Here is a 142,853-nt window from a genome sequence, read left to right as displayed (position 1 = left end):
TGAATATATTTACGGGCAGCATATTAAGCTTTTACCAATATAAAAATCATAACTCAGGCTAAATCTTACACAATGGACCTTTGCATCTATTGCGCATTAGGAACAAAGACTCTTAATACATTTGGTAAATTAGCAGAAAGCATTACCTGGTGATTTTTTATCCCAGTCCTGAAGCCACCTCATGTTGCAGTCGCACGTCCATGGGTTCCCGTGGAGGTGCAGGTTCTCCAGCTGAGGCATGGTGGCCACGAGGCCCGCAGGCAACGCCGTCAGCTCATTGTCGGACAGGTAGAGGTGCTTCAGGGTGGAAAGGTGGAAGTGGCCCAGCAGCGTGAAGGTGGCGAAGGTTGCCGGGTGCAGCTGTTGAAGCCGGTTGCCCTCCAGCTGCAGCAGCCGCAGGGAGGTGAGGCCGTGGAAGGCATCCGGGTGGATGAGCTCCAGGTGGTTGTGATCCAGGTGCAGTCTGGCCAGCGCCCACAGACCGCGGAGGGTGTGTCTGTTGATCTCCTTCAGCTTGTTGTAGCTGATCTTGAGCATCTGAATGAGTGCGGGGGAAAAAAGTGTCAAACAGAAGATGGAAGAAAGAAAATTCTGGTTGTCTGCAAGATAAGATCTGGCTTATTGCGAAATGAGAACACAGAGGGGGAGTTTAGCGATGAATCACATTCGATAAAAAATGTGTTTGTTTTTTCAAAGGGTGAAAAAAATTCTACATTTTTACAACGTGGCTGTAAATCATATGAACTGGATAGGTTGGGGTAGGACAGCGTCAGATGGAGGCAGATGATTTGCGATGGCAACCGCTGAAGGGAATAGCCAATAAAATCATCTAACTTCAGGTTAAAGTTTCCAATATTATGAACATTTAAAACATTTTTCATTTGGAATTTCTGAGGAGCAATCTCACAGAAATCTTAAAAAAAAAAATTCCTCGATGTCCAAAAAAAACAAATATTTAGCTCTCTGTTTGCAGAGCCTCGAGTGAAGCAGCCGAGAAGGTGGAACGGACAGCTGGTTGAGGGGTTGTTGTAGCTAAACCTGGAAAGAGGTGTTGGTGCACTTTGTGACATCACAAGGGGGTCACTTCCATACTTCTTTATGAAAATAAAGCTGGCAAAATGGGGACCAGATTCACAAGGATAATTCGCTCCTATTTTTCTTCTTCTTCTTCAAAACTTGAACTTAAACTTACATTCAGCTCCCATATTGATCAACATATAAAAAACCCTTGTCAGAAAATTGGTTTGCTCTACCTAATTTCCCTCTAACTTGCAGAAAAACATTAGTCGAAGCTGTTTTTATGTCTGTCTTAGACTATTGTGACATCAGTTTTATGCATGCCTCTGCCTCTACTCTCAAGCCTCTAGATCAGGGGTGCCCAATAGTCGATCGCGATCTACCGGTCGATCACGAAGGTAGTTTGGGTCGATCGCATGGATAGTAACACTTTTAAACCATGAGCTTGCTGTGCAATGATAAGCATACATGCACATGGGAACATGTTGACCCATTTAGTCCTATTTATTTGTTTATTTATTTATGTATTACTGGACTACAAATATATTTATGAATTAATTTGTTTTCCAATTTTATAGTAGGTGGATCTTTTTGACTTGGTAATTTTATAACCAGCTCGCATGTTGAAAAAGTGTGTGCAGCCTCGTTCTAGAAGTCATCTACCATTCTGCCTTTAGATTTATTACTGGAGCTGCCTATTCTACTCTCACTCTCATGCTACTCATCACTGTACTCTGTATAGCCTAGTAGGGTGAACCTCTTATTGGCAAACTTCCCATCTACATCTTTTATTCACTTGCTCAGTTAACTGTCAAGTTAAATTCACTCATCCCATTCACTCACTTTAAATCATTAATCACTACTTTCCTGTCTTCTAATTGTACGTGCTTTCTCTATTGCTGTATTTCTACTGTGCTGTTCTACTGTGCTTAAGCATTTTTGTTTTGCTTTGTACTCTTGTCTACACTGTAAATGAGGTTTGCCACAGTATATTAACAAGGTTAAATAAAGGTAACAAACAAATATGAGCGGAAAAACAGACATATGACACCTGGTTGTTACCTCTACCCTTTCATATGTTCACCCTTGCAAACATGAACTGTTGTCTTATAACAATCAATAAAAATCAATAACAATCATTCAAGAGGCTGGCTTTCAAGACTGTGCCCCAAAATGGCACGAATGTCATCCCTATGACATTTTTTTGAGGATTTCAGAGTTTGAGAATTACCTGCAGCGAATTGAGGTCCATGAACGCCCCATCCGGCAAGTCGTGTATGTCATTCCCGTGAAGCAGCAGGAGCTCCAGCTTCCTCAGGCCGGCAAGGGAACTATCTGTGATTTTACTGATGCTGTTAAACCTAAAATAAATTAAAAAAGAAGAAGAAAAGGTGTAAAAACATTGCAGAAAATATATTTTCGGGTGGGTGGGTGTTTTTGTTTGTTTTTGTTTTTCATATGGGAAAACAACACTGACCCCAGGTTCATGCGCTTCACGTGCTTGGGTACGGCAGCCGGGATGGCGAAGAGGGAGCGAAAGGTGCAATGGACCTCAAATGGCTGGGGGCACGCGCACGGCCGCGGGCACGAGGGAGGTGCGGGAGAGGCTGCGGTGGTGGTGGCGCGGGACAGGACGAGGAGCAGCACGAGCAGGGTCCCGAGGGCGCGCGCGGCGGATGGGTCCATCTTCTCCTCCTCCCACCCCCACCTGGAACTTGGGGCGCGTGGAAAACTCAACACCTGCGACACAACCACAAACGTTTTACGCTCGAGTCCTTCTCTTTCACACTTTGTGAAACCGCGCTTCAAACTCTCTCTCTCTCTCTCTCTCTCTCTCTCTCTCTCTCTCTCTCTCTCACACACACACACACACACACACACACACACACACCACACACACACACACACACACACACACACACACGGGTGGTAGTAGAACTCACATTTAACCGTACAGGTATAATGGCGATCAGGTAAATAAGAAGAAGAGGTTTTAGAAGCGCGTGGTTTCTCGCGAAAAGTCCGTGCGCGAGCGCCGCGGCAGGGTATCCAGGCAAAAAAAAAAAAAAAAAAAAAAAAAAAGGGGGGGGGGGGGGAGAGCGCCATCTCAATAATTCAGCTCAAACCGCGAACGCCGTCATGAAATATAGATGTTATTACCTCAAACTCTTGATGGACTCTCACCGGGGAGCTCCTCGCATTCCATTTCATTCCATTAAAAAAATAAACAAATGAATGAAATAAAGAGGGGGGGGGAGAGAGAGAGAGAGAGCGGAATCGAATTTAGAACGAGAGGGGGTAAAGAAGAAAGTGGAGGGGACGAGAAATTTGGGAAGCGCAGAGATGAGGAGGACAAAAGAGTGGGTGTTCTTTTGGGAGAAGGCAGAGAGGAATCAGGGGGAAGTTGAGCGGGTGGAGAGAGAGAGAGAGAGAGAGAGGAGGAGGAGGTGTGGGGGGGTGGGGGGGGCGCTGAGTTGTAACTAAGCCAGTGAGAGAGCAACTCTACCGGTGTGCAACAGGAGAAGCCGACTGTTTTGTTTTTTTTTTTGTTTTTTTATCTTAACACTCCAAAAAGAAAATCAATTTGCTTAAGTTTTTTACAACAACCCCCTTGTTGGTTGTTGTAGGCCTGGAGTAGAGATTCAGAAGGGGAGAAGAGAAGGAAGAGGAGGACTCAAAACACAGTCATATTAGTCATAAAATCCGATTGGATAGTGTGCCTTGCTCCTCGTTGGTTATGCAGATTTAATGCGGGATCTTGCAACCCACAAGATGTCTTGAATTAAGGTGTGGGTGCAAATGTGAAATCTCATTGGTTCACCGCTTTGTTCAGTCACGCTCCAAGCGTGAGCATTACCTTTGCAGTCTCTAGTCTCTGCACTTTTAGATAGGTTTATAAACCCGAAAGGCTTTGACGAGCCTTGCAGTGACATGAGAACCCCCAGCTTTTTAAAAAAAAAAATCTGGAGGTTGTTCCATGATCTAATTCTTACTTTTTTGTACTTTTCCAGACTCTTGATTTGAAAATCTTAACCACCACCCCTTCCGCGCTCAACTAAACACACTGGTACTGTACGACTTTGTGATGCTGGGATATAATAAATGAGTCACATTGGAATTATGGGTCGTTATATCACCATTTGAGTGGAGGGGGGGGGTAAGCAACCTTTCGTGGCAAATGCCTGGCACCACTCTGCCGCTGCAAGGGCTGGAAACACGGTGCCTACCGAGGAAAGGAGTGGTTGCCAAAACCTCATTCAACAAATATTGTGGGTGGCATCTTCAACTAAAACAATACCCAAGGGCACAAAATACGGTATGGAAAATTTTTAAACCAGTTTGAAAGTACTTGCAATAAATCGGAGAACACTTGTTGCATCTTATACAAAACTAGATGGCACAGTCAGTGCATAAAGAACCATACGTTGTGTTAAGTGTCAAAAGTAAATTTAAAGTTGATGTTTAGAGTTAGTGCCCACCAGTGAAAATTTGACTTTAAGAAAGACCCTAGTGTCGCTAGCCTTTTTTCTGTTTTAGTTGAGGATGCCACCCACAACAATTGGTGAAAAACGGTGCGGTGACTGAGGTTTTGGCAGCCACCGATGTACATTGTAATCCAAATTTTCCTGAAACCTTTTTGAGAGTGTGTGTCTTTTCTGTGAACTAGCCAATAATATTCAGCTCAAATGCATAACTTGCATAACCAGCTTGGGGTTTGCTGAAAAACCAAGCTGTCAGGGTGTCAAGTACGACTGGACCTTTATGGCTGTTGAACAGAGGGCATATCCTCACCCACTGTGTAACAGTGTGGTACACCAGATGCTCTGCTGCAGACGGGGGGGAGGCCCATCCAGAGGACGGCAAACATGGCACAAAAAGCCCCTCTGGCTGAACTCCTTCCTCCCCGGAGGAGAGAGCAAATACCATATACCGCTACAGAACTTTAAAAATCCTGTCACTGTTTGCACTTGCCGTGTCAAGTGCATTTGTCCAAGGGGAGGCAGAACTTGAACGTGACTGAACCTTTTGTCATTCAAGCAGACCATTCAGATATTTTATCTTATTTATTTTTACCGGTGTATTCAGGCGACTTCCTTTCAGTGACATTAGTACCTCTTGCACTGTAGGGCCTTTTTGCAGTTCCTGTAAGCTTTTCGGGAACAAGGGTGGTTCTATTTTTCAGGCATCCGGCCTGCATAGGAACTTGGGACTTGGAACGTCAGCTCCATTTTAGCTCCTACTCGGTTCCTTTTGACGGTTGCGTAGGAACTCATATTACGTACTGTAAGTGTTGGCTGATTTGTACGGCACCTGCGTCTACGTCTACTACCAGAAAAGGCATCAGTTTGCACTGTTATTCCAGCCCTATAGAGCAATATCTGAACATACTGTATAAGCGCAAGTTCGCCACGGTTATCTCAAAACACGAGCTGGCTTTTGACCAAAGACTTTTAGTCTTTATCACAAAAAGGTAATAAAACATGACAAATTGCATACAGGATGCCAAATCTCCCTTTTATTGTTATATTTTGAGTGCAATTTACTTTTCTTTTCTTTTTTTAACGCACAAAAAGTATTTGCTTGATTTAATTTTTTTTTTTTTTCTCACTTCCAAAACTTTCTGAAATGTTCACACTGTGTATTTTGGCTAAGGCGAGGCTGGGGCCCTAAAAAAAGATCACTCACGTGGGAAAGTAGGCGCTTTGGGGCAACAGGTCGCCCTTCCCGTTAATGCTGCAGATGTGCGGAGACACGGAACATGCTAGGGTAGAACAACAAGGGGTTACACATAAAAAGCAGGAGTTCACACTCCACAGCCTGAGGGGAAGCGTAGAACTCTTTCGCTGGTAACAATAAAGGCTGATTATGGGAACCGTGAGCTCCAAGTCGATCCCAGAGACGGGTTTAATGATGTGTGATGACAATGTGCCGCCAAGCCCCGTTAAGGCTGATGTCAAATTTCTGTTTGTCTCCTTTTTAAACACCCAACCAGCGTTAGATTTAGCTGCTGCGCAGAAGCAGCCCCATTTGCATTGAGGGAACAGGAAGTGAGTACGTAGTGTAGGTGAGGTCGGTGAGGCCAGTGAGGCCGTGGCGCTCTGGGCAGCACCTGGGCAGGGTTACCTGAATGAATCATCTGAGTGCAGCGGATTGTCTTCATTGAAGACTGAATCTTTCACAGAGCCTCATAAATAATCTGAGCTCAGGCAGTTGTCTAAATCATCTGGGGGTGTGGGGGCTTCAGTTTCACACAAGGGTACAAAAGTATTCTTGTTGCGTCTCTTACTAGGAAAATTTGACATAGTGGGGAAAGTGTTTTTCTGTGGAGGATTAGCCTACAGTGCCACAATGTCCAAAAAAGCCATGAAAGGTCATTCATATTTTCATTACTACTACTACTGCTGCTACTACTATTCCATCAATGTATAATATGTATGTGATTTTTTTTTTCTCTCTCAGAGGAGCTGCATTTTGCCTGTGTATCTCACCTCTCTTCACCTGCAAAGACAGTTGATTGGTCATGCAATTGCAGGTGAAAAGACGTTAGGCACAATAGCAAATTGCAGCTCCCCTGAAAAAAATCACAAGAGAAGACCAGAAAGACAAAGGTGAGATCAGATAAGCAATGTAATGCTATTTTATACATTGATCGAATAATAATAACAAAAACAAAACAGCCTTTTTGTGCACCGTGACTGGCCACTGAAGGCTAATCCTCCACAGAAACTGAACACTTTCACCACTATGTCAAATTTTCCAAGTAAGAGGCGTAATAAGAACACTTTGGCTCACATTTCCACCGAGACACACGCAGCCTGACCCAAACTGCATGTTTCTGTACTGCTGGGAAAAGTCACAAAATTAGCTTTCTGCTTTTGCAGTCTTCTGTCTGTCATCTGTCTTGACTTTCTGCTCTGCCCTCAACGCATTTCACCCCCAAAACCTCATATTATTCCTCCTTCTTTCCTAGCAAACGTTTAACAAGCAACAAGGCCACTTCTGTGTGTGTGTGTGTGTGTGTGTGTGTGCGCATTTGTAGTAGTAGTAGTAGCAGTCATAGTAGTTGCAGGTAGAAAAGATGCTTTGTTAAACGCGCTGGCCGTTGTCCCTAAGTTGTTAGACGAAACAACGCTTTCCATTGAAACGCTGATCATTTGGAGGGTTGTTTTTTTTTTTTAAATGTTTTTCCTCTCATAGCTTAAAAACTGACTTGATGGTACCTTTTGTGAGGCACCGTCTGTGACAAGAGGGGTCAGGGGAACGTAAGAGTACGCTTCAATCACCGGCGTCGCCCGTAGCCTGAGAACCGGCCTATAAAGACATAAAAACAGTGCAGTTCGGGAAATTCTATCAGCAGTGATTTTATGTCAGGCAAGAAGAGCAGCTACTTAATTGCGGAAGAATGAAGCAGACCAGATGGTTTTTCAGATCCTGTGGACGTGTTTTAATGACTGAGACGTTCAGCTCTGATTCTCGAGTAATTACTCTTTTACAGCTCAATCTCAACTCAACTGTACCTGATTTAGTCTCAGGGCCCTCGTCAACAAAGCACAAAGAAGATGGCTGGCCAGGGACCCTCTTCGTGATTCAAAAAGAAATATGAAAAATTGTACCAAATCAAAGCTAGATAAAATCGGCTAGGGGATGCTAAATGCCAGCACCATCAACAAGACTTGAAAAAAGTGTAGTTGTGTCTCTCTCCGACGTACCACTTGACTCACCGAGCCATGAGTCATTAAGATAAACTTAACGGTCCTAAGGGGGGGTGTAGTTGGTTTTTAAATAGGTGGTTTCGGGTACAACCCTCACCCATGGGACTGCAGCGTCCATCCTGTTTACAACCAAGCCTCAAGTCATTTCCTCAAATTACCCACGTGTTTTATGGGCCTAAAATGTCACCGAAATAACACAAACCAGGAGAAAAATATGTGCAAATGAAGCAGATGTGATGGATGAATCATTAAATTGAGTCAATTTTTATTGACATGCTCATCTGGTGAAAAGCCCATACAAAGTGTTTACATAGTGGGCGAGGCTTTCAAAATAATATCTGGTTGATGATTGTTGTCAATCACATTTAAAGCTGGCCAATGATATATGTTTTTGTTTTAGCAAGCAAGGCAGAACCGAGGCTTCCCACTGGTTTTATGGGCAAGTAAGTGTCATAGTGCCACTTCACTCTTGCCAAAGCCAATAGAGTAAAGTGGAAACATCTTTTAGTGGAGGAAAAGCATCATATTAAGCCCCACTAAAACCACTGATGCTCATGCTAACCATGATAACTCAGTTAGAATCATAGTTGTTTCCCTTATTTCTTTGCCTTCTTCAGGGGCCCTCACGGAGTGCCTTGCAACAGTTACAGTTGCTGGAAGTGTTTTTAGTTGGTTAGCTAGACTGTAGGGTTCAGAACTGATGAATTTGCAATCCAACTGCTGGGTAAGCTATTTAAAAAAAAACAAGGGGTCACCTGCAAAAAGGTTCAGATCAAACAAATGTGAAAGGAACTTTGATAAAAATTACATTTTCCCTGTCTTCTGTTTGACTTTGGACAGGCTAAAAGGTAGGAAAACAATGTTTTTGCATACAGTATAGATCTGCAACATCAAAAATGTAATAAGAAAGCGGTGAGGAAAGAACCGATGATTTGGTCTTGCCTCGCGAGCGGGTCATACAGTCCTGGTCATGGGTGGCTGATTCACTTCAGATGAGACTCTTTCGCAGATGAAAGGGAACCTTTTGTCCTCGACAGGCTGCTGTGACGCACCTGAGCTAAGTCTTAGTGAGTGAGCGAGTGTGTCCTGACCGCAGGCTGCTAAAATGGATGGGACAGGCAATAAAAGACGGTGAGATGACGTGGAAAAGAACCCGCAGCTGATGTGTTTATTTATTTATTTATTTATTTTTGCATTCACGCACACCGTAAAAACAACAACAGCAACAGGACATGTGGCTCTCTCGTGTGCTCACGACAGCTCTTGGCGATTGGAAAACAAGCCTGCGGATTACCTGAACCCGAGTGCCTATGGATACCGTTTGGAGATTACGTAAACGCTAGGGGAAGCTTAATGCCCGAAGACAGGGTTTGAATGAGAAAACCCACAACATCTGCAGACGCATCGAGACCAAAGCAACGGAAGCTGACGAGTCAGCAGAAGGTGAAGGGATTAGTTCCTCATCTCACCCCCCCACCCCCTCCACCCCCCCGAACCCCACCCCCAACCTCTCCAACGAATGTTTTCAAGGTGAAGCGGGATCCCCCGGGGCTCAATCGCAAACGCCCACGCTGATGAAGCCCTGGGAAAATGAGGTGAAAATTAGGGAAGAGGTAGAGACGTCTGAACTTTAAGTCGCTGCACTGGAAAAGATTGGGGAGTAGGCGGTGTGTGTGTGTGTGTGTGTGTGTGTGTGTGTGTGTGTGTGTGTGGGTGTGTGTGCGCATGTGCGTGTGTGTGATGGAGCTTGCAAAAAAAAAAAAAAAAAGTCCTCCACGACCTCGTCACCTCAGGATATATTTTGGAACGTTACGTGTCAGTCTTTACGGCACAACCTTGACTGATTTTCTCTCTGGGGGGGGTTCATTTATGTCACTCAAGTCGTATTTTTCGGACCATTCCAAAAGGTGAGGCCTCGTTTCGGGAGGTAATTCGACCCTGTTCAGAGCAGACGTGTTTTTTGGGACCTGGGGTTCAATTGGACAGATTGCTCTTGAAGCGTCACCGACCTCTCAGGGGCACATGTGACTCTAAGGAATCAAGTTCTAAGCATTTTCTTTTCTTTTGAAAGACAGCACAGATGTTGCTTTGGTCAAATTAGGGCTGGGCTATACTGGGGATTTTTTTGTACCAATCTGTTACCAAGTAAATACAGGGCTGGTATCGCCAATTGTTTTCATCATGAACGCTGTATAATTTAGCAATTTTGTATTTAGTTAGTTGATTAGGATCATGGTGAAACCGTTTTTTTTTTTTTTTTAAATTGGCTCACTACAATACAAAAACAATTCAACAGTATAATTGATTCCAATTAATTCCCTAATCACGGAAATCAAGGAAAAATGCCAATCCATAATAGCAAAAAACAAAAATGTAACAAAATATAAAGATAAAGAGATCAACAACACAACAACAACCTTCCATTACGTGCAGATATTTGTGAAAAATAAAGTCAGGTTGTCGGTGCTTCACGACCAGAGAGAAATAGAGCTACAGGCGACTGTGGCTTAGGTCCAACGTCCGAAAGGTTGGTGGTTCAAATCCCGCTCCATCCTAGTCTGTCGTGTCCTTGGGCAATATTGCTCCCAAGGGGGCTGGCAGGGCTTTGCATGGCAGCAGCCACCCATTGGTGTGTGAATGTTTGAGTGAATGGGTGAATGAGAGGCCATTGTAAAGCGTTTTGGGGTAGCATGAAGGTCCTGGAAAGCGCTATGTAAGTGCAGTCCATTTACCATTTACTTAGACTTGGAGATAAGTTGGGAGGAAGTTGGAGTATTATGCCGGTATCACCTTGATATCGGTACTAACCGATATTTAGAGCGAGCGTAAATATATCTCAACTATGTGTCAAGAAACGCCATAAAGAAAATAACGGCCCACCCAGCAAACTATCTAAACAGTTCTTGGATTAACCGACTGGTAAATCACAAGGCCTCGAGTTTATTGAGTGTGCGCGACGCAAGCCGGCGCAGCCGCAGGAGAGGAGAGTCTGTCGAATGATAAATGATAATCTAAGCCTGCTGAACGTTCCAGACTTTTGTTCAATCCTTCCTGTTGGAAGCTTTTGTCATTTGGCCTTGCGCTCTGTCACGAGGCACAAGGAAGCTCTCGCACAACAGCCTCGTTTGTGCGAAGGATCGTCGGACCTTCGGTGACCCGGTATTCATCGCCTACAGCTCACCAGCGGTTCCAAGTCAGCAGCAGGCGGAACCGTGTAGTTCGTCAGTTAGAAATTAGAATTAGCATTGTTCTACAACAGCTATGAAAGACACATAGCAGTGCTGAGCACTAGCATGCTCAGTACGTTTTGGTGGTCATCTGGAAAGTTGCCTTTGGTTAAGTTGACATTTGCGAGTGAGTGTCTTTTTTTGTTTCTCAAATATTTCATTTCATTGTTTTGAAAAGGATGTAAGCGCATTGTTGTGTGTTTATGGAAGTGGAGGTGTTGTACTAGCTCACCTTGTAAGAAAATTCATCCCTGACAAACCTGCGTAGCAATTTTAGAGATTTCTTCTCCTTTTAAAACAAATCTCACGTGGCATTGGCATTGAAGACTTTGGATTGACCATTTGTAGCGAATTAAAGTTTGTCAAGAGAAATCCAAGTCATTCTTTTTCCATTGACAGCATCTCTCGGCTCTGTGTTTGTAAGGTACACGTCTTGTTTTTCTCTGCTGCACTGCGATTACTATGCCCTCTTGATCTCAGCCTCGGGAGAAATCAGAGGGTTTCCATCCTCTGCAATGTGGCCAGCAAGCCACACACACACACACGCGCGCGTGCACAAACACACACACACCAGAGTTAACAGCTGTTCCTCTACTCCTTAGACACCTGGCTGGCACAACAAAAAGCAGATTCCCCCACAACAGCGCAGAAAAGCAGGAACGTTCAGCTGAAGTGAAACTCAATGTCCGCTACATCCGTTTGCCAAACCTCAATAAAATAGTTTTCTTCGGTAAAGGTATATATGACAGTGGCTTTTTTTTTTTATTCGATTCGATTGAACTTTTCTGCATTGACACGTTGTCCCTTACTTTCGCTGCATTGCTAAACCTGCTAAACACGCTAAACACTATGCTGCCAAACATCGTTGGTGTGTTTATTTGTTGTGGCTGTAGTTTCAGCTGCTTCTGGAATCCTTTTTTTTTGCCTATTCCAATAAACGTTTCAATGGAAAGAAATGGAAGAAAATAATCCACCCATCAATAGATTGCAAAAGCAAAAATAATCGTCACGCACCTCACATTACCCTTTGTGCTGACAGGAGCCTCAAGCTTAAGCATCCTCAACCTTGAGCTATGGTTAGTGAGGCTTGAGTGTGCGAGTGTTTCGCCAACCCTTTTCCAAGGCGTTTTTAGATGGGGTGAATATGCGAGACATAACTGTACATCAAGATGAACTAAGTCTTTGTGGTGTTACCCATTGGTTCGCCAATACCTGTTTGGAAGCATAGAGGTTTTTTATTAATGGTGGGTGCCATCATGTAGTGTGGAACATCACCTGTTCCACACTCTGTTGCTGGCGGATCCATGTGTGGATGTGTGGGTGGTACTGTAGTGCGTGCTCAAACGCCCACCTGAAAGCCGACCACAGTTAGCTACAATACTTTAGCCGTATGAATTTAGTGCCCACTAACTTTGGCGGTCCCTGGTGACCAAACAAGAGAATGCAGTCACAAACACCCTGTCATATCAATATTAATTATATTAGTAGGGTCAGCCATGAAATTTCTCCAGATCCAGACAAATGGCTGAAAATTAATACGCCGACGCGATCCAGTCCATTTGTCACAACCTTGTGCATGTCTGTCGTGGTTACAAATGAGTGGAGTGACCCTTTAGAAAAGAAGGGGACATATGGCCAGAGACGGTCGATTAACAATAGCCCGGAGGAAGCTACTGGCAGCTATTTATCCATCCCTGTCTAGCGTGTGTGTGTGTGTGTGTGTGTGTGTGTGTGCGTGTGTGCACGCGCTACACTTTCTATTCCACAGGCCAGCAACCTCACTTCAAACAACAAAAACAGCCTTGCGGCCGCCTGCGGTGTTGCAGCTGCGCTAGCACCAGACACAAACGGAACGTTTTGGCCTCACGTCGTAAAAGCCAACAAAGAGTGGCCGGGGGACTTGTGTTTGGTTTTGTGTGTGTGTGTGTGTGTGTGAGACCCTGCTGATGGCTGCCAGGTATCAGCACGGGCATGCGCAAGCTAATTAAATGCGTTTTGACTTTTAAGGTTTAAGCATTAAAACGATGCTTTGGGCGCAAAACGGATTAACACATGTTGCCCCGGAACCAGACTTTGAAGCCATGTCTGTCTTTTTGGAACGTGGCCCAAATTTTAAACATTTTGCCCCCCTTTGTTTGTTGTCAGTTCGTTTGTTTTCAGATTATTGCTACTGATTAACCGATTCATAATTGATTAAGGTGTTCTAATAAATATGTATATATCTATATATGTATATATATACATATTATAGATGTATATCTATTCATGATATATATATATATATTATATATATATATATATATATATATATATATATATATATATATATATATATATATATATATGAAAATACAAATATATTTATGCATATTAATTAGCTCACATTAACGCTTTGAAAGCAAAGTTCAAAAACTTTGGGAAAACAAAGTCAAGTGAATCTAATAAAAAAAAAATATCTCAAGTCTACATGCGTTGTACACAAAGACAAAGGCTGGGATGTTTTAGCTTAGCCTCCAAATGCTTAACATTAAGCAGACAACTTTAAACATTAAACATAATGCAACAGGATAAAATATTTTTTGCTATTGCTATTTTTCTGAGCATCCTTATTAGAATTCTGATCTGATTACATCTGAGGTAGTGCTCGTTGATAGCCAGCTGAAGAGTTGACGTTTTGTTTCATTTTTCAGCCATATTAGGGGCACTTATGCAAGCCTCATCATTGGCATCACAATGCAAGTAAGGTCAGTCCGCTGTCCGCTACTTGCTTCAGATGAAAGTTAGCCCAACTTTTATGACCACTCCCCCGACGTTACATTTCATCAGGACCCTTGCGAGAGGAAAATACATCAACCTCCACAGAGTCCGCCACAGCAAAATGAGATAAAGCGAGAGAAGTTCAAGCCCTGCGTTATACACTAGCGAGCCAGGCCCATAACTCATGGTTAGGAATTATTAATAGGGGGCTAGGCTTGCCGTCATCAAAGTGCACTCCGCTTTCATCATCTCACTGTCGGCGAACGGCACGCCATCCATCCACACGCCTTGCGCGCGTTGCGCTTCCACGAGTCGACGTGAAGGACTTTTGAACGATGGCGGAGAGCGACCAGATCAAGACAAGAACAATGGCTGGCGTTAAAATGAGGCAGCAGGCGAATTTGCTGCTAGCTATGGCAAGATGGAAGTTGCACAGTCAATGCGGTCAGCTCACCTTTCAACAAGGGGGCATCTACACAATTAACAAAAATGACTTGAAATCATCAACCGCAACTTCTTTAAGGACCCTGTGGATCTACAGGTCAGAAACTTGACTTGCTTTGCTAACAGCGCGTTTCAAACATGCACCTCACCTCACCCAACCTTTCCATAGACACATCGGTACAACAACTCATCAATTTGTGGCAGGAAGCTAAAAAAAACCCAAACATCTGTCAACAATCAGGCACCCTCCGGTTGTTATACACTTTCCCGATGACGAGCGGTCACGGATTGTTACATCACAGGGGGGGGTTTCGGCCGGAGCACGTCAGCCACCCCCGGGGGGTACGAGTCAAGTTTCCGCGAAAAGGGAAACAAATTTTGTCGGGGGTAACGAATGAAATCATATGAGGAGAAGAGGCAGCTGTTTTACTGGGAGAGGAGGCTTTTCCACTCGCCGGGTCTGGAGCGGATTAACTTGTGCGAGAAGAAGTCGGGAGGTGGCGACGTAGGTAGGCTGCAGCCACGGAAAAAGAAATTACCCAGGAAGACGTGATCTGAACAAATGGGTGATGGGACGCTGAGAGCTCAACAGTTAGAAATGAAAGAAAATTTCTACCCGAGGGGCCAATAGCAAATACAAATACACCAATCCCTCCACACAAAGGATGATTTTTGGACTTTTATCCATTACAATTTCCCTTAATTGAAGCTTCACACACCAATTCTTATTTTTTGTTTCATCACCTTTTATCCAGCAATGGTGAATATTGCCCCTTAAACCAGTGGTTCTCAACTGGTGGAGTCTCAGGACCCAAATTTCTTTCCTTATCATGAAGTCACAACCCAAATTTGTTCCACAACAATATAATTATATAGTGCAACAACATAGAATGCCTTCATCCAGTCGTAATCATCATATGAATTCATTGAAATGTGTGTCCTTCAAAATAAATAAACATTTTCTCAATAAATATATATTTTAAAATATCTTTTTTTAAAAGGAGAGAGGGCGAGAGACAAACAACAATTTTTGGTTTGCAACCCGCCAGTTGAGAAACGGTGCATTAAATGAACTGTAAGATAATAGCCTAAAAATTTGTATCCATATAAATCTTCTATTGTGTTGATATCCCTCATCCTGGTAGGGTCAAAAGAGCAATGCGAGTAGTGTGAAGTGCACCGGGCCGACCACCAGACATTTGATCCAAAGCGGTGCAATGGGGGACATAATGCCGATTTACAGCCCTTCTTCACAAAAGTGGCCTCCTGCCCCTACATTCATTCATTCATTCATTCATTAAGCGGCTGACCAATGGAAGGCAGCCGCACATCGCGACCATCGGCAGGTGCGTGTTACTCAGTCATCGGCCATCGCTAGCACGAATCAATTGCTCAGGTGGGCAGGGACAGACTGTGCTCTGATCTCTTTGTTTTTTTTCTCAAGTCTCTGAGTCAACCACCGATCCTGCGGTTGGCTGGGATGGTGCGTCCGCTGGTCCGCTAAATCATCCCTCCCTTGAGTTTCTCCTCCTCTCTGCCACTCTGTTTCCCTCTGGCTGGAGACAGACAGACAATTCAGCCAGGGTCAATTTGTCTCCATCAGCGCAATGCATCCGTCTCTGTGGAATAATGTGCAGCGATCCGGAACGACTCTTCTTCTTTTTGCAGGGGAAAAAAGCAAAACCGGAGAATGCCAGTGCACTTCACTTGTCTCGATGATTACGGCTGAGGCAATAAGGGCTTTGTTAAAAGCAGTTTTTATTTTTGTTTGTTTTTTTAATGGTTGGATGATTATAGTGTCGCATGTCCAGTGTTGGCTGTTGGTATGAAAGTTGTAAGCATCAGTTTGTTTTTTTTTTGTGATTTCTTTTTGTGATGCCATCCGGTTTAGGGAAGCAATTGCTTTAAACTCAGATACAACATAGTTACTTTGAATGGTCTAACTTGAATGATGTGCTGTTTAACGTCTACATATATATATGTATATATAAATTATATGAGCATATACACATACAGTATATATATAGATATATATATACTGTATATACACACACATATACATATACATATATACACAGATATACATATGTGACAGTGGCGGTCCTGTCACTATGCCTCCAATTGATAATGCGCCCTGGCTACTTGGCCAAGGGGATGTCCCTTTGACCTAATGGTTAAGTGCGCATGGCTATTACCCGGGAGTCTGGGGTTCGAGGCCCGCCCGGGCCCTCTGCACCTTGCCACACATATACCGTACATACATATTGACTCATATCAACCGGGTGTCTTCAGCGCTAGCTACCAAACAAAACATGTCAATAAAGATTTTTATTTTTGACTCTGTTGAAACCGGAAAGCACACCGCTGCATTGACTTGGAATGTCAATGAACTGAAAAAAAACATTTCAAAACCCCTCCCCCCGAAAAAAGACAGACCCCCTCGGGCAATACAAGGACTCTCGAGCGGTGGACAGACTTGTTTTAAAAGGGAGTCGAACTTTGGTACAGGTACGATGACAACAGTTTTTGGGTATGTGGGAACGGCCGCCAGTAACAGTGAAGTGTCGAATATATCTGTCAACACAAAACATCTGGTGTGCTCGCAGGCCGTCTGGGCCCTCCCTGGGATCCTGCAAAAACAGTTGACGGAGGGATGACTTTAAGACGGGATAGTCTGGTAATCACCGCAAGAACTATCGGTGACATTCCTTCCCGTTTAATCCCTTAATATTGGTTTTGTAACATTCGTGTGCGTCACTTGCGAGCATAATTTAATTTTTCTGTGCCTGCTCCCCAGACGCCGCTGCAAATAGATCAACAGCACCGAGGCGAGGGAGTCGCCCCTGAGTGCAGGAAAAGGAACCAGGAGCTGATGAAAACCATCTGTCCAAAGAACCATTTTAATGCGCGACGCCGCTTCCCGGCTTCCTCATCCAACAGGAGCGACGAGCGACAGTGGAAACTCATTAGGGGAAGGGGGGAGACAAAAATTAAAAATGACATCCCCCCCTGAAAAAAAAGGAGGGGAAACGAAGGATAGACGCATTTGGAAAGGGGACGCGCCTCAAAGCAGAGATGTCGGGGGACGAGGTCCCACTTTAACTGGCGACGGCAGCAGGCAGAAAGCCAGGAGGGGGGGGGATGTTTTTATCACGAGGAAAAATTGGGCCTCGTGATAAAAGAAGGGATGTCAACTCGAACAATCTGGGTCAGAAATCTGAGACTGCTGCGTGTGTCTCGTGGTCTCACTTGAACTGAAGAGCGCAGCCCTCCCACAGAGTGCGGATGCCGCCGCTTACGACATGCATTTGGGTTAACGTCGTCCCCCCCCATACAGACATGAATCAATAACACTAGATAACACCAGATTATTTGCTTCATAAACTGCCAGCAATGAGTAACGCATAGATCAGGCTAGATAACAACACAGGCTGTGTCGGGGTGAGTCATAGAAGCATAAATGATTTTAGTCAGTTCAACATAGAAAGTAGTGTTGACTGTAATCTGTCAGGTTTTTATCTCCAAACGCCTATTGTTGTGTCTTTTGTTTTGTTTTTTTGCGAAGACATCAGAGCCAAAGACAGAATAAAAAGAAGCGCTAATTTCCCGATCATTTTCTACTTTGGTCGCAACCAGTATAGGCCGAACACGAAAGGTGAACAGACCATGACTCGTTGGCCGACACGTTTGGTTTTCGCTAGCTAGCACTGAAGACACACAACGATATGGGTCACACCAAACTGTTCATGACAACTCCCTGGGACACTACCAATCGGAATGTATTAACAAGGTAAATAAAAGGCCAACCCCTCAGGCTTTAGAAGGACTTTGTCCATCAAGCAATGGATGGATGACTCTTAAAAGTGAGTTTAACATGAAGTTTGAAGTTGCATGGATGTGTATGTGGGGGAGTGGCTCATTGAATTGCTAACATTTAAATGATAACGCAAGTAATTTGGAAGCTGTCTTCAGTGTTCACTTGAGCCCAAGTAGACACAAAAAAGGAGAAAAAACAGTTTGGAATTGAAATATCGCTTTAATACAGCTGCAATTTGATTCACTAAGTGCTGCAGCGGGAACAGATTTGCTGCTGGTCGCGGAGGGCAGAACACCTGCGCCGCTCTGGCTGTTGCTGAATGTGTCACATGATTTACGGAACTATATATCCTACGTTTTATAGCAGTTTCAGTCACAGGGGATAGAGATGTATGGACTTGAGCTTGCACACTTTTTTTTTTTTTTTTTAATTCTGAACTGTATTTTTAACGTTGACTGTACTGTGAAACTCAACCCACAGACCTCCAAAAAGGCACACAGCTGGTCATAGAGCCCCAATTTTTTGGGAAAAAAATGTATCTACCAACACATAGTTTGCCCTGTATCTGTTCCTGTAGGCGATTATATCAATTATACATCCGTCGCCTGTTTTGGAAACCAAATTGAAAGCAGCAAGGCAAATGTCCAATACGATAAAGATATCTATCTATCTATCTATATAAATATATTTATATACACATATACATATATATATACACACACATACATATATAAATCCATATTACATAGACATACACTTGTATATACATATATATATATATACACATACATACATAGAAAATCACTTGACTCTTCGAAAAGGTGTTCCTAATCGAGATTTAGAGACACAATAAGAAGGTGTCAGAGGTAGATAGGCAGTGCTACTTCCAATTTATTTCCATTAAGAGATCTCTTGCAAAAGCTGCCAGGTATTCTTAAAGGATTTTTGCCAACCTTTTACATTATCAGTTAGGAGTTCCAAGGATTTATAGCCGTGCAGTTTTCCTGCTAAGCCTGGAAGCAGATTCTGGATGTGGCCCTGGCCTTCAGGATGATAAATGTCTGAATATCTCCTCGTCTCTTGATTTGCAAAGACCGGACCGCGTCCAAGAAGATGCCTTAGCGAGGCCTCCACCGAGCAAGTTTTTACTTGTCGCCGTTTCGGAGCCAAAAGGTTGACAGGATATTTCACTTTCTGCTTGGCCTTTTTGGTTGTTTTTTTGGTTGATTTTATGATGCTGTGACTTGCATTGCTTTAACTAGCATTGTTGAAACCAGAAACCATACTACAAATGCCGCTGACTCACTGTATGAAAAGTAGCAACTATGTCTAAAACGTTAGGATGTTTGGGTTTTTTTTTTAGTCTAACTTGAAGTTTGATGCCAAATGGGTGTGTATATGGATGGGGGGAGGGCTTTATTTTTAAATTGCTAATATCTAAATAATAAAGCAAAGCAATTGGAAACATGTCTCCTCTTTTAAACGGAGTGAGTGAACAACTGAGAAACCACTCTGGGGAAGAGGACGACGCAGCTGATTGGAGAATCGATCAATGAGGTGATGTAATTCTGAGGGAGGCAAGCGTTCAAAAACACATTGGGAACATTGGAGGAAAGCCGAGATGACTGAGCTCGTACCGGTGCTTCCTCCAGAGGGTTGCTTTGATGTAAGAGGGGAAAGTTGGAAGAGTTACTGGGCCGGAGTTTGAAAGCGTGAGTGAGCTGAGTGAGCTGCGCGTGCACACTCGTTCGCCTCGGGAGGGAAAGTGTTCACATCGTTACATCCAGCTGCCGAGGTCGACCAATGGGGAAGTGCCAGGCGAGGGTAGCGAGTGTGGCGCTGCCAAAGTTGAGTCAACTCCACCTCGGCTGTTGAACGTGTCACTGGAGATACTGAGTTGAGACACGGGAAGTCCAAAAAAGGCTCATGAAAAAATGTATGAATCCCAGCTCCCACTCCCACGCAAAAAGGAGCATCTGTTGGGTCACAATGGAGCTGAGTCGTGCTAAGCATGAGTTAGCGAGCTGGAATTTCACAGAATTGAAAGCTCCCTCCTCAGTTGATCGGCCAGGACCTTGAGAGCTGAGATCCCTAAACAGTGAGATTTCTAGCTTACACAGGTGCCTCAGTTACAGTTCACGTAATGCTTACCAAAGTATAATGTGCATTTTATTTGAAAAGAAATATGTGAAAAGATTAAAAAAAAGTTCATGTTACAGCGTTACCATGATGGAATAGGGCATTCCATTTGTAGCTCCACTCTACAATTATACCGTAGAAGCATGTGGTAGTCCTCTTTAGAAAAATCTTGAATAAGGCATTGAAACGCAAGCTAACAACAACAGTGGTCGCAAGCTAACAGCAATAGAGAAATAAACCACAAGAACAATAAAAAAAAAACTTTCAAAGTTCACCCGTATAGGGCTGATGTTCATTTTGGTTGATTCTTGAAATTTCACTCATATTTCAAGTCATATTTCCCCAAATTGTTTTGTGAAGATGTGAACTTTTTTTTTAATTTAATTTTACTTAAAAACTTTAATTAATCAGGGTAATTTTAAGCAATCAGCCTGTCTGAAGGCCACAGCCAACCACGAGGTTCCAGCGAATTCCAACGAATCCAGCGATCAATAGGAATAAAATTTTTTTTGTTGGGAAGAATTAAAAATGGCATGAGTCCGATTGATTTATTGCATCCAGAAGAATGTACTAATGGCCGATGACAAGATGTTCTTAAAAAAAAACAAAAAATCAAAAACCCTTGGGTCCGCTACAAGTGACTATTTGTTTTCCGCCTCGACTCCTTTGATCTCAAGCTAACGATCCTTCCAAGATTTGCAACATTCTTCACTCGAGGTGACTCGACCCCCAACTGTCTGACCATGTCCCGTTTTAATTCTGACAAAATCACTGGGAAAGTTACATTTCCAAGCCGCTGGTTTAAAATGCGGCTAGCAGCTGGTGGAAGGTAGAGGTGTGGGGTACCCGTGGGAAAATTCCTCAATCTTGAAAGGAACCGTTTGAAGCTCAGATATTCAAATTCCTCCATCGGGTTTGATCCCTTTGACTTGCGCAATGACAGGCTTTGATATCCTTCGCCCGAAGTCGCCACCTTCTAAACGGTTGATGTCCAAGTTCAGGGGTTTTGGCGTCTGTCGCTGTCAGAGAAGAAGGCGGCGGGACGGGCGAGAGGATTGGGGGTGGTGCGTCAAGGGTGTGGTGCGTTCGCAGGCCGCGCTGATAACAGGAATCGGGAGGTGAGGCGACGACAACCACTGTCTTGTTATTAGGGAGGGGGGGATATAACAGGGCACACTAACAAGACTGCTCTGTTGTTTCAGCTGGGCGAGGCCTAATGGGGACTTGAAACACAAAGCAGCCAAACGCAGCATCTCGAGCGTGCCGCCTCAAGTGTGCCATCATCAGCTTGTCTCTTAGCGGGTGAGTACAAATAGACACAAACAATTGAAATTAGAGCTTTTTTTTTGTTCCAATAGGATCTCATTCTTTCTTTGCTTTCTGAATGTGCATGGAGATCCACAAAACAAAAAAAAAAAAACACAAAAGTGGATGAAATTTCACATTTTCTCCCATCGGACAGATAAAACTAAACTTAATCATACACTCATTCAAGTAGCATGTTTTGATTAAAAGAGGAACAATCTCGGATTGGCATTGGATTTCAAAAGGAGGACAAAAGAAAGTGGCCGCATACAGCCTGACATACCTCTTCCTCCTCGTCCTTCTGAATTCAATGAGAAATCTCATGAGCTCTTTGAGTTTTTTACCCTTTGGGAAGATTCGTGGGAAGACAAAAAGGAAGTAGTTCATTTCAATTCAGTGGAGTGTAAAAATGAATTAAAATCTATTTTTGAAAAACGCATATAGAGTTTGAATGTTGTTCAGAATATTTTGCATTGATACAAATGGGGAACAATGCCCCTTTACAAAATCATTACATAACAGATATTTTGAAAAAGACAGAATGGCAGAAATTGAAGATGCTGAGTTCTAGTTGCAGTGGTTCATTGATTTTTCTTTTTCTTTTCAGCGTTCAGTGTTTTGCCACTTCAAAAGATGGGAGCTGGCTCTGGTACAATGTTCCTAACCACATGTGCCACGGCCACAAACTGCCAAGAGAATATAATGGACCGGCGGCGTAAACACAGAGTCCGTTTTCTGAAATTTCCACCCTTTTCCGACCGGCCGCTCAGCTGAAAGATCAATCGCTCGCGGGTGGCTATTTGTCTCTGGGCTTGCGGCCTCGCGACTGAAGCGCAGACCCCCTTTGTCTTCATTTACGCACGGAGTTCGGGAGGAGCTCGTCTCGCCCGGGGGTCTCAACAGGAGCCGGAGTTCCCGTTGCGCCGACGTGCCAGAGGTGATTTGGTACAGCAAATACCTGCGGTACAAAGAGCTATGTACCTAGGGGTTTTCTGGCAAAACAAACCCAAAAATATAGAGCTCAGCATTTCCCGATAGAAGTATACTCATTTGAATGACTTGAGTTTTTTTTTTTTTTTTTACTAATTATCTTTTAGTAAAGCTTTAGTACACTTGAATAGTTGGAACAAAGCGAGTTCAATGGGCAACCAAAGCATGACAAGGACGTTATTTTAGAATTCTTGTAAGGGGGAGCAAAGAGCAATGTATCTCAGGGTTTTCTGGCAAAACAAACCAAAAAAACAGAGCTCAGTATTTCCCGATTGAAATATCATCTTTAACAGCACGGCGAGGACTTTCTTTTGGAATTGTCGCAAGGTATAGCCAAAGAATGACCTACCGCGTGTCAAGCAGCAGCGGGGGTGGGGGTGCAGAGTTTTACTTACCTCCCGTTGCCCCCTCACCCCTACTCCCACCCTCACAACCCTCTCCTCCTCCAGGCTTTCTGGGAAGTATCCTCTTAGAGGTCCTCTGTCGCCACTCCACCAAATTAAGTCTGAAAGCACTTCATAAGGCCCTCATTAGCTGACTATTAGAGCACCGCCAACCTGACTGTCATCCCTTGGAGCGAGACTCGCTCAGACGGAAAAAAAAAAAAAAGAAAAAAAAAACATGAGTCACTTTTCCACTGTAAACATAATAACCCTCCGTGAAAGTCGGCGCTCGGCACATTAGCACCACTTCATCGTTTTCGGGGGAGGTTTTTTAGGAGATAGAGGAAATTAAAGCGCGCTGAAGTAACCATAATCCATGTAAGAGCCGGAGCTAAACGACAATTAAACGGCTAAGAGATGAAAACAACTAACAGCAGGGGTTGGGGATGGGATCGGGGGCAGGGGGGTTGCCACTTCGTAGTTTTGGAAAACACATTGCAAGGGCTTACAGAGAATGCCACATCAGGAGTTTTTCCTCTCAAGGTGGTTAACCAGAGAGGAACTGCTAAGCCCGTGCTACTACATTGGAGTTTTTCTTTTTGGTAAATGGACTGCACTTATATAGCACTTTCCAGCACCTTCACGGTACTCCAGAGTGCCTCTCATTCACTCACACACCCACACACCATTTTTATGGAGGCTGTTTTATAAGACTGATAATTTCAACCATGTGGAGGTTCAACACTGGGGTGTAGGGCAAAGAACAGGTCGAGGGGCTTCCACAGGGAAGTGAATCCCACTGAGGAATAACTTAACTCTGACTTTCTTCCAAGCCCAAAGGGCGACATTAGTTCAATGTTTTGGCAAGTTTGCTCATTGCCTCAATCGTGTGACTAGGTACAATCAATTAAACCATCAGCGTCAGTTGTTTTGAGATCCAGGGATCTTAAATGGATACAAGGTACACTGATACAGGTCTTCCCTTCCCTCAAAACCCATCAGATACACCACCCAACTACTCCAAAATGCCCTCGTGGACAAGATGTGACCTGCACATTCGCCACACTGCAAAATAATAGCTCAACATTCCAACATGTGACACACATTCTTAAGTAAACCACTTGGCAGAGGTGGCACAGTGCCACCTCTGTTATGTTCTTGTTTTTTTGTGTGGCTCAGATAAACAAGGTTGTGGGTCTTGGTTAGGGGAGAAAACATCATCACCACCCCATTAAAACTCCACTGTGATCAGAAGTTGACTTCTTCTCAACAAATGTTGAATGGCTGCGTGAAACGTATTCTTCTGAAATCACTCCACCCAGCAGGTACATGTGGAGTGTAGTTCCAGCCATGCATTTGCCTCGAAAACCCCTGACTGGTAAAGTTGCAGAATTATTTCATTGTGTGGTAAATGTGCAGGTCCGTTTTGGAGTTGTAAGATCACTGGGATCGCACAACAAATTGCCAAAATGTTGAACGATCGCTTTAATCTCAAGGAAAATTGCCTCTAGTTTCTGTCCACTTCTGAAAAGTTTGGAGAACTGCTGCCCTGGGGGCGTTGGGCGTGTATGTGTGTGAGTGTGTGCTGTCGGGGGGGGGGGTTCGGTTGCATTCTCAGCTGTGCAGGCAGACAGAAAGTCTCAGGGGAAGCATGTCATACGTGACCAAGTCATGATTACTCACAATTTCCTCCTGCAACCACATGCAGAGCCGGCACCCGGAGACATTCCCGGGGTGTTTATTCAGCGATAAAGCACCCTGAGTCACTCCTTAATAAAGTGCCGCAAAGTTGTTGCTGTGAGTGCGGATGGCTTACCTTTGCAAATACGTCCTTTCTGGAAAGATTCTGGTAGATTTCTCCAAAGAGGCGAGTATTGGGATGCCGGCACAAACAGCAATTTAGTTTAGTTTAACAGTTGAAAAAGGGTGGAAAAAAAGTGTTGATCTAATTGCCCCCTCGCTATCCAATGAACCACAACCATCCCCCCCCCAACCAGGCACATTCTGTGAGGATACATCGTATTCAACTTTCATTAATTGCAACGTCAACACACAGGAGCCTCCTCCGACTGATTCACTTGATGACGGATTCGCTCCCCACTGGAAAATGGCAGATAAACGTCTGTTAATAACTCTCATCATTTTGTTCTTTATACCCTTGTATTTGAGGGTTCCATGTTCGCAGCTCCCTTGTTAACCAATAATAGAAAACGTGGAAACCCCCTTCTTTTTTACGGGGAAAAAAGGCCTTCATATGGGCATCTCTCAAACCAATCTTTCGTCAAGACATGACAATAACTCATCGCAATTTGTAGCAATATGTACGAAATGGGGCGAGAATTGCGCTCATACAGTACTAATACTACCATTGACATTTATGTGAACAGAGTTAATTAATCAAACTTTTTTTTTTCTGTAGGTACTCCTGGTGTGTAACCCCTGTGAAAGAAAGGGGGACTCAATGAACTCATCTCTAAGATATACGTTGTACATACCACAGTACTAATTGAGTGTTCTGGCTCTTGGGTATTTGAACACCTTTTTCAACTACAAATGCTTTACATATTTGATCCAGCTTTTTATGTGATGTACCTGCATTTCAAAGAGGCTGTCTTCTTTCACTGGATGCCTACGCTCGTCACAGAACCCCGCGAGCCGGCAAACTCCTTTAAAGTATTTTATTTCTCCAAATGTCAGATTTCCATTTTGTTAATATAAAAAGTTGCGCTCGACCAGAGGCTGTGGCAGCTGACCTTCAGCGACGCACGCTGAGGAATCTCGAGGACACAAAGAAGCAGCAACACCGGGAAAATGTTTTGTTTCTTACTTTTTTCATTTCCAAAGAAATTTTCAAAGACTTTTGAGTTCATTCTACAAACACGTGTCATCGTCAGTTCCATAGCTGTTGATATAAAGGGTGTCAAAGGCATTTTTATGCACTGGTAGAAAAAAAAGAAAACCATATGTATATTCACGGTGACAAGAGCAACATTTTGAAGGCAAGAAAATGAATAACAGTGAAAAAGAGTTGGAAATCGCAGTGCTGGGTAAGACATAGTGGGCTGAAGGTCCAAGACAACACATGCTAGTAGCTCTAAATGGACGCGCACAATGGCCAAGGTCCAACATCTGAACTGGTGCAGGGTGGCGTCAGGACCCAACACGTCCCTCTCAACAGAGGGAAAGCATAACGTGCGACGTGATGTAAAAACAGTTGGGGACTTTTTTTTTCACATTATATAAACGTAATTTCAACGAGAGACGTTAGAGAAAGTTTATCGACTGTACAGGTTAAGGAGGAGTGATGGGGAGGTTGTCTCAGGTAAGACTGACAGCTAGGTAGAGTCCAAGAATGGCTGGAAGCTTCTGGAACAACACACCGTGTATTAAGAAAGGGATGCTGACATATTTACAGGGATTGATGAATGAAACAAAATGTCTTTTGAATTGCTTTCCTGCTTTCCACACGTCTAAATTCTGCCCCAAAGTGTTTTAATTCGCAACAGGTATTTTAACAGTTGTTATAAAAGATGGAAGAAAAGGTGTGAGGACCTGTTAATGCATTTGGTGACGCCCTAGCATTTTCTGATAACGGCATACTTGAGTTAAAGACGTGTGCCTTTAAGATTATCTAAAATTCTGCTTTAATAGTCCTGCAGCGATGCCAGTCCATTAAACTCAGTGGGTGGAATTTGAAACCGGGAATGAGATCGCTTTTGAGTTAACAAAGCCCCAGTTAGAAGTCAGAAATTCAAGATTGAGGCCTTTGTTGTTTGGGTTAGCAGTGTTGGTTAGCAGTCGGTTAGCAGTGTTGAGGACAATGTATATACATATATGCATGTATATATACATACATATACATATGCATGTATATATACATACATATATGTATATATATATATATATACATATATGTATGTATATATACATATACATATATATACGTATATACGCACACATATATATGTATAGATGTAGGTGTAGTGTAATAGTGTTGGTTTGACTGGTTTAATGCGATGAAAATAAGACCAAGTTGGTAATGAACTGAAAAAGTCACTAAATCGCAGCCATGACTTTAAGTTGATTTTGCCTAAAATGTTAAGATCAATTTCTAGCCTACCCGGGGTCACGAAAATAGCAACTATAACGCAAGCGATTCCGACACTTCAAGTAATTTTTATATTTCATACACACACGTGGTACCCTTGTGTTAGCTCTTAAGCGTCGCTGTAACTGCACGCAAACCGTGTAAACACTGACAAGAGCTACCGGTGCTATATTGCTGTCAGGGAACTCTTCAACGGGAGACTACAGCGTCAAATATATGGATATATTTCCTTTTCTTTTCCTTTTTTTTAAAAAAAAAAAGAAAAAAAAACTGCACCAATTGCGTATTTACAACATCATGCCCTATAGCTTATTTCGTTAAAGGAGCAGCTGTTAAGTGGAAACACCTTTGCTTGAATGTTCACTTCATTATAGTGGAATTTGACCCTTGTATTGCAGCGCCTTTGTAAAAACAGATGAAACATGAGAATTTGGCTTGGCAGTTGCATTTACACACATACAGTTAGCATTTTGTTACATCACACTCACATCCTTGATTTATTATTATTTGTTATTAATATTACTACTACTTTAGGGTTGTTTTTTTTTTAGTCCTGACACCAAAGGGATTGTCAGGTAGGCAGCGAAGCATAATGGAAATAATTTGTTTGAAGGAAAAATAAAAACTATTGAAATAGATGATTACAAAAGTAGATGAACACTGGATCACGAAGGCAACCGGAGTTGGACGAGTTCAATACTGACTGTCGCGCGCTAACAACAATAACGGCGACTCGGCTGGGTGGGAGGCAAATTGTGATGGTGTGTGTGGGGGGGGAGGGGAGGAGGTAGGGGTTCTGGAATTCATTTGTGGACCAGCTGTGACGGTATGGTAATGACAAAGTCCTCTGGCTGCGAACGCACCGTTTTTTCTTTTTGTTTTTTTTTTGGTGGTGGTGGTGGAAGAGGGGGCGGGGTTAAGAGTCACGGATGGACAACGAGAACAACAGATAACAAGAACAGCAATGGCTGGAAGGAGAAAAACCCAACAGTGTTTGTCGAGGTGACACATTCAACAGAGATACTTTTGCCCCCCCCCCAACATGCCCATTGATCTGCGATGTAAGGCACCTTTTTCATCAAGTGCTTCTTGGTACACACTCTTGTAGCGCTGCGATGTCGTTTTTTAAATATATTTTTACACCTTAAAATGATAGCTTCTAATTGTTTGAAAATGAAATTGCTCGCAACAGGGACAGAGCCGTAGCAAATTGAGATGCTAGCGTTGCACAGGACTTTAGAACTTTTGGTTCCCCTTTACAGTATCATTACAGTAAGAACAACTCTTGCTAGGCAATGAGAAGCTAGCTAGGAAGCTAGATAGCGCACTAGTCTCTGTTTGCTAGAAACAGCAAGGAGACAAAATATGACTTTGTCTAAGGGAACTAGTTAGGTACCTCACTAGTCTCTGCTTGCTGGCAACGACAGCTGTTGCCAATAAGACCAAAGACTTTGTCAGACAACGCAAGAAAAAGATCTGGCAGGGCCGTTCTTGTGAGCAGGCAACCAAAGTTACAGAGGTGCGTCAACAGTTTCACTTTTTATGTTACAAGTACATTTTGAAATGATCTTTTTTTTTTTTTTGTGGAAAAAACGACATTGCTGTGCTTTAAAACAAAGTGCGCGGTCAAGACCAGATGAGAGTCCCGAGCTGTTCTGAGGGTACACGTGCGCAGAAAGGTCAACCATTGTTGGAAGCTACCTACGGATACGCTGCTTCGGACAAGCAACAGTGCTATTTGGAATTACGTGAATGTTATTAAGTATGTGGAATTAAGGCGATTGATAAAACGTAAGAGACAACCGCGGAGTTAAGGGTTGTTGTGAGACAGTAGTTGCAACAAGTGGCTTGGTCAGTTTCTGTGGTTAAAGCAAAACTACATTTCGTGAAAAAAAAACAAAAACAAAAAGGTCACGGTCAGTTTTGTCGTTAGGTTCGTATTATTCACATACACTTTCAATGTCAAGGGGCGGCAAAAGATGGCTTGACTTGCCCACAGCTAGCAGTCAACGATGGATGACCATTTGTCTTTTTTGAAAAGGCACGCCTCAATTCATAATCGGGAACTTGCGTCGGGTCTCGAGCGCGGCCCACTTATTGCAACACAGTGTGGGAGGAGTCTAAAGCTGCACACTAGCAAATACTGGCCAGCCAATGGATACAGCACCAGTCTGGAAGTCACTTCAAGCACGACAAAGTGGACATTTTAAAAAGAGGATACAAAAAAACGAACATAATATAAAAAAAGGACCTGATTATTCATATTTTTCAGATGTAGAAAGTAACAGTCTTTAGGTTTTAAAAGCAACCAGATTGTTATGATTTGATTTTTTTTTTTTTTTTTTGCATATGCAGGGTAAAAAAAAACATACAAAAAACTGCAGAGACTAAGATCATAAATAAAAATATAAAAAGCAAATCATTCTGCGATATGATACATGTCACAGTATCAATTGTTTGTGTCTGTTCTGGGGGGAGGACGTTAATACAGGCGTTGACCCCCTCACACACACACCCACACACACTTTGATAAATAAGGGTTTTGTTTTTCCCCCGCCCTCAAAGACAGTTCCTGTCAGACGACCATCACAATATTGTGTCGACAATCAGAAAGGCATTCGTTTGTCTGATGGCGGAGCGGGCTGACGGGCGTTCAGAAGTTCTCGAAGATCTCCAAGTCCTTCTGAGGCACGGGGGGGTCTTTCTTCCAGTCGTCCTCCGGGTACACGTCAAAGTTTGACGTGTCGCCCTCGTGGGTGACTTTGGGAACAATGGGAGGCTGTGGGAACAGTGCAAGATTTTAAGAGGGTCGGTTTGTCGCAGGACAGAGGCTATTTAAGCCATGCCACGGGAATTCCTGGTGTTAAAAATCAACAAGTCACAGCTCTCACCTTTAGTTTCCTCTGAGGAACCGCGTCCCAGTCGATCGTCTTGAACCATCGGTGCTTCTTGATGTCGTCTGCTCCGTTCTGACGGAGAAACGCAGTGGTACCGGAGGTGAACAACGATTGAGGCGCAAGTGCAACAAAATATGCAACAAAATGTATATGAAGAAGTATTTGTCAAATGGATTTTTACTAGCGATTTAGACCAACGAAAACACGGACGCCCGTTTTCAAACGGTATGCACTTAGGGTTCCTTCCCGCAATGACAGCTAGTCTTTTGGGACCAACTTTGGCGGCCACACGATCTAATGCAGGTTTTTTCGGTACTCCTGCGCTGGCCTGCTTTTTGAAAGCGGAAACTCCATGTCTTGTATAGTCAATGCATCAAACTAAACTCCCAGCAATAAAAAAAAAAAAAAAAAGCAATAATAATTTAAAAAAAAATGTTTTTGGTTAAGTTATACAAATATTCAACTGCGGAGATTCTTACTTTGGTGGTGTGACCAATGGTACTGGGCTCATAGTAGGCTAAGTTTTAGCAGAAAGCTAAAGCTTAACCTTTTATCAGGAGGTTTTTTTTTGCATAATTTAGTCTGGCATAAATTCCTCAAGCGAAGCTACTCTATTTGAACCCCAATATGAAAAATACAGATGAAGCAACAAACGAAAAAATGTGACCTTTCATTTGAAAACTGCTAATACCTCTTTTTTCAGTCATCGACCGTAAAACTGTACATAATCCCACAGCCACTGAGTGCCTGTGAGACAGAATCTGGCCAAACGAGAGACGTGAGTGGAATATTGGCAGCTACAAACAAACACTATGTTGAGTGGGATTATGTGGAGTTAGTCAATGAGCAGACAAGCGTTGGCCGCTCTCATTTTGTTGCGCTCTTTATTAGCAAGTGATACAGAGCAATGAGGTTCCAGTGTGTCTCTCCACCTATCAGGAGCCAGGTGGTCTCGGAGGAAATGAATGGAAAACGGACAAACCAATTGCTGCCAAAATGTAGCCATGGCCATATACATATGTATATATATATGTATATATGTATATATATATATATGTATATATGTATATATATATATACACACATATATATATGTGTGTGTGTATATGTGTGTGTTTTACTAGCGATTTAGATAGACAAAAAGATTTGAAATATTCTTGAACGGTACGAATTTGAGGCTCCTTTCGATATGGACAGCCAGTCATTTTCCATTTCTTTGCAACCAACAAAATTCTATTTTGAACAAATTCTATTTTGAACTAATTTTATTACATTTAGCTGCGGAGAAGAGGTCAACGTTAGCTAGCCATTTTTGCAGTGAAACCAGTCTGGGGACAGATTTTAAAGATAATGTACTTTATCTCGTGTGTTTCTCTCAAACTGTGTTTTAAGGATTGGTCGACGCTTGCAACGTTTTGATGTGATAACTGGGTCAGAAAAACATTTCCGCAATATCGAGTTGCTCAGAGAAGCAACGCAAAGTTGCTTTCGACATTTGGATCTGAGTCATACGACACCTTTCCCACCTCCCGGCATTCCTTCGTGCAGAATGCAGGGAGCAATAAAAGTCCAAAACACGCCATCTATAAAGTGTCTACATGTAAATGATTAGAACCACGTGGTGCCACTCTGCTGAGTCTTTGCCCGTCCCTTAACCGTTGATGTAAAAAAACAAAACAAAGAAAACACCCAAGAGATGACATATGGCTCAAAAAGACACAGTCTGACAAACTCACCTTCATGCAGCCGAGACGCCTGGCTCGGTCAATGACCAGAAATTTTTTGATGAGGTCTCTGGGGAGGGGAAAAAAAATAAAAAGCATTCATTGAATCCAGGCTGTTTTCTTTGTGGAACTTTGCCATCTGTCTGTCTTTCTCTCTCCGAAAATGGAAAAACCTGCGCGATGTCGCGCTGCGACTGATGAACACATCCCCGGCGAAAAGAACCTGACAGTCTTGCGGAGGGGCGACGGGCACTCTGCCGGCTGAGTCGTGACACTTTGACAATCTTTGAATCAAAAGGAGCGCGAGCACTCTCCAGGACTTACCAAGCCGCCAGCACGTGTGATGCGGGGAGGAAGTGGGGGTGATTTGCGTGAGGCCCGAGTGTCAGCTCTCTTGAGGAACAGAGGGCTTTTGATGAACGTCTCCGAGTCTCTCTCGTAGGAGCTGTCGACAGTCTCATAAATACCGGAGGCTGGATGTTGATGGGTCAGCACTTTCTCACTAAACCCTGTCACTGCTAAAAAGAACGGGCCTTTGATACGTTGCAACCGTATTCTAATCTCCCCCACCAGCTCGCCGCTTCGGAAATACCTGCGTTTGTGCCACCTCGTGGGTTTCACAATGGTTTCTAAAGGGTTTTTTTGAAAAGCACACAAAATAAAAAAACAAGAAGTCTTCACCGCCGGAAGGGACACGCTGAGACGTTAGCTAAAACTTTGGTTTGTCTAAAGAAGGGGTCACCAACACGGTGCCAAGGTAGCACCAGGTATCCCCAAGGACCCAGGACCAAATAAGTCGCCCGAGTTGTGCCTGCTAAAAGTATAAAAGTATAAAGTATAGAGAAATCTGTCTAAAATGTAATTTTATTCTGTTGCTGTTCTTTCATACAACTGCACTCATAAAGATTCGTGAGTGACAGTATCTGAAGTGATCACCTGAAAATTTGAACAATTGTTGAAATGAATAGAAATAAAGTGCTGAATATTGATATTATCTGTATCCCACTTTGTTCAGTCACTGGTGATACTTATTGTGAGAAATCATTAACATGATGATTGTTATCACACATGACTGAGTATCATTAATAATAACATACAACTAAGACAAACTGAGAAAATGTGTTATTTCAGAAACTGGTTGCCCTTCCTGACTCAGGACCCATGTCGGAGCTCTCAGGTTCAAAAAGGTTGGTGCCCCCCTGGTCCAAAGTCTGCCTTCTGAAATACGTGGAGCGCTGTATTTCCAAATAAATGCTCAAAAGGCCCACTGTCTAGAGTCGAATGTGAAGCAATGAACGCCTGATGAACGGGTAAGGGAAATTGTTGGGTGGCTATGTAAGCGTATGACGGCGCGAGTGCAAATGAACTTTGAGTGAACGAGCCGGAATGCTGGATCATCCCATGAGGTTGTGACACAGCTCGCTGCCCGAGTAAATTCAGAGGACTGCCTTGGGTGAAGTAGGTGGGGGAGGGGAGTTGCTTCTCGCTATTTATGCTATTTAGAAGGGCTGCCCTCTACCAGATGAAATAACACCACTAGAGCTTCACATACCAATTTTCTATGACCTTATTATATCTGAAGGTAATGAAAATACCTTATTGCCCCTTAAAAACTGTTTATTTGGCTCTAATGGCGAAACTACCCTTGGACGTAGGGATGTCCTAAATCGGCACGCCAATCCAATCCCGATTCAGCATATTTTATTAGATCGTTCTGCCTTCAAAATACGTTTACTATAACTGAAGTAACTGATTCAGTGAAGCTTACATTATCTTTACAAAGTCTGCATTGTATTTACTGAGCAAAGAGCAAAGTCATCACCAAGCTCCGAATGCACTTTGAAAATGAATGTACTTACTTTATAAGCACAATTTCACATATTTTTTTTAATTTCATTTATGTTTTACATAGTATGCTCACTGTGTTCTTCAACTTGTAAAATAAACAAAACATTGAGAAAAAGCAAAGCATGTATTGATCATTGAAGCAAACAATGCAATTTATTTTGCAATGTGCCAAGAGAAAAGTCTGAATCCAATGGATTCAGTTTATTCAAGGTAAGAAAAAAGATCGGATCGGGGGGGGAAAAAAAATCGGGATCGGCAATTACTCATCATTAATAAAATCGGGATCGGATCGGGTCCAAAAAAATGTGATTGGGACATCCCTACTTGGAAGTATCGGAAATTGACCCGCCTACCTTGTAGTACCGATCCCTGCCAATACCTTATGGGTAGTGTTGGCTTGCTTCAAAAGCTCTGTGACAATGTAATTGGTAAGTAAACGGTTTGAGAAACCTATTAAAGCGCACACATTCTTGTCTGACCCTGAGGGAGCCGAACGTGTCTGACGGATCACATCCAAGCTTCCCTGCCACATGGCGACGGCGGGGGGCGGTGGGGTTGCAAGGTCAGGTCAGCGTGTTCGTAACAAGCCTCCTAACAACCCGCTAATTTTACGGCCAATGCCTTGTGAGACTTTTACTGCTTTGGGGATGCGGTGGGGTTAGCGGGGGGGAGCCTCTGCGGGCCGTACCGTTGGTAGAGCCGTCGTACGTTTATCAACGGAAATGGAGTGTGGGACATTTTTCAAAGTCGCAAATTTTGGACAGGCTTCAAATCCTTCTGCCTGTGGACTCGCACGCAAAGCCGATGGCACAGTTGGGGAGTTGTGGCGTCTGCTGAATCACCGGGGCAAAAGGGCTGTGAGCGCGTCTGCTGGGGTGGCTCTCCGGGTGTTGCCATGTCAGGGCTGATTGAGTGCGCGCGCACACAAGCACGCGCTCATTCCCTGACACGCTGAGAGCACTGAACCTGTAATCTTGCACATTCCTGTGCCCTCCAGCTGCTCTAATGGGCGGCTTAAGCCGCCGGAGAACCATTTCAAATCAGCTGGGTGTGTCATTAGCGGCCGGAAGTCGACTCAGAAGACCTTCTTTAGCTCTAGGGAGCTCATTGTCCCCGTGTTAAAGGGACACTCAGCCACTTAGAGAGCCCATCCACAGCCAATGTGGTCCTGGCAACCATGTGAAGACTTTTGTTTGGACAGTTAGTCAAATTGGGTTTGTGTGTGTGTATGTGTGTGTGTGTGTGTGTGTGTGTGTGTGTGTGTGTGTGTGTGTGCGCGCATGCATGCGTGCGTGCGTGTGTGTGTGTGTGTGGGAGGAGAAACCCCAATGGGGAGACTAAAATGTCCTGACTTGCTGCCAGAACGCAGGCAGAATTTAGCTTGAAGTGAGCACAATGTCGATTGAGGGGAGTTGGGGGTTGGGGGGCCGGGGGGGTGTTGGGGGAAGGGGTCGGCTTGATAAGGGCGCTGAGGTCAATTGCCATATGTGATGTTTTCCAAATCCACATTCATGTCCCTCAGGTAAAGAGCCCACAGGAAAACTTGTGGCAGAAAGTGACTGGACAAGCCTTCCATTTATTATATTCAAATGGAGCAATTCGATTCTTGAGTAAGTTTAGCCAGTTGGCTGCAGCTACAAGGGGCATCGACTGTGGAACTTCGTGGACACACAGTCACGAAAAGGAAGTTGATTGGTTATGGAATCAATAACTTCGAAATCAGACTTTGAACGACGAGAATGCAAAAAGAAAGTAAAGTGAGTGTATTTTCCTCTTTAAATATAGAACCCTCATTTTAACCAACCACTAAACCACAGTTGATCAGCGTTTATTGAGAGATCATTTTGGAAGAATGCCCCTGGGGCAAATTATCAAGTGCTGTAATAACACTGTTATAACATTGCTACAACCCTCATAATGGGATCTCAAGGTATTTCTTAATCATCTGAGACTACAACAAATTACAAAGACTCTGCTACTCTATCACCACTGATTACTCCTGAGTAAATTATTACGGCTCTAGTACTCCTGAGAACACAATATAAAAGGTTTCGTGGAAGGGCTGCTGCCGCTGATATCAATTACATGCATATTAATTAACAGACCTTTCTCAAGCGCAATACGACACACCTACCCCTCTGCGCCCCACCTTGCAGTTAGTGAGACACGGGCCTGCTGGCGGGCACTTACTTTACGTAGAAGTCCAGATGGCGCGGGAACTCCAGCTTTCCGGCGAGGATCTTCTGGTAGATCCCGAACGGATTGTCGTCAAAGAACGGCGGGTACCTGCAGGGGGTGAGGAGGTGGGGGAGGAGGAGCGAAATGAAGGGTTGTCTCAAATTCTCTGAGGTACCGTTGCACTGCAACAACACCCTGATGCAAGGAACAGGTAAAATCCGGCAAAGGGAGGCCGTAGACGTGCTGGCACCGTTCAAGTCCAGACCAGCGACTTAAATGCTTTCCTAGTTTCTCTGCGCCCCCCCAACCTGGACGAGTCATTACTGTAAAATTACATAATGGGGCCTGCACCTAAATGCGTTACCCACAGACGCAGACAGGTTCATAATCACACCAATTTGTCACACGCCACTTCCAGAAGACGGTGGGATGAAGGCGGCCGAGTCATGCCAGACATCCAATGCATTTGTGTGTGTGTGTGTGTGTGTGTGTGTGTGTGTGTGGTTTCCCCCCTCCTCTCCTGCAAGTAGGTGGTGTCATAAGCAGAAAATCTGGGTCAAACTAGGGAGAGGCTCTGATAAAACGATTTCCTGACTCGTATTTTCCCACGTGAGGGCAGACAATGTCGCTGTCGCCGCAAAGGGGTTTCGAGCTGGAGGCCGCTCGCCTCCGAATGTCACGGGAACGACGGGCATCATACGATACCGGCGACGGCCGGTGGGCAAGTCAGGACTGTTGCCACAAAAACGCATTTTGGGCAGAGTGACAGCGATCAGTGTCGAGTTCATCCCGACTTTCATGTTCCGAGTGAATAGCACTAACATGAATGTAAACGCACTTGCTGTCCGGGTGAAACACTTCGGGGCTGCTGCCTGTTACTCAACTGTGGCATTAGGAGTCCGACCAGCGAGGCAAAGGAGACAGAAGAGGACGGGGGAGGAGGGTCAAATTAATTTTTTATGCCACCAATGCGGAAAATTGAGTCCAGGAATAGACGTGCTTTAATTAAAATTCCCAAGTTGGGTGGATTGGTGGGGTTGGGTGGGGTTGTCTTTTGAACGAGAACACTCCTCCATGCAACTTTTTCTCAGTTATTAGCGTGAAATTGACCCAAAGTCCCATTCCTGGCCCGCTGAATTTTCCCCCACAGAATTATGCGGGACTCCGCGCAAGGCGGCCAAGGAGGTGAGGGGGGACGGAGAGGAGTCTGTACACTGTCAGATGACAGAGTGAGGCCACACATCCCTACATACACACACACATTCACTCTCTGTGTGATTGGTTTCCATTAAGTGCGGCAATCCGGCCCGGCAGGGGTGGGAGGCTTATGGCAAGCCAGAGCATTTCTTTCGCTTGGTCTTCACTCCTCTGGCTTCGCCCTTAGGGGGCGGCCCTGCCCCTTTAGTAAATGCTGCTTCTTCTTCTTTTTTAAAAAAAATAAAAAAATAATTTAAAACCTGTGCCTTACCCCTGGAGGAGGACCCATCTTACCCGCCGCTGACATTTCAGCAAGCGGGTGCAACATTCTCTGGATTAGAGACTCTCCGAGCCTTCTTATCCCACCTTCCCCGCCGAGTCTCTCACACACACACACACACACACACACACACACACACACACACACACACACGCACACACGCACGCACGCACGCACGCACGCTGGATGCGTGTTGCCAAACGACAATTTGCAATGTTTTCACAGCGCTCTGCGGTCATGTCGGAGGTTGCGTTTCATCCCCAGAATCAAACTTTTTTTTCTGGTGAAAAAATACAGAGGGAGATGAAGGGATGATATTTGATTATCTTGCCCGATTTCTGGGGGGTTTCTTTTTTGCGAAATCCAACTGGATATCTTGACCGTCTCTGGTTTTACAGTGTTCAAGGCGCGAGTTCAGTCCTGCCAACCCTGGACTGAAGGCTTGTATTTTGGCTAATATTTTTTTGGGTCAAGTCTCAAAAACACTTACATCAGCCCGGTTACGGTCGCAGCTGTTCCGAGTAGGAAAAAAGAAGAAGAAAAAAAGGAACACGGACAGACCTACTTCTCAGCTTATTTGCCTGGCAGTCCCGCAGGAGGGTGGCGCGGCTCGAGGCTAGCCGGTGAACTTGGCGGACCATTTGGCAGCTAATGGGCCAGACACTCCCTGCAGGAGTTTATGGAGACCACACCAGCGCTAAAAGACGACTGAACATTGGTGAACGGCAAAAACGAACCCTCTCTGAATACGTGATGGCAAAAGAACGTGTGTGTCGGCTTTTATCAACACGCTGGGGAGACAATTTGTTTTAAATCTGATCCACTGCAAGGTATGCGGTCATAAATGATTCCATTCGAACGTGGCCCACGCCGCGCAACCCATACATCATCGCCGACCGCTTGCCGTTCATTTGGAGTAATTGGATGAGAGTTTGTTTTGTTTGTCTTAAAGGAATTAAGCCCACCAAGAGCTGAATTAAAAATGTTCTTTTCAAATCGTAAATTGCGTTAGGCGATTCTGCGCTCTCGCTAATCCAATCCAGCGCGCTCGGAAAGCTTCGATTTTAAGAATGCAAGGGTTAACACGGTGGGAATTTTCATGTCGAGGAGGGGGGCGTATTTGATTAAGATTTTGAAAAACTGACTTTTGACCTCATTAAAAAACAGATGAGAATGAAAATACGAGAATTTACATGTAGAGTACAGCTGGGATCTGAGGCCGAGGAGGAAAAGTAGTAGCAGGGAGTATCGTCAACTTTTACAGTACTGAGGTTTTAAAAGTGCCAAGATATCGGTGGCAGAAAGCGAAATTAAAAAGTTCACGAAATGTGGACATTAGGGATGTGCGATACCACTATTTTAATATCCAGATACCAAAACCGATATTAGTACTTTAAGATGCGTACCTGTGGTTATGAAAATGATGACTTTTAAAATAAACATTTGTGTCTCACGCTCCTCTCATCGCCTCCGCTGTAACTCGTCATGTTCTTCTGTGTGGTGCTTTTTCAGGTGTTTGATAAGATTTGTGGTGTTGCCACCATATCCCTCACAGACTTTCGAATCAGTCACGTTGCCTCATTTACGTTTACACAGGTGAAATGATTTCAAACAATGCTTTGTTTTGTTTTCTATCAGCCATACCGCAGCTTCTTCTTTCAGTCTCTCCTGTGACTTGCTGTGATCAACGAGGCTGCTTCCGTGTGCGTGTGTATCAGTGTGCGCAGGCACCAAGCATTAACAGAGCACGGAAGCCAGAAGGCAAACTAGTTTCTATATCCTACACTAATATTTACTAGATATGACCCTTTCTACCTTTTTAGACTTGATGACACATTCAGTTTAGAAGTATTATTTCTTGTGAAAACAGACCTGGGATCGATATTTCGATGTGAAGATCGATTCTAGAAAAGACATGTCTAGATCGACGTATTGATATTTCTGGATCGATCCGCACATCCCTCAAAAGGACGATGCTGAGTCTTCAAAATCCGATGTCGTGTGAACTGAGATGTCGCGTGACACGATGATGTAGCGAGTCTGAACGTGACACATGACAAAAATATATGTTATATTAAAACATATACTGTGTGTAATACAGGTTATTTCAGTGTGACAGTAGTGGACTATGTAGACTCTAATACACACCCATGGCGCTTTTTTTGGGTTCAATATCACAAAAGATATTGTACAACCCAGTGTGAGATTTTAATGCCGAAGCACCTTTGTTTAGCTGAATCTTAGGTTGTTGTTTTTTTTAAGAGAAAACAACATTATTTTTAAAATGCACCATCAGTAAACATAATAAATGTTGTTAATGAATCAAATATGAAAAAACAGAGAGTAATTATTTGTAAACAACTTAATAGTGCGTATCACTATAGGAGCAACAAATGGTTAATAAAATATTTACCAACACTAGTAACTGTGAAGCGTGAACAAGGGTGTATAAACCATCACCGCACATGAACACAACATGAAAAATCCCTTTTTCGCAGAGGTGGGAGGTGGGAGGGGGGGGTGGTTATCATCAGATATTATCATAATTGCAAAAACAAACGACGGCCGTCGCAGTGAAACCCGAGCGCTTTCCAGCGGGGCTTGGCGTCATTGTTCACCGACGCCAATGATTTTTCCCCCGTTTACAAATTAATCTGTCGCAGCTCGGCGGCATCCGGCAGGCGCGCGGCGACCAGCACTTCCCGCCGTGGCAGTAATGGTGATGCCATTGATTGAAAATACATAAATACATAAATCCTCCCAAATCGCCGCTCTGTTGTCACACACGTTCACCCGTGGGGTTATTATGTGTAATTGCATCATTTTCTGACTGATCTATTTCTTTCTTTCTTTCTTTCTTTCTTTCTTTTTAAATTGCCTAAATTTTGGGTGCCTGATGTTTATCCCAGTCCTGTGGCGAGCTGTGTAAAGTGTCCGCCGCCGATGGATTTTGTGAGTTTGTACAGCAGAGTACAGCAGGGGGAAATGATTCCTGCTGACATTTTTCAGATCCATCAGACGCTCACATGTTCCCCGTTGGGAAAAGCAGAAACTTGAAATCATGATCACTGAATAACAGGAGCCTCCCTCCCTCTGTGTGGCTCTCGTGGGGGAGAGCACCCCCTGGTGTTGGAAACGGGCAGGGCGTTGCACTTACCCAGCCAGCATTTCAAAGACGAGGATGCCCAGGGCCCACCAGTCCACTGCCCGGCCGTGGCCTTTGCTTTGGATGACTTCGGGGGCCAAGTACTCCGGGGTGCCACACAGCGTCCAGGTCCTGAGGAGAGTAAGAATACAAATACTGTGGATAAGCGGTCAGAGTCGTTGACAAGGTTCCACTCTAAGTGGCTGAGGCTCACGGTGAAGTGTTCTTCCAGTATTGAAACCAGGGACCGATAGGGAAAGGGTGAAAATGAGCTGATTTTTTTCCCTTTTTTTTTTTATTATTATTACTATTTATACTATATACTATTGTTTAATGTGAAGCTTTAAACATGACACAATTGAGAGGTTTGAGTAGTCCCACAAACAGATATCATCTATGTCTATGTTTGAGCATGACCCAGCGGTGAGCATGTCTGGTTTATAAAGAGGTTGCTACTCGAGTGAAGCTGGCGTCTAGAAAATGTACACAGCTAATTTTCCTTACAAAAAAACGACGACGACAACTCTATTTAACAGTGAAGCCAGACAGCAACAGTGATACACAACCTGGGAGTGATTTTCCATGAGAACAAATGTTAAAAAAAAATAAATAAATAAAAAAAATTAAAAAATGATTGAATCGGGACTCCGTATCAGCTTAAAATCAAACTACTTGGACCACAAGGGCGGGAAAAGATGTGGTCAGGACACCTCTAAGTTAAACACGAAAAACAAAACAAAACTGCGGTATGAAATAACCAAAGGCAGCTTGGCTCTGCTGTCAATGTCAAAATGGGACACATACATGAGATCTTTGTTGTTCTTCCATCTGTTGGGTTTTTCATAGGCTGAACAGTTTGGTCCTCGACCCAGCGCTGCATCAGACCTCGGCGTGTTTCGCCTTTTTTTTTTTTTTTTTTTTTCCTTGGCGACGTTCCTATTGAAATGCCTCGCTGCCATTAACAGTTCATCGCCTCGGTGACACGCCGAGTCAAAAAAACAAGAAAAAAAAAAAAACCCAGAAAACTCCCGCCTTGCTCCTTCGCCGTCTCGCGCTTGTTTACCCGGCGCCGCCTGTCGAGCGGTGACATTTGAGTGATGTTTCCATCTGCGTGTTACAGTGTGTCAGAGATTACAACGAGGGCTAAAAACACACACACACACACACACACACAGACACAACGAGGCACGGCGGCGGTCACACGCGGCTGTGGAAAAGTGATCCGTCGGCATCACCTGACCCAGATATGTCAGCCGTGAGGGGGAGGAAGGCGGGGGTCGGGGGGGGGGGGGTTGCTGGCTGGATGCGACGGCGACAGATCAGGTGACCGCCAAGCGAGAGCGTAACGGGGGCGAGACTCCAGCCAGTGTAGTCTGGTTTATTCTGGCGGGTATACTCTGACACCCCCCCACCCCAACCCTGAGCCTCGTACCCATGTGTCCTGCAGCAGCTGCTTCGAAAACAACACAAACCAAGAATCACCAAGCTCGGTAATGCATTAAGTATGCATCCATGTGTAAGTGAGATCACAAAAGACTGATTATGTATCGTCTAAATGTAAGTGTATTGTGAGCAAAACAAGGTGGGTCATTTACAGCCGGACTTTAATTAACTTAATTAAAAGTGATAATAATTGTGTAATTGGGAACCTTTTCCAGCAGTTGCATGGCGTATACCTGCGTATCACGTAGAGACTACACCATTGTCCCGAGGTACGGGCGCTGAACAACGGGTGCCAGGTGAGTGCAAGCAATCGCAGGAGGTCTAAAGCTGATAACCCCCCCCCCTCCACACCTCACCTCCTCCCAAGCCGACCCCCACCCTCTGCCTCGGCAAACCCGAGCAGCAGTCCGACAGCGGTAACAAACAGCGAGGAAGCCACTTGTCCTCTGATGAAGTGCAGAGGCGGCCCGCCTTTCATCGTCCGTCAACGGCAGCCACCGAGGTAATGACCTCCTTTTCGGGGCGGTTGCCACGGCGACGGCAATTTGCATGAACATGATGTTTGGCCCCCGGTGGAGGAGGCTGAGGAGGACGAGGAGGCGGTGGTGGCGGCGGCCAGTGTCGGCGCAGAGGACGCACCTCTGTCGCTCCGCAGCAGAGGTGGATGTCGGTTTAAGGCGTGGGGTCCCTGCCAGCAGGGGGCACTGCGGCAATGCAGAGGAGGCAGGAGGCAGGCGACACTCCACCACGCCGCTAGGAACGGGAAAAGTGCAAGATGGCTGCGGCAATGAGGCCATTGTCTTTCCTCATTCCGGGGCAATTCCGCAGTCCTCCATTTACACAAGTGAGTCAGTCTTGTGCGTCCGAGAGGTATCCACTCCCCCATCTGTTTTGCTCCTCCACTCCGTGGGAAAATGTAATCTTACTCCATTATGTTTACACGTCAGCGGGGGGTCAACGCAGAGCCCGGGGCGAAGCGCTTGGGGCGGGGTGGGGTGGAAACGGGGACGCGAAAGTAAGTGCGGCTGCGGGCGACCAATATAGGGCCGTCGCTTCTCCTCGGCAGCGCATCCATTCTACTCAGTCGAGGTCGTGCCGAGGCCTCGGTATCTAATTTAGCCTGAATGACATCGGGGGTGCGAGGGAGGGCGGGGCGGTCCTTCAGCGGCACTGCCGTGGGGTGAGTGGGTGAGGGAGGTGCGGCAGGGCCCTTGAGAGTTTCAAGGGTGCCATTGAAACCTCGACCGCTCGACAAAAAGTGGGACTTTTTCAAGGGCACAGAACAAGGGAGGAGGTACATGCTACACACTACAGGATAAGGCCAGGTCTCCAAATACCTCCAACATGTTGAATCACTGGCCGTGTGTTCAAAATGTTATGATGCAGACGTGATTACTTATGCTAGTGGCAAATATTCAGCATTAATACTCGTGGGAGTCTGCAGGGGTTGCCGATTTGCACATATCCCAATTCGGATCAGACCGAAATGCACAACAGCAGCTTTAAGAATACAAAGAATTGTTTTATCTTATAAACTCAGGAGGTTGTTGGGGGGTTGTTGTCTTTAACAGGAACTTTGACAGTACCCCCCCCAAAAAAATGGATTGCCCGTGTTGATGAGATGGCGAGTAACAAGAGCGCAACAATGGGCTGGTATCACGTCGGCTAAGGGTATTCTGTCTGTGATGTTTCGGAACTGCAGGCCCAAAGGGCCCCCAGAGAGAATCGGCTGAAATATGTTTTGTGCCACGAATGAACAAAGTAATATGCATAATAATCAATAAGCGTTGATGCATTTGTGCCAGTTAAGATGGTGGAATTTAATGAGAATTTTGTGAGCTTTTGACGACAAAAGTTACAGTGGGGCTTTTGCATTGCACCACTATGAGGCCACATAGTGCAGTGAAGTCACTTCCTGTTTGTGTTTTGGATTTTTATTTTATTTTTATTTTTAAACATTTGCATACAAACATGCAAGTGGCTAATTGTTTGGGTATTGGTGTATTGTTGTTGTTTTCAGCACAGGGAATTTGGATGAGAACCACCTCATACATAAAATCTGGGTTTTCTCATAGTGAGACTAATGATATTTTGTACATTGTCCCTGATGCGAATAAACACAATTAACTCTAAACCTACTGCAGTGCTGCGTCTATTTGTGAACTGTATGTAATTTGTGTGTGAAGATATACACATATTCATCGCCGCATCAGCACAGATCCACTAAGAACGGAAGAATTTCAAAGCATGTTTACACCTACACTAAGAGCTGAAATAGTCCTAAACTCGACCGTGGCTACGGATGTTCATGGTGAAATGTTGCCCACACCCCGCCCCCCTTTTCAATTTAACCTTTAGTGGGAATTGGAATTTAATAAAAGCGTGAACTGTAACAAATGCGCTCTCCATTACCGAGTGGAACACGTAAGCACAGATGAGGAAATTCTTTTGTTGTTTTTTTTTCCCATTATATTGTCACGGTGAAATTCCGTGAACATGGTCCAAGCAGATTCAGGAGAGTCCACTGTATCTGGTGGAGAGGATTCCAAGGCTGTTGGTTGTTGTCAGGAAAAAAACAACAAAACAAAACATAACATTGTTGGAGTTACTGTGGCGTACAGAACTTAAATTGAGTTGAACTAATTATTCAACAAGAGGCACAGATATTGACAGACAAATAAAAATTACAGAAACAAATCCCATTTTACCATAAATGTATGAATTGCTATTTTCATTTTCTACACGCTGAATGGTGGCTCAGCCTCTCCATCAAGGCTTTGCAGACTTTTATATTTGTTGTTTTTATTCTCCCAAGGGGAAAAGAGTTTGTCAATTTTTGAAAATGCATTTTTAATAGTATTATGATTTAAGTACTAAACTGTAAGACAAGTCGTGAAGAAGTCTTCTTTTTTTTTAAGTGCAATCCTTTATTACAATATCTGTGGCCCCTGTGGTGATTCATATGAAGAACCCAACTGATTGGTTGGTCAGTCGATCTTAGTGTATCACGATACGGCTTCATCGGCAAAGTTTTTCGAAACAATGTGTGTCAACATAATGCAGCGATCGATAACTCCGCCCCAAAAATCAATCTGGGTTGAACTTTTGGGTGTCCCGCAACCAACTCTTCTTACGTTTATTTTTTAAGTCGATTAAAAAGTAAAAGCCGTGGATGCAAACTATTAGTAGTAGTACTATTATTAGTCTCTTAGCTTCAATTATCGTACGTTGGTGCCTCGGTCGCATTCATTTCGGGTTAAAACTGGGGACTGCATTCGCGCCGTGCAGTCGAGCGACAGCGCGAAAAGCCCACGAGAAAAACACATCTCTATGTCGAAACCTACAGTTCTGCATTGGCAGTTGCTCCATCATCCACTCTCCAATGACAACCGATCAAGCGTCAAAGCCCACAAGCTTGGCGCGCTGTATTCCCCAGCTGTCAGTCAACATCACGACACGCCGACAGCGAGGGGGGGGGGGGGGAGGAGACTCTACGTCCACTGCCAACGCAGAGGGGCAAAACTCGCACGGTGGCAAGGTAAGAGCATCATGTGAATCTGATTGGATGTGGCCGATGGCGGCACGGCGAGAGCCTGATGAGTTAATGCAATAACTCGGATTGTACGGATACTGTGAAGCCGGGAATAAATGCATATGATTTAATTATGGGGGAACTCTTCTCTTGTACTTAAAGTCCCACTTAGAAAATGTACATAATGCAAACATAAGATCCAGAGCACTGCAGGATTCAAGGCCGTTGGTTTACTGGACAAAAGACAGGGGCCACCGACAAAAACAAGCATCACGACACTTGGACATGGGATTAACGAGGTGATTTGAAGATTTGAATGTGCATAAATGTGGACATTACTTTGTTAAGTCAGAATCAGCCAGGTTGGTTCCTCCCTCTGAAACCGCCTTGTGGCTCTCTCGTTTTTGCCCGCTAAAAAAAAAACAACAGCAAAAAAAAACATGTGAAGGGTAAAACAAAGCATGAGTGAGTTCTTGTGGGGATCGGTGCCATTTCAGACGGGGTGAAACTTGCATATTTGAATACGGGCGGTGACGATTTCATTCAGCGACCTGCAGTGAGCCGAATAGCAGCGTTTAAATCAAGTTGGGTGAAATCGGAGAAACCAAAGGACGTGGCTAGTGCAGCAATGCTCTGAAACTGTCCCGACCAATGAACAAACAGGAATGAAACAACACTGTACCGTGTATATAAAGTGTGTGGCCCAACAACCAACATAGAAATTTGAACTATTTTGCTGCAAGATTAATTTTGGGCTCCTTTCCATATTGACAGTTGTCATTCTTGGTCTTTCTGCAACCAACTTGGTCCATTTCTGTTGGGCAAACTACAGAACGCAGGTTGTTGGTAAAGTGGAAGCTTGGTCCACCTTTTTTTATATATACTCAATGGCCTAAAGTGAAGAATGAGTTTGGAAGTTTTCTTTTAGAGATGCTGGACCCGCCAAAGTGACTTACAACACCGGATGTTTCTGTCTCAGAATCAAATACCATTGTAAAGCACCAGTGCGGCACATTCAGTCACATGTGGCCCACTATCAGCTCCAAATAGGCTGCTCTGACCTTCAAAAAGATCCAGAAAATATTTCTAACTCTGACCTCTCTACGTCAGCCGACTGTGGAATAATTTGTCTGGGGCGATTACTCTAATCAGCCCCTCGTTTAAACTCCATTCTGTGTCACTTATCCAGCTCACAATGCGTAATTGCGGCTGTCAAGATCAATTTAAAAAAAATGTTTAAAAAAAATCACCTGTCAGAGAGCTTCTTGGCGAAGCCGAAGTCGGTGAGGCGGATGTGTCCCTCGCCGTCCAGCAGGATGTTCTCGGGCTTGAGGTCGCGGTAGACGATTTCTTTGGAGTGGAGGTACTCGATGGCGCAGACGATCTCGGAGGTGTAGAAGAGGCCCGCGCTGTTGCTGAAGCGTCCCCGGCTGCGCAGGTAGCTGAAGAGCTCGCCACCCGGCACGTAGTCCATCAGCATGTAGAGGAAGCGCTCGTCGTGGTGCGTCCAGAATCTGGCCGACGGGAAGTGAAAGTGAGGGAACAACTCTTTCAGCATAAGACACAGGTGTCAAAAACTGGCCCACGCAAGGCCAAATGTAATATATTATACAGCGTATGTACGGCTAATACTACAAAGCCCTGAACGCTCTGCTGGTATTTTGGAGCGTCAATCAGGACAGGACGTTCATTGAAGGATACTATGATGGCTTCATTGGTTTATTTTGTTATTCTATTTTTAAATGTATTATCAGCCCGTGGAAAAAGGTCATTGCTGAAATTTAAACCAGAAGTGTGCAAAAAAAGAGGTATATGATTTTTATTGACTTTTTATTCATTTTGCTGAGTTTTGGTTGGGTTTTTTTTTCAAATTTGAAATTCAATTTTGCATGTGTGCAATATGAAGTATTACGCTTTCCTTATTCCATATTCAGTTTTGAAGCAAAACTTGTTTGGGTCGATACAAAAGTGTTCACTGTTCTATCTGGAGGAAGATTGTTATTGTTATTGTATTCAATAAATATCAATGTTGGCCCACAACTTTGTCCAAATGTTATATTCTGGCCCCACTGTGTATTGAGTTTGACACCACTGGCATTGGGGAAAGGCAAAAAAGGACATAGACAAGAGAGCTGAAGGAGGCAAAGGAGGCGCTGGCCTTACTCTTTAACTGACCAGAAAGCCTCGCCGCGCCTCGCCTCGCCACGGTTCGATTGTGTTCTCATTGGCCCCCGGTTCACGAGACCGTGGGCGGAGTCGACGCGGTAAAGCAGGACAATGTTTTTGACGGCATTATTTCTGTGCGATACACGACAGCGCAGCGATGGACAAAGTAGAAGTTTTTTCATACATGCCAGTTTTCCTCACTGAAATCACAGTTGATCATTTATGCAGGCAACATTTATCATTTCTTGTTTCGTTTTCTGGGAGAGTAAAGGTGTAGTTCAACCTTTATATCTTCGCCAAAAGTAAACACGAGGCAGATACGACGGGAAATAGCATTTATTTAAAAACAAACAGACAGTAAAGACGCGAGCCAAGGACCACTTTATGCCGCGGTGTTCGAGGCTTCCTCGCGGCGAAGAGCCACGTCCTCTCGACGAATCCGTATTTCCTCTCGTCTCGAGACTCCTCGGATTCCCTAGCTTAACGCGCCTCGCGCAGGAGCAACTCGGTTTGTTCCGAGCGCTTCGTCGTTTTAGCGAACATGGTTGAAGACACTCGCGAACACGGAAGTTCCGTGTCTAAAGAGTCGGCGTAGGTGTCCCCTCCGACAGGGAAAATCGCCGAAAACACTGAGCCAATCCAGTGCCCTGCTCGTCGCGACGTCACCACTCAACTCGCCTCGTCTCGCTTGGACCCTGGGCGCTTGAGGTACCAAAACGGCGCCCCCTACAACCGTGCAGCGGCCAGTGAGGACGCTCTACAACCGAACCATGGCGAAGCGAGGCGAGGCGAGGCGAGGCTATGAGAGCGCCCCCAAACTGTCCGAAAACGAGTGCTCCTTCTTTGTCACTCAACGACAAACACAACAATGTACCACGTGATGCAGAACAGCCATCTCCTTCGTGAGAAGCACCGTCTTACCGACGATCATCGAGAACGCTTGTAGAAGCCAATAAAATGATTTTTGAAGAAAACACAATGAAGTTTGTTTGTTTGTTTGTTTGTTTTAACAGTTTCTGAGATGGTCACATTGCAAAGAGTGTTTTGACTTAGACGCAGCAATGCAGGGAAACAGTACTAATTTATACAACCACCTCAAACATCCCCACAAGGCATTTGGACAAAGCTATAAAAGACTCACTCAAGCCCTGAAATGTTGACTAACTTGTTTTCAGGAAGGAATCTTAAACCAGTTGCCTACAGAAAAAGGGAATTTTACTTCTGTGTACGTTTAGGAAGCAAGTCTGTTTTTTTGTTTGCTTTTTTTAATCGTCAAAAGTTGCTGTTACGACCGTTCCTTTTGACGACCAGAGTTGATTTGCCAATCTTGCATGTAAGCACAATGATATTTTGGTTCAGTTTTTGTTACGGACAATACGTGTAAAAAAAATTAATTAATTAATTAATTAATTAAAAATTTTTAAAAATTTGAAAGAATTGAGATTCTCAATTTTTCCAGAATTGTGCGGAGTGCGGACCCTACTGGTCGACCACAGAGACTCCTTCATCGCCATTTCATCTCTGTGCTCGCATCGCTCCTCTCTCCTCGCCCCTAATTTGCAGCCGAGTTAACTTTTACCCATTTCTTCGCGGCGTTCTTCTCGCTTCTTTCCAATTTACACGTCACGCTTAACGCGCACAGCTGGCAGTGAACGCCTGCTGCGCATGAATACCAAGTGAGGGCATCTCCAACTCTCCTTCCCTCGTCAATGAAACACAGCAGAGCTGCCGCGCAAGTTCGTCTGAAGGGTGGAACTGATATCGGGGTGGTGTGCGCGGTCCGGGACTCGATGTGCACAGGTGAAATTTTTCGCTGACTTCGGAACGGGCTCTGAAAACACTAAAGCAAAATGTCTGTCCTGCTACGGTAATGTTGCATCACGCAAACCTGTGCAGTGTCATAATAATTCAGAACTACGTATCTCAAGTGAGCGGAGTGACCCAAGTGTAAATACTATTGACTTAAATAAAATGCCTATTAACTTCCATTAAAAAAAAAAAGGCAAGTTCAGTCTTTGGTTTACTTGTTAGCAATTTAGCTTGGAGTAGCTGAATCCCACAGCAACAGGCAGCGCCAAGATAACTCAAATAATGCATAAAGTCAAAGTAAGAAAAGTCAAATGCGTCATATGTTTTTTTTTTTCCATAAAAACCATGGCACCGACATGGCTTCTCCGACTTAGGGTAAAGGATTAAAAAAACAAAAAAATACTCAGAAAACAGAAGCAAGTTCAGGGCTCAAACTGATTTTGTGGTACAGAGATATACACTACCAGTCAAAAGTCTGGACACACCCTATGAATTGAATGTCTTTTCTGTCATTCTCATGACGATTGACATTGCAGTTTCTCACTGAAGGAATCAAACCTGGGATTATGTAGGAAACAATAAAAGTATGAAATAATTCAAACACGTATTTTGAAATTCTTCTGAATAGCCACCTTTCATAAAAAGCAAATTTAGTTATTTAACGTGTTTTTATTTGAAGCACAATTACATATTATCTTGCTCATATATTTGATGTCTTTGTAGAAAGTTGTAAAGATAAAAAAAAAAAAAAAATTGCATGAGAAGGTGTGTCCAAACCTTTGACTGGTAGTGTACCTTATGTTTGTTTTCATGCCTATGCCACACACATATGAAATAAGGATATATCTTGTGTACAGTGAAACAGGTTTTAAAAAAAAATACCATGAATATATGATATTATTGAAAGGCCTTGTTGCCCAGCCATATTAGAGCATAGTGCTGTGGATTAGCATAAGCATATCTGCATGTCTAACTATAATCCAGAGTGCACAAGTGGCCCCTTTGACCTTCTTGGCAAAAGAAGGATGTGACCTCTAACCCTCCTCCCGCCAGAGAGTTCCACAGACTCACAGCCGGATGAGAAAGGGGTGGTTGACCTCCGTCAGGACCTCCTTCTCGTTGTGGACGTGCTGCTCTTGCTTTAGTCGGATCACGTCGGGGATCTTCATCTGCTTCAGGGCGTAGAAGGCCCTGCTCTTCTTGTCCTTGACCAGGAAGACCCGGCCGAAGGTCCCAGTGCCTGTGTTTGGACGAGACGAGAGGACGGGTTCAGCGGGACGGAGAGCAGCTGATTTTGTGGACATTTCGGTTTGAGTTACGGAGCCACGGAATTCTGAGCTGGCTGAAATTTAAAGAAATTTACCTGACCCGAAATTTCAGAAGCAAGCGACGAGTTTTGAACCTTTGAAACGATGACTGGCACCAGTGCATTCAGGCCATGGAGAAAAGGACTGTCACAATGGCAAAATATGGAGATTTACACTAATTTATGAATTAGGAAATAATAATAGAAGAAGAAGAAGAAGAAGAAGAAGAAGAAGAAGAAGAAGAAATAGCATTGTGATCAAGTAGTCTAAATCATCAAGCATTGGGCAACTGGTGTATAAGATGTCATTCATTGATGCTAAGCTAACTGAGTTGGTCTATCTTATCTGTCCCCACCAAAAAAAAAGTGCACTTTAAGTGACTAAAACCTGCGCAATACTGTTGTGTTGCAAGTATTCTAATACTGAAGATGATGGTACTCATGTTATCTGATGTCACTTTTTTGTCTGTCACACCATTAAATTAAGTGGCTTGTTATAGCACCGCAACACCACTTTCATGCCATTTTCAACACAACAGTTCATGCTCAGTAAGGTCCCTGTGATGGCGCCGCCTTATCCGACTGTTTACTCAGCAGATAATGATTGAGGGTTATCCTACATCCTGTCAACTCAAGTGTTGCGGCTTGATCTACCGAGTTGATAACGCAGCATTTTGATCATTAGAGAGAAGCGGCGTCAGTCTGTCCCTGGGCGCCGCGCCGACACGCTTCTACGATGATTTTGTACTTTAGCTGCTAAATGGAAGCGCAGAGAAGAGACTGTGAAAGGATGATAAAGAGCTCAATAAGAGTCGAATTTTCAGAAATCATTTCTAGGCCGCTGAGTGAGCGTGCAGGTCGTGAGCGGAGAGACTGAGAATGTAACATCGCACCAAGTTCACGCCAATATTTCTGCATCTCAAACTGCAAACTTGGCTTTTCAATATTCACAGGTGTTCAACTTTTATGTTGCATACTGGGGAGATATTTTACGTTTCAAGGTCAGCAAAGACCTTGGGTATCGGAATTTGGCAGTGAAATATGATTCATAATGATCAGGGCACTTCTGTCTGTCATCCAAGTTCAGCACAGCATTAACCAATCCGATCACTTGATTCAGTATTCATGCAAATGGGGCAATCTGATGTCTCAATATGGCACAGTTCAGACTCAGAGAAAGGCCACCATGTAAGCGCACCTACTTCTTCCACTCACAGAGCTGGACGACTGCTGGCTACGAATTCACAATTGTATGGTGTGAAGATCTCAAAAACCCCTTCTGCCATCTTCTCACACTTGCTCTGATCTAATCGGACCAAGTTTTCAGCTCACGCAAAGGTTACTTGTCTTGTCTTTGCAAAAGCACACAGACACACACGGTCGGGCAGCTATTTTTGGCCCACCTCCGCATTGCAGTCTACAAGCTCGGTCTACTTTGCCAGCAGTAAAAGGGTGGCGTCAGGTCGCGGTGAAAATCTCAGAAGTCTTTTAATGGATCATCTCACTGACGTAATGTGACTTAGCCAAAATCTGCGTTTGAGAGAGTGTTTTGTTCTTTGTTTAGTTTATTTCTGGAGTTCCGAGTCTCAAACCCCCCACAGACCACGCCCGGCAAGCTAGACGAGACAAACGAGAGCGAGGGCAGAGGGAGTTCAGGAGGAAGAACAATTCCCGTGCCCCGACACTGCCCCCTTTACCTCAAGGAGGCTTTGACACACAGATGATCGGCCGGCTAATGAAGGAACGTGCCGTGTCAGATTTGGTGTGTAGCCAGATCTGTTACCTGTCCAGCAGGTAACATCTTTACTTCTTTACTTACAAAAGAAAATAAGAGTAAATAAGATCTGCAACGTTCCCACTGAAACGCCGACAGACCGGGTTTAGCAGGCGGTGAACTTTTTGTCACAGAGTCTGTCTGGCTGTCACCATGGCAACAGAGATGCAGACGAAGGCAGCCTCCGTCGGGCAGACGCCCAACTCCTCCGTAACGTCGAACCTTTCAAATAATAAAGCAGCAGTCTTATAATGAAACGGCATGTCGGGGCAGTTCCTCTGCAAGAGACATTTTTCAGGGTTGCTGGATTTTTTTAATAACTTTAATAAGAAAGTAAAGGTCAGGAGAGATTGAGGTGAGGCCATTTTGATGTGAGCAGTTACAACGCGAGTTTGAAGGGCGCATGGTTTTGACAAATTTGTCAAAACCATGACAGGCTTTTGCAATTTTTTGGGGGGTATGCTCAGGCATGTTATATGAATTTTATAAGTCATTAAGGAGAAAATCAAGTCACGACAACCTTGTGTAGGGTCTCGTCTCGGGAAACAGCCATGCCAATGTGAAGTACAGTACTGATCTTTTATGGGGGGGGGCTTAAAAATTACTAATGTTCAGACAAAAAAACGTGTAATCGATAAAAGCCTGACGGATGGCTTCAGGGAGAGAGAGGGAGAGAGAGAGAGAGAGAACAGCAGGTGCGGCGCGAGTGCAGCTGGCATCCTCCTCCGCAGCAGAGCTAATGGGAGGTGTTGTGCTTAGTCAGAAATGTCAGAATATTATATTGGAAAAGTGCATCATTTATTATTACAAGGACGGTCGTCGCTAAGGACCTCACGTCCCCCCAAGTATATGATTCCACCGCAGTCATGGGAGGTCATAGCCCTCCTGATGGGAGCTCAGCTCCCATTGGCTCCCACGTAATTCGACCTATGTATGGAAGCATGTGGGCAATGGCGTTTGAAATGGCCATACCTATTTACGTGGATGGGGAGCGCGAGTGCAACATCCTACATAAATAATAAATGAAAATAATTTGCATACTGAAGGCTTTGTGCAAAACCATCATTTGGAAATACAGTGAAAAACACTGCAGCTGTCTTTATTTGAAGGCATTCGATCTTAGGGATGAACAGAGGCCACATTTTTACAGAACGAGTAGAGTACGAGTACTTGCATTTCAGTATTCACCGATACCAATACTGAGTACTTGAAAAAGCCATTACATATTACAGAATTACTCTTATTCCACAGATTTTCTGTTATTTGACCAACATTCCTCAGCATATTTTTCTCAAACACGGAGCAACTGAAACAAGTTTCACTGCAGTACAAACACACGTTTAACTAAATGGTCATAGACATACATATAGAACTGGTATTACTGTCGTTGTATCGGCTCGTATTTTACAAGTACAATTAGAGTACTCAACCCCGGTATCGGTGCATCCCTATTCAATTTAGTATAGTGTTAGTAGTGCTGTAGTATTGTTAGTAGTGCGCTATAAATACAGTCACTTTCCATCTTTGAAATACTGCATGTTACTTGGTGAAACGGCCTAAAACTTCCATAACTCCTATCTATGTAATGAGGTAAATTCAAAAGAATCCTTACAATTAGCTTGCAACCAGCAACCTTGAATTTAAAGGGTAACGCTGCTAACAAGTCTCGTATCCATCTCGCAGAAAATCTATCCGTACAGAAGTTTACAAAAAAGGCAAGGCCCAATATTGAAGTACACCATTTTTCAACCAGCCTTTGAATTGCAAACGCATGGACCCCAACTGATCTTTGAGTTCCGACAACAAAGAAAAGCAAAGAGCCGTTCTTGCAAAGCTGGTGTCACATTTCAAGCCGCTAAAAGAATCCTCTCGCCGCAAAAAAGTGCCTGCATTGTGTAAGACCCACTTAAAAGGCAAAGATAAACAAAATAAGCTTTTCTTTGTGCACACTTGGCACAGACATAAATCACAGGAGGCGTCATGTTGGCCTTTGGAATTAAGACACCAAGACCAGAAATGACGATGGAACCGACGTGAACTCTTCCCAAACTGGGTCGTTTCCTCTCCCACCCGCTTGTGTTTTCCTGCATGCATGCATCTCCTCAAATTTCTATTGCGTACACTGGCTGCAACTTTTATGAGCAACGGATCCCACCAGCGAGTTGACGTATCTCAGTTTCCCATTATCGGGGGCTCACGCGGATGCTGTTGATGAATTCGTTTGAGCTGACAGAAACGCGTTGCCTTCGAGTGCTCCCGCCTGGGTCACTGGAGTCTACCGCAACATGTGACGGCGGAAGGCGGATCTAATGGCGCTAGGGAGCTGCCTCATGATTTCAATGACAATTAAAAGGCAGCAGGCCGATAAAGAGCTTTAGTTTGATTTGTTTTAGCAGCAAAATCCCTGTCATCAGACAAAATGTCTTGGCAAATTGGATTTCTACGCCGGGCCCGAAAGCCCATGGCCGGGGGATGAATGTTTGCCTCATCGCACACCTACCGGACAGGAATGAAGCTTAGGCTTAATGCATGAAAGTCCACAGCATCGGGTCATGCATCAGGATGTTAAATCGGCCGGTGAAATCACACTATTACCATTAATGAATGAAAAAGCTTAAGAGTGGAAGTGCCTGCCCGTCAACGGCGGCTCTTCAGGGCCCTCGCCGACCCGTCTGCGACATTTGCACACTGCTGACTATAAATCACATGTCAATTCCACGGTGCCTTTGCGTTTTTTCACTATTTTTCAAGATTAGCGAGTCCTTTGAATACGCTGACAAAACAGCAGCGTCGGGTTAAAGCTTCTTGTGGAGATTTTAAACGAGGACGTGGATACAACAGAAATACACACAATAAAACACAAAATGTATGGTTTGTTACTTCATTCCATTGTAAAGTTAATATGATGGCTAAGAAATTTACTTTGCAGTTCCTGAATATGAACTCGTCCTTTAGACACACTGTGAAAACATGGTATTGTCTAATTGACAAGGCCATGTCATGCAAATTCATCGCAGCACTTTGCGTCTTCATTTTCTGAACTAAAGCAGCCACCTGCACACTCTCACAATCCTAAGATGCAACTCCACAGAGAGGACATAACAGATATTGTGCTCTTCATTGCCATTTTAAGCAACGATCGTTGCAACAATTGAGCATAACTTTGGTCGCAGCGTAGCCTTCAATACTGGTCATTCGGACCCATTCCCATGCACTTACACGGGCGTGCAGGCAGCACCGAAGAGCACACAAACATTGCACAACTTTATTGTACTCCACCGACTTTTTATCACTTCTCTGGATTCCTAAATAAAGATTAGGGTAATGCCTCAGCTACAGCTTGTAGGGTGGCACGCTTCCAAGGCAAGAGCAAGTTCAAGAATTCTGATAAGCCCTATAAACACAAGTTCCAGCGCTCTGATAAAAAAAAAAAGTATATAGATATCTGCACTCTTCCTGGCTGCATCTCTTTCAGATGACCTTCGGAGGCATATTCCCTTGAATCCCACAGGGACGTGGCTTAAATCAGATGTGACTATATACGAATATTCAGCTTTCAGGCTATATTTAATACCCTTTTGGCACGGGAGAGGAGGATGAAAGTCAGTGCGGCGAAACAATAATTCCATTCATCCATTAGTTATTAAGTGGGGGGGGGGGGGGGGTATTCAAAAGGAAGATTATGAAAAGAATTATCAGAATGAGACGGCAGAAGATGCTAAAATATCCTGACTTTTAGGTTTTTTTGCATAATTCAGAGTGTTTGGGTTACATTGTGCATTTAAATTTAGATGACACTGTGCCAAATCGGCTAAGTACATTTTCAACTATATTTTGCTATCTAAACAACCCTTGAATTGAGGACCTTACTACTTTGGCATGCACTGTAACAAAGTGAATCTTGTTCAATCTGTTGTTCGCAGGGCAATCAAAACGCTGTAGGATGTGTGCATTGTGCAATCAATAAAACTAAAATTGTCACTTCTTTTTAATTCCAGTGCAAAGGGAACTTGTGAAAAAAAAAATACTTAATATGTATTCCTAATAATAGCAGTTTTAACTTGGTGTGAGCTTTGGGGGTTAACCTCTGTGGTTTTTTCCTGTATCTCTTAACATTCAAGTAAAAACACAAAATCAAATTTGACGGTCCTATTAACATAACAGCCAGGGAAGATGTAAAGGGCCTTTCTGAATAAAACATATTTGCAGATTGTACAACTGACTCACGCTTTGGACGAGTGAAACGCTAAATTGTTCACTCCCTGTAGGACGGGCGTTGTCTGAACACATCTGTGAGAGCTGCCTGTCCATCTGGTGCAACATATCTGACTTAAGGAACAACTCCGGGGGCGGTTTCTTTCCCCAGCACGACAACTTGACACTTCCAATAACTGATTCATGCGAGCTTTCAAGTGATTCAGTGGCGTCAGTTCAGGTTCAACACGCCTTGAGTGGTGATCAAGCAATGCCAAAAAACAACAGTCAGCTTTCGTCATCGTCTCCTAATTGTAGGGCTGGGCGATATGGCGGGGAAAAAAAATCCCTGATTTTTTTCACTAAAAATCCAATTTACGATTTAAATCAGTTTAATTCCACTCTACTTAAAATCAGCCCTCGGGGCCATTACTATCACAGACCAGTGGTAAATCAGAACTTAAAATAGGGTTTCAAAAAAGTATATGGTTCACATAGTTTGAACTGCTTTGTTACCAACAGACATTAGAAATAAGCTGAAAGTTAACATTGCATCAAAGTCGCAGTTGTTGTGAATGGGTTGCGCAATGGTATTGCCTGCAGCTACGTAGATTGCGGTTTTAAACTCAAACTCTATGGAAACGAACGTGAATCTGCGTCGAAAATAAAGGAACGTTCAAGACGACTCAGAAACATGGGACAAACCCGTTCCACATCGATTCAAAACGGGACGCACCATTTCATTGTCAAATTCGGGACAATTCTGTATTTCAAATTCGGGTTGACAACTCTAACGGGCACCATATCTCTTGCAATATACATCGCGACTGCATCTGTGATTGCTTTCCACCTGGCTCCTTTCTTATATTACGGCAGTGTTTCTCAAAGTGGGTGGCACTAACCCCTAACCCTAACCCCTAACCCTAACCCCTAACCCTAACCCCCCTGGGGGGCGCAGAGTCACGTCTGGGGGGGCGCCAAACACCGGGCGAGAGGGAGACCGGGCGCCCGGGGGAAGTAATGTTTTCACGTCTGAACTTTTTCCACGGCGGTACAATTAACAAAAAGTGTTCAGTAGGTTGTAGCTAAGAAAAACACTGCTCAGGTACACAGGATGGACAAATATTTGACAGGGACGAAAAGAACAATTCAGGAGTCTGGCGGTGGCCAGTGTTCTTTGTTGTTGGCCACTTTTGGCTGTAGAATGGTTCCGTGAGTAGCTGCGGAACGATGGTGTGGTTCACGCCAGACCTGAAGCAGGATGCACCTCTGCGGCCGGCTCGCGCCACGCAGCAAACATTTCAGCTCTGGTCCATTTTCTTTCTAATGCGCGAGCCGCGAGCGAAAAAGCCAGAGGACAATGAAGAGTTTTCCAGCGCTGATAGAACGTAATCAAAAATGACTGATGTTGTTGATGTGGTCAATTTCATCAAAACAAGACCCCTGAAAGTGTGGCTATTCTCTGCACTTTTGTGAGGAGATGGGAGCACAACATAAAGCTGTGTTGTTTCACAGGGAAGCCAGGATGGTGGATGTTACAAAAGTGGTTTGCCCAAAAAAAGTGATTTGCAGAGCAGAAAAGTGAAAGGAGTATTCTTGTTTAAAAAGTAATGTTCAGGATTTGATGTCACAAAGAATGATTTGTTAAAGTTGTTTATTTGTACAAAATAAATGATTTCATAAATGAAGAGAAAAGTGAAATTAATGTGAAATTAATGTTCATGATAAAAAAATAAATAAATTTGGTTTTGATATCACAAAAAGTGGTGTGCCAAAGGTAAAACATTATTTGCACATTTATGTTGTTTCAGTGAATTTGAAAAAAATTATTTTGTCATCATTTTGGCTTGTTTTTTAGGGGGGGGGGGCATGAAAAATGTTCTTTCTCCAAGGTGGGGCGTGACAAAGAAAGTTTGAGAACCATTGCCCTAATGCCATGCAAGTCTATGGGGTCAAAATTCAACTTTGTCCTAGAGACATGGGGCCACTTGCAGGTTCATCGGGATCCCTCAAGACACAGCCACGTCAAATTTGGGGCGTCTAGCCCATGAGGAACCCCAAAACCCTAACCCTAATTCCAGCAGTAACCCTAACCCTAACCCTAATTCCAGCCTTATCGCTAACCCTAATGCCATGCAAGTCTATGGGGTCAAAAGTCAACTTTGTCCTAGAGACATGGGGCCACTTGCAGGTTCATCGGGATCCTTCAAGACACAGCCACGTGGGGGCGGGGGGGACACGACAGAGAAAGTTTGAGAAGCACTGTATTATGGTCTACAGTTTGTAAATGTTTCCAAGATGGTAGGTTGTTTTTTATGGTGGTGGTGCTCGGACTGCTGCGGTCTTGTTCAATGCGTAGGGAGCAACACTTTCCCCACTCGGCAGCATGCCTCTTTTTGAGGTGCTGTTGGTAGTACTGCTACCTTTGGTCGCAATAGCTTTCAAACACATTTTACAGCGGGGTGTTGTTTGTTCTGTGTCTGACTCCACAAACCCAGACCAATTCCATGCAGCCGAAGACACGTAGCCTTTCTTCGGAACAACCTCCTCTCTTTTCGCCGCCATGCTGTTATGTCGTGTTGTCGCGGCGGTGACATCAGAGCTCACTCTGAACTACGGGAGCACAGCGGAGAGCATTGGTGGTGCATTTCAATAAAACCTTGATTTTCATTACAAAAAAATAGACCTTAACTAAAAACTCAAAATAATCAAAATCGATTTATCACTCAGCCCGACCATGGATAAAATTTTGTTCTAACTCTTGTCTAAAATAGTCATTAATTCCATCATTAAGTGACTATAGAGGGGGCCTGAGATCAAAAAAATAAATACATGATTGATCCCTAGTGCACAGCAACCACAGAACCCAATGACAAAAACACAAAACGAGATTGACTGGGTCAGCATTGACATCAAATAATCATTTCTTGACACAGGCTATAGTACCCGTTTTGTTCTGGGGGTTTTTTCTACGGGAGCAGGGCAACGTGACTATGACGTCAACTCTTAATCACAATTAGGAACAGAGGCACTAACGTCAGTATCAGCAAAACAAAAGATACTTTTAATCCACCCACACTGATCTGACCTAGAAAGTTCCCCGTCGCCCATTCGGCATTTGTAAAGCGAAAGGTTGCATGCACGTTTATCCACATGTCAAACAAGCTGTCACAAAGTGTAAATGATCAATGAATTCAATTTAGGTTAGTGCAAGATTAACAAAATACAACTGAAGACACACCTGTCTTATTGTTTGTTTAATGCTATACGGACGAGTGTTACCTCGCAAGTAGAACAACCGTTACGATCTACAGACAGACACCCTTGTGACAGAACACAAAAAGCAGTGAATAAAATGTGATACATTTTGGAACAAGAATTAAACAACAATAACACAATGCCACCATCTATATTTGACCGGGGATCTGCAGATGTAAACCTAACACATAAAGATTTGAACAAATCTGTAATTTTGATATTACGTGTGCATGAGAAGTTTGATCTTTGCACTTTGCACGCCGGGTTTGCATTCCAACGGCCGAAATGAGACACAAGGACATGAACTTGTCCTTGGAATTCATATAGTGCATAAAGTGATTGTGACACTTTTGCTTCTTTTTTTTAAGACGCTACATGTCTCAAGGCTGTGAGTGACGAAGAGGGTAACCTCAAACACACCATGTATTCCGTGGCTGTATATACTTACTGGATATGTCAAACCTACTGGTCTGATAGGCAAATTTCTTTAACTGAGTATATTTTATATTTTTGTCTGTGTGGGGACTGTTGTTTAATGCGTCTCCGCACCAGCACTGGGAGCTGAGCCGACAGGTTTAAGTTTTATTTCAACTGCATGCTCACACCTGCCCCGTCACACTGTGATCCGGAGCAGTAAATATGCAGGGTTTCTATTTTTGGCCGCCGGCAGAGGACAACGCAGCGACTCTGCAGAGAGTAGATCACGCTGGGACGGAAAGCCGGGCATAGAAACACAGAGATGAACTCAAGTAATCATGGGTATTTCATTAGAAATGTGATGTGAAACAAAAAAAATCTTATAAACTGTATCAATCTTTCTACCTGTTGTTGAGTCAATCAGCTCTCTTGCTTTCGTAGTTCTGTTGACGAAACGAAAACTAAAATGCTTCGATCCAATCGAATATTGAAAAATTGCCATATTCAAGAAAGTAGATCTTACCGTCTGCAAGGTTAAGATCTGTGCTGAGAGCAAAAGTCACTGGCAATTGGTTTTTACAATATAGAGGGATGAACATGTACACTTGCAACCTTTTGTTTTTGTTAGAGTGAAAATTTGAGTAACGCGAAAGAAGATGTGGCGGCAATGTTTGGAAATACAACACACTTGATTCAGAGCAAATCCTGATTTGAATCACCAGTAAAAAAGAAAAAAAAAGTGGGAAATAAGAGCTTTGCGATGTAAAGGCAATGTATTTTTGTTGTTGTATTATTGGAATCTGCATGTCATCATAAAACTTTGAATGAGTCGTGTGTCAATCAAACTGTCTGGCAGAGCCGCAGCATAATCCCGGGGGGTTCACGAGATCTTGGGGGGTGGGGGGGGGGGGGGTTCAGTTGGTTTTCTCCTGATTGTGCCGAGCGTTTTGAGGCGCCTTTGGTTGTGATTTAGCGCTTTCCAAGTAATAGTTGATTGATTGGCTGAGTGATATTGGGAAGAGGAAACCATGACGCTAAGAGAGCAGAAGTGGGGGGGGAGGGGACTTCACCAACCGTTGGGTCTAAAGTAAATCCAGGTCACGCTTTATTTGGGCGAGGCCATCCGTAACTCATGTTCTATTACCGTGGCAGTTTATTGCAAGACTGGCACTGCTCCAATGGCTTTACAGCTATGTAAATATTGAATTGAGCCGACAAAAATACCTCACGAACTGCAGTGTCATTGCCAGTGTTGGGAAGACCTACGGAAACCTCCTGTCAGCCCACATACTGTATATATATATATATATATATATATATATATATATATATATATATATATATATATATATGTATATAAATATATATATATATATATATATATATATATATATATACATATATACATACATACATATATGTGTGTGTGTGTGTGTGTCTGTTAATTATTAATTTTCATTAATTTTTTCTTTATTTTAACAAACAAAACTAAATTTGTTTTGTGACTGCTGTTCGTCCGTTAATTAAAGTCCAGCTGTAAGTGGCTGCTATATATCGTGTGTTGCTTACAATGCATTTATATCTAGACAATACATAATGCATTTCACATGCATACATACTTAATGCATTAGTGAGCATGGTGGTTCTTGGTTTGTGTTGTTTTGATGCAGCTGCTGCTGGACAGATGTGTATGTAGGCTGGGAGGGGAAAGAAATAAAAGCAGAGTATATCCATCAGAATAAACTAGACTACACCACTGGTTTAGCCTATCTCCCAGTGTCTTGTGGGAAGGTTGTGGGGGGCAGAATAACTCAACACTGAGGCGATGTCGCGTCACGTTGGCGCAGTGGTTAGCCTCACAGCAAGAAGGTCGTGGGTTTGATTGCGGGTCTGGAGCCTTTCTGTGTGGAGTTTGCATGTTCTCCCCGTGTCTCTGTGAGTTCTCTCCGGGTTCTCCGGCTTCCTCCCACAGTCCAAAAACATGCATGTGAAGTCAACTGGAAACTCTAAATTGTCCGTAGGTGTGTATGTACGTGCAAATGGTTGTTTGTCTCTATAGCTGCGTTTCTATTACACCTTTCTGTGTGGAGTTTGGAGGTTCTCCGCCTGTCTTTGTGAGTTCTCTCCAGGAGCTCCAGCTAGCTCCCACCGTCCAAAAATATCCATGTGAGGTCAAAGGTCATCAACAAACAAATGCAAACGTAATTCTCGCGGGACAAGATTTTATGAGGATTACAGTTTATGTGCTTCACACCATTCAATGGAAACAGCTGCAAATCACAACGGAACTTCGTCGAAATTTTGGAAATATTGCTTTTATTTTGTTAAAAACTGTAATGCAAACGCAGCTGATGTGGCCCTGCGATGAACTGGCCACTTGTCCAGGGTGTCACTTTGCCTTCACCCTATGACAGCTGGGATAGGGTTCACGCAGACCCTGTGACCCCTAGCTCAGGAAGAAGCAGGTATTGAAAATGGATGGATAGATAGATGGATGAGGCGATGTCAGACGTGTGCAAGGTGACTCACCAACTGTAGCAATGCTCTCCAGGTCGTCGAGGCTGTACACCCGGATATTAGGGGACGCCTCTCCGGCCGAGCCACCGGCTTTGCTCTTGGCGTCTTTCGCGGGGTTCGTCTCGCCGTTGGCCACGGCGGCTTTTGCTTTGGAGGACGCCATTCTTTGCGACGTGTTTTTCCGTATGCGAGTCAGATGAATCGGTTGCTACCCAGCAGGACCCTCGCGGACTTGGTCTCGTGCATGTCCGGACGAGGGGATGAGAAGGAGGAGGGGGGGATGCTTCTTGTCAATTCATCTTCTTTTGTCTGATCCAGAGTCTTCACTACAACAGCACACGTAAGAAGGACGTGGGCGAAAAAAAGGCGTTAATAACGGAATATTTAAGAGGTAAAATGCTTTGTTTTGGGAGGGGTGTTTTTTGTCAGCGGCTTTACGGTAAGACAAAGAGAACCGGTGACAGGTGCGTTACACCGGCTCAGTAATGTTACCAAGAGCTAAGCTAGCAGCTAGCAATCTACACCTACTACGCTAGTGGACAGCAACGAATGGGAAACGTGGCGACCGGAATACAGAGAAGCGCTGGAAGCAAACAACAACCAACAACAACAAAAATGTGTTGATAAAAAATACGCCAGACCTCTTGTTTTAACCCCTCAGGAACTCAATGAACGCGACAGGCCGTTGAACCGGTTGTTTGTGTCCTCACTCGGCTATAAAAACAGACCTCACCCAGCTGTTCCTCTTTCCCCTGTCCACATCAAACCAACCAGGAAGGGACGCACCGGAGAGTCGTCACCGGCCATATTACATCCGGTCCGAATCTTAATAAAATAAAATAAAGATAATAATATTAAAAGTATGTCAGCCGCGTTAGCTGCGCCAAGAGGCGATGACGGCCCTGTCGTTGCCAAAACAAAATTTTTAGGATGGAAATTAACAAAAAGGGTGGGAAATGCCGTCCCAGGAACGGTGACCAAGAACAATATCGAGCGCGCTACAGAAGCTAAACATTTCAACTTCCGGTAATCCCGTTCCCGACAGACGGCTTGACTCAGACGGTTAACGGGTTGCGTGTTGACAAAATCTGGCCAATAAACTCAGAGTCGCACCGGGATATGAACCAATGACTTCAGAGAATGGGTGTGGCGATAATACGGAGGCTGGAATTAGAAAGAATATACATTTTGACTTGGGTTTTGAAGAATAATTACCAATCAAAATAATAATTACAATTTTTATAAAACAAAATTCACCAGAAGTGAAAATAGTATTTCCATAATTCAAATTCTGTCTTCCGAGGAGCTTAAATCGACAGACTTTTAGCTCCTTGTCATGCTCCACCTCTCATCATCAGACTCTTTTTCAACACAGCTATAAAACTCAATAAATCAAAGAAAAGAATCAATTATTGCAGATGCCTTCCACAAAAACTAATGTAAAAGACATTTGACCAAGTAAATGCCAGCTGCCGTCTCAGTTGACAAAATTCTGTTACTTCCAGATGCCTACCATCAAACTATGCTGTTACTGTTCCTTGTTACCTTGTTACACTGCTCACTTCCTTTGCTGTAGAAGATATGCAAACACACAACAACAACAAAAAGAAAATGCAACCCCATCAGATAAAAAAATATCCTGCTAATTTTTTTTAAGAAAAAAGTGAAGGGAGCTCCAAGTCTAAATCTCCCCAAAATAGCCTTTACTATAAATAGGGACAGGGCTCAAGTTGTGAAGGGACAGTGAAGGAAGCTTAAGACACAAGTGCCATATAAAGACCTAAAATACTCTGCTGTCTCAGATCGCCACAGTATTTGCGAGGACTGGTTAGGACCTGCGCAACACACAAAAAAAGTAATCATGTGATCAAAAATGAAACACAAGTACGGACAAACGTCGATATTGTGAGCAAGGTGACCCAAATGGCATTGTGATTTGCTCTAAGGAACAAATAATAATAATAATAATAATAATAATAATAATAATAATAATAATAATGATAATAATAACAATAATAATAGTAATAACAAGGGTGAAATCCTAGCTGAGAAGATGGTGTTACCGCTGTCAAACATGCACACTCTCTAAAAATACACAACATCTGGTTGTTTAAGCTCCACAGAATTCTACTGGCAGCGCCTACAAACCCAGCAAGGTAGTTAGTTAGCCCATGCCCTATACTGAAAAAACTGGTTTGACACGATGTAAAAGTATGGGGACAATTCCTGTCTTCTTTCTCATTGGCTGTTGGCCAGTATGGTCAAAATGTGATCTATTCAGGGAAGCTCTGACTCACACAGAACTGAAATCTCTCAGGGCAGTTTCGAAAAAGTTATTGACTGAAATTTTGTTCGCCGCTCAGTTTTTTATAGTGCTATTTTAAAGATAGACAAATGATATGCCTTACCTCTGGGGAAACTTCCTCCTTTGCCTGCAAATGTTTCCTTTTCAGCAAACAAAAATAAGCATAATTCCTTTTTTTTTGTTTTAATATGCATCACGCAGAATAGCAACACACTAATTTTAAACACCAGACTAATTTGCTAACTCAGTAATTTCCTCATTTAAAAGCTTCCTGGCCACATCAGCGATACAAAGCAGAGCCAATGCTTTTAGTATTCATGCTACCACCTATATATTTTTTTTCTTTTCTCCCCCCTCCCCTCCAGATTGTCTGCAGCTTGAGTGGAATACTGATGTGTTTGATTTGGATGGAAGTGGCCCAACATTTGCAAAGCATGCGCTCGCTCAAATCAAAAAGAAAGAGAAAAGAAGAGAGGCTTCGGGGTGGATCATTTCTGAGGAGTGCTACTGATTTACCTCATCTGCCACAAAACTGTTACCATCAAAAGTCGACAAGTATGCTAACAAAGATAGATTCAGTGATATCAGTTATGACCATTTGCTGTCACTGCACAAGTAAAAGGACCTCAGTGATCAGGTAAAAAGTGGAGATTGAAAATAAGGATTGAATGACTGGAGAAAAAATCTAAATTTGACCTGTATGTCGTAGCATCTGATTTCTTTTTTTCTATCGGCACTTCATCTTAAAAAGATCTTAACTCTTAGCTCAGCTCTTAACACACCCGTAGACTGGATTCTTCAAATGGTGCAGATCGCAGTCAAGATAACGGGGGGAAGTTGTGTGTAGGCATATATAGATAGAGAGGTATCCCGATAAAGTCTTGGCATGCCTTTATTTTCTAAATGTGCCAAAAATAATTTTAATTCTTTGAAATATAAAACACACACAAAAGCGCAGATAATCAACAAACAGCCCATATAACCAGAGTACAACTCTCACTCCTTGTTTTTATGACACTAGACAGGGCTCTTTCTGGCTCAGTGCTTTCCATATTCCTCTCTTGTTCTCAGTGTCAAACACCACTCAGCATGGCCGCACACCAACACGAAAAAAATTGGAATGGACAGGCAGTACACGAAGTGAACAGAACAGCACACCATGGTAAGGAGGATTTGCAGCCACTTCACACAATAAATATGTGTTCCAAATATGTGTCACTTTTCTGACAGTTTTGAGTTGAGTCTTTAATTCACATTACAAGTACATATTACCGTGTAATACATTGCATTTTGATTGTCTATACAGTAAGTGCAAATGCAGTTATGCTCTTGCTTATCTTATATATGCAATTATATATTGCATATATAAGATTTTGAGGTTCTCAATCAGATTTTTAGCACAGGCTAAAGCCCAGTGCAAGTTCCATAAGTCATGCGAACAATCACTCAACTTTTATTGACAAAGCACTAAATCAAATGTCAAGGCGCTTTGCAAGATCGAAGAGAAAACTGCCGATTCCTCCAGAGCAAGCATCAAATGACAGCGGCAGGGCAAATACCCCCAGCGGGAAGAAACCTCAAGCAGATCCGAACTCCAGAGGGAGGCCATTTGCTTTGACCAGTTGAGGTGAACAAGAAATAGAAAACAATCAAGATAGAGACGGAGACAGAGACAGAAAGGCAGACAGGCCAGGGGAAGGCACAGAGGGAATACATTGAAAATATGCAAAATTAGAATAATAAATACATACATATGTACATACATGATATTTATATGTACTGTACAGCAAGATATATTGAGATCTGACCTTTTATAGTTATTTATGATTATCATTATCATACTTGTTCTCGGCTTTTCTGAAGCCCGTTTTGCTGTTAAGATAATCAATTAGCAATCAACAATTAGAAATAGTTCTAATTGCAACATCCAGATGTGACAGAATGTGCCCTGACTATCAAAAGCACTCCAAATGCGTCTCCAAAAGTGTCTCCAAATGCAAAAAAATATATATTTTGACTGATAAAGCTGCAACGTGCCTGGGATGCAGATGTATTGCACTAATACAGTTCACATACACATGGGTATGACTCATCGCAGTGGCGCTTTAGTTGCTGCGACCACCATTATCTCCCTCTAAAATGTGACCGCCTCCCCCGTATCTGCCCAACTCTATCATTCGGTGAAATGAATGTGTAATGTGCACTTTTGGGAGTGTGCACTCACCCCCAGCGGAGCATATTCCCTGGAACTTTACCCCTGTCCCAGGTGCAGGATGATCTCTGACCCAGCAGCTGGCATCTCAATTTTTCAAGTATATTTTGTATATAAATATCATTACAACAGACTAGTTTAGCATCCATTTGAAATCTGTATTTTGTCCACATTGCATAACTGCAACGTTTTCGGTACACACACCACCCTCTTCCACCAAATCTTATGTAGTTTTGATCCAGTCACTTGATGGCTACAATCCAAATATCCAATAAGATGTACCCCACCTGCCTAATGGGGTTCCTTGAAAGCAATTTAAATGGCAGCTTTTAAAGAGAACCTGCAGGAATTATGTCTTGAGAAAAAAAAAAACTGTGATCCATCCATCTGCCCACCCATCCATTTTTGCTCACCACTTCTCCCTTTCTCATGGTGGAACATTGCAGCTGTCTTCTTACTGTAGCTGTCTAACCCTAAAGGTGGGGATAAGACCCCATGGAGAGGTCAGTCAATCAATCAATCTACTTTTATTTGTAAAGAGTTAAAAAACACATCCAAATGCATCTGAAAGCGCTTTTCACAATCCAAGAAAACCAACCACTTCCTCCAGAGTGAGCTTGAAGCAACAGTGGCCAGGAAAGACTCCCCAGTGCGAAGAGGGCAAGAGAGCACCTTGTTTCTTTTAAACATACAGATATAAAAACAACACATCCATTGCAATAACATGTCACAGTGTCTCTCAGGGATTGAGTGATATTTTTAATTTTGCAATTACAGTTACTCATTAGAAAATGATTACAAGGTTCAGATCACGAGAGACTTGAGTTTCATTACAAACGTCGACTCTCGCATGTGCTCTCATTACATAATCACAGACTCATACAGCAGCCTTACATGGCTTCCAGAGAGAGCACAATGGAAGTGATTCAGCGAGGAGTGCTTAATTACACTCCTACAATGTCGACTTGTGCGCGGAGTGAGAGGGGGCTTAACACCAGCAGCTGTGAATGGAAAATGAAAGTGTGGCCTGGGCTGGCTGTGAGCAGAGGTTGTTTAAGCCGTCTGATGAATTACTACTAACCACTATCAATGCATGGGCCAAAGCATGGGGTGTATTAAGGCGATAATGATAATCAATATGATAATGAAAACTTTTGTTTCAAAGAGTAATAATGCTAAAATTCTGCATTTCTAGAGCTGTGCTGTACGGTTTGTCAATGCCTTCATGTAGTTTAATAATCCATATTTGACAGTACTTTGGTAGTTTACTGAAATGTTTCTGTGTTGTCCGAAATGATATTTTTTTATAAATATTTATAACTGTAATATTGGTCACTCACTTTTTTTTTTTTTTTTTTTTTAAGGTTTTCACTGAATCTGAACTTGTGCTGTAAAACTGGCCAATCATTCAATCATCTGGTCAATTATTATTCCACACTACTTTCTTTTTGTAACATGATATTTTCTCACTGATAAAGTGTCAAATAAAGTCAAAGTCAAATAAGCCAGATGCTTGAATATTACAGTGAGTTCAGTGCAGGGTTGGCTGGCAGTTCTATGTTTTCAGTTTATTCAGTATTTATTCCTGATGAAAATTGGTTCTGATACTTTGGCAGAAGTGTTATTGCTTTAATTATCATCACAGACAAACAAAAGAACAAAAACTCCTTCATAGACTTGGCTGGGGATTTACACGCTTTCCAACCTGCCACAGAGGAGCCATAAAGTTTTGAGCTGAGTGGTGACCCTGCATGACCTTCTTCAGATTTAGATTCAACAAAAAATAATTTTATTCATTGCAAAATAGGCAGATTATTATAATTTTTTTTGTATTTATAAACAGCACCTGGGTAGCTCTTCCTGTAAATTTTCATATTTTCTTTTCATATATAAACACCTTTGCCTTGCCACACACACATAATATATGTATTTATACATATATATATATTTATGTGTGTATATATATACATATATATATATATATACATACACATATATATATATATATATGCGTCTCCTCCTCAAGCTAATTCATCATGACATGTTTGAGAGAGCGAGAGAGAGAGAAAGAGAGGGGGAGAGGCACACATTTTCATTTCTGTGGGGCAGCAAATTTAAAGCTGAAAACCCAGGGCCAACCCTTAACCTGCGCATTAAAGTCCCAATATGTTTCAATTGATGTTCTTTCCGGTGTTCGAGGCAACATTTTTTTTTTAGCTTTTTTTTTTTATTATTCTTACTTTATATACTATCAGGGCATGGCAGCTGTGGGGAACTGGCAAAGAAGGAATCACGCCTGGGCTTAGGGAGCTGAAATCCTTGCCCTGTGGACTCCATTCCAAATAAGCAGAACCTTTGCATGTATTACAATCCTCATTGTGTGTCTCTAGCAAAACTATGCCCCCCCCCCCTCGAAACAACAGTTGCAGAGGGGAGCTTTAACTCCACTTTGTTTAGGTGCGTGTTTGCCCCTGGTTGTCAGTTCTCTTCCCACCCTGACATTGTTTCTCTAAAAATTGCTGCCATCATTTAAACCTCAGAGGTGTCTGCGGTTAAACGTGAAAAAGGCAGGCTTTTAGAGGGCAAATGTGGAAGATTATGGGGAAATAATCAAAAGGCAGAAAATGAAGACAACGTGCATACTTGTGCAACAGCTAATGTAAAAATCAACGGCAAGCAGGGCCCCAGTTGAAGTGAAACTTTTACTTCAACCTGTTCCACGGGAGACCTTCTCATTCAGATTCAATAAGTCCTGTTCATCAATCAAAGAGTGCATCTGCGATGACGCAACACCAGATGAATCGGTGACCTCGTGACTTTCAGGGGGTTTCGCTCAAAGGCTCCCACACACCGAGGTGTTTTCAGAATAAAAGGAGGGATTTGGAAGGACAAGGTAAGAGGATTAGTTGAGCTAAAGGAAATGGTGGAACTGGCAATGGCAACGCTTATTGCATGGCAGGTTGATTATTCCACGTGTGTTACATTTGAGGTGATCGGTCGTCTGGGATTGCGGAAGGAGGAGCTGCGGCCGTCGATTATTTGCACGATCAGTTAATCGACCCAATTCTGTTTCATTTTGTAAATTCGTTTCCACTCTGATGACTGGCAGGGTCTGACTTTAAAGCCCAGACAGGTGGCAAGCAGTGGCAATCGTCAGGATAAACGGCATGTGTGTAGAGTGGAGAGAATGAAGGCAATGAGGCAAACAATCCAACCGCGACCAGCTGGCAGACAACAGTATTACAGAAACAAAGGCCCAATTCACCCCTTGGCCATACCCTTCTGCGAATGGCTGGGGTGTCCCAATGGTCACAGAGACAGAAGGGCCGGGTGAAGCGTGAGCAAGCCCTTCAAACTGAGATTTTCCAGGACCAAATCTCAAACAGAGTGGGTAGAAGATACTTTCCCACACATGACGATTCTGCTGCAGGATGGCAGCAGAACGGTCGAGCACAACCCTTTGTGACTTGGTTCGAAGGACCAGAGGAATAAATGAAAATTGGGCCTTTCTCTATTCAAGATCCCACTGCTCAATCTACCTAATCCATGAGCCGTGTACCCTGGAAAGCCCACTTTCATAGTCTGCCACCAATACGAATCATGTTGGCTTTGAATCCGCTCATGGCCTCTGTTGATAGAACACCGAAACCCGAAAACACTCGACTCCTGGTGTTTGAAAGCAGCAAGAAAGTGCTTTGGGACTTTTGAAAATGTTCTTTTCGATTGATATCTTCAAAGTTCAATTCTATAGCTCCTTTGTGTTTACTTGATGTAGCGTGGGCCAACTAAAGGGCCATTTTGTTGTTGTTTGTCATCCTCACTTGATGTATTTCTTTTATTTACGGCAGTATGCCTCACCTTGGCACAGCCACTTTTGCAACTTTATTCCAACAGGGCACAAAGTGCAAACTGCGACGGCGTCAAATCAATATTGAATTCTACCATAAACTGACCCCATCAGAGCTCACTGTTAGCCGCACTGAGCCTCTTTAATCACGCTCTAAAAAGGAATGTCTCAAAAGGAGCAGAGACAACAGGAGTTTCGCCATTTTTGGCACCATCAAAAGCAAACAAGAGTAACACTGAACCCTGCCTGCCTAGTTTCTGACTTGAATTGGATGGGCTGCGCTTGATCTCCGACGGAGTGATTTGATGTTTCATTTTCTCTCATATCCGCCACCGACGAAAAACAGCGGGACAGAGTTGTCAGGGCTGCGGTCTTGACAGCTGAGGGATCCAGAATGACAGAGCCCGAGGCCAGCAATTCTCATTATCCATCTGCCTCTGCGCCTTTCGGAGGGGAAAAAAAAAAAAAAAAAAAAAGCAACAACTTCTGCGCAACACATGTACACTATTTTCACAAACAGGAAACAGATCGAAACTGCGTGAAGAAATTGGGAAAATTGCATGCTGCCCATGTTTGTGGGACGAACAAGCGCAACTTGGGAAAAAAGAAAATGTGTCAGACGTCCGGGTGCCACGTGTCTTCAGAAAGGCACAAACTACAGCGTGATGAGTTGATATTTAAAACAAAAGAGATATGTGTCGAGCACCCGTTCTCGCTCGTCATTTATTATCACCAGTAAGCGTTAGGATACGGAAGTGATAACTTGTCTTACATTGTCACTCCAGAGCCAATCACTGGACAACACATCGCAATTTTCAGGCAGACTCGGCTCACTCGGATGCCTGACAGAGTGGATGCTAAAACAGTACCTGGCGACAGATACTAACCATCTAATTGGAAACCGAGCTCAGCCGAGTGCTAATCCATTAGTAAATTTGTTCCATTTTTAATTGTAAAGCCATTCTTGGTTGTGCACATTGAGGTCTGAAAAGACTTCCTCATGCAAATTTGCATTGAACTTTAAAAAAAAAACAAAAAAAACTGAACATCACGCAGGTCACTTGGTACAGACCTGGTTCCCGCACTTGGAAGTTAAACGAAAACAACAACAAAAACAGCAAAACACATTTTCCCAATTCAACGTCCTCTGCCCATCCGAAATTTTTCAATTTCTAGCAATTTGGGAACCTGGTTGAGTTTTCTCTGCAATCACAGAAACAATTTTGTTTCTAACCACCACCACTGTTCCAAACAAACCCCTGGGAAGCGGCAGCATTGATAGCTTGTACCGCTTAACAACTATTTTTTTTCTCTTCGTCTCTGCCAGCAGAGCAGTACAAACGGTGAAGGTACACGGAACTGTGATAAAGTCTGTGTTGATAAAATTCCGATAGAAAGTCTAGTTGGGGCTGGGGAGGTAAAAATAAAATAAAATAAAAAATATAATAAAAGCAAATCGTTTATGAAATCTCTGTCGATAACAAGACGGTGATTTTTTTGATTTTTTTTTTTTTTTAAAGAGCTTCAAAGGAATTTCAAATTTTTCACACTTTTGGGGTTGAGATTCTCTGGCTGCTGCTCAAAATGAGCACGATGTCTGAGAAATACAGAGAACGGAATGATTCACTCTGAGGTTCAGGCAAAAAACAGTTTTTCTTGAACGTGAGCACAAAACCCCTCAAAACTTTGAAATGGCGTCAAAGCGATAGCAAAACTTGTTCTGGGCTGGTCTTCTCTTTGACACGTCTCCAGATTGCTGATGTGTTGTGCGTTGCTGTTGCGACAGCAACTTTGGAGTGGAAGAATAATTGAAAAGTGCTCCGGAGTTTACAGCAAAGCTGGGGATAAACACGGATCACAGCATTGAGAACATCAATAAAATTTTGAAGCTGAAAATTAGCACCACTGAATGTCTTTTTCTTATCAATCTTTTTCTTTTCAATCTCTGTTCGCTCCGATTTCCTGACTTAACTAGCGACAACTGAAAGTTCTAGTATTAGCAGCAACTCTGTGAGTCGAAACCTCCTAAAAGAAAAGACAGCCTGGCATTTAGTTTTGGGAGATACTATCAGAGAGGTCTAAAGCTAAGTTAACTACATCACCACTGTTGACTTGGTGGCCAGCGTTAGCTATGCTAAAGTTTCCTGTTGTGATTTCGCTTTTAGCCTGTTTATTATCAAGCAATACTCTTTACTCGCTATGCCACACAGCAGGGGTTAATCTGAAATCTAAGGAACATGTCAAACCATCTGATTGGAAGTCGTGAAACGCACAGAGAACACATGCAAATAGCATGAGACACGCTCCAAGTGAGTGCTAACATTAAGCTAAAATGATGCTAAATATCCCGGAATCCAGAGAGATCACCTTTTTTTTTTTTTTGTAAAACTGTGACGATATTGCGTTTCCTTGGGGACCGCTATCTGTGAAAGACCTGCATCCCACGCAAAACTTCCCACACCACGTGTGTGCGCGTGGCTGTGGAATTCGACACTATGCGAGCTCTGCCACTGACAGTTCAGTCAACAACAGTCCCCACTCTCTCCTCCCCCTTTGTGCTATCGACTCTTTGACCTAACACTAGCTGGTGGACAGGAAAACAAGCATTGCTAACAGCCTAGCGCATGAGAACGTCGGAGCTACATCACTTTTCACCCCACTAGATGTCGCTGCGGCTTACACCCAAGATTTCGTCAGTCAAAAAAACAAGTATGAAAGTTGGGATCAATTTATTGTAACATGGAGAAGAATTCTCCAAAAAAAAAAAAAGTTGACCATTTCACTCTGCCAACTCTTAAGAGAGGATGCCTCAGAGTCGGCGGGGAACCGCTTTGGAGTCCGAAAACGACATCTCCACTGTATCGTTCAGCTCCTTAGTGCTCCCTTGTGGCGATTTTGCTTCATTCCCAAAGCAGTGGTTCTGGCTTCAAACGTTTCGAGCCATTCACCCCTTGACTGTGCCGCCAAAAGTGCCTGTTGTTTCAATAACAGGACCTATCATCCGGGCCCATCTGTCGTCGCCAAAGAGCCAGCGACTCAGGCAACACCCTTGATGTTTAATAAATAAGGCCAGGGACTCTCGCAGGCGCCCGAGCCGTGCCGAATACATCTCCTTGACACTTAGACAGCCGGCGTGGCTCAGGGGGTCGGACGTGTTCTTCGGAGCGCACGTCCCATTCGACCACCTCTCGAGACGAGTGCCGCAGATAAGCCCTGGAGTGTTTGATGGGAGGCGGAGGAGGAGGAGAGGGGGTGGGAAAAAAAAAGTCCTCCCTCCCTTTATCAAACTCAAACAGGGTGTCTTTTTCTTGCCTTTCACGCCATTATTCTGCCTGTTGACCGATAAGGAGCAGAGAGCCCGGAGTGCCGCGGAGAAGACATATCGCGCCGGCCGGTGGAGCCACAAAGATAAAACGTGACCGAGCTGCCTAAAAAAAGGGTCAAAGGCGTCTTGAAACGTGGTGAATGATTCTAAATCCCAGTTGAGGAACCTCTGGGGATCAAGTTTGAAGCGGGACTGTTGTTGAAACTGCGTACTGCATTTGCAGTGTCACATACTGGGAACAATTATTATTTGAAATAAATTAAAATTAAGAATAACATAAAACATGTATTGCCATGTTTAGGTTTTTTTTTTTTTTTTTTACAGCTATGTCAGTATTACAAAAAAAGTTTGGTATTGCTAATCAATTTGACAACACTACAATAGCTGGCAAGTCATGTTCTGCTGGTGGAGGCAGCAAAGCTCCTGAAATTTCTGAGAGCACTTTTGAAAAGCCACCAACTTTGGAGAAACATCACACTTCAAGACTTGATTGCTAATCCGGCTAATTAGCCAAATTCAGCCAGCTGGCCGGGTGGGGTTGCATCGTTCACATTACTTTCATTTAAACGATGCTGAACGATGAAGTCTGCTGGAGGCTTGTGCTGCAAATGTATCGTTTTCTACACAATTTTGCATGCAAGGACATCGACCTGAGCGATTTCGCACCTTTGAAATGTCTTTCTTCTGAGCTCAAGTGCGAACTAGCAGGACCTATGATTATGCGATATTGGCCTCCATCGAAAATTTGAAAGGTTAAAGTCCCCGCTGATTGTCACGTGACGAATGATGCGAAATTTGTCCTCCACATTTGACCCATGCCCAGTGGACAGCAGCGATGACACGCCCAGGAATCATTGGGTGATCTAAACCCCCCCGCCCCCCAAGTCCAACCCCGAATACTCAGTGCCAAGCAGGGAGGCAATGAGTACCATTTTTACAGTCTTTGGAATGACCCGGCCAGGGATCGAACCCACAAACTACCAGTCAGGGCGGACACTCTAGCACTAGACCACTGAGCTGGTAGCATCGCTACAGGAATTTGTGGAGGGTGCCAGAACAAACCGCAAAAACGGGCAGAACACCATTTGTTCATAAGATACCTGAAAAAAATCCCTCTTAAAGAAAACAATACCCTGGAGGGATTTCAAATCAGGTTTCAGGAAAACACCACGGCACTGAAATAATAAAATCATCAGTGACCTCATACTCACTTAACTCTGATGAAAATAACGTTGCAGTTCTTGACACCTTGACCAATCGCCTTGAAAAGTCGGTCGGCCATTTTTAAAAGAAACCCTCCATTTCACACTGAGTTGCAATCATTGCACGAGAGGTGCTACACAAATAAGGTTCATAAGCATTCATGTTCATGTACCTCCAACCTTGAGGGACGGGCACATTTCCCGCCGCCCCTCTACCTCCGACTCTTGAATCGACCCTCACGAAACGCAGGCGGCGGAGTGTGAAACCAGCAACTTATCCCAGATCTGTGTTTTGCACTCTAATCGTGATGAATCAGAACCGAGGCGCGAGGTGGCACGCGTTTGCCGTCGGCGGGTGAGTTGGGGCGGGGGGGGGGGGTTCTTCTTCCCCCACCCCGAGCTGGAGCGTGTCCCACCGTCCCCAGTCTCGCGTCGGCGCGCTTTGTTTTCCGGAGTGCCGTCTTGCATCACTGTGCCTGTGAAGCTCAGGAAAATATAACACGAGGCCGACACACTGATTACACAGCGTGCCGTCGAGTGCGGCGTCTGCAGTCTGCCAACAAATTGGGAGAGCTCGTAATGGGGAAGACCCACAGTGCCCCCCAGCGGAATAAAGGAAGAACGGCAGATACTTGAGTAGGAGAGGCGGTTCCGTCCAATCTGCTCAAGAGAGCAGACGAACACAACACACAAATAACACTTAGGTGTCAAAAAGCATGACAGTGTGTTGAATCCTCCCAGAAAGCTTCTGCCGTGCACAGAAACATTTGCCAGAGGTTGTTTCGTTTTTTTTGTTTTTCGTTTTGTCATGTTTCTCTCATAGTTGCCGTGTCGCTAAAGATTCCATTCCAGGAAGCTTTTGCGCCTAAGGTGAATATGTAGAATTCCACTTGGTATTCACGTCCCTGTCAACAAATTTGCAATTTAAAGCAACTAACATTTTTTTTTTATTTGATGGATTAAATATTAATATGAAAATATGGATTTAATCAGCATGCCATAATTAACCCATTCACCACCCCCTGTCTGGCATGGCCCAATGCGTATGGAAAAATGCCAGGGAGGGCCCTTATTCGCTGCCAATCCACCCCTATTTATACCCCCAGTTGTTTACGATGCAACTGCTACTGCAAAAAAAAAGAAAAAAAAAGGGGAAAATAATGAGAAAAATATGAAAAAATGGTGAAATAAAACCTTGACGACTAAACATATAACAACTTCTTGTAATCCTCAATGAATTGAAGTTCTCATGTGCCTATTAACATACGAAGCATTTATAGCATGTTGGTAACACTTATAGTATCGCACTTACGGTTATCCTCACAAACAATGCTATCACAAACTAAAATGATGCTGGGTGAAACCCTCGATCCGGAGGGGTCTCCTTTTGTCACCAGAGCTGATACGATGTCACATTTCATAGGGGAACGCTATCATTTCTAAATCAATGGACGGGCGAACACTCACAATTTTTTCCGACAACCCATGTTCCCTCGTCAGCGGCCATCAAAGTCCTTCAACTCTCATTGCACGTCTTTGTTAATTTTATTGAAACAATCAATGAGACCACAAGGTGATGGGCTCCAATATATAATCAGACTCACTCACTCACACACACACACACACACATACACATACACACATACACACACACACACACACACACACTCATTTATTTTCATTGAAATCGCTGCCCTGGTTCCAGAGTGATTCATCTATTGGCTCTTGTCTTGATGAATGTTGCTGCCTTCATTTAGATTATAGCTTGCAACGCATGCGGGCGGCTAAGAGCGTTGACTGGGATGCACAAACACAGTTAATAAAACCAGACCTGCACACCATTGATATTTGCACTATTTAGCAACAACAACAAAAAATACAAACAAAGCAAAGGAAACAAAAACAATGATTTATTGGAACTTCACTTGTGCCCTTTCGTTGTTCAATGAACTTTCACTCAACCTAAGCAGGGAATAGACTGGTGAAATAAAATGAGCCAAGGGGAAGAAAGACGACCACAGCTCAGCAAAATTTCTATTTACCGTCGTTCATGCGACGGCGCCACAGCGTTTTCAAGCGTTTCAACTCACGTTTGCGGCTGCATTTACTCAGGTGATTTAAGTACACAGGACTGGCACCAACTGTAAGGTTTTGCTGTGGTGGGGATCCCAACGATGAACGCGGTCAGTGTTAGCGTTCCGACGCGTCAGCTTCTTTAAATATACATCTGTTTATCTGTTTGCATTAAAACTCATCTCAGCACTCCCACCATTTTCTACTGGGCTTAGGCTGAATTTGGCCTTGCAAAAAAAATAAAAAAAATAAAAAAACATTCATTAAAAAAAAAAAAAAAAAAAAAAAAAAAAGTATTCTGGGCGATCACTTCAGGAAGCTGTCGAGCATCCTCTGGATGTTCTGGAACGCGTCTCGGCCGAGGTACTCCATCCGCCCGTCCTCCCAGCGCCTGCGACGCTCCAGCTGCTCGGCCTCGTCGTCCGCGGCCTCCTGTCGCGATAAAAGCGAAAGGCACAAGGCGGCGGCGGTCAAAGCAACATAGCTCATTCTCAATGTTAGAAGTTGATAAATGATAAAGTGATATAGCAACACAACTGCCACATATTGGAACAGAGTCGCAGTTTTTAACGTACATGGTGCTTCTCAGTGTCAGCGCCGTTGCAGTCGGCCCATTGCTCCTCCTCCTCCTCCTCCTCCTCCTCCTCCACGTCCGTCCTCAACTCCTCCTCTTTTGGCGGCGAGTCATCTGTGCCGTTACCCTGCGGACGACACCGACGCAGTCCCACACATGTGATAATGGCATTATACACGTTATCACACGCTTTATCAATGGCAGTCAAGCGGAAATACTCGCAAATTAGAAGTTTCTTCAGCCGGAACTAAGGCGGAGCACCGGAAGCTGCCCCGATAATAACCCACCGCAACAATCGACCCCATACATTACAAACACGAGCCGCAGCGCTAACGAGGCTGCTAATTTAGGTGATCAATGAGGAGGATTAGGCGCCGTGTGCTTCTGACCTACTAGATTTCACTGATTATGGGTGACTTTTCCCCAACTCGTTTGTTACCTGGTCTCAACACAACCAGAGAGACACCTCTAAACTCTGCATTTGCCAAACTTTCAAACTGATTGAAACGTGGTAAAATAGAATTATCTGTTTGTTTTGGGTTTGCAAACCAGACGTGCAGTTTGTTTTTTTGTTGTTGTTTTTTTTTTTGCTAGTTACTGCCACCGCTTCTGCTAGTCATGATGATATGGCGCCACAGTGAGGTCATTGTGTTGTGCTACCGTCCCAGTGCAAATAATAATTATAGTATCATAGCAAATAGGAGCAGCAAGTAGCAGTTTCTCTCATCTTTATGGAAAGGAAGTTGATTACAAGGCTACTGGGATCCAAATGAAACCCTTCGCTAACAGAGGCAGGCAAAAAAAAAAAAACAATAACAAAAAACCTTCCATTTGTGAACAATTATGATGCAATATAGTAAATACACTTAAGTGCATTTAAAAGGGCTATATGCAGCAAAATGTCAAGGTGTATCTTGAAAGTTTTAGTCTGTATTCTTACTCTTATTCTTGTTTCATTTTTCTCAATATTGTTATTATTATTATTATTATTATTATTACTATTATTATTATTATTATTATTATTATTATTATTATTATTATTATCTCAGCATAAAACAGTTACAGGCTTCACAAATTCATTAAGAAAACTTGTCATTGTGGCAGAAAAAAATCCTAATTTGTCTTCAGTAAGAAATTTTTACTTGTATTTTGACGTCTGTTTCTCTCACCGTGTCCACTTGGGACGACACACGAAGACTGCCTGGGGGCCTGGAAAAGTGAGCAAGGAGCGACGTGGAGTCGTCGAAGCTCTCTGTGAATGGCATCTTGTGTTCTTGCTCCCGGCTCTGTGAAAACGAGGGAGAGTGATGGGCGTCGGATGAAGAAGAAAGTACCTTTCGAGCAAAAATCAGTTTCCCGCCAAGTCTCTCCGACCGCTCAACCAATCGTGGCGAAACAGATGAATTATGCATGAGCACCTTCTGCGGATTCGGTGACCTGGGATGCAGCTGTTTCTCTGGTGACGCTGAAGTGGGGTAGCTGAGATATTCCTTCCACCACAAAGACACAAACTGCTCCATGAGGTGTGACTGGCTGTCCTCCCGGCTTTTCCCCGCGCTCCACGGTTTCACCGCTCCAGTGAAATGGACAATCTTGGCATCGTGGCCAAACCTTGCAGGGATGGGAAAAAATAAAAAAATAAATATGTATAATATATCCTCTGTGTACAAAGTGGCTGAGCACAAGAGACGGAAACTAACTAAAATTACGTTATGAGATCCCACAAGTTTCACTGAAGCGGAGCGGTAGCTTAGCATAGCATAGCATAGCATAGCATAGCATAGCATAGCATGGCATGGCATGGCATAGAGTAGCATTTTGCTGCGTTCTTTTGGCTAACACCTCAAACTGTTCGAACAAAAACATTGCACGGAGAAATTTATTTAAGTGTTTTAAATGGAAATTATGCTAACATCACAATATTTAAAACAATTAGCATTTACAGTTTAAAAATAAAACATAAATTAGTCTGAATAACCCATATTATGCACCTGTCCCAAAGCTTTTGAGCTAAAAGTGCTAACTCTTATTATTCTTATTATTCTTATTATTATTTACCTATCGTCAATACAATATGTTGATGATGATGGTTAGCATTCTGTTAGCACATGGCTACAGGTCGTAAACATTATACCTAGCAGACAGACAGACAGATAGATAGATAAATAGATAGATAGATAGATAGATAGATAGATAGATAGATAGATAGATAGATAGATAGTAGTGTTGTAGTCCTTGAGATTGGTCTTGGTCTTGAGACCACTTTTTAAGGGTCTCAGTCTCGTCTCGGACTCGGAGGCCTTTTTACTCTGTCTGGTCTCGGTCTCAGACTGGACGGTTCGGGATTTTTGAACAAGACCGCTCGAGACTCAGCCAACACTGCAATGACAGATAATGGAAAAGAATCCAGCTGCTGCCGCGTTACGCTTTATTTGTGATAGCCAGAGTGACACACTCCTTATTCCTACTTAATTAATTTTTTTTAATTTTTTGAAGCAAAGTTGTTTGTTGTTTTTTTGAAAGTGGTTCAAAATAGTTTGCAAAGCAGCAAAATGTTAAATGAAATTATTCAAAGATACCTTGCTTTGTGCTATCTTGACTACAACACTGATAGATAGACAGATAGATGGATAGATAGATAGATAGATAGACAGATAGATAGATAGACAGATCGATAGATAGATAGACAGATAGATAGATAGACAGATAGATAGTTAGATAGATAGATAGATAGACAGATAGATAGATAGATAGATAGATAGACAGATAGATAGATAGATAGATAGATAGATAGATAGACAGATAGATAGATAGATAGATAGATAGACAGATAGATAGATAGACAGATAGATAGATAGATAGATCGATAGATAGATAGATAGACAGATAGATAGATAGACAGATAGATAGTTAGATAGATAGACAGATAGATAGATAGACAGATAGATAGACAGATAGATAGACAGATAGATAGATAGATAGATAGATAGATAGACAGATAGATAGATAGATAGATAGATAGACAGATAGATAGATAGACAGATAGATAGATAGATAGATAGATAGACAGATAGATAGATAGATAGATAGATAGACAGATAGATAGATAGATAGATAGATAGATAGATAGATAGATAGATAGATAGATGTGAAGCCTCTACCATAGCAAATACACTCACTGTTGAAAAGCGGGGAGGTAGGTGTAGGCAGCGCTGCTAGTGAGGTTGTAGACAAAGGGCAGGTGTTTGCCAATGTCAGCCACTGGCCAGCTACTGAAGAAGCTGTTCAGCAGACCCTGGTCTCCACCTGAAAGTAACCAGTTTGGAGCATGAAAAAATTTCGCCTTTCCCAAAGTCACATTGGGTTAAAGAGCCATCCGCGACGCTGCCTCACCGTCAAAGCTGCCGTGACACTTGGCGTGCTCCAGGAGGCGGCGGTGGGTGCGTACGGAGGGCCGGAAGACGAAGACGCCAGAGTTGAAGCAGTCGGGCCAGCCCGGGTCGGGGGCTGCTGACAGTTCCTCTCGCTCAAACAGCTCGTCCACGTTGGATAGGACCTGGAGGGGGAGCATTTCCATCCAGAGGTTAAAGAAGGTCGACCCGTGGCGCACGGCAAGGGGTTGCGAGGGAAAGCAGGTCAAAGCTTTTTGAATGCCTACAGTGCTTTTAATTGGTTTGGTTTAATACCTCTGCCCTTTAATATTTGCTGCCCTTCTGTGTTTTGTTACACAATCATCTCTGGTTGGATTATGTGCATCAATAAAACATATTTTTGAATAATTTTGTTTGGCACGATGAGGGTAAAAAGGAAATTTGTAACGGAATCACAACGCCAAAGCAAGGAACAAGGAATGCAAGAAAGTGCTGATAGCTGAATATCATTCATTCATTCATCTTTCATACCCGCTTAGTCCCGAGCTCAGGGTCACGGGGGTCTGCTGGAGCCTATCCCAGCTGTCTTAGGGCGAAGGCAGGGTGACACCCTGGACAAGTCGCCAGTTCATCGCAGGGCCACATAGAGACAAACAACCATTCACACTCACATGCACACCTACGGACAATTTAGAGTCTTCAATTGACCTCACATGCATGTTTTTGGAGAGTGGGAGGAAGCCGGAGAACCCGGAGAGAACCGCACAGGGAGAACATGCAGACTCCACACAGAAAGGTCCCAGGCCCGGAATCGAACCCACAACCTTCTTGCTGTGAGGCGGCAGCGCTAACCACTGCGCCACCGCGTCACCAGATGAATATCAGTTTATGCTAAAAAAAAAAAAAAAAAAAGAAGAATCCTTTTTACTTTTCTTCATACTTTATATTGTTTTTTAATATTATATTTGCTGTGATCGTAGAGAGAGCGAACCAGACAAAAATCTGCAAAAATAATTGCAGTGCTTAGAATTAAGCGACTTTTTTTTTTTTTTATGGAGCTCATTTAAACGTTTCAACACTCTTGGGCACAATACTCGGATGTGACACAGTTTCTTTTGTGGCAAATGCTCAAATCTCAGTTGTGACACAAAAGTGTTTTACTCAGTGATTTACTCAGTTATATCAGACAACAGTGAACACCATCAACTAATGGATTATTCTAGACATTGTTGCCTGGTCTGCAACTCCACATGTGCACGGGCTTTTGTCAGGAGAGGCTCATGATGCAACTACCAGTGTTTGCACTGGCAAACACGGGTATGACCTTGAGACCGTGTTTGTGTCGTTCCGTCAAACGCACCTGCCCCAGCTAACACGAGAACATGTTTGCGCTGGGCAAACAGAGCGAAAAAAAAGAAAGAAAGAAAGAAAGAGAAAAGAAAACACGCTACACGTGCAGCAAACACGACCATAGCAGGAGCATGTTTGACGACTTTTCCAAAGATTCCCTCGACTCGAAAAGTGCAAACAAAGCTAGATTTTATATGTGGCACCCCACTGTGTTGTCGCTATTGATTGATTGCTTGAAGTCACTTTTGAGCGTCTATAAATGTTTGCGATTGTGTTAAGTGATGCGAAAGAAATATGGCCTTGGGTACCGAGACCTGTTCGTCCATCGTCCCTGAGTCCAAACCATTTGACAGTCTGATGAAGATGAAGATGACAAGATGACATGATCGTATCCAGTCTCAAAAATCAGGCCGACACAGAAATGCCAAAAACCTGCATTCTATCGTTTGGCCAGCAGGAACCGCCAATGTTGGTTGCACAAAGACCAGAAATGACCTCCTCCCACAAACCATAGGCTGAGTCTCAATTCAGGGGCTGTGTCTCAACTCAGAGTCTGCATCCTTCGAAGGAAGCGTCCTCCGTCGGAAGGAAGCGTCCTCCGAAGGACCCGGCCGAGAGGGACGAACCAAAACCCGCCTCCCCGGCAACCACACGGGACGGTCTAGCCTTTGGCGTATTTCCTGGTTCCCTCCTGCTGGCCAACCCCGGAAGTGACGTTTTTATAGCATCAAGCTAACCATTGATTCGCCATCTAACAATGGCGTTGGATGTTCAAATAAGTAAAAACCCTACGTTAAAAAAATGAATATTTTATGTGAAATTTACTTAAATTTATACGTCGTGTGTTTGCCAGTACACACCGCTAATTTTAGCTGACTTCCCAGGATCCCAGGATGCTCTGCAGAAGCACGCAGAGCATCCTGGGATACAGAAGGATTCGAAGGATAGCAGCAGTGCATCCTTCGAATCAGCTAAAAGTAGGGTGCATTTCGAGGGCGCATTTGGAGCGTCCTTTGTATTTTTTGGAATTGGGACAAGCCTTCGCACAGTGCTATGACGCAACTTCCTTTCAAATGCACGCTCCGAAGGATGCAGACCCTGAATTGAGACACAGCCAAAGACTGACACGTTAGGCAACTACAGTGTGTATAAGTGTGAACGTCATGAACTAGGGACTAGTACCCTGTCAATATTCCAAGACGGAGGGTAGCTTTGTCAAGTTAAAGAAAATTTTGTAAATGGCCTGTTTGCAAAGTCTGCATAACAAGGCTGCAACCATAACAAAACCCCTTAAGTGCTCCCGAGGTGCCTCAGACCACCTTTATTAGTAGTTATGATGATGATGGCAATTATTATTATGATGTTAGCAATTTACCATCACAGGTAAAATAATCCCATACCAATCACCCAGTCAGGAAGACAGTTTGGAACATAAACTATAAACATAAACATGAACCGCAAAAGTTCACTCACAAGTGTGTCCGCGTCCAGAAAGACACATTTCCTGTACTGGGTCAGTGTCCAGCACTGGATTTTGGTGAAGGTGATGCCAAGCTCCGGACGTCCCAACAGAGACAGGTGCACATCGTCTCTGCTGTCCATCAGGTCGACGACTACGACCTCGTCAAATGTATTATTGAGGGTGTTCCTGGTGGAACACAACAAACTTGGGGTACATCCTTTCTTTCAGGTTTTTAAGGAAAAAAAAAACGTGTCACCCACCTCGACTGTTCGGAGACGTTGGGCGTGACCAGGACCACCAAGCTTCGGGTCGTCCCATGATGCCTCAGACTCCTGGCCACCACTACGGCGCCCATGCAGTAAGGGTCTGTGGTGACCAAGGTGACGAAGGCTTCCCTGGCTTGACAAGTGGTGGAAGGGTGGGATTAGATAGATTTATAATTAATTGGTAAACACATCCAATTTTTGAAGTCCATTTTTGAAATTTTGCCAATTTAACATGTTTCTGGAATCGACTGGAATGGTGGCAAGCTGCTATTTGAAACCACAGGAACTGAAGGAGAATTCTACAATACAAATTCAAGCCAAGAGCCTGTTGTTTCTTTTGTTCTTGAACAGGCCTTCCCTCGACAAAAGTTTTTGTGTCTTCATACTTCGGCTTAGGGTTTTTGGGCAGCCAATCCAGAGTCTAAACCATCACTTATGATGTGTGGAGACACAGCTATTACACACACAATAGGTTGAAGGTAAGAAAAAACAGGTTGCTACTGCTAAAAAAAAAAAAAACTGCTCTATTTATTAAAAAGGACCTAACTTAAGATCAAAACAGAAACATCTGCATAAAGAAAATCCATGTATATAACCTTTAATGCATGAAAGAACCATTGCAGGGATGTCCAGCGTGACATCTAAGTGTAGAGAATCAAAGTCAGTCAAATACTCGACTAGATTTCAAGTCAAGCTAGGTCTTTTTTTGGAGTTTTTCTGCGTGCTTAACCGCACGGTCACGGTTGAAAGTGAGCGTGAAGACAGCCCAAGGAAGGCTTTTATCCGAGCGTGACCTGGGGAGGGACATTTGTGAATCCTTCTGATTGAATGAATCCACTTACCTGACATTCTTGTTATTTGCAGGAGATCCCGGAACTTCAGTCATCCACAAAGCCAATGGGGGGGGGGAACGTCTCCGCCGCTCATACCGAGCGATAGTTCAAACCCCCTCAACGTGTCGGGACAATGAGTTTAAACGCGACTCTGCACCTTTCTGTTGTTGTCTGCCGGGTGAGTGGCGCTCGTTCACCTGGTGGTCATTCACCCAGGGGAGCGTGAGCAGCAACCAGGGGTTGCGCAACAGCTCTGCACCGCAAATGTCGTGACCTTATTTATTCTTTTTTTTTTTTTTCATATCAGTATGAGCTCACCAGAGGTGGGGACAAACATAGTACTTTACTATACGCTACTCTACTTGTATAGATATGTCGTGCATAGATTTTTCAGGCATTTGTATTTTAGTTAGTTCGGTTTTCTGACAACTTTTAAACTTTAACTCCACAAATATCAGGATTCTTTCTCCCAACAGTCGTAACCTTTGTGTTTGAAAGTGTTTAAAAAAAATACAAATTCTGTTAAAAGTAACTCACTTATTAGTACATCTGGTGTTTATAGCGGAGCTATTTAAACTATGCTGTTGTGTAGTTCAACATAAAACTCAATCATATTTTAGAGGGAGATTATTTTTGAGTATCTTCTTCTTCTGATTATTCTGTACTAAATATCTCATATTTGCAAAACATGTACTTTCTCACTTTAACTTGAGTAAAAAAAAGTTGAAGCGGTACTTTTCCCGGAGTTTCTTTTCTTTCACACAAGTACAAGTACTTTCACTTGATTACAGAACGTGACAACTTTTACCACCTCTGTGGCTGATGTCTCTCCTTGTTTGACAAATAAAAACTGTTCTGTGCGATTGCCGCTTTCCATTCCATTCCAAACAAATGTATTAATAAAAAAAACAACAACAATACATCCTGTTTAACCTGTACAACACCACTTTATTGAAAATAAGCACACACACTTTAAATCAGCTCGCATCATTAACATTCAAACAGCAGATTAAAAAAAAAAAAAAAAAAAAACCCAAATGAGCCAAATGCTTGTAAAATTTGCCATTCTCGGCTGGAAAGACTCATAATACCCGCATATTTACAGCTCGCGAAGGTGCACCTTGTTTATAAAATCTCACTGGGTAACAGCTGTCTCCATTTACAATAGGCATAAATTGGGTGCATACAAAAAAAAGCAACCAAACAAACAAAAAAAAGTAAACGATTATGAGCCAGTTTAGGACATTTTAGTCATTTTAATCACTAAAATGAAAATACATGAAAAAAAAACAAACTTGGATTTGATCCAATGATCTAGTGTGATGATGGCTTCGATCTCAATCAGCGTCCTGTGACGTGGCAAGCGATGACACGTTTGTGAGAGCAAAAGTGCCGGGAAAACAAAAAACATACTTGACTTGTATAACAACAACATTGAAGTAGAAGAACCGAGTACTGGGTCCTATGCCATAGCATCTTTACATTGCATTAGGTAATATTGACGAGAGAAAAAAAAATCCTTCTGTTGAATTCACAATCCGCTGACATCGTTGCGTCTACATGGCCAATAGTGTATTTGTGTCGTGCTCTGGAAACCAAAACAACCCAGCAAAGAAACGGCCCCATCCGCGTTGAACGGACCCGGATGCCTGATCCCACCGTTTCAAAAGCCGCAACGTCCTTCCCCCAGTCGTGTTTTCTTAGTGGAATCTGTTTTGTTTGGTTTTATTATGGAGACGTGGGCGATTTGTGTTACATTCATGTCTCGTTGGCCTCGTTTCTGATCTGGGAAATGTTTAAACGCGAGCCCAAACCATTCAGAATAAAGGTCCTTGCACACAGGGAGCGAAAGCTGGGCAAAGCGTCGATAGCTTCAAATCAAATCAGACGCTGTGAACAGGCGTTACGTCAGGTCACACACATACACACACGTGAGGACCTGCCGAAATCGCCGCTGAAATCCTCGAAAGCAGCTTTGCCCCCGGGAAGGAAAAAAAATAGTAATAAAAGCGACACACAAGAGGCTTTCAGTTTTACGGTTTTCAAGTTTGGCTTCGTGTCAGTTTTGGGAGATCAGTTCAAACTCTTGTGTCAAGCAGAAGGAGGAGAAGGAGGATGAGGAGGAGAAGGAGGATGAGGAGGAGGAGGTCGGTAGTAGTTCAGCGGTACCCTCGTCTCGTGGACCACTTTGGGCTGCTTGATTTTTTTTTAGTTTTTTTTCAATTTAGGACTTTTGGAGCAAGTCGCTGTACACTGAAAAAAACAAACATGAAAAAAAAGGATGAATGGATGAATAAATTGCTTGAATGAGCTGCTGCAATTTGGTGACCACTCGAGGTGAAAATGAAATAAAAGAGAAATTACCTTGAGGGTCAGACCTGACCTGACCGTTGCCAGTCTCGGGATCCTGCCCTGTATTTATTTGGAAAAAGAAAAGCGTGTAATTACCATGAGAGTCCTCGCTGATGGAAATTAATAAAAAATAAATAAAAAAAAAAAAACACAGACCTCCCTGAATCTTGAAGCAGAGCTTTTTCTTCTGGTAAGCAAAGTAGCCAGACGCAGCGCCCAGGAGAGCCACTCCGATGCTGCTGATGATGCCCGCCAGCGGCCCGGCGCCGGCTTCTGTTGGGTGGGTGGAGGGAGGGGTTGGAGGGAGAGTGGGGGAGGGGCGGGCAAAGATACGAAAGTAAGTTAAGTTTATTTATATAGCACCTTTCATACAAGAAAAGCAGTTCAAACATATGTGTGTGTGTGTGTGTGTGTGTGTGTGTGTATATACAGTGTTTATACATTATTACATATTACAGTATTTCATGAATTCATCTGTCTTTTAAGAGTCATTTCAATAAAGAGCTAAACACCGTGGGGCTTCGAAGACACTGATTTTGTTGTAACTTGCGTTGGTTCATTTTCAATTGACATTAAGTCAGCATGTTTTCTACATATGCCATGATATAGTTTTCTCTCGTATGAGGCGGCTCACCAAAACACTCCATCCATCTGCTCCAGAGCAGGAGCAGATGGATGTCATATGTGTCTTGTGTGCATTCAGAATTTGTGTTTGTAATTATGTAATTCTCATGTGTGCAGGAAAGAACTGCCGTAGCCGCGGACATCCACTCGATGGCAGTCATTCGCTTTGTATGTCATCCAAAACCTGATTCTTCACTGCCAGTAGGAGAGGATTTGTTTTTCTACACACACACTCTGTCTCTCCCTCTCTCTCGCTCTCTCCCTCTCCCTCTCTCTCTCCCTCTCTCTCTCCCCCTCGCCCTCTCTCTCGCTCTCTTGGCAGTCAGTCACCTTGACTGAGAACAGACCAGCTTGTTATGCAATAACTGCTGAAACTTCGAACAGCTGGTGGGGATTCAAAAGTTCAGGGGTGGTCCAGTTTAGACTTGTGGTAATGTCCGTTACATGTTTAGTGTATATTCGGGGCATCTAGATATTTCTTCTTACTTTTAATTTAGCAATTCCACAGCGCATTTTACACTTGATGTAGAAACAACGGCAATAGCCTCAGATCTCCACAGGATGGCAGTCAGTAGCTTTATATGTCATCCAAACTGCTTGGAAACATTTTTTATGGCTTTGAGAAAAAGTCCTTAATCAACTGCAACAAAGACAACAGTGTGCGTTTGACTGAGCAGACTGAGGCGCTGGCTGAGCATGGCAGCAGCCCCGCCCCTCCCCAAACTCCAAACCCTTTGGTGAGTCACACGCCGGAAGGTGTGTCTCGTGACAGTGTTGTCTAGCAAAAATAGGGCGTTGAGTCAACAACAGAAAAGTGTAACGTGCAGGATCCATTCCAAAAAGGCGTACTTAGCTTCTTTTTTTTTTTGTATTAGCTTCCTGCTAAAACTGATACTTGTTGCGCCTCAACCCCTGTTGTATTTTCACGACAGGAGATTTATTTATTTATTTATTTCGCCCTTAGGATTGCTAAGGAATCTTCATTAAAAACACAAATCACACCTTAAAGAGAGTTTCAAGGCAGGGTGGAGCTTTTAACCAGGTACAGCTTGGCTCGCGAGTTATCTTTGGCTAAAAACCTGTGCATACGACATCGTTCTGTTTTTTTTTTGTTTTGTTTTTTGTTTGTTTTTTTGCACTGCATTTGTCCTTGACTAATAAATGGCGAATGCGCCGCTCAGTACAATCCCGCTTTGGTCCTTTTCTAAACATCAGATCTTATCCGCCTTGGCTGTTGTGTATTAGCACGGAAGCTCATCAAAACCTCACCGCTGACTGTTCACCACAGCTTCTTCCAGTCTGTAAGACATTAGTGCACTAGAGCCAGTAAAAAAAAAAAAAAAAAAAAAAGAATAAAAGGGGGGGGGAATACACTTCTGATTGGCCATGGGAGAGATTTTTCACATCTGACTTTCACATGACAAAAAGCATGAACGAAAGACACTCAATTTTTTTTTTTACGTCAGAAAAAGTCGTTTACTCTTAAAGCGTCTGGTATCGAGAAAAAAAGGGGAAAAAAAGTATCGTTCTGGAACCAGTACCGAAAACCACGGCATCGAATTTGTTGCTTTGCAACTGCTCGGCCAATAAACTGGGACGCATCAGGGCTGAGTGGGCACATTTCTAAAATGTCGAAAAATCAAACCATTCCCACATTCTACTTCTCCATCTCTAAATCAAAAGAGCTGAAATTAAAAGTGCATTTTCAATTCAATACCAGCAGTGATCACACATTCTTCTTTCTCCCTGCACCCGCTTGCTTTATTTAAGTTGCACATTTTGCACATTTTAAACCTCAACCTTGACATTGCGACTGCCGCACCAGTGTTACAAATACCAAAATGACTGAAGGAAATGCTCCCCACTCAAAAACATGTAGACATGTATATATATATATATATATATATATATATATATATATATATATATATATATATATATATGTATGTGTATATATATATATATATATATATATATATATATATATATATATATATATATATACATATATATATATATATATATATATATATATATATATATATATATATATATATACATATATATATACATATATACATATATATATATATATATATATATGTATATATATGTATATATACATATGCATTCATCCAGCATGAAAGATGTCAACAAACAGTACACTAACAGCCTCAAAATGAGAAGATTCTAATGTTTAAAAACTTTTTAAAAACAGGTGTGCAGCTGGTTGGATCTCTCTGCTCAGTCACGCGGACTATGTGGGGAATGTGCGCAGTCTGCGGCCGCCCCGAGAGTTCCCACAGGCACCGAGCACACAGGTGTGGTCCTCATAGCGAAATGAAAAAAAGAGAAGAAGAAAATGCTCCGAGACTGCGGAAGTTGCAGCTTTGGGAACGTGCAAACAAACTGTTTCCCAAAATTGAAGCAAAGAAATTAAATTATTACTATAATTATTTTCAGCAAACCCCCAGTAAAACTCACATCTCCTACTGCAGACAAGTAACCATACAATCAACGACAAACATTAACGTGTATATATATATGTATACTTATAAATATATTTATATATATATATGTATATATATATATATATATATATATATATATATATATATATATATATATTAGGCCTGGGCGATATGGCAATTTTTTTTTATCACGATATGTTTTCTTATATTGCTCGATGTCGATAATTATCACGATATGAATTTTTTTTTATTTATTTTTTTTTAATCAATAATAGTTTTAATATTAGTATTCTCCTTGGACCGCAAAGAAACCAGAAGGATTATTTTTATATATTTATTGTTAGAATGTATGACAATACAAAACATTCAACAACAAACCGACAGAATCAAGACGTTTGTATTATTTTTTACATCTTAGATGTACTGAAATAAAAATAACTTGAGGATTATGTGTCTTGTTTTTAACATCTCTCAAACATTTTAGAGGTAGTGTACTAAACTGATTAAATAAAATAAAAACAAAAATAAAAAGAGGTCCAGACAGACAGTACAATATTGCACGTCACTGCTCTGGTTATGTTTCTGTACTGCGTCGATTCTTTTCTTGTACGGGGTAGCTGCGTTAAAGGCTGACTGTATTGCTGTTTGACGAGCAACTGTTTGCTTAGCACTGTCGCTAGCTAGGCTACTGCTACTGCTAGCGGGAGTATTATGCAGCATACTCCCCCTGGGCGCAGTAGAGCGTTGTTTTTAGCATTACCTGCGGGGAGGCTAGCATGAAAACGTAAACTCTGGCTTTCATACCATTCTTTATCGTGGTACTTCTTCAGATGTTGAAAGAGGTTCGTGGTGTTTCCCGTTTTGCTTGAGACTGTTCTCCCGACATAATTTGCACTTAGCGTTAGCCTGTACTTTGTCGGACCTGAGGTAGCCGACAGTTTCTTCACTTCCCTCGACTTCTGATTGCTCCTCGCTAGTCGCTACTCATTTCTACGTGTTCCTATAACTAGCTTTAGCGGACGGCTGCGTGTGTCTCCCATCTGAGTTGTTGTGAGCGAGAGGAGGCGGGTGGAGCGAAGGAAGCGCGCCGTTATTTCTCTGCTGGGATTGGCTGTTCATTTAGCACGCGCTTGTTTCTCTCCTGTGGGATTGGTTGGGGTTGGTTATATGTATATATATATACATATATATATATATATATATATATATACATATATATATATATATATATATATATACATATATATATATATATATATATATATATATATATAAATATATATATCGTTACCTCAACATTACGTACGTCGAAAACGTCGCACAACAGTACGCAGTGTTGTACTATGTATATATATATATATATATGTATATATATATATATATACATATGAAAGTACTTATGCAAATTAAATATTTAAGCACATTTTCCTTTTTTTTCGATGTGTGTATACATTATTTTGGCTGACTCTGTATATATAAATAATGTATTTTTGTTGCACATGGAAACACCACTGACGATGTCTGACAAGGAGAGGGTGAGTCATGGCCCTCTGCAAACAGGATAATTGGGCGGAGCCAAAAAAAAAAAGAGAGAGAGGAATGTGTGCCCACGCCCAGCCGTAAAGTGAGTCAACATGGTTTTACTTTGAGCTTCCCGTGCGACGGTTTCAGTCATTTGATTTGTTTTTTTCCCCCGTTCACATTTAAATTGTGATGAAAGAGTTAAAAAAAAAAAAAAAAAAAAAAAAAAAAGGTATAATGTTGGATACCGTCATTAAAATAAGGGAAAAAAGGAAAAAAAAAAAAAAAAAAAAAGAAAAGACCGAGAAATCCCAACTTTAAAAGTTCATAGCTTCAACCAAGACAATAAAAGAAGAAAGCGTATTGACCTCATCCTGAAAAAAAATCCCCATTTCTTTTTTAATTCAAACTTTCTTGAACATCCGACAGCAACTCACACACAACTGGAAAAGTACCAAATAGAAAAAACCCAACTACCGAGTCACAGACAAGAAACAGAAGAGTTTATGGTGCAGCGTGCAGCAGATCCAAAGCCCTTTCTAACAGAGGCTCTAAGGTTCTCTTTAAGTTGGAAAGCCATGCATAGAATTCCTCGGGCATGTTAGCATTTAGCATCTTCAGGATTTGGCCCCAGAGGAGGTCTGGATCTGCAACGACACACACATCGTAGCAGGGATTTAGCTTTACCGAGCCAGACCCGGGTGCCAACAAACAGACCGCTCTGAACTGAGGGCTGGGCCATTTTGGACAAAAATAAAATACAGATTTTTTTTTCCCCCTGAAAACTCGATTTTGATTTCGATTTTTTGGTAAAACTACAAAAGACAATTGGATAAAATATTTCAAATATTTTATCTTTGTTTTTAAAGAAAAATAGCAAACAGATTTGCCTATTGGTAATGAAGCGTAACGATACAGGACAAAGATATTGTAAATCCTCCTTGGGTTTAGTGAAGTGACGACATTTACAGTCTTCTTGGCCAAACAAAGATGAATCCCATGGGATTAATGAAGTGAGAAGCTCACTTTCACCAAACTCCACTAGAAAATGAATGAGGTTCTTCACAAACAAAGATGAAGTTCCCTTATTTGGGAATAAAGTGAAAACTTAAGAACCGAACAGAAATGAATCCCCCTGTGGATAAAGTGACAACCTGGACTGTCTTTCACCAGCCATCACTTTCAAAATAAAAGGTTTTTCTATCATCTTGAACAACGATGAATGAAACGTTCACCTTTTGTAAAAAAAAAAAAAAAAAAAAAAAAGGTGCACAATCCAGAAGTATGCAAGAGGAAAATCGATTTTAAGATTTTTTTTTTAACATTGTCTTGACTAATAAATCCAATTTCAGTTTAAAATCGATTCATCGCACAGCCCTACTCTGAACCGCTACGGAGGTATTACTCACAATAAAAGGCCCGAAAGCAAAAGAGGACGATGCGGATAGCCAGCCAGCCAGCACAGGTAGCCCAACAACAAGACAAAAAACCAAAACGAATCCACACATGACGGTGGCAGATTGCCAAAACACCCCAACGGCCGACAGCAGTGTGAACAGCATTGTAGGCACGGAAATGGACGCTGACAAGAGCAGTTGGAACGGCCGGAAGATGCAGTATAATGACCACGGCCTCCCGAGGATGCAACAACACTAACACAAAGACAGGAAGTCATTCAAAGAGAGGTTTGTGTTTACCTTGAGGCTGATCGGCACCGGCACCACCTGTCCGGAAAATGGAGGAAAGAAAAAAAACAAAACAATTAATAGACGAAGACCACGAGGATCAAATATCAAGTTCAAACTCCACTTGTTTGGTTTTTTTTCGTTTTGTAACTTAAAAATTCAGAATTACGCCCATCGACTTGCAACACAAAAAAAACATTCAACAGTGAACAGTTGCAACACTCATGTCAAGAGGGCTGCAAGAGAACCGTTCCCAGTCTGAAGGCGACCTGGAACTGGGAGTGCTACTCTTCACCAGTCATGGACTTCCCATGCAAAGGAACAGGGGAATCATCACGGTTCTAAGGCCTCCCTAATATAGAACACACAATCACAAGATAGTGTGTGTGGGTGTGGGTGTGTGTGTGTGTGTGTCATGTGAAGCTTTTTGAGTGATGAAACTGGGGAAAGGTTTTACAGTGGATACAACCGAACCAGAAACTTTACAACAGCAACTGGGAACTTCCGGTTCAACCGTTGTTCCACATAAAATGCATTGGTTGTTGCGCATCCCAGTTGTTAAAACATAATTTCACACCCTGACAACCAGCCAGTGGGGGGGAGGGGGGGTTTACAGTTTTTGGAGGTTCTCCAAACAAGTTTGTCAAGGGTACTTCCTCTGTTTACTGTGTTGCCAGGGAACACAGTAAATATATATAGTACGCAGTACAACTGTGTCAATGAAAACAATTGAAATTTGATCCAAATTTTAGTTAAATTCTCAGCTGATACAAGCACAACCAGTAAGGGTTGGGCTACTGGTTTCACTGAGGGTTAGGTCAGGTGTATGGGTAGATATTTGCACTTCTAAAGAAATAAAAATGAGAAAAACGTACCGTGAGGATCGTGGTTGCCAGAATTTCCTGAACGACCTCATGAAAAAAAAAAAAAAAAAGAAAAAGAAAGAAGACAGTCAGGTTAGAAAACAGGTTAAAACTCAGTAAACACACACAACAGATCCAATTAAGCCAGTTGCCTCCAAAAACAAGTCACTTTTACTTAAATGAAAAAACAAAACACAACTTTAAAGGTTCTGAGAAATAAAGAGCTGACAAAATCCTTAGCATCATCCAATAAGAAGCATTTGGAAGAAGTTCCACCATTCGCGTTCTTCGACTCGCTCCTGCGCGGAAGATTTGAGCATGGTCGCTGTTGCATTAAGGTGCTTTATTCTCATCTCCAATTAGGGCTGTCCCGATACTATATTTTCACTTCCGATACGATACCGATATTTCAACCTTGAATATCGGCCGATACCGATATCGATCCGATATCAGCATGCTACAAATGAAACATACTTTCATTATTTATTCTGTAGTGTGGAGTGTTAAAAAAGGCAGCATCAAGTGATCCAAAACAAATTAAGTTTACTGCTCGTATATTCTGAAAGCAACTGAGAGCAGGAACAAAAAAGACAACAAAACAATATTGTCAGTTAACTAAACTCGTGATGACCCGGACTCCTCCATCTCCACTTTCTGCAGTCCGAGCATGATGTGGAGATTCTTTTTTGGCCGGAGTAGAATGGACTGCTTCCTATCGGAGTGTTAATATCGGAGACTTAAGAAGATGTGCGATATAATCCGATATTCCTTTTTTGGCTGATATCGGACCGATATCAGATATCAATATCGGATCGGGACAGCCCTATCTCCAATCAGCTGATGGGAGCATGTGCAGCGCCATCCCTTGACTACAGTACGGTATGCGTGGAACCCCGAGGGAAGGGTAACCGAGGCTTTGAGGGTAGCACTCAGAGTGCAAGAAGAAGTCAAATCGCATGCCGTACGCTACCAAACAGACTCATGTCGCCCGGAGGAAGCGCACCATTGCTAACTTTTCCTTAATTTTCTGTGTTCAGTTCAGTCCAAGCGTGAAGTGAGTGGAATTTGATCGAAGAAGACCACAGCAAAAGCAAAGAGAGGACGTGACGAAGAGCAACGGGGGGAACGTTCCAGCACCAGCATCCTACCTCCATCGGGCTTGTAGTTCCCTCCGGCGGCATCGAACAGGTCCGAGTCATCAAAGCTTCCACCACCTTCAGGAACAACAATACATGCATTCCGTTACATCTTACATACATACTAGTGTTATAGTCAAGACCGCACCAACCGAGACCAAGACGTTATAAAGACTAGAGAGTATGGAGTACTGCTCAAAAACTGTCCCCTCACTAGAGTGTACCGGCGAACTACCACTAGTTTAAATGTGTCCACTGTGGAAGACAGTGTGCAGGTGTTTCCATTGAATGGTGTGAAGCGCATAAGCCGTAATTCTTGGAAAATCTCGTCCTGCAAGACCATCCCCCCCCCCCCCCACGCACACACACACACACACACACACACTTTGAGGAGGATGGAGGTACAAAACATTTTGTGTGTTCTAATTAGCGGAACAAAGATTGGAGAATTAAAAGGACATTTGGGATCGGGCAATATTTTTTTTTCCTGGTGGTCGGGAGGTCAGCACATCGTGACTCACCTCCTCCCCCTGACTGTGGTGGCTTGACCGGTTTCTTTGGTTCAGGGTCGAGGTCTGTGAAAGGGGGCAATCAAGACCATAGTCAGAGGTCAGTAGAAGGTCAGTAGAGAGCAGTAGAGAGTCAGTAGAGGGCAGAGTGCTCTGGGCACTCAACACCCATGTACTGCTTACCTGGGCCTAAAGCATCCCCCAAATCAAATCCATCTACAACACAAAAACAGATTTGTACCTTGTCAGTGTTGGTTGCACAAAAACAAAACAACGTTGAAAAATTAGGAGGTCGAGGATAAACATGATTTCAGTCAGTCACTCACCCCCACCTCCTCCTCCAGTCTTTGGTGGCTTGTTAGCGGGTTTGTCCGGTTTGGGGTCTGCGGCGGCAAAGAAAGAAAGTTGACTATTGCTCGGGTTTGCTTGCAAATTTGAGGAAAGGACAACTTTCGTTTTCCGTAGAGATATTGTGTGTGTTTTCATGTGGCAAATGGGAATCACTTAGCAGCTAGTCTGAGCCTAAGGTAGCAGTTAGGTGTGTTGACTGGCCGCAAGACTTAGACATCACAGAACTTATTTTTAGCACATTTAAGATTGTTACGCAGCAAAAAGGTTGAACTGCAACCTCTAAATCCAGACTGCGGCCACTCGCGGTAGACAAATGAACAGAGTTTGGACTGACAAGCGTCCAATTTGCTCAATTCAGGTCCCGGATAAACACGATATCAGCAGAAGACTCACCACTTCCTCCTCCAGAAGGTTTGTCAGGTATGGGGTCTGTGGTGGCAAAGACACATCTGTGATTTGCTCGGTTTGGTTTTCACACTTGAGTAATTCAAAGACAAACGTTTTGCTGCTGGGCAATCAGAAGAGGATAAAACTTTTTTTTTTTGTGCTTGTTTATTATACTGTGCGCACCCTTGCAATGTCATGACAGAGAGACCTTTCAAGAGGTTTACCTGGGTCGACAGCATCTCCTAAATCCAAACTGAAGCCACCTGTGATCGACAAACAAACAGACTTGGTGTTAATTAACGTCCGTTTCTGTCTCGCTGTCCGGCACGTCTTCCACCAGCCACAGCCATTTGGAGTTTCTGTGAAGTTCTATTTCCCAAATATTAGCAAACAAGGAAGGAAACAAACCATCTGGTTTTGGCTTCTCCGGGGCCTTCGGTTCCTCTTTGGGTTTCTTTGTTGGTTCTAAAAAAAAATAAAAACAAACAAGAAACAGAATTACTACCCGTCAAAAATGACGAATGCACTGCTTTGTAACCATAATTACTACTTACGTGGGTCATCCAAAGCGTCGGACAGGTCGAAACCCAAGTCTGCATGACAGACACACAAGGGACACCGTTACACATTAACGTAGGTACTGACAAGGTCGTGCAATGTAATGCAAACCGCTAAAATAAAAGTGGGTCAAGCCGCAGTGTCCGCCGGTTGCCGTGGGAGCTCCGAAGGCGCGCGTCACCACTGAAACTGGCAACGTTGTGGCAGGATGCCGACTCACGCCCGCCAGGTCTTGGGGTTGTCACGCTTTTTCGAAAAGAGACTTTCATGTGACGAACTTTATGCTGACGGAAGATGCACAGAAGAAGCATGTTTTATCGGCGCGGACTGCTACCCGACAGAAGATGAGTCATGACTAATATTAGTACTGGTGCTGGATTTTGTTTTAACTAAAGGGACTTCCCCTTTTTTTTGGTTTCGGGTCCTTGCTTCGCTGAAGCTAAAGCAGACGTACAAGAAAAAGCCACAGACAGATAAGATGTTGCGTGCGTCTGTGGTTTCCTCGGATTCTATTGAGGCACGGGCGGGGGAAGTGGTAATCAGAGAAGTTGTGGTTTATTGAAATTTCTTGTGCATTTATTTACTCTTGAACATGACAGCCAGTGAGGTTTTGTGTTTTCCTTCAGTTAATATTGTCTTGGTTGACCAGCTCTTGATTTTTTTTATCAATGAGGCACACAGTTCAGTAAAGTTTCATCTGTCGTCACCCGAAAAACTCAACCACCGACTTTCCTATCATTTATCATCGCTCCATATGGTTGTATTGACATGTTGCCATTTTGTCCATTTCGAATCGAGACAAGTCAAGTGATCAATTTGTCAAATTGAATTGGAGGAGCTATTCGGTAAAAATGTGTAGTTGTAGAGTTGTAAAAATCCCAGGGTGCAGACTACTATTGTTCTGAAGGAGACAGGGCAGACAATGCATGGCCCGGCCACTGGGAGCACTGCTGAGGACACCAGAAGGGGAGGGAGGGCATTTGTGCACAGCAGGCGTGGCGAGAGGGTTGAAAGGGAGCAGACCGGTGCTGTGTCTCAATTCAGGGTCTGTATCCTTGAAGCATTGCGCATCTTGAAAGGAAGTTGCGTCATAGCACTGCGCGAAGGCTTGTCCCAATTCTCAAGGGTCCTTAGGATGCTCAAAATGCGTACTCGGAATGCGCCCTCGTTTTAGCCGATTCCAAGGATGCACCGCTACTATCCTTCGCGTACTTATGTATCCCATGACGCTTTGCGTGCTGCTGCAAAGCATCGTGAGATCTTGGGAAGTCAGCTGAAATTAGCGGCATGTACTGGTAAAGACACTTCATATAAATTTAAGTATTGAAATTTCACATAAAATATGCAGTTTTAACATCGGGTTTTTATTTATTTGAATATCGAAAGACATCGTAAGATGGCAAACCAATGGTTAGCTTGATGCTATAAAAACGTCACTTCCGGGGTTGGCCAGCAGGAGGGAACGGCGGTGACGCAACGAGGGAATACGCCGAAGGCTAGACCGTCCCGTGTGGTTACGGGGAGGCGGGGTTTGGTCCATCCTTCTAGGCTGGGTCCTCGAAGAACGCTTCCTTCAGACGGAGGACACTCGGTTTGAAGGGTGCAGACCCTGAATTGAGACACAGCACAGGTGTGCTGAGTGCTCTGCACCATTCTGAGGGGGTTGCTGGTGAATGCATGTGTCGCAGTGTGCCTCCAGGGAAAAGTGAGTTTGATTTATGCTAACAGTTTAACTATAACTTGATACTGATACTTACTGATAACTCGTGTTTATTTATGCCATGTTATGGTCTGCCTTTGTTCTGGACAAATGCTGTTTACTGTGTTGAGTCCTTGAGCCTTGGTTTGGTTGTTTGCTGATTTGTTTTACTGTCCTTTTTTTTCAGAACCACACATACATGTATATGCATGCTTCACCAACTTTAAATCAAATCTTAAAGGAAAACAATTTAAATCAACCTTTGAGCCATTCTTAGGAGACTTCTAGAAGCACTCGGACCAGTGCCACTCTACGATTAGCATGATCGAGCAACCAGCACCTAGCATCTAGTGAGCCTCTGTGACATAATGTCCTTCGAGCCGAAGAAGACAATGGGTTACGGTCCCCAGGTCAAGATGTGTGCCAACCCAAGTGGATGGATGATTACGAAGGCAAACATGCCCAGTTGGTCGGGAACCTCTTTGGCTAAGAAAGCCAAAAAAAATCAAATATTTTAAAATTATTTTCGTAAGAGCCACACAATATTTATTATTTTTTATTAGCAACTCTTAATACAACTAAATACAGAGATTTGGACAAACAGATTGCCACACGGGCTTCAGAACTATCTGTCAAAGCTAAATATATATATATATATATATATATATATATAGATATATATATATCTATATATATATATATAATCGGCAAAAGAGTTTGCACAGTATAAATCAGCTGGCTAACTTTCTGATTAAACGGCGGGAAGTTCTGCTTCACCTCACAATGACTCGTGTCGGCTACCGCATTTAATCCAATAGAAATGGAGGTACAGATGTGATAGGCTCCAGCAGCGCAACCCTGAGCATTTGCGGTAAAAAAAAAAATATATTGTAGCCTATAAAATGCACAAGAATTTTTGGGATTGTGATTTTTGTAATGTTTTACTTGAAAATCAGCAGAATCATTCATTACTTGTGTTAAGAAAGGTGGGCTAAGATTTTTCTGTGAGCCAGATGCCGTCATCAGAAGAGCCACATCTGGCTCGCGAGCCATAGGTTCCCGACCCCTGCTTTAAAGCAGCTCTCGGTAACTTTCGGTGGAAATGGCGAAGTGGCGACGTAACACGCTGCAGCGCTAGTTTATTGATGTGGGAAAATACAAATAGTCGCCAAGCTGGAGCGCTCGTATGTGTTCAGGAAAAACACCAATATGAAATGTAAAACATTGACATTGACAATTGACAATGACGTCGCAGCAAACGTTCAACACTTTTATTACTTTGTCTTTCATCGAGGTTAATTATTGGGTTCCATTCCATCATTTTATAATCTTATGTATTTGTAATAGTAATGTAATATTATGTAAAACCGCCTCTAAATAAACGTGTGACGTTGCCATATAGTGGTTCGTCCGGCGTGTCGGGTCGTGCTTGAAAGTTACGCAGTGCAGTTACAGCCGCCCGCCCCCTCTCGCTGCCGAGGCGGCACCGTTGATACTATTAATCTATTAGTTATGTACCGCTTTACTGAGTTTGGAATCATAATTTTATGGTTGAAAAGTTACCTAGAGCTGCTTTAACAGAAAGTGAGGGATCCGCCAAAATGACACCCCCTTCTCAGGTGCCCATCAAAGCTGAAGGCTGTGATGGGCACACAGCTAGATGCACTCTAGCTGTGGAGGACTTCTAGATGCACTCTGACTGGTGCCACTCTGCAATTGATGATCAACTAGCATCTAGTGAGTTTCCGTAACAACTGTTTAGCTCAACTTAAGGGGGGGGGGGGGGGGTGAGGCTCTTTGGACTAAACTTGGGGGGGGGGGGGGGGTGAGGCTCTTTGGACTAAACTTTGTAGTATCTGAAACTGCTGCTGCCTTCCTGTGCATATGACACCATTTGATATATGGCAGAATGTGAACTCAATCTGAACCCACTGCTGCCTTCCTCCCAAAAAGGGGAATTATTGTCCATGCATGGTTTTGTTATTACCACTGTTATTTGATTGAAACCAGATGGTCATTAGGGGTGTAACTATGAATGCATACATCCCCCCCATATCCTGGATCTTCCTCCTCTTCTTGTTGGGAGGCATAAAAGGTGATGCGAACAAAGCATCATTGGAGTTGCTCACATCTGGCCCAGAGACCTCCACAGGCTTTCCATGGTGCCTGTCTGACTCTTGACTTCTTTGAAATAAACCAGTTTTTATCCAACTAAGTCTGTGTCAGTGAAGACTCCTTCAACATCTACATCACCTGAATCCACCAGAAGAATTCACCACAAATTTGGCGTCACGAACAGGATCTGCTGTGGCTGCTGACGCTGTCGCCATCTGCTTCCTTGGCCTGGCTGCTGCTCCTTGTCGACAAAAGGTAATAATGCGCAATGTTCCTTTTGTCTTAGGAGTGTTGGCTGGTTCAGTTAGGCCTTTGGCTGGCTGTCGTCTGGTCACACTGTACAAAGATCATTTGTGTGGGTGTGGATTTGGGTGTTGATGTTGTAGGACCCTTCGTAAAAATTCTTTTTTATTATTTTAAATGTTTTAGGATACCTTGGGAAGTTCGCTGATATGCGAAGATTTTTGTTTTAGTTCCCCTGGAAAGTCGCCGGCGTGCGAAGTGTAGGTTGGTTTGGTGGAGTTCCCCTGGAAAGTCGCTTTTCAGTGACGTGTAGGTTGGATTGGTGGCCAGGATGTTCGCTTTTTAGTGAAGTTTGTTGTTTTAAGTCTCCTCCAGGACGTTCGCTCTTTAGTGAAGTTTGTTATTTTACGGCTCCCCCAAGAAGTTCACTGTTTAGTGAAGTGTTTTATTTGTGCACGTGTTTTGAGCGTCTGGGACGTTCGCTCGAGCTGCCGCGGGATTTGACCTAAGCCCTCTGGGAGGCCGTCTAGCATACGTGGCCGTGAAATCCTGGATGTCCGTTAGGGATATTCTGGTCAGCAGCTTTCGGGCAGCTGGAACTGTGGGTTAAATATCAGGTTGTAAATGACCTCTCTGGCATATGCTGACGAGTGATGTTTGATGCCGTTTGATCTGATATCCACACTTCAAGGTAGCACAAATTTAGTTTGCATAAGTTTTATGCTGTAGTCTTTTTCTTTGCGGCCGTAGTTGATATGCCGGTTAGGAGTGTGTGACTGTGTTATTTTTGTCGGATGCCGTTGTCTGTGTTTTTCTTTTGAGGGGATGTGCGTGTGTGTGTGTGTGTATGAGAGGAGGAGTGACTGGGATTTTTGTTCACTGTGTGTCTGTCTTGATGTTCTTTGTGTGTGGAGAAGTTGGAAGTTTGAAGTTTTACATCACCTGTGTTAGAGCTGATATTAGAAATATAGTGGTGTATGTGGAGAGGTTGAACTGATTCCCTCATTGTTAAATTTATGAGCCTACTGGGGACTTTTGAATAGACTGAAAATAAGGTGTTTAGAGGGACATATGTCTTTCAACACCTAGTTAACTTATGAGCCCCAGCTAGAACGTTTTATTGTTTATTAGAATATTTTGAAGTTAATTTCTATGAGCCCAAATGAGGACTTTTTAGAATATTTTGAAGTTAATTTCCATGAGCCCAAATGAGGATTTTTTGCTTAGGTAACATTTTTGGAGGTCTCTGTTGAGGTGGTGAAGAGAGGAGCCTCATCAGTGACTTTCTGTTGCACCAACACACATATGCGTTGAATGTGCTGGCTGTGAGTGCGTGCAAGGGGGGCTAGATAAAGAAATGTGTGGAAATAAAGAATTTTCATTTTGTTAGTTTCAAAATTGGGTGGTTTTGTGGGTTTTTCTTTTCTCATAAAGATTGTGTGCATTTTCTTTTAGTTCATTTTGGGTTATCTTGGCCTTGGAGGTTTTTTGGACTAGGGCGTGGTCTGTCTTTGTGTGGTCAGTCAGAGGTTGGTGCGCCTGGCTCCCAAGGAGCTGAGTGGGGTGTTTCACCTTCGGTGGTCAAGTGTGGACTGGAAGTTCTTCCCGGCCTCGAGGGGCGGGGCTTGTTCGCTCCTCCTACAAGTGGGGGTTATTCTTTTTCCTCACCCCCTCCTCACAGTTTTTTGAGATAAAAAAAAAAAAAAAAAAAAAAAAAAAGGGGGGGAGTAGGTCTGCTATGATAGAGCGGTTTGGCTATAATAGAGCGGTTTATTAACTTTTGTTGATGGCTGTTTATAATTTGATAATAATTGTTTATAACTTTATAAACTAAAATAATGATTTCTCAGTAAGTAATAATAAAAAGTAAATAAGCTTTGTGTTTTCTTTAGAGAATTTCACCAGTTTATTTATTATCTAATTTTTTCTCTTTTCCTTTTCTGTATTTGTGATTCATCTGAACCTGGATCCTTTGGAGGCAGACAGGAGGACGAGTTGCCCTGTTGGTGACGGCATAGAGGTCTTGCATTTAAGGCCAGTGAAATTTATATATACATATATTGTTTATGATTTGGAATTTACGCGTGTTCTCTTGTGGCCTCCCTTTTTGAACAGGTTCAGAAGGACATAAAATACGTTTATACACATTTCGAACTATTCTTGCATACAGGTCTTTTTCTAGCTCGGTGCATATCATCTTGCTTTACCTTTGTTATCTCTGTTTTTGAAAATTAAGGGTCAATTTTTTAGAATTCATAACTGAGTTTATTTTTTAGATTGAGAGCCCATATCGGAAACCTTTCAGTTCCTTTTTTACAGTAGATAAACCCCGCAAAAGAAAGAAAATGACGGAGGTGGTTGCTAAACCTATAACACCGATTGAGGTGGTGCAGAAAAAGAATCCGCTTGTTAAAGGTTTAACAGAAGCCTCTAAGAAGTGGATAGCTGGCCGACGCTTGCAGATATTGAGAGACCCTGGCCAGTTGAAGGTACTTTCAATTCGGATGTGATCAAAACAATGAGCGTGCTCATTACCGCATACAAAGCTAAAGAGAAGAAAGGTAAAAAAGGTAGATCACGTGCTGAGAAGAGACAAATTGAACTCGCAATGTTGCAGCTTTTTGAGGATGAGGGACAAAAGTTGAGAGCTGCGGCTGAAGGAAAAGATAAAGTGGCTATGGAAGTAATCGCCAAAGCCACAGAGTCAACAGCGACACTACTGGAAAAAATCAATACTCCTTTCTCGCATACTGCTCCTGTGAAAAATCCGCCATCTTATCAGGAAGCGGAGTACGTTGACATTTATCCACAGCTTCCAGTAATTAAGCAAAAAGGTAATTACAGTATTAAAGATGACCGGGATGAAATACTCGAGACGGGGAAAGCAAAAACAACGGTGAAAATGTATCCTTCCACGAAAACTAAAAATACAGCATTGGGGAAACTAGAGGGTAAAATGAGGAAGTTGGAGATGGATGATGATAGAGGGAGTGACTCGGGAGAGGCCATTGGTGGCTATGATCTCGCCATTAAAAAGAGGCTGGCCAGAGTGGAGAAACTAGGAGTTGAACTCTGGAGAGGAAGAGAGATAAGGTATTTGTAAGTGTTCAGGAGAAAGCGGTTAGTGGTGCATATTAGAATCACGGTGGTGACTCTGGAATGGTGAGAACGGTGAAGGATGATGTTCAGAAACCGGTGTCTACTGTGCGACCAACGAGTGCAGTGACCAGACGGGAGCTGGATCTTTCGCTCCAGGTTTCGATAGTTGGTAATGTTGTAGTACAGACGACAACTCCATATCCAACAACTTTACAGACCACAACTTCACTAATTACTACTCAGCAGACTATGACGCTGTTGACTACATCTTTAAGTACTCATGTCACTCTACAAGCTGTTACCATTCCGACGATGACAACGCGACGGGCGGAGACGACTCTGTCTCCAAAAGATAACAGTGTGGTTCAACCTACGACTGTGACAACTACAGTTGTTACAACCGAATCTATTCCGAAGCAAATTGACCTGGGAGTAGCCTTACGGGATTCAGAAGGGCGACACAAATCTTCGCGTGCCAAGGCGGGACGTGATCACAAACACAAAACTTTGCGTGCCAAGGCGAGACGTAATCACAGATGGACAGCGTTTGGATTCGATTCATCTGTCTTGGAGATTTCGGATCCATTTGCGGCGAAAAATTTGTGGTTTCAACAGCTAACTCATGCAGTGAGATCACAAGCATCAGTAAAGGGCCCATGCATCGTAAGAGTGCCTTCACCAAGCACTTGGCCTTCAATTCTAGAGGCAATAGCAGAGCCGTTGCCTTACGAGTGTCAATTTTCTTTGTTGACCTGGCTGTTCCATCTCCAAAGGGGTATGGACCTGAGATCGAGAAATGTGTCGATGGATGAGAACACCGGTATTTGCGATCCTTACAGAGGGCTGCCATATATTAATCTATTGGATCAACAGGATGATCTTTTAGCAGCAGTACCTGATTCTATTGGGGTGAAAACTGGGAGAGTTCCTACATGTTTTTGTGCCAACGATACTTATGACTTTGTGTTTCTATTCTCTTCCTTGTGGGCGAGTGCCCAAGGGGGGAAATAGTATGTGTACTCATGTTTGATGTTTGATGTATCTCTTGTAATGGAAGTACATTTGTGATGTTCTGTATACAAAAGATACTGGCAGATATTTTCTCTGTTTCAGGACAATAGTTGGGGAGCCTACGTGGGGGTGTCAACTATGTTCAGAATGGACTCAGAAACTCAAATAAGCTGATGAACACTGGAGGACCCTGAATGAGGATGCAGAACATGTGAAGATCCTGCATCAGGGGACTGTGAACAACAGAACTCAATGAAACAACTGTGTATTAACCACTGTGTTTATTTGTATTAACCTGAATTAATCTGAATTGCAACACAACATTTATTTTTTGAGAATAAAGTTATTTGGGGGATTTTATCAGTAGGCAGATGCTTATGGGAACTCAATCTCTTTTTCTTTGTTTTGGTGAACAGGGACAGGGGTGTTAGGCAGGGAAAGGTCCACGGTGTAGGTCCGATGGGATGACCAGCCAAGCCCTGGATGTTTTTGATTTTGTTTTTGAGTTTCTCATGTGTGTGTTTGCCAAACTTTTCCCTGAATGCTGTTTTCTCTACAGAATTGATTTGGAGGGCCGTAAGGTGGTCGCCTAGGACAGAGGGGCCGTGAGAGAATTTTCCTATCTAGAAGGTTTTGATGGCTTTGATTGAAAGATAGCTGTCTGATAGGTTTTTCGCTCTCACACTCTACAAATAATAATCATCATAATCATTATGATATATGAGGTGACAATTACCTCATCAAGTTTGTACTTTGTATTTGTACTTACATCCTTTGCTATACATATATCATGTGTGGGTATCTTCTGTTTGTTTCGAGACTTTATGAAGTCTCGAAGGGGGGAAATATGTAGTATCTGAAACTGCTGCTGCCTTCCTATGCATAGGACACCATTTGATATATGGCAGAATGTGAACTCAATCTGAACCCACTGCTGCCTTCCTCCCAAAAAGGGGAATTATTGTCCATGTATGGTTTTGTTATTACCACTGTTATTTGATTGAAAACAGATGGTCATTAGGGGTGTAACTATGAATGCATACACCCCCCCCCCCATATCCTGGATCTTCCTCCTCTTCTTGTTGGGAGGCATAAAAGGTGATGCGAACAAAGCATCATTGGAGTTGCTCACATCTGGCCCAGAGACCTCCACAGGCTTTCCATGGTGCCTGTCTGACTCTTGACTTCTTTGAAATAAACCAGTTTTTATCCAACTAAGTCTGTGTCAGTGAAGACTCCTTCAACATCTACATCACCTGAATCCACCAGAAGAATTCACCACAACTTCACTAAACAATCCAATGTCATACCCACATGTGCAACCAGGTGGTGGTTGAGGGCAGGCCTTGACTGCCTGTCATGCTTTTATGACAGCATTTATGGAGACGGTTAACAGACTTCGTTTGTGACCTGATCACTTGGGGCCGAAAATAAGGCTATGCTTTTGTTTCTGAAAACCAGAAAACCATGGACATGTTTAAGAATTGACTAATATTATGACATTGTAATAATGTCATAATATTAGTCTGACTCGCTAGTTCACTCAGTGTTAAGACTCGGGCAAGGCCGCAATCAACTCCTCTGTGCCCGCTGTAACTCAACGTTCCGAGACGTTTGCCCACTGCCCATACGCAAAGGCGGCAAACTCCAAACTACACGCTTTGGCCAAACGACGTCGACAAGCTGACTTTTATTTCAATGCACTGTGTGTTTATATATTATATATATATATATGTATGTCATTTTTTAAAGACGTTTTTTTCCAAGTCACGTCGTTCAACGATACACCCCCGCCGAACGACGTCGGCCACCTCCAGCCTTAAATTAGACGCTGCTTTCCTCCCTGCGTCCCCTTAAAAGGCTAAAAAGAAGAACAAGGACAAGGAGAGGGAGAACGCCCCGAACCGCAACGCAGTAACCCCGCAGCACTGAGAAAACTTCGACGTGATTCCTAACGAGTGCCTACCTTGCGATAAAGTGCCGGTTATGAGCAAGAGAAGCGTCAGAATCCTCAGGCAAAACTTCATGTCGGCGGTCGAAGCTTTCGCGGGCGTTGTTTCCACCGCGCTAGTTTACTCCGGTTTAGCTTTTATTGGGTTCTTCCCCCCCTCTTTCTTTTCTTCCACCACGACTTCTTCTTCCCCAAGAGCTCCGGCAAAAGTATTCGGGACAACGAAGCAAAGCGCCCGGCGTCTGGCGGATGGTGTCCCCTTTCAGCCTGTAGTGTGTGAGTCAGTTGGGTGTGGCAGCACTTTGGAGGGGACGAAACAAAAAAGCGTAACACGCCCGCAGCGCTCATGTGTTTGTTGTTAAGTCATGCGCTATGACAACTAGGTGTTGCGCTCATTAAAAAAAAAAAATGTATCGCTTGGATTAGTTGTAGTTATTTATACCCACGGGACGGACCGGTGTGTGGACATGCCAAACTACTGCAGCATGACTCGAAACTTTTTTGGCAGGAATCTGGAGCCATCTAGCGGATAGTGAGTGCAACGCACAGGTTGTCCAAGTAAAAGGCACCCCCCCACCCCCTTTTCCTGACTTTATTTCTCACAAATATCTGCGTGCAACGAAAGTTAGTTTAGTTGTGTTGTTGACATTGTAATAATATTAATAATAATAATAATCATACATTTAATTTTTAGCACTCTAGGACACCGCACAGACATCATAAATAATAATCATAAAAACACACAGGCTGTAAAAAACAAAAAAAAAAAAAAAAAAAAAAGGGTTTAAAAAAATGCAAACAAGTAAAATCAAAGATATCAAGTGAAGGAGAAGTGAGTCCATGTTTCTGAGGAGTGGAAGAGCGGCTGAAAGCTCTGCTCCCCATGGTGGTCAGACGGGCAGAAGGAACAGTGAACAGAAGTGAAGAGAGGCAGAGGATCTGAGTGTCTGGGAGGGAGTGGCGACATGGAGGAGGGCAGACAGGTAAGGAGGGGTGAGGTTGTGAATGGCCTTGAAGGTTAGGAGGAGGATCTTCAAGATCCTCCTCCAACTACACAAAGTTGTTTAAGAAAACAACTTTGTGTAGTAAAGGGGGGATTATTTTAGTGTTTTTAAATTGTTTTGTGTTTTAGATAAATGATTAACCAAAATCAAACAAAACAAATCACCCTTTTCAATCAAACTAATGTCAACATTGGGGGAGACAGGACAGCACGAAGATCACATTTACGTCACTTTTGTTTATACTTTTATGTCCAATCAACAAACAGGTAACGCAATGCAAAATATGGAGGGGCCATGTTATTCATCATCAGCGTTCTCATTTTCTTACTCTTACTCCTTGTCTATATATCTATAACCTTGCCTGTTTAATATTATCAGATGTCAAATTTGGGTTTTGCTTTTTCCTACAGAATCTGACAGAAAAAGACAGAGTCCGACAGCCGGAGGGATGTGAATTTTCTGTTGAGTTACAAAGCGAGTCAGTTTAGTCAGTGTTGATAACTCATCTTTATTAATTCACCGTTAAATGTGGCACAGTGTGCAAAAGAGAAAGTACCCTCCACCACTGGCAAATCATCTACCAAGCTGGTATTCTGCTTGGACCATTCCAGAGACAAAGCCTTGCACACCATCTGTTTTATATTTCATGCATCTAACATATACTTGATATTAGCAAAAATGAATGGCTTTCGGATTAATATGGGGAGTAAAAGCTCAACAAAGTTGATCAAAGACAAGAAGAAGAAAGTTGGAGGTCTCAGTTCTGGGAGGCATCCCCCGTCCTCTTTAAGACCCTGTGAAAACAAGCGAGAACTCATCAGTCGAGCACGAGGAGATTTTATTTTTATTATTTATTTATTTTTAGTACTCACAAACTTCTTTCACCGTCCATGTTACATGGGCCTTATGTTCAGGCGGGCCATCACCCTTTCCAGCATGCTGAACTGCTTCTTCTGGTTCTCAATGACCCTGCTCAGCTGCTGGGCCACGGCCTGGCAGCCTGCGAAACAGTTTTTGAAGAGAAAGAGACACATCAGGCAATGATGATAATAAGAGCCTGAATACCGGTGAGGAAGGGATGGAGGCGCTGAATGAAGACTTACTTCCTCCGCTGGGTTCGTTCGAAGGGTTTGGATCTGAAATAGTAATGAAGCCACTGGTCAGAACTGCAAGACTGCGTGTTTCATCTGATTATCACTGAATACAAAAGAGCTTTTAAGACGTAACCCATGTAAATACAGACCAGATTATGCCCACTGAACTAACTTTCAATAATCATACCCTACTGATCCCCCCCACATTTGTACTTAACTATCTGTACATTCTACTCCTTGCACTTTTGTGTTTAAAAGTGATTAAAAGATTAAAATGATATTAAAAGTAATTCACTCATTTGGGTAGTTAATGTTATTAATGTATAGTTGTTGTTGCTTGAAGTGGGGCTATTTGAACTGTGCTGTTGTGTAGTTAAATATAAAACTGGATCACATTTTAAAGGGAGACAACTAAAGAGTGCCTCGACATTGGAGTCACGGACAAATAAAAATTTAAAAATAACATTGGTTGTTACTCTTAAAAGTGTAAACATCCAATAATGCTTCACTAGTCATAACTATCGCTGATTACAGTTTGGTTGTACTGCAGTTGAAAAAAGAAAAAAGTAGTATGGAGAGTACCAAAGCTGCTCATGCAAGACCTCTAGTCAATTCAGTCTTTCATTTTTGCAAAATTATCAACAAATGTATTATTTCAATAAATGCAAAAGCACACAGGACTTGTCCTTTCTTACTTTTACTTGAGCAAAGGAATTGAATGATTCATTTTACTTTTACTCAAGTTATTTTTACTTAGCTACAGAATGTGAGTACTTTTGCCACCTCTACCAATGAGCTACCCCCCCAGCAACAATTTTGAAAATTAAAATTTTGCTTTAACGGTTTTTTGCTAAACAATGAATTTTCAGACGGGGAAAAAAAACTTAAAATTTCAACAATGGTGAACTACGTTTCTTCAAATTCGCCACACGGTGGCACTGTCCGCTCCCTAATCGCGCTTCGTTCTGGCGAGCGGGACAGCTCTCTTACCCGCAGAGAGAGCGTCCTCCAGGCTGAAGCGGCCGTCGCCTAATAAGAGACATAGAGGCAACAAGCGGCACATGACTGACGTCAAACCTCGAAGTTGATATACACAATGTAATCACGGGAATGAAATGCATTTTTAAAGCGAGTTAGAAAACATCTTCAAGGAGATTTGAATTTAAATTTCGGCAAAAACGAATAAATAAATAAATAAATAAATAAATAAATAAATAAGCTCTTCTAGTGGGCAACATTACACTAGTAATTATTTCACAAACTCACTTCCACCAGCAGGTTTGGGTGTTTTAGGACCTGTAGGAAATGAATGAATGAATGAATGAATGAATGAATGACACAATCACAATCAAAATAAATAGAGGGTTAATTTTGGGGAACTTGAGGGGCACAAAACATTTATTTGTTCGATTTGTCGAATTCAAAATTCAGAATTAAACAAATGTCGAGTTCCACATTTCAGTACAAATTAAATGTCTGATTTATTTTTTGTTATTTCAATTCAGCCAATTCCATTCTGCCTTCGCCCGGACTTTGCTGCGATGTGGCTGTCACAAACTGCCGAGCAGATAGCGGACGACATGTAATTTCTTCAATCAAAAGTCGAAAAGAAATTTGGAATCAGGAACCGAGACTGAGAATAATAAACAAATTGAGTAACAAGTACGGTACAGTGGCGGAAATGACTGTTGAGCTAATATGATAATGTCTAGGCCTTACCTAGATTCAAAGCATCTGCGAGATCAAACCCATTGCCATCTTTAAAAAAAAAAAGACAAAGAAGTGGATTATTAAAAATGTAGCACGTTATTGGAATAAATGGATTAGCAGGAAGTTCAAACACTCACTTCCTTTGGTTGGTTTGGAAGTTTGGGGAGCAGCGGTCGTGACTCCTGCAGCAATAGAGACGGACTTTTAAATTAAAGGCATATATTACATACAATATACTAGCAGTTACAAAGCTTTTGCTGTAGAAAGACTTAGGGTGATCAGATAACAGAACCAGCATGATCGCCGTAGTGAACAAGATTAGTCAAGCCTCGATCAGGCCTGATGGCTAAAGAATTACTGTTGTGACTTCAAGGCTGGACCAAAAGTGTTCAGTCAAAGTAACTTACCACGGACGAGGTCGTATATTGTAAGTCCTGTTGAGACAAGATATTCAGAACAATCAGTTAAAGTAGATAAATAAAAAATAAATAAATAAATAAAAAAACTCACTCCCGAGCTGCTGTAACAAAGGCTGATGTTCATTGCTCATGATATTACGCAAGTTGCCACATCAGGGTATTATTGGAGATTATCAAAACAAAGGGCGTGTACCCATCTGATGAACGGTGTTTCTCGGGACAAAACAAACTTCAGGAAACACACAATTTTGCCTCTAGAAGGTTTCCTCAATTACACCCAGTGTCCACATTATGCTTGATCCTATGTCTAGAAAATATGCAATGCAAAAAAATTTCCATGCTCACCACGCTTGGATCGACGACTTTCTCCATGACCTGTTGGTAAAATGCATTATTAACAGTTAAAATAAAATCTCCATATAAAGGCAGAAAGATGGTCAAATACATGAATACATTTGTTTTTTAAAAACACAAAGTTTGGAGAAAACTTCAATACTAGGCAAGGTACTTGCTAGCGTATGACAGAACTTTTGCTGCACATCATTCCCATTCATGGACCATCAAAGGTACAGTGTGTAAAATTCTGCCATCGAGTGGTCACATTTTAGATTGTAGCACTCAGCCTTCCTCTCCCAAGCTTGCCAGTGAACAACAGAGGCCTGTGCACACAAATCTGGATGCCACATCCACCTTTTTTTTCATTGGTTTATTTGAGGACGCAAGCGTTCACCCTTCATACAAAACTAATTTACATCTAATTATGGATAATATATAAATACCAACCAAAGTACTTTTATTGTACTGCGTATACACTTTTATTAATATATTTACAGGTGGTATGGTAAGTTTTTACCAATATAAAATATGAAATACAAAATGGTTGCTTGTCTTTCGACGTGGCCGCTGTCCATGGTGTACTGCCTTTGCCCTTTAGACGGGAGGAGCTCCAGGAGCTGGTATTGAAAATCACTGAATGCACAAACGTGTGTTGTGGGTTATCACGCTGCACGGTTCCACAACGGCAGAACCAAGTGTCGCAGGCAGCTGAGAAACTGCGGTTGTATCTTTTTTCAGCTGTGTAGTAGAATTACCGTCACAAGAGCATTCTTTGACCTTTTATTTTACAAAAAAAAAGCATATGATCACAGAGGCTCTCTGTGAACATTTGCCTTCTGGCCAGCAATGGATTAATTCATGGTCAACCACTCTTACAGACCCCCACAATGCACTTGTGTTTGCTATAGCAGTTTTTTTTTTCTTCTTCCCCCACCTTAATTTTTCAAAAAAGTGTGACTCTGTTGAACTGAAGATTTTAAGTATCATGCTGTCTCTCCGCGGTAGCGTGAACAAGGTTTGCGATCCTCTTTTGCAGAGACAGAAACGTAGAAACTTTAATGTAACATCTTAGATTACATGTTCACGGCATTTTGTTACGCAACGCTCCAACCAAATCAGACATTCCAAATGGACGGACAGTGTGAAAGCAAAAAGAGTTCGGTCCCCTTTCTCTTGGTCCACTTTTTAGGCCACTGTAGGTGGGCCAAGTTCGCCTCTTTTAAAGATGACAATCTGTGACAACATTCTTTTCTGAGTCCATCATGTATCCACAGAAGTGTCTATGCTCACATTGAATGGAGTGTTGGCGGTTCAAGAAGAAGAACAAATTCGCAGCCAATTAAAAACAAAAAACACCCAGCGTATGTGCCGAAAACGTTTTTGACTACCGCATTAATGGGCCCATAGAGCATGCGCAGTGGTGTCACTTCCCATCATGCCTCTGTAACTCACATGATCTATTTGCCCAATCAGAACGATCCTGGAGAACATCACTTACAGACACATCAGGACGAGAGCCAATCAGAACGAGCTGAGACACAGCGCGTACAACGTTGTGACGTCATGCTGGGAATAAACTCTTTTCTGGTGATTTTCTGGCCTCTATAATTTTTTTAAACGACTAAAAGACCGCGATTGAAAAACCTACAATAGAAATATTTGCTAGGAATCGCGTTTCAAGTTGCAGTTGTCCTGTCAGCCGTTTTAAAGGCATTTCTTTTTGTATTACGGTCTGTGGCAAAAATGCTTTTTGGTCCCATGGGATTTTGTTTTTGCTGCAGTACCTCAAGTGGCCACTGGAAAAATTGGTGCACCGCCATAATGCCAGTCTGGTACCCAGTTCTAATAATACATCCATGGTCCTGACTGGTGGTGAGCAAACAGAGCATCGCCGAGGATGTGAATCCCAATTAGAGTAATTGGAACCTCAAGGGTTGCTACAGACATAGGTGTGGCTCCACTTTATTGGGTGGGTACCATGTCAAGCTAAGTTGCGAAACCTGGGCCGCAACAGCACACGTTTCTTTGGCAAAAACATCCCATTTGTCGTCAGGGTTTGGGTGTGCCTGCGGTGGGTCCCATCAATCACCGCTTCCTAAAGGACTTGAGCTAATAATATACAGCCTAGAGGATGCAATCTTTCCACACCAGTTTTAAAAGGGCAATTTTAACACTGCATGTCGCAACACAGCGATCACACTCCGGTGCGCAATCACACACATGATTTGCTCAGGCCTGTAGATTCACGAAGAAATGATGTCACATCCCACTGTGTTGGGAACAACAGCTTGACTAGGGATTTAAAACGACCTTGACTGTTTTTTTTTTTCTGTCAGGCACCTGTTAGAAGAGACACTAAGGTAAATTTGACGCAGGGTTTGTGTTGCTATCTACCCGAAGCCAACAAGACATTCACATTGCAGCTAAACACCAATTTTTTGATTGTGATCTTGGCTGTTTTTATTTTGTCCACATTGCTCTTGGCCTTCGCCTTCTTTGCCAAGCCTCATTGTGTCAAGCAATAATCTTTACATGGTGTCTGCTAGAGTGGCCTGAAAAATGTCTGCTTCTGCTAACGGCTACTTTTTTATTAATTAAAACCATAGCACGGGATGGGAATACCGTGACATCACATGAATCTCATTAAGAAACTTCACCAAAAAAAGTCTCTCAATTAGAAAGAAAGACACCATTTACAGCTAAAGAAGTTGGAAAAGTGACATCAGGGAGAACAAAAGAAGACATTGATCAGCGGTCCACTGAACTCTACACGCTGTGAAGATCATCTCAGCAGATTGGAAGTTCCAAACTACTCATTGAACAGCATAAAAATGAACTCTGGAAGTTCCTGACCGCATGATGCAAACTTAAAAAATTCTGACCAACATGTTACATATCAAAGGCCCACTGTGCAATGTTCCTAAGCTTCTGTTGGGATGAAAGCACAACACTAACAAAACGCAATTTATTTCTTAAGCTTAGTTTGATTGAGAACTTGATACAGAACTGACAAAAGGGAGCTTCTCATTTCTACTACTTGGAAAAGGTTAATGTGTTAGGGTTCTAACAGGGTGATGGGGATTTAAAAGGCTGGGGTTAACAGGTGTAGGCCAGTGCAAATCAAAGCATCTGGATAAACAACTGAAAAGTGGTCATGACGCCAGGAAAGTAAGGCAATTTTCAGATTTGGATACTAGGCATTTTATTGAGACCGTTATACCAGACTCTGATTCAAACCACACAAAAAGCTGCCAAGTACTACGATATTGGTTTATAAGGTAAAATTGCAGTACTCGTCTTACCTTTTGCCGTCACGGCCAAAGCCACCAGGAGAAACAAGAAAGCGACGCTGAAACCAAACTTCATGTTGTCTGTCCGACTAATGGCACACAAGCTGGTGCAGATGTCCTCGGCACCTGGGACTCCTGGCTTATAAAAGACAAGATTAGGTGTGGCACCCTATTGCAAAAAGGTATGCTGTAAAAACATGCAATTACAGTAAGGCACCCTGGGGGGAAAAAACATTATTGGGTGCAGTGGTTAATCCAAACTGAACATTCAGTGATGTAAGAATCCCTAAAAACAACAACAACTTTGTTCTGTCATGTCTGTCAAGTGGCTACATAGTTAAGTACCGTCTGTTCAGTTCAGTACATATCCACAAACCAATCTTCAAATGAACCAGAAAATTCAAAGTAGAATTTGTTGCTTTTTAGTAAATTTGTAACACGTTGTTGTTGTTTTTGTTGTTTATTTTATTTTATTCATATTGAAATTTCTGTGTCTTGCCTTAGCAACACCTTCTGCTTAAGTAAAAGCTATGTTATAAATTAACTCCCGAAGACCTGTTCTTCCTGCCGCTCTACAACTGTTAATTCACATTCAATTGCTCCGAGACAAAGTTAAGAACTATCTTTTATTAATGTGGTCATATTTTTTTTTTTCCACCACAGAGTAATCATATTTCGGGCTGGGAATATTTTATTGCGTGGAAAGTCCGTTTGAAGTCGTCACATCGACACACCCTACCCCGACCCTGTAATGACGCGCTTTTCCTGAGGGCGGAACCTTAATCTGCCGCTACTAAAACTACGGCGCGGAGATTGCGACCCGGACTATTTTCATCGAAGCACACGGGCTTGGAACGGAAGCGCAGCAGGAGAAATCGAGAGCGATGTGGCTGGTGTCGGTCCTGGGTCCCCTCCTGAAGCTCTACTTCTGCGGCATCAGGGTTCTTATTTACCAGATGCTCAACAAATCCTTCACCCTGCCAGGTTTGGTCAACCTTCAATTCTTCAATTCTTATTAAGAAAAAAAAAATTAAATCAGAAGAAAAGATAAACGAGAGACCATGAGGATGAGTAAATATGTCGCGTTCATTCCGTGTTTTGATATTTAAAATCCCCAAAGTAGCTGACAACAACAACAACAACAACAACAACAACAACAATAATAATAATTATTATTATTACATTATTATTAATAATGTAATAATAATAATGACGATAATAATGATGATGCAATTTGTCTAAGTATCCAAAGTCCAAATACACGTGTTAATGTAAAATCAGTCTGCGGTAGTTACTGGTTTAGTCCTTATTATCTTATTACGTTAACTGTGAAGAAGGAGTGTTGTTGTAGGTTGACTGTATTGTAACAATGACGTCTTCTAGTTCCCTGAATGTAAAAAAAGAAGTTGATACTCAGTTACTACTAAGTAAGTAAATTACCAGTTGCACTATAAGAATAAATTGACACGGATTGTTGGGATTACTTTTAAATTGTCAGGTAACAAGTTGTTTCCCCCCATAAGCTAAGACTTTCCTTCATTGTATATTTCATTGTGTTTTAGTTCTATTTATTTCTATTTTATTTCTACTTATTTATATTCAGGCGGTTATTTTCAACGTGGAATCAGTTTGGAATCACTGATACACTTAAACAGAGAGTCAGTTGTGTCTGTAAAATTTCACGCTGTAATCTGGAAAAGAATGCTGGCAGGTTTTGGATTAGACAAAGCGCACAACAATAACACTTTCATTCACAATCCTAACTGTGAAAAGCCGGCCGAAAATGTTTGACTTTTTTTTCTTTTCTTCTGTTGACATGAACAGATATTGCATTGTTGTTTTTGACACTTTTATCGGAAATGTAAAAACGGAGGACTGTATTTTTCCCATCACAAATAGCATTGAAATTTAAACATGAAAACGCTAAAATAGACAAAAATAAGTCTGTGTCTGTGTAGGTTAAAAATGTCGACAGACGGACAGCCCCTCTATTTCCCCCAGTAGGTCTTCCGGTTGTGCAATATTGTAGTGCAAAATGAAAACACGTTTGAGGCCCATGTTTGATTCAGATTCAAACTGTGGCTATTAAAAACAAAACCCTAACCTTTTAAGGTTAAGTATTTATATCTCTTCCCTTTAAATAACCCTGTATTCTGATTAGCCACCTGGAAAATAATTGTAAAATAAGTAAATGAGAAACCAGTTTTTGTCACATCTTATCTTTGTTCTTTTTAATTCCTTTATCATTTCACCATAAATACATAAAAAAAGGAAATAATTACCTTTTAAAAAAATGGCCATTGCAAAACTTAGCTAGATACCTCAGCACCATTGTTAAGTAAGTGCAAATGTCATGACAATATTCTGATTTTTTTATTATTATTATTTCACTATTCCCGTCAGGTGCTCAGTAAATCGAGTCATCAAAGTGAATTGTTGCCTCAAGGAACCAATGGAGGCTAAAAGTTCTGGACCTTCGTGCTCAGGCCTCAATCTGGTCGCTCATCCGAGGGCAAAAAGCAAAGTCTGGAAATACTTTGGCTTTGACACTGATGCAGACGGTTGCATATTGCACTGGAAACGGATATACTGCCGCGTGTGCTTGAGTCAAATTGCTTATTCCGGAAACACCACCAATTTGTTGTACCACCTTGAAAAGAACCACCCCGTGGAATTCGGAGAGTTTGTCAAAAGCAACACAGATCAGATGCGCGAGGTGTGCACCACTTCTGGCTACTACCACTCCTTCTCCTCCAGGGTAAAGACTGAGCCTTCCAGTCAACTTGCTCAGCAGCCGTTGCAGGACACCAGTTTAAGGCAGGGCCTAGACTGTGAAAAAAGGAGACACACCGATCTGACTGCTGCCATCTTGAACTTCATCAGTGAGGGGTTGTATCCTGTGTCTGTGGTTGAAGAGCCCACTTTTAAGGCCTTAATGAGCACGGTTGATTCAAGTTACTCTCCACCAAGCAAAAGCGAGCTGGCGTTGAAAATGCTTCCTCAGCTCTATTGCCGTATGCACAATATGGTCTTCAAGGACATGGCTGAGATTGTGACCTGTGGTGTTACTATGGATCTCTGGCAAAGCCAAACCCAGAAAAGGACGTACATTTCACTCTCGCTGCAGTCGCTGAGCTACAGCAGTCCCTTTGGCTTCTCAATGACCAACAAGTGTCTTAAGACCTTTGAAGTGCAAGAGGAGAACACAGCAGAGAACGTCACCAGAGAGATGTATGAAGCTTTTGTTAAGTGGGGAATAACTCATAAAGTCAGCGGTGCCACAACTAATGGTTCGGTGGACATAATCAAGGCGTGCTCATTGCTGGAATTGTCAGTGAAAATGCCTTGCCTTGGACATACCATAAATCGGGCGATGGACGAAGCTTTCCGGCTGCCGGCTGCCGAAAGTTTTTTGGGAAGCTGTCGCAAGCTGGTTGATGATTTTAGAGAACCAGCGTTATTTCTGTTGAGAGAAAAACAGCTGGATCAAACTCTGGCCAGTGCACTTCTTTCAGACAGGGGGAGGTCTTGGTTTGCGACATTGGCAATGTTAAAAAGACTGAAAGAGCAAAGGGCTGCTGTCGTTGGGGCACTGAAAGAGGGTTCGAGCAGTCATCACTTGAGCCCCGATGGCCTTGACTGGGCCCTGTTGGAGGGCTTAATAGGAATACTTCAGCCTTTTAAAGTGGTTGTGGACATGATCACTTCTTGCAGGTACCCAGTCATTAGCATGGTTCAGCCTGTGCTTCATATGCTGATAAATACCACCCTGAAGGCCAAGGAAGAGGACACGAATGAGATCAGGTTGACCAAAGACGTCATTTCAAAGGTGCTCTCAAGCACGTATTCGGAGAATTCACAGACGTCACACGAAATCTCAACGTTTCTCAACGTCGCTACCTTCCTGGACCCTCGGTACAAGAAGTTGCCCTTTCTGTCCACCCAAGAAAGAGCCAAAGTTGAAGAACACGTCATCGAGGACATAAAAGCCATCTTGGAGAAGCAGAATGCAGAGCGCTTGTGCGAAGGAGATCTCTCCTCGGACGATGAGCCGCCGAGCAAAAAGGAGACGCCTCCATTAGCATCGCCGTCGAGCGGTTTCACTCAAGAAAACCCTTTGGCTGCTCTATTTTGCCAGTTTACCACAGATCAAAGCCAGGAGGAGCTTCATGCACAGGTCGTGGAAGAACTCAGTAACTACAAATCCCAGAGAGTCCTCGGCCTCAACGAAGACCCTTTAGTGTGGTGGTCAAGCCACGCTCCCTTGTTCCCCACGTTGCCCAAGGTGTTGCAGAAGTACTGGTGTGTACCTGCCACAAGCGTACCCTGCCACCGGCTGTTCAGCTCGTCCGGTGCTGTCCTCTGTGGGAAAAGGAACCAAATTGCCCCTGCCTTAGTGGATCAACAAGTATTCTTGTATGAGAACTCAAGGAGCTACTATGAGCCTGAACCCGGTGACAATGATTTCGACAGCATTTGAGAAGAAAATACATTTCTTGGAGAGGCCCTTGCATAACTTTGTACTTTCTTTAACAATGTATGCTCTCTTCAGTTGAAAAAAACTTAAAGGATTGTTAAAAAAAAAAAAAAAAAATATTGTGAAATGATTGTATTATGTTGGCTGTCAAGTCTATTTAACCAAAGTCCTTTAGATGTACATATATAGATTTACATACATTAGAGCTTTTACCTTGTGGAAAGTTGACATTGATTTAAGCTTGAGAAGAACTTGATGTGTGCCGAGCTGTTGCACCGAGTAGCTTGAACACAAAACGCCTCTATTCATGTGATTCTCAATTTATGCAAGTAAAGTTTCTATATGAACCATTTTTTTCCTGATTCGTGTTTTCCATGTGCTACCATCCTCCACCATTGGTGTTCGTTGACAGCCACTTATTTGAACTGTAGACCCTCTTAACTTTTCTCACGTTCCATTTTGTTTTAATCCGTGAGGTTCCCTAAAAGTGTCAAAAATTTGAAGTTGGAAAACTGTTAGCATCCAACTTCTTTGGTTGATTGGATTCCATAGGGAGAAGGGTGGGATAGGTGGTGGGGGGACATCCGCGTTTATAAAGAAGACTGGTGGAACCACTATGTCGATATGGATTCCAAAAAATGAAAGTGAAAACTTGGATAACGTGCTCATGTAGTCCTCCTCTTCTCCTCCTGCACAGCTTTGACAAAGCAAAATGGAAGGGTTGCCATTGTGACGGGGGGCACCAGAGGAATGGGGTATGAGACCGCGAGACACCTGGCGAGCCTGGGCATGCATGTAATCATAGGTAGGCTTTGGTCAGTGATATGTTTGATCCACCTTAGAGCCTGTTACATCAAAGTGAAATAATTGTGTTTTGATTAAAATACTCGATTTGCTACTTTAGTTAACATTCTTTTTTGTTTGTTTCAGTTTGCCCACTTGTAGCCACGATGCAAAATAGTTCACCATTGTGTTGTAAACCGTCTTGCAACAGACTTTGTCTGGTGCTACCAATATAATATTGGGGAGGGGATTAGTTTCAAGAATACACAAACAATTAAGGGTAAACCGGCATTGTCGAGTAAATGTTGGTTGGCTCAGCGGATCTGACGGCAACCACTTTAATCCTTATCCAGCTGGAAACGAGCGAGAGGAAGGCAAAGTAGCGGTGAAGAAGATCCACGGAGAAGGCACCAGTGGGAAAGGTAACGAAACTGCTTCTTGGTAGCAGTGGTGTTTGTTTGCTTGCTTGCTTTAAAAAGGGTGAAAATGGCAGTTGTAGTGCAACAATTATAATTAACAAATGTATTATAATTACTTATAACTATAAATGCTTTTGATTGTCTTTGTGCAGATAAAAAAAAATGGACACAAACAAATTGGGGCACTCCTACTTATCTTTTTAAAAGTATATTTACGCTTCCATTGCAATTCTAGTTCTATCAGGCTTAGTTTGGTAGAGAAGGGCTGGTACAGATATTATTGCATCCTTTGCTTCAAATTAAAATATATTGAAGGTAGAGCATTTTAAGGGTAGCATACAGTTGAAATAAAAAAGTAAAATAAAAGCTTCACCGTTGCCTTTAAAGGATGAAGGTTGCCAAGAAGGCTAACCGAACTGCAAAGCACGGCATGCAAAAAGAAATAGTGAAAAAATAGTAGTCTATACACTATATAATATATTCTATACTATAGAGTATAGAAATAGTAGTCAAAATCCTGAAATGTTATTTTTCAGAGCTAACATAGGGGGCGTTTCGTAAGGGGCACTTTTTCCACATCAAATTTGAAATGTGACTCTAGACACCTCATCCCAAGCAGGCTAAGATTAGATCACTTACTAACATTTTGTAACTGTGTGGCTTCAAAATGTCTCTTTTGGCAGCTGAGTATGCCTTCGTGGACCTGACCTCGCTAAAGTCAGTGCGGCAGTTTGCTCAGTCATTTAGAGACAGAGGTCTGCCACTCCATCTCCTGGTTAACAACGGTATGCATCCTTGATTCCCTTTGTTCGCATAAGAGTCTTTTGAATGCAAGAAAAAAAAAGCTTTGCCCTCCAAGAAAGATCTTCACCGTCTTTGTCCTATCAAAGCTGGAACCATGCTGGTTCCCGAGCAACGCACGGAGGAAGGCTTCGAGTTCCACTTTGTGCTCAACTACCTGGGCCACTTCCTGCTCACCAACCTGCTGCTGGACATACTGAAGAGGTCGGGGAGGCCCGGCTTCTGCTCAAAGATCGTCAATATGTCCTCGGCCACGCACTACGCGGGAATCATGCACATGGATGACCTCAACAGGAAGTAAGAAAAAATATTTTTTGAGCTAGACGGAGCAGCCAAAATGCTAAATTTCAAACTTTTTCAAGTCTAAATTTCGCTATGGTGGATTTTGGCAAATTTGTCCATTTCCAAAATCCCATATTAATTTGACTTATGAAAAGCACAGGCCTCCCTCAAAACGTATCAATAGGCCAATTTTTCAAAACGTTGAAGTGTTCTTTTTGAACACTTTTGTTGTTGAACAATCTTTCGATGCCATTCAAGAGCCTCTTTTTCCCTGAATGAAATCCCTTCATACCTTTAAAATAGCACAGATGACACTCTGCTTTGAAATTCTCCATGTACAGATCAAAAACAGTGCCCGCAGCTCTCGGACCTAAATTGCCTCCGGAAAGCAAAACTCCCAAGTTACGCGATTGGCCGAGGAAAAAATAAGCCACGGCATTGACTTCTTGTGGATTTAAAAGGGGAAGGAGACTGATGCAAAACCTATATGCCTTCTGTTTGAAGCGATGCCGAGACTTAAGATCTCCATGACGCGTCTGCGCTATAAGTACAAGCACCCTGACTCTGGTGCAAGCCAACGCTGCTCCGCCTGAAAAGGGGTGAGGAAGTGAGTCTCAGTTTCGCTTGCAAGTGAACTCTCGTTTAGCTAATTCAATTTCTTGTAGTGTAGTGATGCAGAACGATGCATCAAACCATGATTGCCCCACGTGTCCGTCAATCGTGGAATCATCTGAGAAGGTGATCCCTGTTGAGAAACCAAAACGATTCCCTAAGTCTTGATTGAAGTTTGAAAACCCTCAACTTTGTCTTTTAATCGTACTAATTTGGCGTCAGTATGGTCATTTTCCTGCTTCCAGACAAGATCGGGCCTCCGTGCTTAATCCCGCACCAGGAAGTCATGCAAAAACCTACGAGACAGATCAGACCAGGAAGCACCAGAAGCCAAAGACAGAAGTCTTGGTCTGGTTCTCTTTATTATGATACAACAGAGACAAGGTCTGTGTCCGGTTCTTCAAGGCTTGTAGTCTGGTTGAGCAAATTAAACGAAAACCTTTGTGATACTTTATAAGACACAGGCAGTCACATGGCAATGATGTAATTGTACTCACGAAACACAAGCCACTTTCTAACATTTATAAATCTGCTCATCCTCACCCTTGCCCTGCCCTTCCTTTCTGCTCTCCAGGATCTGCTACAGTTCCCATGGGGCCTACGCCCAAAGCAAGCTTGGGCTGGTCCTCTTAACCTACTACCTCCAGGAGCAGCTGACAGCCGGCGGATTTTCAGTGACTGTCAATGCGGTGGACCCCGGCATGGTAGACACGGCGCTTTACGACAATCTGTGGAGCCTTGCGCAGGCAATGAAGAAGCCCGTGGCCAAGATTCTGTTCAGGGTGCGTTATTTGGTCCCGATTTAATGAACATGGGGGTGAGACGGTGGCGCTGTTGTCTCTGGGTAGCTGTGGCTTGCTCCTTAGTCCAAAGACACGCAACTAAGACTAATTGTCAACTCTAGGACGGCCGAAGGTGGTCTATGTGGCCCTGTGATGGGGAACTGGCAAACAGTCATCCCATATCTGAAATTCATTCTCTGCTCAGCGGGGAGCATCACTCGTTGAGCAACAAAACCCGCAAAGTCCAATCTTCACTCTGAGTGCCAAGCACAGAAAGGTCCCATTTTTCATAGTCTTTGGTTTGACTCGGCCAGGAACCCATAACCTGGCGGCCACAGAGTGGACACTAACCAGTATGCCACCAAGTCAAGTGGCTGGATCAGTGCAGGACGGCGTACTCAGATAAAATTTGACCACCCCTCTGTCAGCATCTGTGACGTTACCACACCTGTAAAAATATAGCAGGACACACACAGTCACACTCGTCAGTCGTCGTGTAATGCTACATCTGGCATTAATTTACATACTAGCGAATACGATTTGATGTACTAGCAAAAAACAAAACAAAACAAGTTTTCTATAGAGTAGCAGTGGCATGACAACACTTTTTAATAGACAAAACCCAGCTCATCATTGGCAGCCGTGTGCCATGAGTAAACTTTTCCGGAAAGCAGACTTTAGTTCAAAAGGATTCCCCGAAGATTTCCCAAAAAACATTGAACAAGTCAGGAAATGGGGAAACATTTGAGTATTTTCTATCCACGGCCTTGAGGCCATTGGATGAACTATTTATTTTTTTTTTTTCCTTTTTTCTTTCTTCTAAGGAGACTCAATGGCTGAAAAATGCTTTTAATCAATCTCGTTGACGGTTATTCCCTCAGACTCCAGCGGAGGGAGCGTCCATTACCGTCTATGCCGCAGCGGCTTCCGAGATGGAGGGGGTGGGCGGCTGTTACCTGTACAACGGCGAGAAAAGGGAGTCGTCCGAGTCCTCCTACGACGCCGAGCTGCAGGCCAAGCTGTGGAAGACGAGCTGTGAGCTGGTAGGCATCAAGAGTCCCTGAGGGGCCTCCTCGCGAGGCGCACACCCAACCGTGACCAAACTTTGCCTTGTCGACATTCCGAAACATCCACAGCGTTCACCTCGCCCACCGTGCCAGGTGTGCCAAGTGAGTGGCTATTATTGTGCATGAAGCACTTTGAAATCCAACTTGACACGATTCTTCTGGGCCCCAATATGCTTCCAGTTTGATGATTGCATTGATCCATATACTGTTGTAAATTGCAAGAAACAAAGAAGGAAAGTTGAAGGTTCTGTATGTTTGTTAGTTTTGAGAATGAAGTGTGCACTATTTATATATTTGGTTCAGGGCAAAAGGTCACTCTACTCTTAATGAGTAGGTACGAAAAAAAAGAAAAGTACAATATGCTGGAAGTTATTATAATTTTGCCTTATTCTTCAATCATTTAATCTGTTATTTGCTTCTTAAATCAAGCTAAGTTTCTAATTCTAGAAAAGCCCTTTTTAAGAAAAACAAAAAACATATTATATATTACTACATGTGATTACACGTAAGCTAACTAAGTGCCTCACTGGTATGCTAAGCTGCTAAGCTTGCAAACGTACCAGAATGCCATTTGCCTGCTACCCAGTTGCAGTTATTGCACTAGTGCACTATGCAAACTTTAGAAAAAGAGCTTAATAGAGAGAACAAAAAAAGATGTCCTCAAAGCATCTGTGATTGCAGCTAATTCCATATTTAGATCATTGACATTTACCCCAGCCTTAAATCGATTGAATCGCCGCCGCGGGGGCCGATCTAGCAGACTGAAATGTAGATTGTGCGAGTCATTTATGGACTTTGTGTGCGACATTACAAGTCGGCGCCTCGTAGTTCAGAATGTGAACAACTCGCCTCTTTCTTTCGAAGTTGCCACGCAGAGTTTGTACAGAAATCCTTAGCTGACTACTTTTTTCATGTCCCGTGAAACAACACGATCATCCGTCCAATGTGTCTTCTTCTTTTAACTTTCAAATATCCAAGGTACAAAACTAACGGAATTACTCACAAGTTTGATTTTTAGTGTAAATGTCATCAAAAATAAGTCATACTAAGTGCCAAGTGTCAGACGTGCGAGACTGTATTCAAAAATGCTCAGCGTGGTGCTGTGAACAAACGGCCAAACATTTTTGTCACTTGATTTGTAAGCAACTCCCCAATGGCCTTACGTACACAATAACATATGTGCTTACATAGCAAGCAACAAATGGAAATTACTCACCAGTATGTACTGATGGTGGTATGGTGCTTCATAAGAATTTTCTTTACTAAAACTTTGCCAACTGCTAAACGTGTAGTTATTGTAAAGTGTTAGCAAACTACGTGACATTCCTATTGAAACGTCAACTGTGATGACCATGGCCTTCATTTTTCAACCAGTATTAGTATTTGATCGTATGAATTTACACCGATGCCAACGTGATATCATGTGTACATGTGCGTATATCTCAACTGATATGAAAATGACAATAAAAAGTGAAAATATGACAAAAATCAACTGGCCTACTTAAGCCTCTTTCTTCTTTGTTTGTTCATTTGGATCGATGATCTGCAACAAAATTGGTTTCTACGCATTGTTTTTTTGCAGTGTCAGATTTAATATGAAATTATTTTTTAAATCAAGGAATAATTTCCATGAAGTACCTGAACCATCGTCTCCTGAGACAGAAGGATGCAAACATTTAAAGGGGTATTTGATTAGAATTATCATCAAACACAATCAGCCGTCAGTGGTCGTGCACCAATAGTTCCATTTGCAAGGTACACTTGTGGAATAAAGTAAATGTCAAATTTTGCTATGTGATTTATAATGGAAAAAAAACATTACAAAAATACCTAAAACTTGATTGCTACTATTTCAAAACGTAAGTTTTAACATCAAGGAATACACAAGTCATTATCCATTTTTGTCTATCTTATCCATTTTAGGCTAGTTTAAGGAACCAAGAGAAGATTATTTATGAAAATCCTCTGGCCAATTTGACCAATATTCCTTTTTTTTTTACATTGCCAAAATGGCTTAAAAATTGAAAGAAGTGGGTAATGCCTTTGTGGGTAAAATGACATTTAGCATCTGGCATCTCCAACAGAGAGGTATTTGTCGTGCAGGATAGTTCCTGACTGGGTCTGGCCCCCGGAGGCCCTCTCACTTTACAACCTTGGAGGAGCTGTGACTGATGGGACCTTCTCTCGGGCGAGCTCGTGCACATCACCCGTGTAATTTTACTTCATACTTGCAAAACGGTCCCTCACATTAGACATGTTTAACCTTTTGTTATGTGAAACCGTTTTTGATTCGCAAAAGGTCAACCCAACCAGGAATTTTTTTTTTTTTTGAGGTTGGCAGGGGATCTGGAAAATAATCAATTAAGGTCTCTATGTACAGTGGCCACAGATCAGAGGAAGTTCAAAAAAAGTTGTTCTGACACAGCCCGAGCAATCAATTTCACAACGACTCTTAAAAGAACATTGTAGAAAATTGTAACCCCAAATGTGAATATGTTGGGATTTTTGATGGGATGGTTCAAATTTTTGAGGGGAAATTTGCCTTTTGCCGTGCTTCCTTGAAGCCATTTTTATTTTAAAGAATGAAGTGATTTTCTTAATAGAAAAGGGGCACTTGCATTGTATCTTAAGGTATGTCTTTCATAATGACAGAGTTTAAAGGGACACTTCAACATTTTTGGCAAACTGGCCATAAGAGCCATAGCAGTGCCTGTTCTTTTTTCTTTTTTTTTTTTTCGCAAATCCTTCGATTTGGGGGGGCAACTTTCTGGAGGAAATCACTGGGGAGTGACACAGTGCGACCTCAGGCAGTGCCGTATAGTTACTTGGTTTTTTGCCTCAAATAAATAAGGCGGTGTGCCTCGGTGAGTGAAGAAATAATCACCATCTACCATAAAAGGCTGCCGTGATCCGCCATCAGCTTCTTCTCAACACGCTTGACATGAAACATGTTGTTTCGATGACAGGAGAGGCTTGCCCTGATCATCTGAACATCACCCTCAACTTGCAAAAATGTTGAACTATCCCTTTAAACACTGTCATTATCAAACAGATACCGTCATTACAGGTCTCCCGTCCATTAAGAAAGGGAGACCTGTAGCATTCACCTCCAGTTCCTCAGATCGAAAAGAAAACAGCCAATTATAACTCAGGAGAATGAACCTACTCATACGCCTGCAGGGATTGGGAAGGAAGGCAATACGCAAATTTGCCAAAATGTTGAACAACCCCTAAAATGCTTTCATCTGAACTGTAGAAATCTAGAATTTCTTTTTTTCCACAATTTTTACAATCTGTAGAAATTTTTGCTTAAAATTTGTCAGACTCCGATCAGAGAGTAATGAAGCAGTAACTCTGTTACACACTGCCATTAGGCCAATAAACCTTTGCGGGTCCCCCGGCTAAGAACCTTAACACAGCATGAGATGGAAAAGCTTGCAGAGCGGCTAAAGCCCTGGAATGAGGCGATGTGTTGAGGATTAAATTGGGCCATCGCTGCGTCAGTTGCACTCACAGTCCTGGCCTGTGGGATTTTCAGGCAGCGGTGCAACAAATTGCTCCAAAAAAAAAGTTCCTGAACAATAAACGGTGTGAGTTATTTTTGTAGTTTGGCCCATGACCATACGAGATAGTCTTATTAAAAAAAAAACAACAACAACCTTGAAGCTTGATTGGATTGCACATTATTTTTACAGTAAAACCAGATTAGCACATCCAGATAGTTTGTTTAAAAAAAAAAATTGTTGCACATCCCAAGGGCTGAAGATCAAGAATTTTAAGGGCAACAACTTCACCTCTGACGTTTGTTTGGCTCATTTGACCTCGACGAACGCTGTGATATACTGTCCTCTAGTGGCGAATCGCTGATAGGATTTTGAAAAGTGCACAAAGTGGCAGTAAATTCACAGAACGCAAAAATTCTCTTGACGTGATCCTATCCTCCCTCCCACACCCCCAATGAAATTTATTAGGCAGAAGGTATTAGAAAGTAGTAGCTATAAGGTAGCATAGAAGGGTGAGGTAACTGTGCGTGTTTCTTTGGGGGAAAATACTAAATATTGACCAGATGGATCTCAGGGATTGGGTCAAATGTCAACAACAAAAAACAATGTGGAACTCGAGCTGTGTGCGTGACACACACACACACACACACACACACACACACACACACACACACACACACACACACACACACACACACACACACACACACACACACACACACACACTCTGCAAATGAAGCTAGTTAGAAGCGGACCTGAGGACAATTTTTAATTTCCAATATTTTCAAAAAAGAGGACAACACACTTGCATGGATGGACAAAAGCGCTGCCAAGATTTGTTTTTTTCCCTCTTTAATAACTCCAGAAGTCTACTATAATATGTTGTTCAATCAAAACAATAATGAGAATTTAAAAAATTGTGCAAAACCAAATGACAAACCCCGTCAAAAAGTAAAAAAGAAAAAAAAATATATATATAAACGTTAAGTGAAGTGAAGCACAGGCCCTTCTTGTTTGGTCAAGAGGTTTCAAACGTAGAGCCACTCGCTTGTATCCCAAGTTTCCGCGCACTCCTTCCGACTCAGCCGAAGAAATAAGTCTTGGGACGAGATTTCAACAAGCCCTTCGGGGACTCCTCGAGTTCCTCCGCATCGTGGAACGTTGTGCTGTGTATGATCTGTGACGTCCTCAGGCGAAGCCTCTCCAGTTTGGAGTTAACCCTGCCGAGCGAGGACTTCCTTCTGATAGGTTTCTCCCGGACCACAGGGCCGCTGGGGTCACCGGGATCCCCAGGGACGAGAAGTCTCAGGGGCCTCAAGTTGATTTGGAGGACCTTGGGGAACCTCCGCCGGCCTCCGTCGGTGCAGTCTCGGTTCTCGTTGCACTCGTACGCTCCGATGATGTCCCGCATGTCCAAGCCGACGTCGTTGGTGAGGTACTGGCAGGCCTTCTTGCCGCTGTAGTCACGGATCTCTACGTCGGCGTTGTACGCGCCCACCAGGAGCTTCACCACCTCCATGTGGCCGTGCATGGCGGCCACGTGGAGCGGCGTGTAGCCAGCGTTGGACCGGACGTCGACGCTGACGCCGATGCCGTGCTGCTTGGCAAAGTTGATCACGAGGGCCAGCAGTTCTGCCTTGCCGTGCTTGGCCGCCCAGTGGAGGCAGGTGAAACCGGTGATGAAGTCCTTCCTTAGGACAAGGCCGGGCTCCGCCGCGAGTAGGCGGTGCAGGCTGGCCCACTCCCCGTCCGATGCGCACATCATCCACTCGTGCTCCAGCGGGTCCAGGGTGACCACAGCCCTGTCCTCGTCCAAGTTGGACGAGACCATGGAGACGGAGTCGCTGTCGCTCCTCGAAGAGAGGCAGATGGAGTTGCGGAGTACCAGGCTTCGCCTCACCTGGGGGGACGAGCTCATCATGACCTCAATGAAGTGCCTGCGGCTGCCCTTTGGCGAGCCGGTGCCTTCGCTGCCAGACAAGCTGCCGGCTTCCAGGAGCCCATCGTCCTCGTCTTGGTGGGACCCTGCCTGGCGCCTGGTCACCCGTGCCGGGTCCCCCGGGGTTCCAGGTGCAAGACGTTCAATCTCAACCTGCCCATCCCTGTTGCCGAGCGCCCTAGTGAGTGCATATACCTGTCCTGTAGGACCAGTTTGAGCAGGCCCCGGCAGGATGAACATGGGATCCTCAACGGGGAGCGGCGAAGGCTCAATCACAGCGATTTCCGGTACGCCGGGAGCTTTGGGGACCTTCCTCGACCCCCTGGCGTCGCCCCGGAAACTCTGCCTGTTGCCCATCGCGCGTATATTGCCGACGAGCCGGCCGCGACGGCAGCACTCGCTCTCGCCGCCTGCTTTTTCCGGAAAAGCACTCCCGAGTGTGAAAACATGCGGAAACCGCAGCTGGTTGTCATTTCCGTAACCTGAGCCAGGTGCCGCTCCGACTTCCCACCGCTTGTCGCGTGCCTCCTCCTTGCCGCCTTCCCCGCGAGGACACTCTCGACTCGCTGCCCGTTCTGGGTCCACTCCGGTCCAGCTGCGCCCGCCCTCCTCCTCCTCGCGGAACTTTTTCCGCAGGCAAACGTACTTGACGCCGCTCTCCGCTCGCACGAGCGCGACGCCGTCCACGTAGCCTTTGAAGGCGGCGCGGGCGGCCGCCTTCTCCTCGCGGCCCTCGGGGAAAGCGGCGCTAAAATGTGCAATTAAGTCCGCGCGTTTCACCTTGCCGCCGCTCTCGCGCAGGTAGTGCAATATCGTCTCTCGGGTCACGTCAAAGTGACGATCGGCCATTGCGCTTGGCTAGTAAAGTTTTTCGTTCTTTATTTGATAGATAACGGTTCAGAGTAAACATTTAGTCATGACCGGACCGAACCGCCCCGCAGAGCAAGTGCCGGGTCGAATTAGCGCTCGGGACAGAGCCCGTAGTACTAGACTCCTCCTGCCGATTAACGGGATTGAGTTTCAGCTCTGCCTGTTGTATTTCTGGCCTGGCGGCGTCACCCGCCGCCTAGCAACCGAGTTCAGGGACCTGCCAATATCGGACCGTACCATGTCGCCCAGGCGGGTGAATAAACGAATAAACAAATAAATCAGGTATGGGCAAACCCACGGCCCGGGGGCCACGTGCGGCACGTTAAGCTTTTTAGTCCGGCCCGCCGAACTTGAAGAAATTATATTAATAGTAACTGAATAAGTCACAAAGTAGTATTTCATCCATATATTCAGTGTCTCTTAAGAGTAATTTCAATAAAGAGCTAAATATCGTGGTGCATAGACAGATATTTTTGTTGTAACTTTGCTTTTGTTAATTTTTAATTGACATTAAAGAACATGTTTTCTACATACTGTACATATCCCATGAGTTACTTTTCTCACCTATGAGGTGGGTCACAAAATCACTCCATCCATCTGCTCCTGGTCCGGCCCCTCTGTCACATTTTAGAACCTATTGTGGCCCACGAGTCAAACATTTTGCCCACCCCTGAAATAAACGGACTGAAATGTTTGTTAGGACAAATATTTCTTTTCCCCTACAGAGCTTTTGGATGAAAAAAATAAAAAATAAAAAAAAGTAAACCACACACTGTACGTGTCCGTATTTTCTGTAAAAGGTGCATTCACTCATTTATGAAAACTACAATAAAGAATTTGGTGCGAATATAATTAAACAATAAAAAAAAAAAAAAAAAAAAAATGTTACCCGTGAACCAATTTGATCGTCACTCTCAGTTAGCTGGAAAACTACTCAGTTGTTTTTGCGTCACACAACGGGACCGAACAAGTCTCTGACATTGAGCAATCGCCTGGAATAATGGGCACGTCCATCAGGTGTGCTTGCTACTAAGGTTGAGGGTGGGTCGGCATTATGACGGACATCATTCACAGTCATTATTCTAAAAAAGAATAATGTACAGGTATATTAAGATATACAGGAAACATATAGAAATGCATATTTAGCTTTGTGTTTAAAGCCCTTTGTGACACCACAAATAGCTGGTGTGTGTTTTAGTGACATTGACAAAAAAGAAAGTGAGAGGGAGAGTGGAGGATGAGCAATTTTTTTTTTGACCATAAATACACAGTATTGGGACTAAAAAATAAGTACATTTTGCACAACATCAAACCATCATATGAGATTTTGCAACATGTACTCGCCGAGCCTCTTCATTGTATTCATATTTGCTTTGATGTCCCAAAAAGCAAATTGCAGGTCAAAATAATATGGGAATGTAATGATACATCATTCATACCCACATTTAGCAAGATATATATTTGAAACAACTGCGTAGGCTAGTTTCAATTCACCAAAGAAACCACTTCAAACCGGCAAAGGACTATTCTGACAAATCGGGTACGAGCAGCATCTGGGAGTCCTTCCAAGCGTGCTGTATTCGCTGCGGCAAAACCTGTGGTACTGTAGCAGCGTAACCAAAACCAATTTTAAATACAAGAAGGAGTGTGTAGATAGAAAGACAGAAGTCTCACGTCAGGTGAACCTATCAGGGTATTTGTTTCAAAGACCTGAGTGCCGGGAGGACGTCATCCAGGCCGCTGACCCCTAAAATGCACAGACGACACACGAAAGAAGTGAGAATACAGAAACAAAGACACAAAGTTGTGCGCCGCTGTAACGAAGTAGCAAGTGGCACAGGCAGCGGACGCAAGTCAACTGCGTGGAAAGAGATGGCAAACAAGAGTGAGACACCACTGCGCATGTTCCCCTCACCTAGAATCTGCAGAATGTCCAGGATGAGGGTGTGAAAGGCGGGGAAGAACTCCTCGTGCTGCTTCACTTTGATGATGATGCTGTGAACAGACAAACAAATATACAAGGATGATGAGCGACGTTTCAGATATCAGAGCCCCCCCCGGCTGCCCTGCGAGGTTAGCAAGAGCCAGAGTTTAGTTACTGGAACAATGATCTCCCTGACAGTTTTCAAAACGTCAGATGCACTCTTACAGTACGAGACACAGTGATATTAATAATCTATATTTAGTCTTTACCCGTACCACACATCATCAATTTAACTTGTCTTACAGAGGCTTTATGCTCTGGGACAGTTTACTTCTCTTCCATATCTTCCCACTCACTCTTAAAAACCTCTTCATCATATCTAGTCACTTCCTGTCCTCTTCATTGCCTTACATCTTCATTCTATGCCTTTTTCCCATCCTCATACTGTATTTTGTACTTTGTTTACATTGTCCATTACTCGCCAAGTGATCTGTAATTTGACTATTTTTTTCTTATCTTATACTACTGACCTTTTATCTTATTTTTTTTTTTGTCAGAGTTTATTTGTTAGCCTCATTAATTTAAGTTGACTGTTATTATTGAAAGGGGTGGAACTCCTGTACAAACCCACTGGGCTTCATTTAATCTCTGCACCATTGATTTTTTTTTTTTTTGATTTGTGCTAAATAAATAAATACAATTAAATGATTGAATGAATGAATGAATGAATGAATGAATGAATGAATGAATGATCAGGAGTGTGTGGTGCGCCCCTGTGCGGACCTGTCGAGGTCGGCCGCTCCCAGCAGACTGGGCAATTCCGTGGACTGTTGGGTTGATGAAACCAGCTTGGCCACGTGGTTCACCACTTCAGCAGGAGGAACCCTGCTGTCTGCCACCAAAAACAAAATAGTTAAAAGAGTCAGCTCACGATTTTAAGCCTCCCTGTCTGAAGGAGTCATGAGTGTGTCGCGCAGGCGTCCGTCTGAGGGTCACCTAGCTCCAAAACATCCCGCAGGTTCCTCATGGCGTTGGTCACCTCCCCCAGTCGGGTGTACAGCTCGTTCATGCGCGGGTAGACCCCCTGGAGGGACTTCACGTCGAACAGCGTTTGGAAATGCGACACCATGGAGTTCAGCGTGTGCCGAGTGGGACTCCTGAGCACCTGCAACGCCACAGGGAACACGTGCTGGGTATCGTTCCAAAACAACAACAACATTTTTGTTTTCCATTTTACCGGAGATTCAAATGAGGATTTTCCTCTAAATCCTTTGCAAAAATGTTGCTTTATTTTCATCTACCTGAAAGAAGTGGAGCCACATTTTCGACTTCTGTCCGTGTGAAACACAATGACTGAACTAATGTTTAGTGGCAGCGAAGGATGGAATTGGGATTGATAAAGAAAATTAAGATTCGATTCAGGTTAATTATATCTTCTCTTTCAACTAATCCTTTCAGCACTAGATTTAATTCAACAATGGAACAGCCCATGAGAGAAGCAGCAGCACTACCTTCCCATCATCAGTTTCAGTGTTTTCCAGCATGGAGTCCACCAGTAGCATCATGTCCTCCACCTTGGCAGCACCACCGTCTTCATGGGGTGGCTGCCAGGGCATCAATCTGCTACTCAGTTTGTTTAAACCCTTTTTCAGGTCCTCAAAAGAAAAAACACACACAAAATTATTCTGTCTGAATAAAGTCAACAGCGTGTGACTGAGGGGTGTTTTTACCTTCAGCAGGCAGAGCTGCTGGGCCCAGAGCTCCAGGGTGGGCGGAAGCGTCTGGAAGTCGGTCTCCTGCCACCCGACGGGGAGGGGTTTCCGTCTGCGCAGTCCAAACGGAACCGCAGGATTGGTCGCCACGATGCTGATGTCACCCAGCAACTGGCGATCAAATGAGGGGGAAAAAAAACCCAACAAAAACCAACAAGAAAAAGTGTTTGACCGGGACGGTTTGTCTGAGAAAAGAAAACACACTGGGGGCCAAGACCGGACCGCTTGAACTCGTGCGCTGGTGCGGCGTACCTGCTGGTAACGAGCGCAGAGGCCAGATTCTGCGGTCGGCTCACCGCTGATCTGAGGCAGGATGTCGTCCCGAGGTGATCTGCGACAGACAGCGGGTTGAACGGCTTTTAAAATACCTACTGGGGGACCGACGGAGCCTTTCCTTGCTGATCCAGGGGCCTTAAATTAACCTTCAAGTACCAAGATGACATTAAGAAGAAAAAAAAAATCACACCTCTTCTCCAAGGTTTGCTTCAGATTATCCACCTCCGTCTTCAGCTCCTCTAATTGACCTCTGCAGTCCTTCTGCTGGTCCTGGTACGCCTTTGGACCACATGGAAAACGGGGTCAGCGTTCAGCTTTAGGGTAAAAAAAAAAAAAAAAAAAAAAAAGCAAGTCGTGACTTTGTACCAGCTCACCATGAGGACGCTTTTAAAAGACGCCATAGTGCCTCTGCCAGTCTTCTTGGCTTTGGATTGGTGGCTGGCTTGCGAACGCTCCGGGTGTCTTTTGCCGGATCTTGGATGAAGAGAACGAGGATGGGGGGAAATACTGGTTTAGCAAAATGCATCTGTGCAGGGGGTCAGTGGTTTGTATTTGCAAGCACATCTTCATTATCCACTGCACAACATGGGCATTTTAAATGGAATGGAACCGTATGAAAGGCACGCCTACCTGATCTCGTCCAGCAGCTGACTCATTTTGGCCTCGTAGAAGTCGATCACGTCCAGCGCCCTGAAGGCGTGGCGGCCGTGAGAAAACACCAGGGTCAAAGATTTTGTCTGGGCGATCAAAATTATGCGCTGGTGAAACTGGAGAGGGGACGAGGTGCTTACTGCTGGTCACCAAGCGAGTTCTGCTGGCAAGCTCGGTTGCAGACGTCCTGAAAAGCCCGACTTTGTCGCGCCAGCCGACGCTCCTCCTCTTTGACAGCGAAGTGAAGCTTCTTCTGGAGCCGAGCTGCCGACTCTCTCTGTTTGGACAGAGTCTCTTCTAGAACCCTGCATCGTGACTGGAAAGCAAAGTTGGGGTTTGGGTCGGGCGCCTGCATGGTTCCGTTCCGTTTTCATTGGGGTCGTCTCCACGCCTACCAGGGCTTCTTGTTTCTCCTGCTGCAGCTGCTGCGTGCAACCATACTGCCGCGCAGCCTTGCCCAGGCAGCGGTCCTCCAGTTCCTGCACTCTGGTCTTCACCCCGTCGAGCAGAACCTCCAGCTCCGCGCTCCTCTCGGAGTGGTGAACTGCTCGTCTCGTTTGCTCTTCAGCCTCCTCCCTTTAGGAGGCACACGGACAAGGACGCATTCTTAAGCTTAAGTAGCTTCGGCACTCACGATGGTTCCGAGAGTCGGCTCTTTGAAGTGAATGAAGAGAGCTGGCTCCTCATTGGCTGGGAGCCGGGTTTTTTTTTCTCGGCAGTCGATTGTCTTGTTTTTTTTTTTTGCGAAAGCCGCACAAGATTGGTCAAGATTGGTGGCACTGTCAATCTGCACTGAGCACTTCACCCCTGAGCGCCAGAGAGTCAAGGAGAGAAAAGGCGCAGTAAACCAGAAGACGGGTTGATGCATATAAAAAAAAAAAAAAGAAAACGGGATGAACAGAATAATAAATATCATACAACACACACAGACAGACACACAATAAAAACGGAATATTTTTATCTGAAAGCTGCTTTTGGTTTGTTTTGCAATTTTTTTGTTTTTATTTTGATGTTTGTTGATGTGTTCTTTCACTTGTACATAGGGGGGATCAATAAAGTTTTATTCTACTCTATTCTCCTATTCTAATAAAAAATTCTAACACGCATTTATTGGCTGCCTCTGAGGTAACTTTAATCTGACCTGGTGGATTTGGAAGGAGGGCCAGAGTTACAGTTGACTGGTCGTACCATTCAACAACCTTCACTTAGCTAGTAGCCCCATGGCACTCAAGGGTGGGACCATACGTGTGCTTACAGCGTTGGGGGGTGGTGCTAATCAGATTAAATGTCAAGAGACCAGGTGGTCGACACGCACAGCAGGTACATTATTAAATAGCCGTTGACCAGCCGGACATCGGGCACGTATGCTAATCTTCCTAATGACCTCACTTTGGGTGTTTCTGAAACTGATAACATTTCTTTCCCCATCTTTTGGACATCAAATTTCGCTAGCCATTCGCTATGAAAGGAAAACAAAAGCGGTATTTCTATTTTATGGACCGACTGTAGCGACTTAACCTGGAATTTCTGTCACTTCGACAATTTGACAAAACACTTGCGTTCACACTGTCAGGACATTTTATAGCTTGTTTAGCTGTACTAAATCAATCACAGTGCTTTTGATTTAACCAACAAGTGTTATGCGCACATGACACTCGTGAGCAAACGTTAACTTGCGTGTCCAGCACAACTCTTCGAAAGAAGAAACGCTGAACCACTGCTGACCCCAGTCTTGCTCGTCTATTAACCTGTGTAAGTGAATGTTGTTGTTTGTTGTTTTCACGCCATATCTTGAAATCATTTGCTACGCAGAAATAAAATTCAACAACTGTCCTAACATTTGACTCACTTGAGTTGGTTGTTGGACTTAATGAGCTCCTGGATGAGCGCCTGGCGTCTCTCGGAGTCGGCCAGCATCGTCCTCAGCGTCGTCCGCATCTCAACGGCAGACTTTTTGTCCAGCAGAACCAAATCTGAAATGTTTCACAACAGCTAGCGTTCAGGAGGTTTGCTGGCACCCGTTTTGAACCACTAGCAAGTTTTTTTTTCAAGCTTAGTGAAATTGTCATTTTCTTCAGCAAATACACTGTTTTCACTTGACTTAAAAAAAAAAAAAAAAAAAAGTCATCCTCTCACCAGGAAGGTTCTTGTTCTGCACTGGATTGGCAAAGTGGAGCGGCTTAAAGCCGTGATGCCGCAGAAGTTTGTTCACGTCGTCCCATTCCATCTGCTCCTGCTGTAATCCAGAAACACAATCAAACTCAGGCGGGAAGTTCTGACAAATCTCACCGCGGGAGGGGATCTGCGCTCTACCTGAAACCGCCTGCAAGTCCACAGATAAACAAAAGTCCCATTTCTGGGTTTTGAAACCTCATCGGTCCCACTGTCCATGTCCTTGTTTATCTAAGCTAAAACTTATTGAACTGAGGTGCCATCCTAGTGTAGCCAGTAATGTTATTTTGGGGAGGAGGGAAACAGAAAGTCTCCCTTAGTTGCCACCAAAGGTAATAGGAGGAGCAACTGGCCCAATGACTAAACGCAGGTCCCATTCGATCGTCTGAAACCACGCCCTCTACTTCTATTGTGACGGACAGGTATAAGTGTGTGTGTGTGTGTGTGTGTGTGTGTGTGTCAACAGACTTACCAGCTCCATTTTTTCACATCAACTTAGATGAAGAAGAAAAAAAAAGCTTGACAGAGATCCAGGATGAGTCGTTTCCTCGGATAATAACGCTTTAACACGGAACTCGCACTAGAAATGTGTCGTTAACATTTATGAGCTCATGGGGGAAACAGAAAACGACAACAAAAAAAATATGATATCAACGTAAGAGGGGGGGAAGTTGAATCTTTTCCTATCAATTCGGCACACAATTGAAAGTACTGGGCGAATTATAAGGTTAGAAAAAAAGTCGAAATGTGTTTCAACATCAGCACTGTTTCACGTTACAGTTGTTAAAAGCTAGTCTCGAGTTAGCCCAAATAGTTAGTTCGCTGTTTAGCTGATATTTCCTCAAGTGTGTGACGCTGAATTTTGAGACGAAATAAACACCTGCGCTGCAGCTTTAGCTTGAACCAAATGAGCGACAAAATATCGGCGTTTTCCAGGCTACCCTCCGATATGACGTTCTATTAGTTTACTCCGTGGTTTACTCTTGTCTCAACGTTTCGTCCCTTCCGCCTATTCAAACTAGTGCGTAGTGACGTAGTTGCCGCTGGCCAATCTGTGCGTTGGCAACGGAGACGTAACCGACGTGCTGTTAAAAGTTTTAAGATACGTGGTCGGGGGAAGAAGAAAAAAAAAAAAAAAAAAAAGATCTGCGGTGGGAAGTTGACCTTTATATTTTATTTGGCAAATTTGTAAATATAAAAATTCAACGCCATTATTTGTTTGTTTTAGTTGATGTTGATTACTATTTAAAATCTCTTAAATTCAACATCAATTAAAAAAGAAATCTTCACTTCTAATTATTATTATTATTATTATTATTATTATTACCATTATTATTATTATTATTATTATTATTATTATTATTATTATTATTACATTTACTATCACGCATGTTTTCTTTATCATTTTTGATATGATTGTTACAAACTGGGATGTATATTATTATATATTGTCTTTGTTATATGTTATCTTTAGTAGTAATTTGTTAGTTTCGACCTTATGTTTCATATTATTCTTCCAACACTGGTAATCCAGCATCCTCTCTTTCTCGCCCTCCCTACCTTAAAAGTTGATGATTTACTTTGCTTTAACTTTCTTTTAATTGTTGTATCCCTTTTTCTTTTTACGTTTTTGCTGAAATGTATCTAAAGAATCAACTACCCTTTCATTTGCGTTACTAAAGCGGTCGCTTGGACCCTAAGTGACCACAAGATGGCAGGCATGCTACTGATTTGTCTTTGGCCACTGTCAGTGAGTACCAATACATGAAATAATTAACCACCGTTACAGCATGTATTAATTTGCAACCTGTCACTGTTCATCAGTGCACAAAACTGTCTTCAGCCTTTCTTTTGAGGGGGATGTCAAAGGCAGCGAAAGCTAATATCAGCTCAACAGAATGATGCTGCCCAGAAAGTGTTGCTGTTGTTCCACTGTAGCCTCAAGGATATTCTATTCCATCCAGTAGGCAATTACGGTATTCCCACTAAAAACACACAGAACACACATTTTTGCAAGAGTTCAGTGAGGAGGCACCGCAACAGGACCAGTAAATTTCATTTGTGTGTGTGTGTGTTTGTTTTTTGATAATCCCTTTCTTTTTGACCAGTTTGTCATTGTTACTATCAGTTACGATCATGGGCTGTGGTTTACTGATGATCCTCAGCAGCAGTTGCCAAGGAAACTCTCTTTGAGGATGCCTGCCATCAAACCAGCATCTTGACAACAACGACTTCACCCACCTGGGCGATGACCTCAGAAAACTCTCTGTGCATGAAAGCAGCAGCGGTATAATCTTCAATGTGGTAGCCCAGAATGGACTACTGTGGAGCTCAACTCTGTGCTCTTTGCGCTCTACTTGGTGCCCCACTCAACCATCCGATACTCCCACAAATAGAAAACCCAGTCATACGCTCCACTATGAGGGTGTGGACCCAATTTAAGAAAACGTTTGGCTATGCAGGCTTCTCCGTCCTCAGCCCTAATGCCTCCAACCATTTGTTTACTCCTTCCTAATACGACACTTCCTTCACAGACTGGCCCCCTTTCCATTTCACATTCACCTTTTCCATTTTTTCCATGACAAGTCCTCCTCATCATGAAGTACTCCCTGAACAAAGTTTATATTCATTACACTCTTTAAATAAATGTCCTTCAATTTCATGAACTCTTTTTAATTGTAAATATATGTATAATTAACTTGTTAAGGATACAGTGCAACATCCCTGCAGAATACAGTGATTGCATTCTGCATGGATGTAAGCTCGTCACGCCAACGTAAACAGGAAGACACAGACAGTTATGTCAAAATAGAGAAGGTTTCCTCTGACTGCCGCTCTCACAGATGACTTTTTGAGTGAGCATTAGTTCCAGCATTAAGTCATTGTGAAGCCTTGTGCTCTTCTTCACTTGAGATGATATTTTCAAAAACTCATGATACAATGTGTCAGTCATTCATGGAGATCTGAGTTTATTCATGTCATGTTTAGGTTTTATTTCGTCCCATTGTTTTTGAACTCTTCTCGTCCTGGTTTGCAATGTTGGTTGTCAATCTCTTCATTCTGTGCACCTTCATCATCCACTAGACTGTCACCTTCCTCTACTGCTGGTACTGTAACTCTCCTCTTCATCTTTCTTATCTGTCTCTCCCTTTCTGTGGCTTTTCTTTCACATTTTCACTCATGATGAAACAAGTTTCACATTCTAATATTTTTTTTCTAAGTTGTTTTCAAGTTATAACATAAATCTGTTTTAGGTTATAATGTGATAAGTTAGTGTCATGTTATAACGTGATTTGGAAAAATTAATTTTTCTGGCATGGTCACTTTACGCCTCCATACAAGAGAATTGAGTAAATAGAATGTTACTCTGTAATAATATAATATTCCTCTGTAAAATGTGTTGTAAAAAGCTCTGTAAAGCTCTGTGAACAGCTACTAATCACAGTAAACACACTGGGGAAAACACAAAGCAGGTTCTCAAAAATGGGTGGCCGTCATACAATGGCAAACTAGTATTAAAATGGCGATCTGATGGTTGCCCCTTCACATCCCCCTGCTCTGTTGCTGCCTCTCGGCAAGCCAATCAAACCAGGTCTGCATGCACCCCTTCCGCCTAGTATTCACAGCAGAGAACATCAGCCGCAAGACCCTGCACACGCATACTTCCAAACCTCTCCAGACCCTCCCAGTGGCCCCACTGGACATCACCGCGCTGACACCAGACAGCAGGGACCAGTCAAGCGTGCACACGCAAAGGCAGAACATTACCTTGAGGACCAATGTTCTGGCTGCGCTGCAGAACACCCTGGGTCTGAGGATGTACCAGGCACTCAGCAGCCAGACACCAACATCTTCCTGTCTCATGTCAGCACCTATGGATCCCTCGTCACCCTCTATCTAGGAGCCTCCAAGCGGCCAGCAAGTTCATTCCAGGTCTTTTAAATTTCCTTGAAAGAGGGGATTCAGTTAAGGGTCCTCTGCAGCAATCAGGTACTGTGCGCGCAAAAATAGGTGCTAGCGTTCATCCCAGTTTAATCTGCTGGGTCTCAGCAGTGGCACCGACAGAGAAGACTGCATGTCCTTACTGGACTGAAGCAAGATCCTCAGGACGCTGCACAGCATTAACTCTCTGGTGGATAACGGCACAAAAGATGAAATCAGGACCAAGACGTGGACCATCACTGGCCTGGAAACTCAACCCTCTGAGGACTTCATTCAGAGCACACAGGACTTCTCGGATGCGTTGTTCACCCAAGGAGTGGATTTCTCCAAAGTTCTCAAAGACAGAGAAACTGCTGGACCAATTTGTGGAGAAGACCTGAGATGGAAGACTGACCAACCCCTTCAGAGATCTGAACACCAGCAGTGACCTTCTGTTTTTCTCACTTTATTCAACTTCCAAGGTGTGTCAGTCGCTGTAGGGTACACCTGGACACAGCAATTACACTTATTTGACTACAGAGTTGAGCATGCCAACATATCAAGCTGAAAATCTGAGCATGACAACTCATGGAACCTGGTTCCTGTAACTGATCACGCCATCTGTATTTGTTTAGGCAGCTGGACAGCCTTCAGGCAAGAGGAAAACACCTTGCAGGAGTTCCGTGTGGACGTAGCGACCACAGTGATGGTGCCACTGATGACTGACATGGGTCAGTATCACTACATCAATGACAAGGTAACTGCACTT

At 43.2% G+C, this 142,853-nt stretch overlaps 7 protein-coding genes and 1 pseudogene across 16 annotated transcripts in view; 2 read left to right on the top strand and 6 right to left on the bottom strand.

Annotated features, from left to right (window-relative positions):
• mxra5a (matrix-remodelling associated 5a) overlaps positions 1-3,412 on the bottom strand; it is a 14,009-nt gene extending 10,597 nt beyond the window's left edge. The window contains exons 1-4 of one of the 2 annotated variants that reach the window (XM_076017472.1): positions 3,178-3,412; positions 2,495-2,757; positions 2,249-2,378; positions 147-537 (exon numbers count right to left, since the gene is read on the bottom strand). In XM_076017472.1, the coding sequence (XP_075873587.1) occupies positions 147-537; positions 2,249-2,378; positions 2,495-2,757; positions 3,178-3,228 (835 nt within the window). In that variant the 5' untranslated portion in view covers positions 3,229-3,412. The remainder of the gene's footprint in view (positions 1-146; positions 538-2,248; positions 2,379-2,494; positions 2,758-3,177) is intronic. The other variant, XM_076017473.1, reaches the window with a different exon arrangement.
• A 23,751-nt stretch (positions 3,413-27,163) lies between these two features.
• Positions 27,164-63,567, bottom strand: prkx (protein kinase X-linked). Of its 3 annotated transcripts, XM_076017470.1 has the most exons (10): positions 63,227-63,567; positions 62,598-62,911; positions 50,191-50,359; positions 46,395-46,658; positions 45,484-45,555; positions 40,182-40,301; positions 35,560-35,655; positions 31,534-31,591; positions 29,792-29,869; positions 27,164-29,679 (listed from the first exon to the last, which is right to left on the bottom strand). In XM_076017470.1, the coding sequence occupies exons 2-10, from the start codon at positions 62,746-62,748 to the stop codon at positions 29,554-29,556; spliced, it is 1,134 nt and encodes a 377-aa protein (XP_075873585.1). In that variant the 5' UTR covers positions 62,749-62,911; positions 63,227-63,567; the 3' UTR covers positions 27,164-29,553. The 3 variants fall into 3 exon arrangements, with proteins under 3 accessions (XP_075873585.1, XP_075873584.1, XP_075873586.1); XM_076017469.1 differs by having other exon boundaries at positions 62,598-63,567; XM_076017471.1 differs by lacking the exon at positions 45,484-45,555 and having other exon boundaries at positions 62,598-63,560.
• Positions 63,568-77,370: 13,803 nt separating this feature from the next.
• Positions 77,371-85,630, bottom strand: gyg2 (glycogenin 2). Of its 2 annotated transcripts, none has more exons than XM_076017466.1 (10): positions 85,415-85,630; positions 84,567-84,701; positions 84,318-84,492; positions 81,517-81,679; positions 81,303-81,429; positions 79,542-79,734; positions 79,293-79,409; positions 78,125-78,250; positions 77,808-77,981; positions 77,371-77,776 (listed from the first exon to the last, which is right to left on the bottom strand). In XM_076017466.1, exons 1-9 carry the CDS (start codon positions 85,456-85,458, stop codon positions 77,856-77,858), a joined length of 1,206 nt encoding a protein of 401 aa, XP_075873581.1. In that variant the 5' UTR covers positions 85,459-85,630; the 3' UTR covers positions 77,371-77,776; positions 77,808-77,855. The 2 variants fall into 2 exon arrangements, with proteins under 2 accessions (XP_075873581.1, XP_075873582.1); XM_076017467.1 differs by having other exon boundaries at positions 84,567-84,705; positions 85,415-85,623.
• A 702-nt stretch (positions 85,631-86,332) lies between these two features.
• On the bottom strand, positions 86,333-108,323 carry cd99 (CD99 molecule). Of its 4 annotated transcripts, none has more exons than XM_076017476.1 (14): positions 107,996-108,308; positions 97,859-97,897; positions 97,713-97,769; positions 97,529-97,567; positions 97,311-97,346; positions 96,893-96,949; positions 96,750-96,782; positions 96,579-96,632; positions 96,070-96,135; positions 94,934-94,960; positions 94,071-94,097; positions 87,914-88,030; positions 87,770-87,817; positions 86,333-87,658 (listed from the first exon to the last, which is right to left on the bottom strand). In XM_076017476.1, the coding sequence occupies exons 1-14, from the start codon at positions 108,054-108,056 to the stop codon at positions 87,630-87,632; spliced, it is 690 nt and encodes a 229-aa protein (XP_075873591.1). In that variant the 5' UTR covers positions 108,057-108,308; the 3' UTR covers positions 86,333-87,629. The 4 variants fall into 4 exon arrangements, with proteins under 4 accessions (XP_075873591.1, XP_075873590.1, XP_075873595.1 ...); XM_076017475.1 differs by having other exon boundaries at positions 94,934-94,969; positions 107,996-108,302; XM_076017480.1 differs by lacking the exons at positions 86,333-87,658; positions 87,770-87,817; positions 87,914-88,030 and adding an exon at positions 92,634-93,020 and having other exon boundaries at positions 107,996-108,323.
• Positions 108,324-116,659: 8,336 nt separating this feature from the next.
• dhrsx (dehydrogenase/reductase (SDR family) X-linked) lies at positions 116,660-125,673 on the top strand. Of its 2 annotated transcripts, XM_076017465.1 has the most exons (7): positions 116,660-116,817; positions 121,008-121,115; positions 121,447-121,515; positions 122,196-122,297; positions 122,403-122,610; positions 123,782-123,989; positions 124,871-125,673. In XM_076017465.1, exons 1-7 carry the CDS (start codon positions 116,718-116,720, stop codon positions 125,051-125,053), a joined length of 978 nt encoding a protein of 325 aa, XP_075873580.1. In that variant the 5' UTR covers positions 116,660-116,717; the 3' UTR covers positions 125,054-125,673. The 2 variants fall into 2 exon arrangements, with proteins under 2 accessions (XP_075873580.1, XP_075873579.1); XM_076017464.1 differs by lacking the exons at positions 121,008-121,115; positions 121,447-121,515; positions 122,196-122,297; ... (1 more) ...; positions 123,782-123,989; positions 124,871-125,673 and adding an exon at positions 118,237-120,660 and having other exon boundaries at positions 116,691-116,817.
• Positions 125,674-129,011: 3,338 nt separating this feature from the next.
• LOC142882800 (ankyrin repeat domain-containing protein SOWAHC-like) lies at positions 129,012-131,567 on the bottom strand. The gene has a single exon (XM_076017461.1). The coding sequence runs from the start codon at positions 131,345-131,347 to the stop codon at positions 129,641-129,643; it is 1,707 nt and encodes a 568-aa protein (XP_075873576.1). The 5' UTR covers positions 131,348-131,567; the 3' UTR covers positions 129,012-129,640.
• Positions 131,568-131,845: 278 nt separating this feature from the next.
• Positions 131,846-139,194, bottom strand: cep70 (centrosomal protein 70). Of its 2 annotated transcripts, none has more exons than XM_076017462.1 (15): positions 138,305-138,397; positions 138,128-138,227; positions 137,841-137,964; positions 136,387-136,567; positions 136,132-136,307; positions 135,971-136,030; positions 135,715-135,814; positions 135,531-135,619; positions 135,317-135,395; positions 135,023-135,175; positions 134,804-134,947; positions 134,289-134,457; positions 134,076-134,184; positions 133,284-133,363; positions 131,846-133,115 (listed from the first exon to the last, which is right to left on the bottom strand). In XM_076017462.1, exons 1-15 carry the CDS (start codon positions 138,380-138,382, stop codon positions 133,057-133,059), a joined length of 1,701 nt encoding a protein of 566 aa, XP_075873577.1. In that variant the 5' UTR covers positions 138,383-138,397; the 3' UTR covers positions 131,846-133,056. The 2 variants fall into 2 exon arrangements, with proteins under 2 accessions (XP_075873577.1, XP_075873578.1); XM_076017463.1 differs by lacking the exon at positions 138,305-138,397 and adding an exon at positions 138,636-139,194 and having other exon boundaries at positions 131,848-133,115.
• Positions 139,195-141,704: 2,510 nt separating this feature from the next.
• The window catches only part of LOC142879391 (angiotensinogen-like), a 3,660-nt pseudogene continuing 2,511 nt past the window's right edge, over positions 141,705-142,853 (top strand).

The sequence above is a fragment of the Nelusetta ayraudi genome, unplaced genomic scaffold, assembly GCF_046127955.1.
Source record: "Nelusetta ayraudi isolate G7.1 ecotype Tasmania unplaced genomic scaffold, CSIRO-AGI_Nayr_v1 ptg000006l, whole genome shotgun sequence".
NCBI lineage: Eukaryota > Metazoa > Chordata > Actinopteri > Tetraodontiformes > Monacanthidae > Nelusetta > Nelusetta ayraudi.
Note: the sequence above shows the minus strand (reverse complement) of the source record. Positions and strands in the feature narration are given on the sequence as shown.

Bases quoted from the DNA above. Each gene is read 5' to 3' on its own strand.
- prkx (XM_076017469.1), bottom strand. From the start codon at position 62,748: ATGGCGTCCTCCAAAGCAAAAGCCGCCGTGGCCAACGGCGAGACGAAC. The intron at 50,360-62,597 runs GTGAGTCACCTT...GTCCAAACACAG, and splicing joins GGAGAGCATTGCTACAGTTG to GCACTGGGACCTTCGGCCGG. The intron at 35,656-40,181 runs GTAAGTGCAACG...CACCCCCTGCAG, and splicing joins GTCTTTGAAATGCTGGCTGG to GTACCCGCCGTTCTTTGACG.
- gyg2 (XM_076017466.1), bottom strand. From the start codon at position 85,458: ATGACTGAAGTTCCGGGATCTCCTGCAAATAACAAGAATGTCAG. The intron at 84,702-85,414 runs GTAAGTGGATTC...TTGTCAAGCCAG, and splicing joins GCAAATAACAAGAATGTCAG to GGAAGCCTTCGTCACCTTGG. The intron at 79,410-79,541 runs GTGCTCATGCAT...TCGTTTTCACAG, and splicing joins GGTCACCGAATCCGCAGAAG to AGCCGGGAGCAAGAACACAA.
- cd99 (XM_076017475.1), bottom strand. From the start codon at position 108,056: ATGAAGTTTTGCCTGAGGATTCTGACGCTTCTCTTGCTCATAACCGGC. The intron at 97,347-97,528 runs GTAAACCTCTTG...TTGCCACCACAG, and splicing joins AGGAGATGCTGTCGACCCAG to ACCCCATACCTGACAAACCT. The intron at 87,659-87,769 runs GTAATTTCTCTT...TGTTTTTTTCAG, and splicing joins GGTCAGGTCTGACCCTCAAG to TGTACAGCGACTTGCTCCAA.
- dhrsx (XM_076017464.1), top strand. From the start codon at position 118,286: ATGGAGGCTAAAAGTTCTGGACCTTCGTGCTCAGGCCTCAATCTGGTC.
- LOC142882800 (XM_076017461.1), bottom strand. From the start codon at position 131,347: ATGGCCGATCGTCACTTTGACGTGACCCGAGAGACGATATTGCACTAC.
- cep70 (XM_076017462.1), bottom strand. From the start codon at position 138,382: ATGGACAGTGGGACCGATGAGGTTTCAAAACCCAGAAATGGGACTTTT. The intron at 136,568-137,840 runs GTGAGTCAAATG...TGCCTCCTAAAG, and splicing joins AAGTCCAACAACCAACTCAA to GGAGGAGGCTGAAGAGCAAA. The intron at 136,308-136,386 runs GTAGGCGTGGAG...TTTGCTTTCCAG, and splicing joins AGGAGAAACAAGAAGCCCTG to TCACGATGCAGGGTTCTAGA.